Below are 108029 nucleotides of genomic sequence, written 5' to 3' on the forward strand. Positions count from 1 at the left end.
TCTTTGTTTTTGATAATTCTACCAGCTTGCGTTTTGCTGATCTTACATTTCTTTGCCAACTCTCGTACGCTTAGTTTTTCTTTCTTATGAATTTCAATGACATTAACTTTGTCTTTAATACTCAACACTACTTTAGGCATTGCGATTCACGTACGTACACACACAAGAAGATACTAACTATAGTACATACGTGTATGCAATAGGTACATACATTTTTATGTTTTTTACTGTATTTAAAACAGGTTCTTCGTATTTAGGGGATTCCCCTACATCCATGCACGTATTAGTGAATAAGCAACAGCTGTACGAGTATGGTAAAGAGTAAATGAAAAAAAAGTGTTGTAAGCTGTCCGGTTATGGGAAATTAAAAAGCCCTTTGGGGTATAAAGCAAGTGTCCGCGTGCTGTTATGGGAGGGTTGTCCGCTCAAAAGGGAAAAACTTAAAAAATGCTTAAGGATTTTTTGGTACTGAAAAAATTGTCCGTTTATGAGAGGTGTCCGTTTAAGAGATGTGTCCGTTAGGAGAGAGTACACTGTACCGTAAAAGTTAAAGCATTCTCCGGTAATAAGATAAACATTTTTTTTTTTTGTAAAGCAACTTCTATACAAACTTGTACAATTGTAATAAAATTATGTAAATAAATACAAAATGAGGTGACACATACCAATGCACAAAGTTGATCAAAAAAATAAATAAAATAAACAATTCACGACGTTGACGACAAAGTCGTCGCTTACGTCGACAGCGGCCGCCAAATTGACTGCGCAGCGAAGAAGACACAGCGGCGACGCAAGCAGCTCCAGTAAGTTTACGTTCGCTAGCTTGCCGAGTGTTTTCTGCGCTCAGTCGACGACAAAAGTTGACGATTTACGGTGTGTTTTGAATTGTTGCCGGACAGCTAAACGGATTTGGTGACTGCAGTGTGAAGCAATTATTCAAAAATAGCAATGTGCAGTAAAAAATAAAATATGCAGAGAATAAAAATCGAAAGTGAAGGAATTATGCAAAGGCATTTATCGATTCGCCAAAGCCATAAAGAATGATAAATAAGCAGTAAAATGTTGTTTAGTGAAATAATAAACGTTTAGTATAAACAAATTTGTGCATTAGGTATGTATGTATGTGATTGATTACAAAAATTTTAATAATAAATAAATAAATAATTTAAAGAAATCACATGGATGGCTGTGTGAATTTAAATATATGTATGTATAAAAAAAATGATATTGCATTAAATCAAGCTCAAGCGAACCAAAATTTAAATATTCAATTATCGTACAACACTCACAATTCGAAAACTTGAACATAAGCGGTTTTAGTGAAACGGTTGAAAAAAGTTTACAAAATATATATATGAACAGGGCTGTTAAAAATGTTTATATTAAAGTGCAAATCACAACACATATACAAAATTATATGTACACTGAAACTTTTTTAAATTGAGAAAAACAAAATATTTTTAATGTTTAAAGAATTTTGATGGTCTCCTTAATGAATAAATTTTGAACTAAAAGTTTTTTCAGTGCTACAATATTCTTGAAACATTTTTTGGTGTCAATTTGTTAATGTAAATTTGAATATCATACTGAAGTGCCTTGGCTTAATATGGAAGTGCTTTTCTTTGCACTTTCATATGAAATTCAGGCACTTTCATATGAATCTAATTTATATTTAAGGGCATATGGGAGTGCTATGAAATTTGTTTTTAAATTCAAAGTGTGAATTTGTTTCGGTGCCTATTCTTCAGGTCAAAACAAAAACAAAAGTGCTATAAGTGTATTGGGGTTTAGCAGCTCTGTATATGAACATGATAAGCTCAGAAATTAATTAACAAAATGTTTAAGAAAATATTAAGAAGAGCTAAAAAAATAAATAATAATACAGCTACAAAATGTTCTGCAAATTAAAAAATGCTTATAAAGTAGTATCAGTTGTTTTTTTTTATACTCAATGTACTTTGCACGGTCCTATTAAGGTGGCAGACACACTATAGCAAACAACAATATTATATATTAAACAATTTATACCTCATTTATTGGCAATTTAATACCGCAAAAAAAAATTTAAAGCTGCGTCCGGTTCCGAGAAACGGGAGTGTCTGCTAGCTTAAGGTTCAAGCCAGCAGACACTTCGTGAAAACACGACCCGCGACTTCCGAACGACTTGGATAATTGATATTACATTTATTGGCAATTTAATACCGCAAAAAAAAATTTAAAGCTGCGTCCGGTTCCGAGAAAAGGGAGTATCTGCTAGCTTAAGGCTCAAGCCAGCAGACACTTCCTGAAAACACGACTTCCGAACGACTTGGATAATTGATATTACATTTATTGGCAATTTAATACCGCAAAAAAAATTTAAAGCTGCGTCCGGTTCCGAGAAACGGGAGTGTCTGCTAGCTTAAGACTCAAGCCAGCAGACACTTCGTGAAACCACGACCTACGACTTCCGAACGACTTGGATAATTAATGTTTGTAAATTGTCGAGCTCGAGGCCATACAATATTAAATAACAAACAAAGAAAACTTTTTATTTGTATGTTTATATATTGTGATTTTTTTTTTTTTTATTTATCGATATTTCGACTTCAATTAGAAGTCATATTCAGGACTAGAAATAAAAAATACAAGTATTATAATAAAAAAGGTAAAAGTACAGGTATACATTTGACTTACATCGTTGGATGTACCAGATCGACTAATTTAAAATTTGATATGACAAAAACGAAAATAAACATAAAAAGTAAACAAATAAGTAACCGTAATTATAAACAAAATTCTTAACTACGGACCATATTGAGAAAATGCTGGCTAACTTAAATGAATACAACAGATCTATAAAATTTACGTTAGAAGTTGAGAAAGATGGAGAATTGCCATTTCTGGACACACTGGTCATAAAAAACAACAACCACCTCACGTTCGATTGGTATAGAAAGCCTACTGCCTCCGGTAGATTATTAAACTTTTATTCGAAACACGACAAGTCTGCAATTGTAAATACGGCCAAAAATTTCGTAAGACGTGTTCTCACAGTTAGCGACGCGATGTACCATAAGAAAAATATTGAAATAATACAAAAAGTTCTTAAAAATAATGAATTTCCTGCTCAACTTATAAAACAATTCATACATAGCCATTTCAAGACGACTAGAGCCAAGAAAGCTAAACCAAATAAAATATATAAATCCACCACTTTTGTACCAGGTTTGTCGAATAGGATAAAGCATTCGAATTTGTACGACAGGGACAATTTTAAATTGCCTTCACATATAACAACACTTTACCAAAAATATTTACAAATACAAAAAGCAAAATCGGAAAATATGAGAAATCTGACGTTATATATAAAATTAAATGCAACGGCGACGGGTCCCACGTATGCAATAAGGTATATGTGGGGACAACTAAATCCAAACTAAAGACAAGGATTTCCGCTCACAAATCAAACCTAAAAAATAGGGACCACACTAATGATAACAAAACGGCCCTCACTCAGCATTGCAAAACAACTGGACACTCTCCGGATTTCGATGAGGTAGAAATTTTACAACAAGAAAAACATTATATGAAACGCTATATTTTGGAGATGCTTCACATAATCAGCACACCCAACGATAAAAGAATGAATTTTAAGTCAGACACAGACCAATGCGCTAACGCATACAGACAATTGGTAAAGAAAAATTGCAAAAATTAATGCTGAGAGTGTTATACAACAACATTTACCTGGTGCGAATTTAATACATACTTATGCTATGGGTGTCGCTCACAGTTTAACTTTTTATGCTATATTGTTGTTAGTTAAGAATTTTGTTTATAATTACGGTTCCTTATTTGTTTACATTTTATGATTATTTTCGTTTTTGTCATATCAAATTTTAAATTAGTCGATCTGGTACATCCAACGATGTAAGTCAAATGTATACCTGTACTTTTATGTTTTTTATTATAATACTTGTATTTTTGTATTTCTAGTCCTGAAGATGACTTCTAATTGAAGTCGAAATATCGATAAATAAAAAAAAAAAAAAAAAACGACAATATATAAATATACAAATAAAAAGTTTTCTTTGTTTGTTATTTAATATTGTATGGCCTCGAGCTCGACAATTTACAAACATTAATTATCCAAGTCGTTCGGAAGTCTTAGGTCGTGTTTTCACGAAGTGTCTGCTGGCTTGAGTCTTAAGCTAGCAGACACTCCCGTTTCTCGATACCGGACGCAGCTTTAAATTTTTTTTGCGGTAATAAATTGCCAATAAATGTAATATCAATTATCCAAGTCATTCGGAAGTCGTAGGTCGCGTCTTCACGAAGTGTCTGCTGGCTTGAATCTTAAGCTAGCAGACACTCCCGTTTCTCGGAACCGGCCGCAGCTTTAAATTTTTTTTGCCGTATTAAATTGCCAATAAATGTAATATCAATTATCCAAGTCGTTTGGAAGTCGTGGGTCGTGTTTTCACGAAGTGTCTGCTGGCTTGAGTCTTAAGCTAGCAGACACTCCCGTTTCTCTACCGGACGCAGCTTTAAATTTTTTTTTGCGGTGTTAAATTGCCAATGAATGTAATATCAATTATCCAAGTCGTTCGGAGGTCGTAGGTCGTGTTTTCACGAAGTGTCTGCTGGCTTGAGTCTTAAGCTAGCAGACACTCCCGTTTCTCGATACCGGACGCAGCTTTAAATTTTTTTTTGCGGTAATAAATTGCCAATAAATGTAATATCAATTATCCAAGTCGTTCGGAAGTCGTAGGTCGCGTCTTCACGAAGTGTCTGCTGGCTTGAATCTTAAGCTAGCAGACACTCCCGTTTCTCGGAACCGGCCGCAGCTTTAATTTTTTTTTGCCGTATTAAATTGCCAATAAATGTAATATCAATTATCCAAGTCGTTTGGAAGTCGTGGGTCGTGTTTTCACGAAGTGTCTGCTGGCTTGAGTCTTAAGCTAGCAGACACTCCCGTTTCTCGGAACCGGACCCAGCTTTACATTTTTTTTTGGCGGTATTAAATTGCCAATAAATGAGATAAATTATTTGATGTATAATATTGTTGTTTGCTATAGTGTGTCTGCCACCTTAATAGGACCACTTTGCACACAGAGTATATTAACTTTGGTAACATAACGGTTGCTCATAACGGCACAAACGAATCGAGATAGAGACTTCCATATATCAAATTAATCAATATGAAAAAAGGAATTGTTTTAGCCTTTTAGCCTTGTCCGACGGTCCGTCTGTCTTCGAGCACGATAACTTGAGTAAATATTGAGATATCTTATTGTAATCTGGTGCATGTGCTCCTTGGCACTCATCTCCCATCGCTATTTAAAATGAGGGAAACAGGATGATAACCATGGCCACTTTTTATGTATATAAAATTTTGGATAACACAGAAATTTGATTATTTAGTAAATAATACTTCTAAAATGTTGAAATTTGATGCGTGGACTGATATTGAGACTCTTTATAAATATTTTCAAAAATTTTTTGAAAATGGGCGTGGCACTGCCCACTTGGGATAAAATCAATTTTAGAAATATTATTAATCATAAATCAAACAAGTAAGGAAGTCTAAGTTCGGGTGAAACCGAACATTACATACCCCGCTGTACACTTGAAATGCTGTTGTTGTTTGTTTTGTGTGCTTAATAGTGTTACAAGGCTGCACAATAATACATATAAATATGGTTCTATTCAAAAATGATACAGAGGCTAACACCAATAATGACCTTGAGCGGGTAATAATGCAGTTTTCTTTCAGATATGGGGATTTCCCTACTGTTTATTTTAATATAAAGATATAACAGAACAAGAAAACTACGATTGGTACAAAACTACTTTTCGCTAATATTTAATTTATTATTGTTGCCTACGACCCTTTTTAAAGTCATTTATATAAAAGCTGCCGTGGTCGTTAACCAATCTTATTCATTTTTACTAGAAAATTTCCTGCTATAAGGAAAATATGTGTACCCAATTTTGTTACGATATGTAAATGTTTCTTCGAGCTATGGCTCCCGAAACATTGAATATTGTTTAGAAAAAAAAGGGGCGGTGCCACACCCATTTTGAAAAATTTTAGTGTTTTCCAATTTAATGTTATGATTCAATTTAGAAAGTAAAATTCTATATATACAAAGCTCTTTTTCGCTAAGATATAGCTTATTATTATTATCGTCTACGACCCTTTTCAAAATCTTTTATATAAAAGTGGATGTGGTCTTTAACCGATCTCGTCCACTTTTCTAGAAATATTTCCTGCTATAGGGTAAATTTCTGTACCCAAATTTATTACGATCCGTTATTTTCCTTCCAGTTATGGCTCTCGAAACATAGAAAATTGCTTAGTCATAAAGGGGCGGTGCCACGCCCATTTTTTTAAATTTGAAATTTTTCCTACTTATGGTTATAAATCCACTTGGGAAATGAAATACCATTGATATAAAGCTCTTTTTTGCAAAGATATAGCTTATTTTATTCGTCCACGCCCCTTTTAAAAATCTTTTATATAAAAGTGGGCGTGGTCCTTAACCGATTTCGTAAATTTTTCTTCAGAGCATTCCTTATAGTAAAGGCAATCTCTGCCGAATTTTGTTCCGATAGGTTTAACGATTTTTGATTTATGATTAATAATATTTGTAAAATTGATTTTATCACAAGTGGGCGGTGCCACGCCCATTAAAAAAATTTTTTTAACATTTTTATCAAGAGTCCACATGTCAAATTTCCACATTCTAGGTTTATTATTTACTAAATAATCAGGTTTTTTGTGTTTTCCAAAATGTTATATATATAAAAAGTGGGCGTGGTTATCATCCGATTTCGCTCATTTTCAATACCAATCTATTCTAGGTCCAGATAAGCTCGTGTATCAAATTTGGTTAAGATATCTCAATATTTACTCAAGTTATCGTCTTAACGGACAGACGGACGGACGGACGGAAGGACGGGCATGGCTCAATCAAATTTTTTTTCGATACTGATGATTTTGATGTATGGAAGTCTATATCTATCTCGATTCCTTTATACCTGTACAACCAACCGCTACCCAATCAAAGTTATAATACCCTGCGTACAAGTACAGCGGGTATAAAAAGCTAAAATTATCATAGCAACATTCGGCAGAGAGGTTGCCTTTACTATAAGCAATGCTTCGAAAAAAATTTACGAAATCGGTTGACCACTAAGAATAGTGGACGAATAAAATACGTTATATCTTTGTAAAACAGAGTTTTATATCAATGGCACATCTTTTCCTAAGTGGAAAAAAATTTTTTTTAATTGGCGTGGCACCGCTACTTTTATAGCTAAGCAATTTTCTATGTTTCGGGTGTCATAACTCGAAGAAAAATTAACGGATCATAAGAAGATTGGGTACACATTTTTTTTTTTATAGCAGGAAATATTTCTAGAAAAAATTAACGAGATCGGTTAAGGACCACGCCCAAATTTATATAAAATACATTTAAAACAGTTGTTAACGAATATAATAAGCTATACCTTTTGAACAATTCATACTAAAAGGAGGTCCTGTGACCCAAGTCTCGTTTGGTTTCCAATTGTTTGGAGCTGCCCTCCAATAAAACGGCTTTAGAGTAGACGAAGACGTTGGTCTTCTACAGAGTTTGGCGTATCGTGAAAGTCTGGTCGGTGGTAGATTTACCTGGTTGTTGTTCTAGCGATAAGCACACTCCCAGTTGTGTTGGAGAAGTTATATATTGCGCTGGCATCCCCTTGAAATGGTTGCGCTACACAACCCCTTGAATCAATTTGGTATTTCAGTCGCCTCTTACGACAGACATACATACCTACCGAAGCTATATTCTGAACCTCTAACCCGCTCGTCTAATGCGCCCTGTGGATAAGATTCAATTAGTTTAATGATTCCGCGGTTCACGGGGGAAAGTAAAAGTTAAATCCGGACTTTTATTTTTAAAGTACATAATATATGTCCATAACTATGAAACGCCTAAACCAAATGCAACGATTTTTTTCATACAGAATCCTTCTTGTTTCAACAGAAAGCGATGTATCAAATTTATTTATTTATTTATGTATTTTAAACCAATCGGCATACAAATCTTATAGGCTATTTAGACATATATATTAAACAATAATACTACATTTCAAATACTTTATTTATAAAGAGTAGTTAAAGAACTTAAAAGCGATCTTTCGAACCTGAAAGATCTATCTCGATAAATCTAGCAATTCTGTTGAACTCAATTAAGGCTCTAGTAATTGGAGCATTTTTCACATAAAGAGCTTTAGAAATACCAACATGGAAGAACTCGGAGCTACGCAGAGCTCTAGCTGGAATGTTTATTAGAATCCTTTCAATGCAATATCTCAATTGGATCCAACTGTATGGCAAAAAAACTGGTGCAGGTTTACAATTTAAAAGTATTAGAGCGTTGGTTTTAGTTTTCTTATGACATATGTCTGGTATTACTAACAGCAACTTTAAAATTGCCATAAAGGTTTCAAATCTAGACATTTAAAAGAATCTATTTTTACAAAATTTATTTCATTTGGATGACCCGTTATAGGTCTGGATTTATCTTTTATTTTCAGACCTAAAAAACAAAAGTCCGGCTTAAATAAAACGAATGCATGATTCGTCATGCAAATTCTATGGGCATCCCCGGGATCCCATATACTTTACCCAGGACGTTTTCGACTAGAGAAAAGATAATAACTATTAATATGGGTCCCTGCTCTAAGCACTATCGTCGTTCATCCTTAAGTTTCTTCCTTCTAGCAATGCAGCTCTCAGCTCTGTTGAAATCGGCCGGGCTGGTGTTAAAATTGCAACCGATTATCGACCGGCAACTTTTTTTCTTACATTTTACTTTTTCGCAAAAATACGCATGCTTAATCAATTTTTCAGTACAACGCACAAATAATTAATTTTTACAGTACAGGTTCATGCACATTACACGACGCGACATGTAGCGACAAAATATTCTTTGCATGTATTCTTATGTAGCCATGCACATCTAGCGACAGTCGTACGATACGACACGACCAAGTTGACCAACTAGGGAAAAATGCCGGGAATATTTTGGCGGAACGTGTCGCGACATGTCTCGTCGTATAATGTGCATGCACCTTAAATGCACGAAATTTATCGGAAGACAATTGAACACTCCCGAATTTATCGGCAGTGAAAAACGACAACGGCCGACCACAATTCGATGATCGGTTGAAATGTACACAAGCTCATCTAAATACATGTGTTTATTTTTATCGGACGATTACGACCGCCATTAGGCGATCAAAATCGGTGGCTCTGTAAGCGTACTCCTACAGTGTTACCAACTCTGATTTATTTTTCCGCAAACGCCACAGAAATATAGTCAGCTCTTTTCTAGTTTATTTGATTTGTTTGACATTAACTTATAACTTACTTGTAGTTAGCTTATTTTCCTGCAGGGAATGAATAATCGCCGCCCGGCCGTTGCGAGGTTTTGGGTATCTACATACACGAACCGTTGATTTACTGGATGAACCATACTCAATTGGGTCATAAAATGTCTTAATCTTATCTCTAAATTATATTAAATATTTGTGCAAGAATCGTATAGCAAGAAAGACAAACGAATCGTAAACGCATCAAATTAATTAAAGAATCTCACAGAAACTAGTAAGGACGTCTCAGTTCGAGTGTAACCGAAGATTAACTACCCAGCTGAGAGCATCTATCGTAAAGTTTATTTACATAGTTTTTGAAATTAAGTATTATCAAAAGTGGTCGTATTTATTTGAAATAAAAATAAACTATATATAGAAAATAAGTGTGCTGAGTTTTTCAAGTTATGGCTCCCGTGCAGGCATTAACAGAAAAAATAATGTCAGCTTAGAAATCAAACGGAGAATAACTCTTGCCAACAAGGGATACTTTGGATCGAGTAGGCCATTGAAACGTAAAGTAATCTCTCGACGAAGAAAAATCACCCTCTACACGCCAGTCCTGTAGATTATGGTCCTGTTCGTAATGCCGATCGAAGGAGGTATTATGATGAGCTGTATGAGCTTTATTTACATGCCAACCTAATAAAACTGCACTGCGTTTTTTTAGCGCACGCAAACAACCGGCGTTTTTTGCCCTAACCCAAATAAGTATGCGTTGCGACAATGTAAAGCATGTATGCAAACGTTAAATCTAAATGTCACGCAGAACAAAAATTGGAAATCGAGTTAGGTTTTCACGCAGCAAATTCAATTTGGGTTGCTCTCATACAAGTTGTATGTGCATGAGACATTTTTGACAGAAAATGAATTGCGTGCGTTTATATTAGGTTGGCTTGTTACGCAGATATGCAGCGAAACAAAAACCCAAAGGCTTCGCTGGCTAGGTCATGTCATGCGAATGAAAGTATTTTGTTTTTTTTTGGGAGCACAGGAAGGGGGGGGGGGGGGTGCACTGTGTTGGGTGAGGCAGGTGAATGAAGACCTCACCTCCCTTGGTGCTACCAATTGGCGTCAGTTATCGTGAGACAGGGATATCTGGCACGACTTGTTAGGAAACGGCCAACATCGCTTAGGCGGTTCAGTGCTGATGTTATAAATATACTTAAGAAGTAAAATAGCTTTACTGTAAAAATGTCTTTCTTTACATTAGCCTAAGATCTCTTTAATAATCACACATATGAAAGTGGGCTTGGCCCACAGACTCATTCCTTATAGCAAGGTTTATCAGCTTAAATAGTGTTGTAATGAAAACTTAAACCGTTCCTGATTTATGACAAATAATTTATGAAAAATTAATTTTTTCAGAAGTAGGCGGTGCCACGCCCCTTTTCAGAATTAGAAAAATTAAAATTTGGGATTAGTATTTAATCTACACATGAAATTTGCTTATTTTAGCCGCATTATTTTCCAAATAGTAACGTTTTTGGTGTTTTCTAAATGTATATATGTATAAAAAGTGGGCGTGGTTAGCGTTTATATTAAATAGCGGTGGAAGATGAGTGCCAAGGAAACCACATGCAATATTTAAACAAGATATCGTCTTCACAGACGGACGGACATGGCTCAATGAATTTTTTATTTGATGTATGGAAGGCTACATTTGCCTCGATTAGTTTAAGCCGTTACAATCTTCCGTTATGTCAAAAGAGTCAATATATTCTGTGAGCTTTGCCTGTGAGTGTTTTTTTTTTTATTTTTTATGGATCTACAAACGTGCAAAATCTGAAGTAAATCTTTATAAAATTTGGACAATAGGCTTACGGTAGGTAATAAGTTCCAATTTGCCAAATGTACGGGTTTGTTCGGCTCAAAGATAGAGGAATGGAAAGATAATGGGAGAGAGTGAAAAATAGAGGGGGTGAGGGAGAGGAAGGAAGGGGTAATAGGAAATGGAGAAAAAATAAGGAAAGTGCGAGGGGATAATAGGAAGGGGATGAAGAAAAATAAAGGGAGGCTGGAACAGAGAAAAGAGAGTGGAGGTAGAAAAGAGAAAACTTGTGAAACTGGAAGGGGGAAGAGGAGTGCAAGGGTTTGAGAGTGGAAGGGAGATAAATGGAATATGGGATGGACAAAACAAAAAAAAAATTGGAAGATGAAGTTGAAAAGAATGGGATAGAGAGTAAATAGGAAAAGCGAGGCTCACTTTTTAAATGTAGGCAAACCAATTTAAGGGCAGAACAAAATCTGCCGGGTACTTTAGATTTATATATAACAAGTAAAGGTGTCTAAATTCGGGTGTAACAGAACATTATATACCCAGCGTGAGCTTCAATTGCACATTTCATTTCAGATAAATTCGTTTTCTACATAACACGTGGCACCGCCCGTTTAAAAAAAATTTCTCCCCACTTCCCCTTACAATAAAACTTGATAAGTGAAATATCATTGATTCAAAACTATTTTTTGCTAAGTTATAGCTTATTATTCTAGTCCACGGCCCTTTTAAACTTGTTTTATATCTAAGTTACCGTGGTCTTTAACTGAAATATTTCCTACTATAGGGAAAATTTGAGTACCCAATTTCATTACGATATGATAATTTTTCTTCGAGTTATGGCTCCCGAAACATAGAAAATTACTTAGTCATAAAAGGGGCTGTGCCATACCCATTTTCAAAAATTTTAGTGTTTTCCAATTAAATGTTATAATTCAATTTAGAAAGTAAAGTTCTATTGATACAAAGCTCTTCTTCATAAAAGTGGGCGTGGTCTTTAACCGATCTCGTCCACTTTTCTAGAAATATTTCCTGCTATAGGGAAAATTTCTGTACCCAATTTTATTACGATCCGTTATTTTCCTTCGAGTTATGGCTCTCGAAACATAGAAAATTGCTTAGTCATAAAGGGGCGGTGCCACGCCAATTTTTTTAAATTTGAAATTGTTCCTACTTATGGTTATAAATCCACTTGGGAAGTGAAATATCAATGATATAAAGCTCCGTTTTGCAAAGATATAGCTTATTTTATTCGTCCACGCCCCTTTTAAAAATCTTTTATATAAAAGTGGGTGTGGTCCTTAACCGATTTCGTTAATTTTTCTTCAAAGCATTCCGTATAGTAAAGGCAAAATCTCTACCGAATTTTGTTACGATAGATTTAACGATTTTTGATTTTTGATCAATAATATTTGTAAAATTGATTTTATCACAAGTGGGCGGTGCCACAAAAAAAATTTTCAAATTTTTATCAACAGTCTCAATATAAGTCCACATGTCAAATTTCAACATTCTAGGTGTATTATTAACTAAATAATCAGGTTTTTTGTGTTTTCCAAAATATTATATATATGAAAAGTGGGCGTGGTTATCATCCGATTTCGCACATTTTCAATACCAATCTATTCTGGGTCCAGATAAGCTCGTGTACCAATTTTGGTGAAGATATCTCAATATTTACTCAAGTTATCGTGTTAACGGACAAACGGACGGACGGAGATGGCTCAATCAAATTTTTATACTCAGCTGAACAGAGCTCACAAAGTATATTAATTTTATTCGCGTAACGGCAATCAGTAACGGCATAAACTAATCGAGATAGATATAGACTTCTATATATCAAAATGATTTGGGCGAAAAAAGAAATTTATTTAGCCATGTCCGTCCGTCCATCCGTCTGTCCGTTAACACGATTACTTGAGTAAATTTTGAGATATCTTGATTAAATTTGCTATGTAGGTTTCTCGGCACTCATCCCAGATCGCTATTTAAAATAAACGAAATCGGGCTATAACCACGCCCACTTTTTCGATATTGAAAATTTCGAAAAACAGAAAAAGTGCAATAACTCATTACCAAAGACGGATAAAGCGATGAAACTTGGTAGGTGGGTTGGCCTTATGACGCAGAATAGAAAATTGGTAAAAGTTTGGACAATAGGCGTGGCACCGCCCACTTTTAAAAGAAGGTAATTTAAAAGTTTTGCAATCTGTAATTTCGCAATCGTTGAAGATATCTTGATGAAATTTCGCAGGAACATTACGCCAATTACTATAAATATTCTAAATTAAAACGAGCAAAATTGGATGACGAACACACCCACTTTAAAAAAAAATTTTTTTAAAGTCAAATTTTGACAAAAAATTTAATATTTTGATAAATTTAGTAGCCTTGAATGTTGCAATTAATTGGATTAGTTGAGCTGAAAGGCCGCGGTTAATGAATAAAACTTCCTTTTGGTTTGTTTTATATTCACAAATTTTAATTTTGGTTGATATTTCGACTTCAATCTGAAGTCATCATCAGGGCTGAAGACAAAACAATAACAATAGTTAATTACACAGAACATACATATGAACACTTGAATAACAAATAGACTTACACATATGGACATGTATGATCCACTGATTGGGAATATGACTAAAAAAATTACAAAGAGGTCGAGAAAACAAATGAAGAAACCAAAATATAAACAATTTGGAAAAGTACCGTAAAAATAAACAATTTTCATAAACAGTCGTATATTTAGTACTTCTATATCACTACTACTGAACTGTGCAGCCTGTCAAACATTACAGTACAGATATACAACGAGAGAAGGAGACAAAATCTCAAGGCTGTCGTTAAATTTTTGTAAAAAAGGCGCATAAATATATGTATATTTCAACAAGCCGTCTTGCTTCTATCAATATTGTACATTCGGCTATTTCGTTCAAAAAAGGGAAATGAAGGTAAAAAAGAAAATAAAATGTTCCACATATCAAGGGCAATTGATAGGTGAAGAAATGCCTTTACTTTCAGCACACAAAAATAAAGGTCCGTTTGTCGCACCATCTGTGGACGTATGTAATATTTGTATAGTGTCAGAGAAAGCTTTAAGACAAATTCTCAAGGCATGCCCAATTGGAAATGCAAAACTAAGTTTAATAAATAACATTTTTCAAAATACAAGTGATGCATTCTCCAATAGTATCATGGACGATCACATAGCCATCGAAAATTTATTTAGCAACGACATCTTTAATAATCGCCGGACACAGCTGTGTAAGGAAGTAATAAGTTTTTATTTGGATATTCGTTTGTTTTTTGAAACGAAGAAAAACACCGACGAAAAAGAGTATGTTAGAAAAAAATTAAAACTTATATTTTGTTTACTTCAATTATTTACATCACTAAAAAACTCAAAAAGGTTTAAAGAAATGCTTGTTGAGATGTATGTATAAGTATATTTTTATACATTTATATTTGAATTTTTTTCATTTTAAAAATATGAATTCTTCGCCTTTTTTACTATTTATGTAAATAATGTACTTTGTAAGGCTGCAGCCCATGTTTAAATAATAAATACATCAAGCCTTGTATTGTATTTGTTGGCCTTTTCATTGTTTAATCGACTAAACTGAGATTTTATAACAATTAGTAGGCAGAAGTTGGGTAAAAGGATAGTGGCCCGTTGTTACCCTCTTAATACTTTTTTACAAACGCTACTACAATTCACTAACGCCAACAAAGCCCGCGCAGGCGCAGAACATAGAATTGCACAGTTTCAGCAAATAATGATTTGCACATTAGGAAGATAGGAAGGTACTGATATAGAAGTATTATATATATGTAAACAGTAAGTATAAACAAAAATCATGTATACAATAACAATACAATAACAATACTAGGTTCAAACACACACCAAATTGGCAATTTATACTATTTGGGCAATTTATTACGCAATTTGTCATATAATAAATTGTAATAATAACTTGCCAATTTAAAAAAAATTGCGTAATAAATTGTTTCAAACTGCAAATGCAACATTGTAAAGTGTGTTTATTGAGTATATTTAAAAGTCAGTTACGCATGGCTGAACTATATGGTTGGCTCATCTCATCAGCTGATTTTATGTCTTTCATTTCCCTGGAGTAGGGATTGTCAAAAGAAGATGGCAAAATCAAAATGAAACCAAAACATTGAACACATTTTCTTACAACGCACAAAAATTTCAAAATTTTATGTTTTCTTTCCATTCCATTCACCTAATACCAACACGCACAGTTTGACAGTCTCAACAAAGATATGTTCTTACTGCAGAGATGAGCCAACCAGCTATCAAATTACTATTGTGTAAGCTAAATAGAGTTGTATGAACACCACTCAATTTAAATCGAAATAGCCTTAATTTATTTTTCTGTTTGAACATAGCATAACACATATGAACGTATGTATGTACATATTTCATCCCATTTAACTATTGGACAATATTTCAAATGACCGCCTTGTGGTGTTGTTGCTTCAAAATTAAATTCCTGTAAGACTGCGCACAATTATCTGTGTCCATTTTGAAGTTCATTCTTTTTTCATTAGGGGTGTTCAAAATATGTAGCATTTCTTAAGTGTATCGTTTGCTGTAATGTTTTTCATTGTCCAGTATAGTTACATTATCGAAGTCGGGGAAGTGCCCTGTGTCCTTGCAGTGGGATGTTAAAGCCGTCTTGTTGCCCGAAGCATTATTCCTTAATTTAATGTTAGATCTATGAGCGGAAATCCTTGTCTTGAGTTTTAATTTTGTTGTCCCCACATATACTTTCTCGCATGCGTGGGACCCGTCACCGTTGCATGGAATTCTGTAAATAACGTCAGATTTCTCCAGTTTCGAAATTTTGTCCTTAGTTTTGCTAAAAACTTGTTGCAGTGTGTTATTGTATGTAAACGCTATTTTGTATTGTAACGAATTTACAGTAATTCCTCTTATCTGCAACCTTCTGCTAACGTTCGAATCACTAAACTGTTGAATAAATAACTACACTTTTCAATAATGCAAAATGGCCTTTATTAAAGTACTTTCAAAATAACACTACTATTGCTCGCCAGATAGCGTCTTAAATCAAACTCGTTGCATATTTCTACGCTTTTCTATTTCCAGAACTTACTAGTTAGTTATCAGCTATAAAATTACTCAGCTGTAACTACAGATGCATGATTTTATAGCTTCTCTCAAACCCCATGCGCTTGCATGTGTGAGCGACACTTGCACAACCATTGCGTACTTTCGGGAGTATCTCAGATTTATGCATGTGGTTATGCGTTGCTTCTCGGCTGCGTGTACGTACATATGTGTAGACATAATGATTGAATTATTGATGTGCATACAAGTCATTGCTTAGCATCGGCTTAGAGATGATAATATCCCTTAGTGCTGCTAATGTTCGTTACACTGCCCTCTACCTAAGCCAATTGTTTCCCCTTCTTCCATTCAAAAGCTTTATTTTTTCTTGTAAGCTCATGGAGGCTATGGGCTACGCTGGAAAAGTTTGGCACAAATGAAGTCCAGTGTGGAAAACCATTTCGTACCAGATAGCGAGTCCAGAGTATCGTCAATTCTTGGCAATGGGTAGCTATCCTTTTTCGTGGCGTCTTTCAACTTGCGGTAGTCCACGCAAAACCTCATTTTCCCATCCTTCTTCTTCACAAGTACCACCGGTGAGCTCCATGGACTAGCTGATGGTTCGATGACGCCGCTGTCGCTCATTTCTTTTACGATTTGACTCATAACTTCCCGCTTCAATTTAATGTGTCACAACATTGGTGCGGCCTGGTTTGGAACCATCCTGGTCAGATATGTTTGCGTACTTTAGGAGCAGTTGCTTTGCTTTACTCTGATAATCTTCCTCTAGCCCCTCCGTCCATGCCGTGATGTCATTTGAAAGATCAGTATTTATTTATTAATTATTTATTTATTTATTTATTAGTCTACAAATTCAACAATTAATCAGACTAAATAAAGTATAGTATAAAAAACAAACAAAATGCTTGGCAACTTAAATAAATAATAATTACAAAAATATACTGTATACTTATGTATTAAATCATTCAAATGCAAAGACACACAGATGTATAGGGGGTTACACCTTACATGTTTAAGGAAGTAGGTACTTTTTAATTCTGAGAATCGGATCGCATGTTACTAAATTTCTGCAGTGACTATTGAAATCATGACAAATACCACGAAGTGGGTCATGCATTTCAAAGTTCGATCTGCATGTACTTATATGCATTTGTTGAAAATATCTAGACGGTCTGACTGGCACGTTCAACTTAATTTCGCTAAGCAGAAATGGGCTAGCTATCATCCCTCTTAAGAGTTTTACTATAAATAATACATTAAGCATCTCCCTACGGCTCTGTAATGTAGGCAACTGTAATAGTTTTAACCGGCTGCAGTACGGTGGAAGATTCCTTGACGTGTCCCAAGGCAATTGTTTCAAAGCAAAAAGCAAAAACTGTTTTGGACCGATTCCAGTTTATCACAGTGAATTTGATAACGTGGGCTCCAGATTATAGAAGCATATTCCAATATTGGCCTCACCAATGATGTAAAAAGAGTTTTAGTAACGTACGGATCATTAAATTCCTTAGACTACCTTTTCACGAACGCCAAAGTACCTTTAGCCCTATTAACGCAAGTTTCTATATGTAACCTAAAGTAAAGCTTAGGGTCCATTGTAACACCTAGGTCAGTGAAGTTGGTGACTTGCTTAATAACATAATCTCCAATCACATACTCATGGGAATGAAAGGGTGTTCGTGTAAAACACATGAACTTAAACTTCAGAAGGTTTAGTGACATAAGGTTAGCATTACACCATACAACTAGGCTGTTCAGATCCAACTGAAGAAGTGCTCTATCCTCTGGTGAGCGGATAGGCATAATAAATTTCTCGTCATCCGCATACATCAACGGCTTACAGTGCTTCAAAACACTTGGTAGGTCGTTAATGAATAGTAGAAATAACACAGGCCCAAGGACTACCTTGTGGAACACCAGAAGTTACATTGATGAATTTGGACCAACAGTTGTTAAAAATAACTGTTTGTTTACGTTTATTCAAATAAGAAGAAACCCAAGAGAGTAGTATAGGAGGAAAGCCTAACCGGTAGAGTTTGTGTGAGAGCAGAGAATGGGATACTTTATCAAACGCCTTACTAAAATCTGTGTAAATAACATCAATTTCGCAGTTAGATTTAAAGCTATTGGATACAAGGGTCGTGAACTCTACAAGGTTAGACACTGTTGACTTTCCCTTACAAAATCCGTGCTGTGATAAGTCAACAACCGAAGATTGACTGAACGCCAGTTGCTTTGTGATAATGGCTTCGCTTGGGAATGGCATTGAGTTTAGCTATTCCTCTGTAATTTGTGACACAAGATCTGCTGACACTCTTATGGAGAGGAATTATAAATGACTCTTTCCACTTCATAGGAAACATCCCTTGCTTCAGGGAGGCATTAAATAAACAAGCTAGAGGTCAATATAGGTATTGTGCACAAGTTTTTAGCACAACCGGCGGAATTTGATCAGGTCCAGCAATGTAAGATATTTTCAGATTTTCCAGATGCCAAAGAACATCCTCAGCACCAATAAAAGGAACTTCCTGGAGCTGTTCACAGTTAATAACTACTTAAGCATCTTGGCATCTTCCCAAAATAGCTCCCTTGGTCAGTTTGAGTGGTGACTTGAACTCATTGAGTACTCTTACCGGAATACGTCCATCTATTTTGTCATAGCCAGGATTTTTCCTACAAGTATGTTCGGTGCTGATTTGTTTGCTGCTTCGACAACCCACAATTTGTGTGTCCCACAATCTCCATCAACCTTTGTCCAGATGACTGCTTCTGATTTTGGTGGTATTTGCTGCTGGTGGTATATTGCCAGCACTCATTTACTGCTGTAGCCCCTCTCGTAGCCGAAATTAAGTGGCAAATCCATGTTCTTATATCTCATCGTCTTGCTTTGCATATCGATATTGATGCCTTGGTCGATTAAGAAGTCCACTCAAATTATGATTTCATCAACAATCTCTGCCACTATAAATTTGTGTACTACCGTGACGTTCACAGTAGCGACTTCACATGCTACTTCTCCTAGAACCGTGGTATCTTCTCCAGTGGCTGTACGAAATCTTGCTCCATGCAATGGTCTTATCTTCTTGTTGACTAAATCCGCTCGAATGATGGAATGAGATGCACCCGTATATACAGTCAGTAAACGTTCTTTTCCATCCACATTTCCTCCGATAGTAACACTGTTCGACCTTCTTCCAATTTGCGAGATAGAGGTTATGGGGCATTCAATTGAGGGAGCCAGCTGTCGCCCCTTGCGGCTGACTCTATTTAGTTTAACGATTGAGTGAACTTGGAGATTTGCTCATCTTCGTCAGCTCTGCGTTTACGGCCACCCAGATTGTTGGAAGTATTAGGACCGGTGTTGCAATGACGTGTAATGTGACCTGGGTTTCCGCACCTGAAACATTTCATAACTCCCGCATTTTTCTGTTGTCCCTTGATCCCTTCAGTACTTCCAAAATTGTGTCTACACACTCTGGCCCTTCTACTTCCACACGATGGGCTTTGTATGCTGGTTTACTCAATAGTGACGCCGTTTCCTGAGTCAATGCATGGGATACCGTTTCAGCAAATGTTTGCTTTGGGTTCGCGTATGTGGCTCGCTTCGTTTCGACGTCCCGTATGCCGTTTATAAAGCTCTGAATCTTTACCCTTTCAGTGTATTCCACGGGTGCGTCCGCATTTGCAAGATGAGCCAATCTTTCAACATCCGCAGCAAACTCCTGCAATGTCTCATTTGCTTTTTGGTAACGGTTTTGCAACTCAATTTGGTATATCTGTTTTCTATGCTCGCTTCCATAACGTCTCTCGACAGCGGCCATCAATGCTTCATAACTGTTCCGTTCGCACTCTGGAATCGTCTGTAAGATTTCCGCGGCAGGCCCTTTCATTGTCACGAACAGAGCTGTAACTATATCTTCAGCATTCCAGTTGTTCACTGCTGCGGTCTTCTCAAACTGTAGCTTAAAGACCGGGAAAGGGACAGAGCCGTCAAAGGATGGAATTTTTACCTTCGGATTGCTTGCTGAAACTGCTGGGCGATTTAGTTGCAACTGCTCGATACGTCCTCTCAAAGCATCCACTTCGGCTTCGATTTTTTCCTCAAACTGTAAAATTTTTGTATCGTGGGCCTCCAGCTTCGACGTTACCCTTATCTCCTGTGCCTCAAGCTGCGAGGATATGCGGGCCTCTTGTGCTTTCAACTGCTCAGCCAACTGAGATGTCATATATGTCTTTTGCTCTTCCAGTTGGGATGCCATATATGTCTTCTGCTCTTCCAGTTGTGATGACATATTTGTGGATATTTGTGATGACATTTCTGTTATACGTGACTCTTGCGATTCCAGTTGGGATGCCAATTGCGACGACATTGATGCTACTGGCGATGTTTGTGCAGATATTGCAGCCAATATCATGTTCAAGTCTGTGCTGGTAACTGTCTGCGATGTTTCGTTTTTCTCTTTAATTTTTGTTGTCTCCTCGCCATCAAGATGAAAGACATACTCTTCCACTTTAATTCCCTCTAATTCCATTGCCTCTCGTAGTCGTACCTGACGTTCGAGTTATTGCCGGTTGTATTCAATCCACGGCTGTCCAACTCCTTCTTCAGTTGCTGGATCTTCAATTCACTCCACTTTGCCATGTCCAAGTTGTATTCGCAATCTTCGGAATTTATTCAATAATTCCTCTTCTGACACCAATTGTAACGAATTTACTGCAATTCCTCTTATTTTCAACCTTCTGCTAACGTTCGAATCACTAAACTGTTGAATAAATAACTCCAATTTTCAATAATGCAAAATGGCCTTTATTAAACTACTTTCAAAATAACACTACTATTGCTCGCCAGATAGCGTCTTAAATCAAACTGATTGTCGCGCCTCTACTGGTGCTACCTTTTATGCTGTCTGAGTTCCTCGTTGCATATTTCTAGGCTTTTCTGTTTCCATAACTTACTATTTAGTTATCAGCTATAAAATTACCCAGCTGTAACTACAGATTTTATAGCTTCTCTCAAACCCCATGCGCTTGTATGTATGTGTAAGCGACACTTGCACAACCATTGTATACTTTCGGGGGTATCTCAGATTTATGCATGTGGTTGTGCGTTGCTTCTCCGCTGCGTGTACGTACATATGTGTAGACATAATGATTGAATTATTGATGTGCATACAATTCACTGCTTAGCATCGGCTTAGAGATGATAGTATCTCTTAGCGCTGCTAATATTCGTTACAGTATTTTTCTTTGTCATATATATTCGACATCTTGATCCTCTCTGAGGTTCCGGGAACATAGGTGATTGACTTGTATATTTTACAATCTTTATCCTTTTTCAAATGTTCTTTTTTATTATTGGCATGATAATTCCGGACCAGCTTGTTAATCAAGTTTATGGGAAAATCATTTTCTTCTAAAGTTTTCTTGATTATCGCAATATTTTTTTTATGAAAATTTTTATCACTTATCGTGAGTACCCTTCTAATAAAGTTTTTCGCAGGTTTTATAATGGTTTTACGTTCATGCTTTGAATTATAATTGATTAATCTCCCCGACGCCGTAGGTTTTTTGTACCAATCAATATATATTTTACTAGCCTTACCAGGCGCACGTTGTAACGCCCGAGATCGAATGGATGTTGCGTTATTTTTTCTGTTTTGTTTGTTTGTTGATAATTTAATTTATTGTTCTGTAAATTGAATTGAATTTTGTACGCATATTTGGTGAAATTTTCTGTTAAAACATTTTATTCTTATATCTTATTGTATCTTATTTTATATTATTGTATTGCTTTTACCGCTGATGATTGTTGCTTTGATTACATTGCGAAGAAGCATGACTGGTGAGCCAATTTTCAAAGTTGATATATGCGCAGGCATTTCTTTTGGTTCTAAGGAGTATAGAAATTCATTTGGATAATTCACAAATTTATCTTCATCTGTAACTGTGTCGATCGATTTATATTTCGTTACTTCACCAGGAAATTGATTTTGAAAGCGATCATTGATTTTGTTAATATCATCATTTTTGGGAGCTAAGATGGTAGTTCTTTCGCATAGCCAAAAAGCAAAAACATTTATATTTAAAATTCTTAATTCTGAAATATGACAAACTTTCGTCTTGATCGAAGGAACCTCGAGCCAAAATTTGGTGATGATCGAAGTATAGCAAACACGTTTACATAGGGAACACACACACAGAATTTGATTTTAATAGAAGATGTAGATAGACTGAAGCTAAACAATTCTTTTAACAGCGGCAGATTACTAAACGTCCAAAAGGCATGACAGCTAAACTCAACAATGCAGTCAAACTTTAGGTGTTAAAATAACCTAAGTTTGTATGCCAGCCATAGTTTTCCCCATTCCACATTTTACTGGAAGTTTTAGGACTTAACGTCACATAGCTCCTTACCAATTTTAATTATCCTACCATTACGACATCCAGATATATGCAGTATAATATATTCCATTTGTATGGGAGGTGCCACGCCCCCTTTTTCCCAATTCCATATTTTCTTGGTGGTGTTAAGGATTGACCTAAAATAACTCCTTACTAAATTTCAATGTTCTGGGATGTATACCTTCAAAGTTATGCAGTACCAAAGATTCCATTTGAATGGGAGGTGCCACGCCCCATTTCTCCAAATTCCGCATTTTCTTGGTGGTGTTAGGGATTGACCTCATATAACTCCTCATTGAATTTCAATGTTCTGGCATGTATACCTTCAAAGGTATGCAGTACCAAAGATTTCATTTGTATGGGAGGTGCCACGCCCCTTTTATATAGCGAAATTATTTTTAGCCTAAAACCTCCCTTTCGAAGGAACCCATAACCAAAATTTGGTGATGATTGATGTGTGGGAAATACGTTTCCATAGCGAACACACACACACAGAATTTGATTTTTATGTATATATGGCTAAACCGATTTGGGATTTCAAAATCAACTAACCATCATTTCTCCTTCCTGTATCTTTCCTAAAAATTTCATGGCAATCTGTCGAGCCGTTCTCGAGTTATGGAGTGACAATCAAAATGTACACTTCTTTTTATATATGGGGTATTCCATCCCATTTCGACCAATTTTACACCCGACCCCTTTAGAATTGGCTGAAAGTTTTTCTTCTTTTTATAGCCTACGAAAGACGTTTTTCAGAAGTTTTTCAAATTTTTTCATCCAACAGTTTATCACAGTGAATTTGATAACGTGGGCTCCAGATTATCGAAGCATATTCCAATATTGGCCTCACCAATGATGTAAAAAGAGTTTTAGTAACGTACGGATCATTAAATTCCTTAGACTACCTTTTCACGAACGCCAAAGTACCTTTAGCCCTATTAACGCAAGTTTCTATATGTAACCTAAAGTCAAGCTTAGGGTCCATTGTAACACCTAGGTCAGTGAAGTTGGTGACTTGCTTAATAACATAATCTCCAATCACATACTCATGGGAATGAAAGGGTGTTCGTGTAAAACACATGAACTTAAACTTCAGAAGGTTTAGTGACATAAGGTTAGCATTACACCATACAACTAGGCTGTTCAGATCCAACTGAAGAAGTGCTCTATCCTCTGGTGAGCGGATAGGCATAATAAATTTCTCGTCATCCGCATACATCAACGGCTTACAGTGCTTCAAAACACTTGGTAGGTCGTTAATGAATAGTAGAAATAACACAGGCCCAAGGACTACCTTGTGGAACACCAGAAGTTACATTGATGAATTTGGACCAACAGTTGTTAAAAATAACTGTTTGTTTACGTTTATTCAAATAAGAAGAAACCCAAGAGAGTAGTATAGGAGGAAAGCCTAACCGGTAGAGTTTGTGTGAGAGCAGAGAATGGGATACTTTATCAAACGCCTTACTAAAATCTGTGTAAATAACATCAATTTCGCAGTTAGATTTAAAGCTATTGGATACAAGGGTCGTGAACTCTACAAGGTTAGACACTGTTGACTTTCCCTTACAAAATCCGTGCTGTGATAAGTCAACAACCGAAGATTGACTGAACGCCAGTTGCTTTGTGATAATGGCTTCGCTTGGGAATGGCATTGAATTTAGCTATTCCTCTGTAATTTGTGACACAAGATCTGCTGACACTCTTATGGAGAGGAATTATAAATGACTCTTTCCACTTCATAGGAAACATCCCTTGCTTCAGGGAGGCATTAAATAAACAAGCTAGAGGTCAATATAGGTATTGTGCACAAGTTTTTAGCACAACCGGCGGAATTTGATCAGGTCCAGCAATGTAAGATATTTTCAGATTTTCCAGATGCCAAAGAACATCCTCAGCACCAATAAAAGGAACTTCCTGGAGCTGTTCACAGTTAATAACTACTTAAGCACCTTGGCATCTTCCCAAAATAGCTCCCTTGGTCAGTTTGAGTGGTGACTTGAACTCATTGAGTACTCTTACCGGAATACGTCCATCTTGTTTTTTCCTACAAGTATGTTCGTTGCTGATTTGTTTGCTGCTTCGACAACCCAAAATTTGTGTGTCCCACAATCTCCATCAACCTTTGTCCAGATGACTGCTTCTGATTTTGGTGGTATTTGCTGCTGGTGGTATATTGCCAGTACTCATTTACTGCTGTAGCCCCTCTCGTAGCCGAAATTAAGTGGCAAATCCATGTTCTTATATCTCATCGTCTTGCTTTGCATATCGATATTGATGCCTTGGTCGATTAAGAAGTCCACTCAAATTATGATTTCATCAACAATCTCTGCCACTATAAATTTGTGTACTACCGTGACGTTCACAGTAGCGACTTCACATGCTACTTCTCCTAGAACCGTGGTATCTTCTCCAGTGGCTGTACGAAATCTTGCTCCATGCAATGGTCTTATCTTCTTGTTGACTAAATCCGCTCGAATGATGGAATGAGATGCACCCGTATATACAGTCAGTAAACGTTCCTTTCCATCCACATTTCCTCCGACAGTAACACTGTTCGACCTTCTTCCAATTTGCGAGATAGAGGTTATGGGGCATTCAATTGAGGGAGCCAGCTGTCGCCCCTTGCGGCTGACTCTATTTAGTTTAACGATTGAGTGAACTTGGAGATTTGCTCATCTTCGTCAGCTCTGCGTTTACGGCCACCCAGATTGTTGGAAGTATTAGGACCGGTGTTGCAATGACGTGTAATGTGACCTGGGTTTCCGCACCTGAAACATTTCATAACTCCCGCATTTTTCTGTTGTCCCTTGATCCCTTCAGTACTTCCAAAATTGTGTCTACACACTCTGGCCCTTCTACTTCCACACGATGGGCTTTGTATGCTGGTTTACTCAATAGTGACGCCGTTTCCTGAGTCAATGCATGGGATACCGTTTCAGCAAATTTTTGCTTTGGGTTCGCGTATGTGGCTCGCTTCGTTTCGACGTCCCGTATGCCGTTTATAAAGCTCTGAATCTTTACCCTTTCAGTGTATTCCACGGGTGCGTCCGCATTTGCAAGATGAGCCAATCTTTCAACATCCGCAGCAAACTCCTGCAATGTCTCATTTGCTTTTTGGTAACGGTTTTGCAACTCAATTTGGTATATCTGTTTTCTATGCTCGCTTCCATAACGTCTCTCGACAGCGGCCATCAATGCTTCATAACTGTTCCGTTCGCACTGTGGAATCGTCTGTAAGATTTCCGCGGCAGGCCCTTTCATTGCCACGAACAGAGCTGTAACTATATCTTCAGCATTCCAGTTGTTCACTGCTGCGGTCTTCTCAAACTGTAGCTTAAAGACCGGGAAAGGGACAGAGCCGTCAAAGGATGGAGTTTTTACCTTCGGATTGCTTGCTGAAACTGCTGGGCGATTTAGTTGCAACTGCTCGATACGTCCTCTCAAAGCATCCACTTCGGCTTCGATTTTTTCCTCAAACTGTAAAATTTTTGTATCGTGGGCCTCCAGCTTCGACGTTACCCTTATCTCCTGTGCCTCAAGCTGCGAGGATATGCGGGCCTCTTGTGCTTTCAACTGCTCAGCCAACTGAGATGTCATATATGTCTTTTGCTCTTCCAGTTGGGATGCCATATATGTCTTCTGCTCTTCCAGTTGTGATGACATATTTGTGGATATTTGTGATGACATTTCTGTTATACGTGACTCTTGCGATTCCAGTTGGGATGCCAATTGCGACGACATTGATGCTACTGGCGATGTTTGTGCAGATATTGCAGCCAATATCATGTTCAAGTCTGTGCTGGTAACTGTCTGCGATGTTTCGTTTTTCTCTTTAATTTTTGTTGTCTCCTCGCCATCAAGATGAAAGACATACTCTTCCACTTTAATTCCCTCTAATTCCATTGCCTCTCGTAGTCGTACCTGACGTTCGAGTTATTGCCGGTTGTATTCAATCCACGGCTGTCCAACTCCTTCTTCAGTTGCTGGATCTTCAATTCACTCCACTTTGCCATGTCCAAGTTGTATTCGCAATCTTCGGAATTTATTCAATAATTCCTCTTCTGACACCAATTGTAACGAATTTACTGCAATTCCTCTTATTTTCAACCTTCTGCTAACGTTCGAATCACTAAACTGTTGAATAAATAACTCCAATTTTCAATAATGCAAAATGGCCTTTATTAAACTACTTTCAAAATAACACTACTATTGCTCGCCAGATAGCGTCTTAAATCAAACTGATTGTCGCGCCTCTACTGGTGCTACCTTTTATGCTGTCTGAGTTCCTCGTTGCATATTTCTAGGCTTTTCTGTTTCCATAACTTACTATTTAGTTATCAGCTATAAAATTACCCAGCTGTAACTACAGATTTTATAGCTTCTCTCAAACCCCATGCGCTTGTATGTATGTGTAAGCGACACTTGCACAACCATTGTATACTTTCGGGGGTATCTCAGATTTATGCATGTGGTTGTGCGTTGCTTCTCCGCTGCGTGTACGTACATATGTGTAGACATAATGATTGAATTATTGATGTGCATACAATTCACTGCTTAGCATCGGCTTAGAGATGATAGTATCCCTTAGCGCTGCTAATATTCGTTACAGTATTTTTCTTTGTCATATATATTCGACATCTTGATCCTCTCTGAGGTTCCGGGAACATAGGTGATTGACTTGTATATTTTACAATCTTTATCCTTTTTCAAATGTTCTTTTTTATTATTGGCATGATAATTCCGGACCAGCTTGTTAATCAAGTTTATGGGAAAATCATTTTCTTCTAAAGTTTTCTTGATTATCGCAATATTTTTGTTATGAAAATTTTTATCACTTATCGTGAGTACCCTTCTAATAAAGTTTTTCGCAGGTTTTATAATGGTTTTACGTTCATGCTTTGAATTATAATTGATTAATCTCCCCGACGCCGTAGGTTTTTTGTACCAATCAATATATATTTTACTAGCCTTACCAGGCGCACGTTGTAACGCCCGAGATCGAATGGATGTTGCGTTATTTTTTCTGTTTTGTTTGTTTGTTGATAATTTAATTTATTGTTCTGTAAATTGAATTGAATTTTGTACGCATATTTGGTGAAATTTTCTGTTAAAACATTTTATTCTTATATCTTATTGTATCTTATTTTATATTATTGTATTGCTTTTACCGATGATGATTGTTGCTTTGATTACATTCCGAAGAAGCATGACTGGTGAGCCAATTTTCAAAGTTGATATATGCGCAGGCATTTCTTTTGGTTCTAAGGAGTATAGAAATTCATTTGGATAATTCACAAATTTATCTTCATCTGTAACTGTGTCGATCGATTTATATTTCGTTACTTCACCAGGAAATTGATTTTGAAAGCGATCATTGATTTTGTTAATATCATCATTTTTGGGAGCTAAGATGGTAGTTCTTTCGCATAGCCAAAAAGCAAAAACATTTAAATTTAAAATTTTTAATTCTGAAATATGACAAACTTTCGTCTTGATCGAAGGAACCTCGAGACAAAATTTGGTGATGATCGAAGTATAGCAAACACGTTTAACACATTTTTAATAACATTTTTCAAAATACAAGTGATGCATTCTCCAATAGTATCATGGACGATCACATAGCCATCGAAAATTTATTTAGCAACGACATCTTTAATAATCGCCGGACACAGCTGTGTAAGGAAGTAATAAGTTTTTATTTGGATATTCGTTTGTTTTTTGAAACGAAGAAAAACACCGACGAAAAAGAGTATGTTAGAAAAAAATTAAAACTTATATTTTGTTTACTTCAATTATTTACATCACTAAAAAACTCAAAAAGGTTTAAAGAAATGCTTGTTGAGATGTATGTATAAGTATATTTTTATACATTTATATTTGAATTTTTTTCATTTTAAAAATATGAATTCTTCGCCTTTTTTACTATTTATGTAAATAATGTACTTTGTAAGGCTGCAGCCCATGTTTAAATAATAAATACATCAAGCCTTGTATTGTATTTGTTGGCCTTTTCATTGTTTAATCGACTAAACTGAGATTTTATAACAATTAGTAGGCAGAAGTTGGGTAAAAGGATAGTGGCCCGTTGTTACCCTCTTAATACTTTTTTACAAACGCTACTACAATTCACTAACGCCAGCAAAGCCCGCGCAGGCGCAGAACATAGAATTGCACAGTTTCAGCAAATAATGATTTGCACATTAGGAAGATAGGAAGGTACTGATATAGAAGTATTATATATATGTAAACAGTAAGTATAAACAAAAATCATGTATACAATAACAATACAATAACAATACTAGGTTCAAACACACACCAAATTGGCAATTTATACTATTTGGGCAATTTATTACGCAATTTGTCATATAATAAATTGTAATAATAACTTGCCAATTTAAAAAAAATTGCGTAATAAATTGTTTCAAACTGCAAATGCAACATTGTAAAGTGTGTTTATTGAGTATATTTAAAAGTCAGTTACGCATGGCTGAACTATATGGTTGGCTCATCTCATCAGCTGATTTTATGTCTTTCATTTCCCTGGAGTAGGGATTGTCAAAAGAAGATGGCAAAATCAAAATGAAACCAAAACATTGAACACATTTTCTTACAACGCACAAAAATTTCAAAATTTTATGTTTTCTTTCCATTCCATTCACCTAATACCAACACGCACAGTTTGACAGTCTCAACAAAGATATGTTCTTACTGCAGAGATGAGCCAACCAGCTATCAAATTACTATTGTGTAAGCTAAATAGAGTTGTATGAACACCACTCAATTTAAATCGAAATAGCCTTAATTTATTTTTCTGTTTGAACATAGCATAACACATATGAACGTATGTATGTACATATTTCATCCCATTTAACTATTGGACAATATTTCAAATGACCGCCTTGTGGTGTTGTTGCTTCAAAATTAAATTCCTGTAAGACTGCGCACAATTATCTGTGTCCATTTTGAATTTCATTCTTTTTTCATTAGGGGTGTTCAAAATATGTAGCATTTCTTAAGTGTATCGTTTGCTGTAATGTTTTTCATTGTCCAGTATAGTTACATTATCGAAGTCGGGGAAGTGCCCTGTGTCCTTGCAGTGGGATGTTAAAGCCGTCTTGTTGCCCGAAGCATTATTCCTTAATTTAATGTTAGATCTATGAGCGGAAATCCTTGTCTTGAGTTTTAATTTTGTTGTCCCCACATATACTTTCTCGCATGCGTGGGACCCGTCACCGTTGCATGGAATTCTGTAAATAACGTCAGATTTCTCCAGTTTCGAAATTTTGTCCTTAGTTTTGCTAAAAACTTGTTGCAGTGTGTTATTGTATGTAAACGCTATTTTGTATTGTAACGAATTTACAGTAATTCCTCTTATCTGCAACCTTCTGCTAACGTTCGAATCACTAAACTGTTGAATAAATAACTACACTTTTCAATAATGCAAAATGGCCTTTATTAAAGTACTTTCAAAATAACACTACTATTGCTCGCCAGATAGCGTCTTAAATCAAACTCGTTGCATATTTCTACGCTTTTCTATTTCCAGAACTTACTAGTTAGTTATCAGCTATAAAATTACTCAGCTGTAACTACAGATGCATGATTTTATAGCTTCTCTCAAACCCCATGCGCTTGCATGTGTGAGCGACACTTGCACAACCATTGCGTACTTTCGGGAGTATCTCAGATTTATGCATGTGGTTATGCGTTGCTTCTCGGCTGCGTGTACGTACATATGTGTAGACATAATGATTGAATTATTGATGTGCATACAAGTCATTGCTTAGCATCGGCTTAGAGATGATAATATCCCTTAGTGCTGCTAATGTTCGTTACACTGCCCTCTACCTAAGCCAATTGTTTCCCCTTCTTCCATTCAAAAGCTTTATTTTTTCTTGTAAGCTCATGGAGGCTATGGGCTACGCTGGAAAAGTTTGGCACAAATGAAGTCCAGTGTGGAAAACCATTTCGTACCAGATAGCGAGTCCAGAGTATCGTCAATTCTTGGCAATGGGTAGCTATCCTTTTTCGTGGCGTCTTTCAACTTGCGGTAGTCCACGCAAAACCTCATTTTCCCATCCTTCTTCTTCACAAGTACCACCGGTGAGCTCCATGGACTAGCTGATGGTTCGATGACGCCGCTGTCGCTCATTTCTTTTACGATTTGACTCATAACTTCCCGCTTCAATTTAATGTGTCACAACATTGGTGCGGCCTGGTTTGGAACCATCCTGGTCAGATATGTTTGCGTACTTTAGGAGCAGTTGCTTTGCTTTACTCTGATAATCTTCCTCTAGCCCCTCCGTCCATGCCGTGATGTCATTTGAAAGATCAGTATTTATTTATTAATTATTTATTTATTTATTTATTAGTCTACAAATTCAACAATTAATCAGACTAAATAAAGTATAGTATAAAAAACAAACAAAATGCTTGGCAACTTAAATAAATAATAATTACAAAAATATACTGTATACTTATGTATTAAATCATTCAAATGCAAAGACACACAGATGTATAGGGGGTTACACCTTACATGTTTAAGGAAGTAGGTACTTTTTAATTCTGAGAATCGGATCGCATGTTACTAAATTTCTGCAGTGACTATTGAAATCATGACAAATACCACGAAGTGGGTCATGCATTTCAAAGTTCGATCTGCATGTACTTATATGCATTTGTTGAAAATATCTAGACGGTCTGACTGGCACGTTCAACTTAATTTCGCTAAGCAGAAATGGGCTAGCTATCATCCCTCTTAAGAGTTTTACTATAAATAATACATTAAGCATCTCCCTACGGCTCTGTAATGTAGGCAACTGTAATAGTTTTAACCGGCTGCAGTACGGTGGAAGATTCCTTGACGTGTCCCAAGGCAATTGTTTCAAAGCAAAAAGCAAAAACTGTTTTGGACCGATTCCAGTTTATCACAGTGAATTTGATAACGTGGGCTCCAGATTATAGAAGCATATTCCAATATTGGCCTCACCAATGATGTAAAAAGAGTTTTAGTAACGTACGGATCATTAAATTCCTTAGACTACCTTTTCACGAACGCCAAAGTACCTTTAGCCCTATTAACGCAAGTTTCTATATGTAACCTAAAGTAAAGCTTAGGGTCCATTGTAACACCTAGGTCAGTGAAGTTGGTGACTTGCTTAATAACATAATCTCCAATCACATACTCATGGGAATGAAAGGGTGTTCGTGTAAAACACATGAACTTAAACTTCAGAAGGTTTAGTGACATAAGGTTAGCATTACACCATACAACTAGGCTGTTCAGATCCAACTGAAGAAGTGCTCTATCCTCTGGTGAGCGGATAGGCATAATAAATTTCTCGTCATCCGCATACATCAACGGCTTACAGTGCTTCAAAACACTTGGTAGGTCGTTAATGAATAGTAGAAATAACACAGGCCCAAGGACTACCTTGTGGAACACCAGAAGTTACATTGATGAATTTGGACCAACAGTTGTTAAAAATAACTGTTTGTTTACGTTTATTCAAATAAGAAGAAACCCAAGAGAGTAGTATAGGAGGAAAGCCTAACCGGTAGAGTTTGTGTGAGAGCAGAGAATGGGATACTTTATCAAACGCCTTACTAAAATCTGTGTAAATAACATCAATTTCGCAGTTAGATTTAAAGCTATTGGATACAAGGGTCGTGAACTCTACAAGGTTAGACACTGTTGACTTTCCCTTACAAAATCCGCGCTGTGATAAGTCAACAACCGAAGATTGACTGAACGCCAGTTGCTTTGTGATAATGGCTTCGCTTGGGAATGGCATTGAGTTTAGCTATTCCTCTGTAATTTGTGACACAAGATCTGCTGACACTCTTATGGAGAGGAATTATAAATGACTCTTTCCACTTCATAGGAAACATCCCTTGCTTCAGGGAGGCATTAAATAAACAAGCTAGAGGTCAATATAGGTATTGTGCACAAGTTTTTAGCACAACCGGCGGAATTTGATCAGGTCCAGCAATGTAAGATATTTTCAGATTTTCCAGATGCCAAAGAACATCCTCAGCACCAATAAAAGGAACTTCCTGGAGCTGTTCACAGTTAATAACTACTTAAGCATCTTGGCATCTTCCCAAAATAGCTCCCTTGGTCAGTTTGAGTGGTGACTTGAACTCATTGAGTACTCTTACCGGAATACGTCCATCTATTTTGTCATAGCCAGGATTTTTCCTACAAGTATGTTCGGTGCTGATTTGTTTGCTGCTTCGACAACCCACAATTTGTGTGTCCCACAATCTCCATCAACCTTTGTCCAGATGACTGCTTCTGATTTTGGTGGTATTTGCTGCTGGTGGTATATTGCCAGCACTCATTTACTGCTGTAGCCCCTCTCGTAGCCGAAATTAAGTGGCAAATCCATGTTCTTATATCTCATCGTCTTGCTTTGCATATCGATATTGATGCCTTGGTCGATTAAGAAGTCCACTCAAATTATGATTTCATCAACAATCTCTGCCACTATAAATTTGTGTACTACCGTGACGTTCACAGTAGCGACTTCACATGCTACTTCTCCTAGAACCGTGGTATCTTCTCCAGTGGCTGTACGAAATCTTGCTCCATGCAATGGTCTTATCTTCTTGTTGACTAAATCCGCTCGAATGATGGAATGAGATGCACCCGTATATACAGTCAGTAAACGTTCTTTTCCATCCACATTTCCTCCGATAGTAACACTGTTCGACCTTCTTCCAATTTGCGAGATAGAGGTTATGGGGCATTCAATTGAGGGAGCCAGCTGTCGCCCCTTGCGGCTGACTCTATTTAGTTTAACGATTGAGTGAACTTAGAGATTTGCTCATCTTCGTCAGCTCTGCGTTTACGGCCACCCAGATTGTTGGAAGTATTAGGACCGGTGTTGCAATGACGTGTAATGTGACCTGGGTTTCCGCACCTGAAACATTTCATAACTCCCGCATTTTTCTGTTGTCCCTTGATCCCTTCAGTACTTCCAAAATTGTGTCTACACACTCTGGCCCTTCTACTTCCACACGATGGGCTTTGTATGCTGGTTTACTCAATAGTGACGCCGTTTCCTGAGTCAATGCATGGGATACCGTTTCAGCAAATGTTTGCTTTGGGTTCGCGTATGTGGCTCGCTTCGTTTCGACGTCCCGTATGCCGTTTATAAAGCTCTGAATCTTTACCCTTTCAGTGTATTCCACGGGTGCGTCCGCATTTGCAAGATGAGCCAATCTTTCAACATCCGCAGCAAACTCCTGCAATGTCTCATTTGCTTTTTGGTAACGGTTTTGCAACTCAATTTGGTATATCTGTTTTCTATGCTCGCTTCCATAACGTCTCTCGACAGCGGCCATCAATGCTTCATAACTGTTCCGTTCGCACTCTGGAATCGTCTGTAAGATTTCCGCGGCAGGCCCTTTCATTGTCACGAACAGAGCTGTAACTATATCTTCAGCATTCCAGTTGTTCACTGCTGCGGTCTTCTCAAACTGTAGCTTAAAGACCGGGAAAGGGACAGAGCCGTCAAAGGATGGAATTTTTACCTTCGGATTGCTTGCTGAAACTGCTGGGCGATTTAGTTGCAACTGCTCGATACGTCCTCTCAAAGCATCCACTTCGGCTTCGATTTTTTCCTCAAACTGTAAAATTTTTGTATCGTGGGCCTCCAGCTTCGACGTTACCCTTATCTCCTGTGCCTCAAGCTGCGAGGATATGCGGGCCTCTTGTGCTTTCAACTGCTCAGCCAACTGAGATGTCATATATGTCTTTTGCTCTTCCAGTTGGGATGCCATATATGTCTTCTGCTCTTCCAGTTGTGATGACATATTTGTGGATATTTGTGATGACATTTCTGTTATACGTGACTCTTGCGATTCCAGTTGGGATGCCAATTGCGACGACATTGATGCTACTGGCGATGTTTGTGCAGATATTGCAGCCAATATCATGTTCAAGTCTGTGCTGGTAACTGTCTGCGATGTTTCGTTTTTCTCTTTAATTTTTGTTGTCTCCTCGCCATCAAGATGAAAGACATACTCTTCCACTTTAATTCCCTCTAATTCCATTGCCTCTCGTAGTCGTACCTGACGTTCGAGTTATTGCCGGTTGTATTCAATCCACGGCTGTCCAACTCCTTCTTCAGTTGCTGGATCTTCAATTCACTCCACTTTGCCATGTCCAAGTTGTATTCGCAATCTTCGGAATTTATTCAATAATTCCTCTTCTGACACCAATTGTAACGAATTTACTGCAATTCCTCTTATTTTCAACCTTCTGCTAACGTTCGAATCACTAAACTGTTGAATAAATAACTCCAATTTTCAATAATGCAAAATGGCCTTTATTAAACTACTTTCAAAATAACACTACTATTGCTCGCCAGATAGCGTCTTAAATCAAACTGATTGTCGCGCCTCTACTGGTGCTACCTTTTATGCTGTCTGAGTTCCTCGTTGCATATTTCTAGGCTTTTCTGTTTCCATAACTTACTATTTAGTTATCAGCTATAAAATTACCCAGCTGTAACTAAAGATTTTATAGCTTCTCTCAAACCCCATGCGCTTGTATGTATGTGCACAACCATTGTATACTTTCGGGGGTATCTCAGATTTATGCATGTGGTTGTGCGTTGCTTCTCCGCTGCGTGTACGTACATATGTGTAGACATAATGATTGAATTATTGATGTGCATACAATTCACTGCTTAGCATCGGCTTAGAGATGATAGTATCTCTTAGCGCTGCTAATATTCGTTACAGTATTTTTCTTTGTCATATATATTCGACATCTTGATCCTCTCTGAGGTTCCGGGAACATAGGTGATTGACTTGTATATTTTACAATCTTTATCCTTTTTCAAATGTTCTTTTTTATTATTGGCATGATAATTCCGGACCAGCTTGTTAATCAAGTTTATGGGAAAATCATTTTCTTCTAAAGTTTTCTTGATTATCGCAATATTTTTTTTATGAAAATTTTTATCACTTATCGTGAGTACCCTTCTAATAAAGTTTTTCGCAGGTTTTATAATGGTTTTACGTTCATGCTTTGAATTATAATTGATTAATCTCCCCGACGCCGTAGGTTTTTTGTACCAATCAATATATATTTTACTAGCCTTACCAGGCGCACGTTGTAACGCCCGAGATCGAATGGATGTTGCGTTATTTTTTCTGTTTTGTTTGTTTGTTGATAATTTAATTTATTGTTCTGTAAATTGAATTGAATTTTGTACGCATATTTGGTGAAATTTTCTGTTAAAACATTTTATTCTTATATCTTATTGTATCTTATTTTATATTATTGTATTGCTTTTACCGCTGATGATTGTTGCTTTGATTACATTGCGAAGAAGCATGACTGGTGAGCCAATTTTCAAAGTTGATATATGCGCAGGCATTTCTTTTGGTTCTAAGGAGTATAGAAATTCATTTGGATAATTCACAAATTTATCTTCATCTGTAACTGTGTCGATCGATTTATATTTCGTTACTTCACCAGGAAATTGATTTTGAAAGCGATCATTGATTTTGTTAATATCATCATTTTTGGGAGCTAAGATGGTAGTTCTTTCGCATAGCCAAAAAGCAAAAACATTTATATTTAAAATTCTTAATTCTGAAATATGACAAACTTTCGTCTTGATCGAAGGAACCTCGAGCCAAAATTTGGTGATGATCGAAGTATAGCAAACACGTTTACATAGGGAACACACACACAGAATTTGATTTTAATAGAAGATGTAGATAGACTGAAGCTAAACAATTCTTTTAACAGCGGCAGATTACTAAACGTCCAAAAGGCATGACAGCTAAACTCAACAATGCAGTCAAACTTTAGGTGTTAAAATAACCTAAGTTTGTATGCCAGCCATAGTTTTCCCCATTCCACATTTTACTGGAAGTTTTAGGACTTAACGTCACATAGCTCCTTACCAATTTTAATTATCCTACCATTACGACATCCAGATATATGCAGTATAATATATTCCATTTGTATGGGAGGTGCCACGCCCCCTTTTTCCCAATTCCATATTTTCTTGGTGGTGTTAAGGATTGACCTAAAATAACTCCTTACTAAATTTCAATGTTCTGGGATGTATACCTTCAAAGTTATGCAGTACCAAAGATTCCATTTGAATGGGAGGTGCCACGCCCCATTTCTCCAAATTCCGCATTTTCTTGGTGGTGTTAGGGATTGACCTCATATAACTCCTCATTGAATTTCAATGTTCTGGCATGTATACCTTCAAAGGTATGCAGTACCAAAGATTTCATTTGTATGGGAGGTGCCACGCCCCTTTTATATAGCGAAATTATTTTTAGCCTAAAACCTCCCTTTCGAAGGAACCCATAACCAAACTTTGGTGATGATTGATGTGTGGGAAATACGTTTCCATAGCGAACACACACACACACAGAATTAGATTTTTATGTATATATGGCTAAACCGATTTGGGATTTCAAAATCAACTAACCATCATCTCTCCTTCCTGTATCTTTCCTAAAAATTTCATGGCAATCTGTCGAGCCGTTCTCGAGTTATGGAGTGACAATCAAAATGTACACTTCTTTTTATATTTGGGGTATTCCATCCCATTTCGACCAATTTTACACCCGACCCCTTTAGAATTGGCTGAAAGTTTTTTTTCTTTTTATAGCCTACGAAAGACGTTTTTCAGAAATTTTTCAAATTTTTTCATCCAACTCAAAAAAAGTTATGAATTTTTAAAAAAACACCGTTTTTGTTTTCAAAATGCTATAACTTTTTCAAAAATTGACCGTTTGGGATCTTTTTTTTTTTAAAAATTTGTTTTTAAATGTACTTTTCGGAAAAAATTCAAAAAAATGTTTAAAGTTTTTTTTTTGTAATTTGTAAAAAACTTCAATCAATTCTGCAATCATCCCCACCCAATCCTGGAGTGGGCCGAGAATTTTTTTTTTTTAATTTATTTAATTGAAAAAAAAAACTTTAAAATTTTTTTTGTTATTTTGAGTTGGAAAACGGTGTTTTTTTTTTTCAAAATGCAATAACTTTTTCAAAAATTGACCGTTTGGGATCATTTTTTTGCGCCCACTCTGGGATTAGTGGGGATGATTGCAGAATTGATTGAAGTTTTTTATGAGAAAAAAAAAGGCGAAATTCGAAAAATATCGAAAAACTGAAAAATTACAAAAAAAAAACAACTTTAAAAATTTTTTTGAATTTTTTCCGAAAAGTAATTTGAAAAACTTCTGAAAAACGTCTTTCGTAAGCTAGAAAAAGAAGAAAAACTTTCAACCAATTCTAAAGGGGTCGGGTTCAAAATTGGTCGAAATGGGATGGAATACCCCATATATAGTTTATATTTCCTAATGATGAGTGTGTCCAGATAGGGGAGTTGGTTGTCTTTTTCCACCTCCATAGTAAACTGTATGTTTTTGTAATACCTATTGAGTCGTGCAAGCATGGTTTCTATTTCATCTATTTTGACGATGGCAAATATGTCATCTACACATTTGGTCAACAGGCGTGGCTTGGTTGTAGACTCTTCCTCGAATTCCGTTAGCAGCTCTTCCAGAACTATGTCCGCTATGACTGGGGAGGCTGGTGAACCCATTGGCATTCCTGACCGTTGTTCGTAGATTTTGTCGTTATATTTAAAATATCTATTTTCTTTTACGCAAAATTGTTTATTTTTACGGGACTTTTCCAAATTGTTTATATTTTGGTTTCTTCTTTTGTTTTCTCGACCTCTTTGTAATTTTTTTAGTCATATTCCCAATCAGTCGATCATACATGTCCATATGTGTAAGTCATATTTTCTTATTCATGTGTTCGTATGTAGGTTCTGTGTAATTAACTACTGTTATTGTTTTGTCTTCAGCCCTGATGATGACTTCAGATTAAAGTCGAAATATCGACCAAAATTAAAATTTGTGAATATAAAACAAACCGAAAGGAAGTTTTATTCATTAACCGCAGCCTTTCATGTCAACTAATCCAATTAATTAAAAAATTTAATATTTTTACAGTATATAAGTAAATTATGTCAACATTCAACTCCAGCAATGATATGGTGCAACAAAATTCAAAAATAAAAGAAAATTTCAACATGGGCGTGGCTCCGCCCTTTTTCATTTAATTTGTCTAGGATACCTTTAATGCCAAAAGTCGAACAAAAATTTACCAGTCCTTGTGAAATTTGGTAGGGGCATAGATTCTATGACGATAACTGTTTTCTGTGAAAATGGGCGAAATCGGTTGAAGACACGCCCAGTTTTTATACACAGTCCACCGTCTGTCCTTCCGCTCGGCCGTTAACACGATAACTTGAGCAAAAATCGATATAACCTTAGTAAACTTAGTTCACGCACTTATCTGAACTCACTTTGTATTGGTATAAAAAATGACCGAAATCCGACTATGACCACGCCCACTTTTTCGATATCGAGTAATGAAAAAAATGCCATAATTCTATACCAAATGTGACAACATGATAATTGGATTGGTTTATTGACGCAAAATATAACTTTAGAAAAAACTTTGGAAAATGGGTGTGACACCTACCATATTAGGTAGAAGAAAATGAAAAAGTTCTGCAGGGCGAAGTCAAAAGCCCTTGGAATCATGGCCGGAATACTGTTCGTTGTATTACATATATAATTGAATTAGCGGTACCCGACAGATGATGTTCTGGACCACCCTGGTCGACATTTTGGTCGATATCTCGAAAACGCCTTCACATATACAACTAAGGGCCACTCCCTTATAAAACCCCCATTAATACCTTTAATTTGCTACCCATATCGTACACACATTCTAGAGTCACGCCTGGTCCACATTTATGGCGATATCTCGAAAAGGCGTCCACCTCTAGAACTAAAGCCCACCCCCTTTTAAAATACTTATTAACACCTTTCATTTGATACCCATATCGTACAAACACATTCTACAGTCATCCCCGGCCCACCTTTATGGCGATATCCCGAAATGGCGTCCACCTATAGAACTACGACCCACTTTTAAAATACTCTTTAATACCTGCCATTTGATACCCATGTCATAAAAACACATTCCAGGTTTACGCTAGGTTCATTTTCCTACATGGTGATTTTCCCTTATTTTGTCTCCAAAGCTCTCAGCTGAGTATGTAATTTTCGGTTCCACCTGAACTTAGCCTTCCTTACTTGTTTTTCGATACTGGTGATTTTGATATATGGAAGTCTATATCTATCTCGATTCCTTTATACCTGTACAACCAACCGTTATCCAGTCAAAGTTAATATACTCTATGTGAAAAGCACGCTGAGTATAAAAATGAATCAGATTTTCAAAACTTTACCTGCATTAGTTTCATATTGGAATCGGTAAGTCAAGTGAAGCAGGTATTCAATGTTTGGTACAGAGATTGAAAGTGGGACTAGGAATGGGAATGGCAATTGAAGTGGGATTAGGTGTGAGAGTGAGAGTTGAAGTGGGGTAAGGAGTTGGGAGTAGGAGTGGAAGGAGGATAAATGGAATAATGGATGGAAAAAAACATAACCAAATTTCGAGAACAAAGTCTGCCGGGTACTCTAGATGGGTATAAAATTTTGAGTTCCACTTGAACATGGGTGGGTTTTTTTATACTCAGTTGAGCAGAGCTCACAGAGTATATTAAGTTTGATTGGATAACGGTTGGTTGTACATATATAAAGGAATCGAGATAGATATAGACTTCCATATATCAAAATAATCAGGATCCAGAAAAAATTTGATTGAGCCATGTCCGTCCGTCCGTCCGTCCGTCCGTCCGTCCGTCCGTTAACACGATAACTTGAGTAAATTTTGAGGTATCTTGATGAAATTTCGTATGTAGGTTCCTGAGCACTCATCTCAGATCGCTATTTAAAATGAACGATATCGGACTATAACCACGCCCACTTTTTCGATATCGAAAATTTCGAAAAACCGAAAAAATGCGATAATTCATTGCCAAAGGCGGTTAAAGCGATGAAACTTGGTAGATGGGTTGACGTTATGACGCAGAATAGAAAATTAGTAAGATTTTGGACAATGGGCGTGGCACCGCCCACTTTTACAAGAAGGTAATTTAAAAGTTTTGCAAGCTGTAATTTGGCAGTCGTTGAAGATATCATGATGAAATTTGGCAGGAACGTTACTACTATTACTATATATGTGCTAAATAAAAATGAGCAAAATTGGATGAAGAACACGCCCACTTTTTAAAAAAATTTTTTTTAAATTCAAATTTTAACAAAAAATTTAATATCTTTACTGTATATAAGTAAGTAAGTCAAAATTCAACTCCAGTAATGATATGATGCAACAAAATACAAAAATAAAAGAAAATTTCAAAATGGGCGTGGCTCCGCCCATTTTCATTTAGTGTGTCTAGAATACTTTTAATGCCATAAGTCGAACAAAAATTTACCAATCCTTTTGAAATTTGGTAGGAGCATAGATTCCATGACGTTAACTGTTCTCTGTGAAAATGGGCGAAATCGGTGGAAGCCACGCCCAGTTTTTATACACAGTCCACCGTCTGTCCTTCCGCTCGGCCGTTAACACAATAACTTGAGCAAAAACCGATATATCTTTACTAAACTTAGCCCACGTACTTATCTGAACTCACTTTATCTTGGTATAAAAAATGGCCGAAATCCGACCATAACCACGCCCATTTTATCGATATCGAAAATTACGAAAAATTAAAAAAATGCCATAATTCTATACCAAATACGAAAAAAGGGATGAAACATGGTAACTGGATTGGTTTATTGACGCAAAATATAACTTTGGAAAAAACTTTGTAAAATGGGTGTGACACCTACCATATTAAGTAGAAGAAAATGAAAAAGTTCTACAAGGCGAAATCAACAGCCCTTGGAATCTTGGCAGGAATACTGTTAGTGTTATTGAATATATAAATAAATTAGCAGTACCCGACAGATGATTTTCTGGATCACCTGATCCACATTTGGTCGATATCGCGAGAACGCCTTCACATATACATCTAAGGGCCACTCGCTTTTAAAACCCTCATCAATACCTTTAATTTGATATCCATATCGTACAAACACATTCTAGAGTCAACCCTGGTCCACCCTAATGGCGATATCTCGAAAAGGCGTGCACATATAGACCTAATGCCCACTCCCTCTTAAAATGCTCAGTAACACCTTTGTCTAAGCTTTGAGCAATTGAGGGCGAGCAGTTTAATAAGAGTTATAAACGAGTAATTTTATGTGCTTGTAAGCGTATGAGTCGTGGCACAGTGGCTGACGTACCCGACCAAACGCCCGGGGTTGCGGGTTCAACTCCCACCAAGCATTCCTTTTTTTTTAATTTATAAATTATTATTATTAATGGACTGTGTTGAGTTTATGGGGTTTTTGATTTAATGTATTCCATTTATTGAGTTGGGTAGTTTTAGTGTTATTGGTGTATTTAAGTCATGGGAGGATGCGTAGCATCAGTACACCTTTATTTATTTATTTGTGTTTATTTTAAGGGATTCAGTTTATTAAGTTGGGTAGTTTTAGTGTTATTGGTGTGTTTAAGTCATGGGAGGATGCATAGCATCAGTACACCTTTTATTTATTTAATTTGGGGGCGAGCACTGGGGGCTCTGAGGCTTCGCTCTACTGAACCACCTCATCCTCTATTTGAAGAACCCTTTAAAATGTGATATGGAGGCGAGCATGGGACGGCTCTGAGGTATTGGCACCCCATTTTCTATAAGAAAAACCTCTATTTATTTAATTTGGGGCGAGCGTTGGGCACTATGAGGTTTCGCTCTAATGAGCCACCTCATCTTCTATTTGAAGAACCCCTTCAAAGTGCGATATGGAGGCGAGCACTGGGCTCTGATGTATTAGCACACCATCCGAAGAACCTCGCTTTTAATTAAAAAACTCAAACTATGTCTTTAGAATATTTCACTAACCAGTTGAGAATTACAAGCACACTCAATGGCTACTGAAACAAACGATCGAAAAATGTTCATAGTTTAAGTCGCTTAAACAACCTTTCCTTTGATACCCATATCGTACAAACATTCTAGAGTCACCCCTGGCCCACCCTAATGGCGATATCTCGAAAAGGCGTTCACCTATAGACCTAATGCCCACTCCCTCTTAAAATGCTCAGTAACACCTTTCGTTTGATACCCATATCGTACAAACATTCTAGAGTCACCCCTGGCCCACCCTAATGGCGATATCTCGAAAAGGCGTCCACCTATAGACCTAATGCCCACTCCCTCTTAAAATGCTCAGTAACACCTTGCGTTTGATACCCATATCGTACAAACATTCTAGAGTCACCCTTGGTCAACCTTTATGGCGATATCTCGAAAAGGCGTCCACCTATAGAACTGAGGATTACTCCCTTTTAAAATACTCATTACCACCTTTCATTTGATACCCATATCGTACAAACACATTCTAGAGTCACCCTGGCCCACCCTAAGGGCGATATCTCGAAAAGGCGCCCACCTATAGACCTAACGCCCACTTTCTCTTAAAATGCTCAGTAACACCTTTCGTTTGATACCCATATCGTACAAACATTCTAGAGTCACCCCTGGCCCACCCTAATGGCGATATCTCGAAAAGGCGTCCACCTATAGACCTAGCGCCCACTTTCTCTTAAAATGCTCAGTAACACCTTTCGTTTGATACCCATATCGTAAAAACATTCTAGAGTCACCCTTGGTCCACCTTTATGGGGATATCTCGAAAAGGCGTCCACCTATAGAACTAAGGATTGCTCCCTTTTAAAATACTCATTACCACCTTTATGGCGATATCTCGAAACGGCGTCCACCTAGGGAACTAAGGATCACTCCTTTTCAAAATACTCATTAACAGCTTTCATTTGATACCCATATCGTACAAACATATTCTAGAGTCACCCCTGGTCCACCTTTATGGGGATTTCTCGAAAAGGCGTTCACCTATAGAACTAAAGCCCATTCCCTTTTAAAATACTCATTATCACCTTTCATTTGATACCCATATCGTACAAACACATTCTAGAGTCAGCCCTGGTCCACCTTTATGGCGATATCCCTAAATGGCCTCCATCCATAGAACTATGGCCTACTCTCTCTTAAAATACTCTTTAATACCTTCCATTTGATACACATGTCATACAACCACATTCCAGGGTTACCCTAGGTTCATTTTCCTACATGGTGATTTTCCTTATTTTGTCTCCATAGCTCTCAACTGAGTATGTAATGTTCGGTTACACCCGAACTTAGCCTTCCTTACTTGTTATATGTTAATTTTAAGCTTTGGTTCCGAAAGAACACTTGTATTTTGTGCGTCGATGTACCTATTACAATGGATTTCGTTTTGGGGACAGTCAATTGCACATATTTGTATATTTATTGAATGGCGCGTGCGCAGCGGTGCTTTGGAATAGAGGTTAACAAAACTGGCTTCGAAATGTTTCAATAACTTTGCTTATGTATATTTTTGTTTTTTTTTTTCTTATTAATTTCTTAATGGATGACAACGCAAGCAGCAGCATCAATAACACAAAATACTTAACAAAAAAAAAACACTAAAATAATATCGAAACTCTGCGGCAGCGGCTAAAGCTGCTGCTGTTTATTCACACACAGCAACGCAGCTCTATTAATAAATTGTTTATTTTATCTGAAAATCTGTATGGTTAGGGGAGAATCTTTTGTCAGCGAATTGCAAAAATCACCAGGTGAAATGCTGAAATGTATAGAAAAAACAACACCACTTCTACTACATAAAACGCGCTACATCAATCAAAGTTAATAGGCTATATTTATTAAAATAAGGTATATGTGAAGAATATTTAGCACAGTGTTTGTTGATACGAGCAAATCCGATTTTGAAGATATGGGTGACGATAATAGAATATTGTAAAGGAGATAAAGATATGAAGTGAAATAAAAAATTATAGCTAGTCGAGTAAAAAAGATACGCGCCCACGTGCTTCCAAATTTCTGCCTTGATCTCCAATATTAAAGAAAGGTGGCGCCTACCACACTTTGTTCAAGGCCGGGGAATAGTAACATTATAAATTTAGAAAGCAATTTTTTTTTTCATTACTCACTCCGAGGGTATTTCTGTCATTAAATGCGCTCAACAAAAAATCATCTACTTGCCGTCCGGAGTCTCCCTAACATATGTAAGTAAACATGAGCACTACGCAAGTTGGAAGAAAAGCTCGACCTAAATATTATCGGAGGTACTATATCAAGTCTTGTATTTCTTTTTTCTGGTTCGTGATAATTTTGAATAGTTGTGGGGCTCTACGACATAAAATTTTTATTGTAAATCTACATTTTGCTCAAATTGGCGATTCTTCAATGCCTAATATTTAAAAAAAAAAAATTAAAATAAAAAGGGCGTTAGTTCCAAGTACCCTTGAAGCGTACCTCTAGGAAAAGAATATTTAAGCTCGCTCAGGGCCTCTAAGAATTGAGTCACCTTTACAAGAAACAAATAATTTTGGTATTTTTGAGAAGAGCTTCGTTGACTTCTTATCGGTAATAACCGATACCGAAAAGTTCTAGTTTATTATTGGTTTACTATTGACAGCTAATTATCAGAGAGGCTAAAATCTCTTCGAAGGTTATCCCCTTTTCGATTTAATTCAATTTAATTTGAACTTTAGCTTAATTAAGTTAAATTTAATTTTACCTTAATTTATTTTTATTTTTTGTTGACAAAATATTGTGGCTATTGTATGTACACATACATAAACGTGTTAAACTTTTTTTATGTTTTATAGTGGGTTTTTTTATTGACGATCATGCCGTATGGCATTTTTGTCTCTGTTGATGTTCAAATTAGTTTTGGCTTTTTTGTTTTGTTGAAAATACTGCATCAACATGACCGCGTGACTCACTCACCAATGATCGAACACCAGTTATTGGCAAGCGGCAGTCAAAAGAGCACTTGTTGCATGTGCATACGAACATATTCATACACACATATATACGTAGGTATTTCTGACAACAATGCTATACGCTACCCCCAGCATATAACAATATTTATTTGGGTACCCGAGACTTGACTTAAGAACAGTTGTTTTTATACCTTTCATGAAAATGAAGTATTGTATTAAGTTGGTAGCAGTATCCTTGGACACAAAAACAAAGCAAAGAAAGTATGGCTAACAAATAATACGTGGACACTTATTGAACAGCGGCGGAAAATTAAAGAATCGCTTCTCAGACGGACGAACAACAATGACACGGAGGAAGCAAGGCAGTTAGCCGCAAGGTATAAAGAAAAATGCAAGCAAATTAAGAAGTCTGCTAGAAAAGACAAGAGGGAATGGGCTGACACATTAGCAAGTCGAGCTGAAACGGCAGCCAGATTAAATAATATGAGGGAACTCTATGAGATTAGTAGGGAACTCACCGGAAAATACAGAAGTGGTCAAAAACCAGTAAAAGACTTAAACGGAAATCTTATTACTGAAAGCGAACAACAAATGAGTGTATGGGTGGAACACTTCAAGAAAGTATTAAATAATCCTGTAGGTGAAGCGACCTTAAATTCCAACACTATTGCTGCAAACTACAACAGCCAACCCCACTTCAATGGGGTAAACAGCGCGCCCCCTACGAAAAATGAAATAATTTCAGCAATCAAGTCCTTAAAAAAGGGCAAGGCCCCAGGAACTGATGACATATATGCTGAATACCTCATAGCAGATCCAGATACCGCAGCTGAAACCTTACTTCCAATCTTCCGTCAGGTATGGGAAGAAGAATCCTACCCTCGTCAGTGGAATGAAGGCATACTTGTAAAAGTCGCAAAAAAGGGAGATACCTCTGATTGTAACAACTACAGAGGTATCACCTTACTCTCGATTCCTAGCAAAGTGTTCTCCACGATCTTACTGTCCCGAATTGAAGAGGCGGTGTATGGAACTCTAAGAGAAAATCAGTTTGGCTTTAGACAAAACCGATCCTGTGTTGATCTAATAAATACCGTCCGAATCATTGTTGAACAATGCTGTGAATACAGAACATCAGCTTATTTACTTTTTATCGACTTTAAAAAGGCTTTTGATAGTCTCGACAGGAAATATATTTGGGAAATACTACGAAAACGAGGGATGCCCAATAAAATAATCAACATTATAAAGGCAATGTATGCCGAATTTAAGTGCCGGGTCAGTCACGATGGGCGCCTCTCAGAACCCTTCGAAATTAAAAGCGGGGTGCGACAGGGATGCATACTCTCCCCGCTCTTGTTTATCTTGGCATTAGACGAGATTATGAGGAACGCAGAAAATGGTGGACACGGTGTACAGTGGACGCCTTTCACTCAGCTAGGGGATTTAGAATATGCAGACGATGTCTGTCTGCTAAGCCACAGAAGTACTGACCTTCAACACAATTTAGAAGCTGTCAACACACATGCAAAGGAGGCCGGGCTAAGCATCAATACAGCGAAAACCAAAGTCATAAGATGCGGCTATAGTATTTCATCAAGGCCATTGACGCTTACGGTTGACGAAAATGAAATCGAAGGTGTAGAGTCCGTTGTTTATCTTGGTAGTATTGTCTCAAATAAGAGCGGTGCAGATGAGGACGTTCAGTCTCGCATAAACAAAGCAAGAATGGTTTTTGGGCAACTGGCAAACGTGTGGAGGTCCAGCCAAATATCTTTAAAAACGAAGCTTCGACTGTTTAATTCGAATGTTAAATCAGTACTGTTTTATGCTTGCGAGACGTGGAAAAGCTCAACTTCAATTCAGAAACGTCTACAAGTTTTTATTAATAAATGTCTGCGCCGAATCCTGAAAATTCGATGGCCGGAAAGAATTTCAAATGACGACTTATGGTCTAGAACAAATCAACCTAAGGCTACCACAGAAATAACCAAGCGTAAATGGTCGTGGATTGGTCACACTCTCAGAAGACCTTCAGTAAATATAGCCAGACAAGCATTGCGATGGAATCCACAAGGAAGCCGACGACCTGGTGCACCTGCGAAAACTTGGCGCAGAACTGTGGATAAAGAACTCGAAGACGCAGGATATACGTGGAATGACATCACAAGAACTGCACCTAACAGAATAAGATTTAAGTCGGTGGTCGAGGCCCTATGCTCCAATAGGAGTTGAGGAGGATGATGATGATGATGATGATTAAGTTTGTCACGAATCTCAAAAATGTAAGTCCTTAAATGAGAAGAGATAGACCCACCACAAAGTACACCGAATTGATCAGGTTGACAATCTGGTTTGATTTAGCCATGTCCGTCTGCCCGTCTGCCTATTTAAACGCAAGCTAGTCACTCAGTTTTCGAGATATCTTGATACAAGTTGGTGAGCGGGTATATTTAATTTTCCGACTATGCATTTAACGAAACCGGCCAGATCAGCTCACTACAGCATATATCCCCCCCCCCCATACAACCGGTTTTTCAAAATGCAGTAGACGCTCACAAATTAGAACCACTTTGTTTTTAGGGTGATCCTTATTTCTGAAAAATTCTAACTCCTGGACGTTTTTATTTGTATAAAACCGTAAAAATTAAGTCAATTTGCATTAAAAAAAATACAGTGAAATTGTGTCTTATTCAATTTTATCCATAAAGAAGAGAAAACAGAAAGTAACAATCCAGTACAATACATGTCACATGTTTTTTATCAAATATACATACACTAGGGCGGTTAAAACTGTATGAGGAAAAATAACTCCAGGTGCACATCCAGTTTCTGAATCTATGGGTCATATTGAGTAATATTGTCCATGGGACCATAGGTCTGAAATGAATTTCGAGCCTCCCTAATTTTGTTAGAAAATTTTATATCCCAATCGGAATAGCGGCTCTCACAAAAATACCTACATAAAAATAAATGTCAAATTCGGATTCGGATTGGGATATAAAATTTTCTAACAAAATTAGGGAGGCTCGAAATTCATTTCAGACCTATGGTCCCATGGACAATATTACTCAGTATGACCCATAAATTCATAAACTGGATGTGCACCCGAATTTTTTTTCCCCATACAATTTGACCCGCCCTAACATAAACATATGTACATATATATACGCTAAATCAAAAAAATATGTAAAAAATAAAAACCACTAACCGCTTCCCTTGAACACCTTTTTCAAGCTTTTCCAGGATCTGAGCTTTGGTTTCTCAGGACAAGTATTTTTCTTACGTTTATTTGGCATTTCAGCGAATTCCCTTTACTTTTAAACAAACAATGCAAAACACGTGCTACGCGAATTTCACAAAAAACTGTACCGAATCGCAACGAAAATCGAACGACTACCGAGCGTAACGTGAATGAATAGGGGATTCCCCTTTTTATATCTATTTTGCAACAAAAACAAGTAAAAACGGGACTGTCTTCGGCTATGCCGAAGGCTTCATACCTTTCATGAATGGGGCTGAACAATAATCTTATCCCGCTCGTAATCTCCGAATAATCGGATGTATAAGATAAGAAATATATAGTGAACAGATCTACATACCTTAACGATTTTTAAGATAAATATAAAATAAACAAGTAAGGAAGGCTAAGTTCGGGTGTAACCGAACATTACATACTCAGTTGAGAGCTATGGAGACAAAATAAGGAAAATCACCATGTAGGAAAATGAACCTAGGGTAACCCTGGAATGTGGTTGTATGACATGTGTATCAAATGGAAGGTATTAAAGAGTATTTTAAGAGAGAGTAGGCCATAGTTCTATGGATGGAGGCCATTTAGGGATATCGCCATAAAGGTGAACCAGGGCTGACTCTAGAATGTGTTTGTACGATATGGGTATCAAATGAAAGGTGATAATGAGTATTTTAAAAGGGAATGGGCTTTAGTTCTATAGGTGAACGCCTTTTCGAGAAATCCCCATAAAGGTGGACCAGGGGTGACTCTAGAATATGTTTGTACGATATGGGTATCAAATGAAAGCTGTTAATGAGTATTTTGAAAAGGAGTGATCCTTAGTTCCCTAGGTGGACGCCGTTTCGAGATATCGCCATAAAGGTGGACCAGGGGTGTCTCTAGTTGTACGATATGGGAATCACATGAAAGGTGTTACTGAGCGTTTTAAGAGGGAGTGGGCATTAGGTCTATAGGTGGACGCCTTTTCGAAATGTCGCCATTAGGGTGGGCCAGGGGTGACTCTAGAATGTGTTTGTACGATATGGGTATCAAACGAAAGGTGTTACTGAGCATTTTAAGAGGGAGTGGGCATTAGGTCCATAGGTGGACGCCTTTTCGAGATATCGCCATTAGGGTGGGCCAGGGGTGACTCTGGAATGTGTTTGTACGATATGGGTATCAAATGAAAGGTGGTAATGAGTATTTTAAAAGGAGCAATCCTTAGTTCTATAGGTGGACGCCTTTTCGAGATATCGCCATAAAGGTGGACCAAGGGTGACTCTAGAATGTTTTTACGATATGGGTATCAAACGAAAGGTGTTACTGAGCATTTTAAGAGGGAGTGGGCACTAGGTCTATAGGTGGACGCCTTTTCGAGATATCGCCATTAGGGTGGGCCAGGGGTGACTCTAGAATGTTTGTACGATATGGGTATCAAACGAAAGGTGTTACTGAGCATTTTAAGAGAAAGTGGGCATTAGGTCTATAGGTGGGCGCCTTTTCGAGATATCGCCCTTAGGGTGGGCCAGGGTGACTCTAGAATGTGTTTGTACGATATGGGTATCAAATGAAAGGTGGTAATGAGTATTTTAAAAGGGAGTAATCCTCAGTTCTATAGGTGGACGCCTTTTCGAGATATCGCCATAAAGGTTGACCAAGGGTGACTCTAGAATGTTTGTACGATATGGGTATCAAACGAAAGGTGTTACTGAGCATTTTAAGAGGGAGTGGGCGTTAGGTCTATAGGTGGACGCCTTTTCGAGATATCGCCATTAGGGTGGGCCAGGGGTGACTCTAGAATGTTTGTACGATATGGGTATCAAACGAAAGGTGTTACTGAGCATTTTAAGAGGGAGTGGGCATTAGGTCTATAGGTGGACGCCTTTTCGAGATATCGCCATTAGGGTGGGCCAGGGGTGACTCTAGAATGTGTTTGTACGATATGGGTATCAAATGAAAGGTGTTACTGAGCATTTTAAGAGGGAGTGGGCATTAGGTCTATAGGTGGACGCCTTTTCGAGATATCGCCATTAGGGTGGGCCAGGGGTGACTCTAGAATGTGTTTGTACGATATGGGTATCAAATGAAAGGTGGTAATGAGTATTTTAAAAGGGAGTAATCCTCAGTTCTATAGGTGGACGCCTTTTCGAGATATCGCCATTAGGGTGGGCCAGGGGTGACTCTAGAATGTTTGTACGATATGGTATCAAACGAAAGGTGTTACTGAGCATTTTAAGAGGGAGTGGGCATTAGGTCTATAGGTGGACGCCTTTTCGAGATATCGCCATTAGGGTGGGCCAGGGGTGACTCTAGAATGTTTGTACGATATGGGTATCAAACGAAAGGTGTTACTGAGCATTTTAAGAGGGAGTGGGCATTAGGTCTATAGGTGGACGCCTTTTCGACATATCGCCATTAGGGTGGGCCAGGGGTGACTCTAGAATGTGTTTGTACGATATGGGTATCAAATGAAAGGTGATAATGAGTATTTTAAAAGGGAATGGGCTTTAGTTCTATAGGTGAACGCCTTTTCGAGAAATCCCCATAAAGGTGGACCAGGGGTGACTCTAGAATATGTTTGTACGATATGGGTATCAAATGAAAGCTGTTAATGAGTATTTTGAAAAGGAGTGATCCTTAGTTCCCTAGGTGGACGCCGTTTCGAGATATCGCCATAAAGGTGGACCAGGGGTGTCTCTAGTTGTACGATATGGGAATCAAATGAAAGGTGTTACTGAGCGTTTTAAGAGGGAGTGGGCATTAGGTCCATAGGTGGACGCCTTTTCGAGATATCGCCATTAGGGTGGGCCAGGGGTGACTCTAGAATGTGTTTGTACGATATGGGTATCAAACGAAAGGTGTTACTGAGCATTTTAAGAGGGAGTGGGCATTAGGTCTATAGGTGGACGCCTTTTCGAGATATCGCCATTAGGGTGGGCCAGGGGTGACTCTAGAATGTGTTTGTACGATATGGGTATCAAACGAAAGGTGTTACTGAGCATTTTAAGAGGGAGTGGGCATTAGGTCCATAGGTGGACGCCTTTTCGAGATATCGCCATTAGGGTGGACCAGGGGTGACTCTGGAATGTGTTTGTACGATATGGGTATCAAATGAAAGGTGGTAATGAGTATTTTAAAAGGAGCAATCCTTAGTTCTATAGGTGGACGCCTTTTCGAGATATCGCCATAAAGGTGGACCAAGGGTGACTCTAGAATGTTTTTACGATATGGGTATCAAACGAAAGGTGTTACTGAGCATTTTAAGAGGGAGTGGGCACTAGGTCTATAGGTGGACGCCTTTTCGAGATATCGCCATTAGGGTGGGCCAGGGGTGACTCTAGAATGTTTGTACGATATGGGTATCAAACGAAAGGTGTTACTGAGCATTTTAAGAGAAAGTGGGCATTAGGTCTATAGGTGGGCGCCTTTTCGAGATATCGCCCTTAGGGTGGGCCAGGGTGACTCTAGAATGTGTTTGTACGATATGGGTATCAAATGAAAGGTGGTAATGAGTATTTTAAAAGGGAGTAATCCTCAGTTCTATAGGTGGACGCCTTTTCGAGATATCGCCATAAAGGTTGACCAAGGGTGACTCTAGAATGTTTGTACGATATGGGTATCAAACGAAAGGTGTTACTGAGCATTTTAAGAGGGAGTGGGCATTAGGTCTATAGGTGGACGCCTTTTCGAGATATCGCCATTAGGGTGGGCCAGGGGTGACTCTAGAATGTTTGTACGATATGGGTATCAAACGAAAGGTGTTACTGAGCATTTTAAGAGGGAGTGGACATTAGGTCTATAGGTGGACGCCTTTTCGAGATACCGCCATTAGGGTGGGCCAGGGGTGACTCTAGAATGTTTTTACGATATGGGTATCAAACGAAAGGTGTTACTGAGCATTTTAAGAGGGAGTGGGCATTAGGTCTATATGTGCACGCCTTTTCGAGATATCGCCATTAGGGTGGACCAGGGTTGACTCTAGAATGTGTTTGTACGATATGGATATCAAATTAAAGGTATTGATGAGGGTTTTAAAAGCGAGTGGCCCTTAGATGTATATGTGAAGGCGTTCTCGCGATATCGACCAAATGTGGATCAGGTGATCCAGAAAATCATCTGTCGGGTACTGCTAATTTATTTATATATTCAATAACACTAACAGTATTCCTGCCAAGATTCCAAGGGCTGTTGATTTCGCCTTGTAGAACTTTTTCATTTTCTTCTACTTAATATGGTAGGTGTCACACCCATTTTACAAAGTTTTTTCCAAAGTTATATTTTGCGTCAATAAACCAATCCAGTTACCATGTTTCATCCCTTTTTTCGTATTTGGTATAGAATTATGGCATTTTTTTAATTTTTCGTAATTTTCGATATCGATAAAGTGGGCGTGGTTATGGTCGGATTTCGGCCATTTTTTATACCAAGATAAAGTGAGTTCAGATAAGTACGTGGGCTAAGTTTAGTAAAGATATATCGGTTTTTGCTCAAGTTATTGTGTTAACGGCCGAGCGGAAGGACAGACGGTGGACTGTGTATAAAAACTGGGCGTGGCTTACACCGATTTCGCCCATTTTCACAGAGAACAGTTAACGTCATAGAATCTATGCTCCTACCAAATTTCAAAAGGATTGGTAAATTTTTGTTCGACTTATGGCATTAAAAGTATTCTAGACACACTAAATGAAAATGGGCGGAGCCACGCCCATTTTGAAATTTTCTTTTATTTTTGTATTTTGTTGCATCATATCATTACTGGAGTTGAATTTTGACTTAATTTACTTATATACAGTAAAGATATTAAATTTTTTGTTAAAATTTGAATTTAAAAAAAAATTTTTTAAAAAGTGGGCGTGTTCTTCATCCAATTTTGCTCATTTTTATTTAGCACATATATAGTAATAGTAGTAACGTTCCTGCCAAATTTCATCATGATGTCTTCAACGACTGCCAAATTACAGCTTGCAAAACTTTTAAATTACCTTCTTGTAAAAGTGGGCGGTGCCACGCCCATTCTCCAAAATCTTACTAATTTTCTATTCTGCGTCATAACGTCAACCAATCTACCAAGTTTCATCGCTTTAACCGCCTTTGGCAATGAATTATCGCATTTTTTCGGTTTTTCGAAATTTTCGATATCGAAAAAGTGGGCGTGGTTATAGTCCGATATCGTTCATTTTAAATAGCGGTCTGAGATGAGTGCTCAGGAACCTACATACCAAATTTCATCAAGATACCTCAAAATTTACTCAAGTTATCGTGTTAACGGACGGACGGACGGACGGACGGACATGGCTCAATCAAATTTTTTCTGGATCCTGATTATTTTGATATATGGAAGTATATATCTATCTCGATTCCTTTATATATGTACAACCAACCGTTATCCAATCAAACTTAATATACTCTGTGAGCTCTGCTCAACTGAGTATAAAAACAGGTAGGTACTTTGTGTGAGGATGCAAAGTTTCAGGTTTTTTGTGGTCTGCGTGTAAAAAATATGACTACGAATCACGTATTTCAACAATATATGACGTAAACGTAACTATTTGATGAAATTTGATGAATTTTGAAGCTTCTAGCCGTAAAAAGGGGGCAAAAATTAGAGTTTATATGGGGTATATAATATATATACCACCGATCTCTATGATTTTTTCAGACAACAATATATGCTATATACGTAAGCATATGGTGAAATTTGAAGCGTCTAGCTGTTAAAAAGGGGCAGAAATTGCGCACAGTTTCTTATCTGAACAATCGGTTGTATGAGATATATACTATATATACCACCGATCTCAATGATTTTTTCAGACAACAATATATGCTATACACGTAAGAATTTGGTGAAATTTGAAGCTTCTAGCTGTTAAAATGGGGAAGAAATTGCGCAAAGTTTCTTATCTGAACAATCGGTTGTATGAGATATATACTATATATACCACCGGTATCTATGATTTTCTCAGACAACAATATATGCTATACACGTAAGCATTTGGTGAAATTTGAACATATCTAAACGATTTTTAAGATAAATATAAAATAAAAAATAGGTAGGTAATCTGTGCGAGGATGCAAAGCTTCACGTTTTTTGTGGTCTGCATGTAAAAACTATGACTACGAATCACGACTTTCAAAAATATATGACGTAAACGTAACTATTTGATGAAATTTGATGAATTTTGAAGCTTCTAGCCGTAAAAAAGGGGCAAAAATGACAGTTTATATGAAGTATATAATATATATACCACCGATCTCTATAATTTTTTCAGACAACAATATATGCTATATACGTAAGCATTTTGTGAAATTTGAAGCTTCTAGCTGTTAAAACGGGGCAGAAATTGCGCAAAGTTTCTTATCTGAACAATCGGTTGTATGAGATATATACTATGTATACCACCGATCTCAATGATTTTTTCAGACATCAATATATGCTATACACGTAAGCATTTGGTGAAATTTGAAGCTTATAGCTGTTAAAATGGGGTAGAAATTGCGAAAAGTTTCTTATCTGAACAATCGGTTGTATGAGATATATACTATGTATACCACCGATCTCAATGATTTTTTCAGACATCAATATATGCTATACACGTAAGCATTTGGTGAAATTTGAAGCTTATAGCTGTTAAAATGGGGTAGAAATTGCGAAAAGTTTCTTATCTGAACAATCGGTTGTATGAGATATATACTATATATACAACCGATCTCTATGATTTTTTCAGACGACAATATATGCTATATACGTAAGCAATCGGTGAAATTTGAAGCTTATAGCTGTTAAAATGGGGTAGAAATTGCGAAAAGTTTCTTATCTGAACAATCGGTTGTATGAGATATATACTATATATACAACCGATCTCTATGATTTTTTCAGACGACAATATATGCTATATACGTAAGCAATCGGTGAAATTTGAAGCTTATAGCTGTTAAAATGGGGTAGAAATTGCGAAAAGTTTCTTATCTCAACAATCGGTTGTATGAGATATATACTATATATACAACCGATCTCAATGATTTTTTCAGACATCAATATATGCTATACACGTAAGCATTTTGTGAAATTTGAAGCTTATAGCTGTTAAAATGGGGTAGAAATTGCGAAAAGTTTCTTATCTGAACAATCGGTTGTATGAGATATATACTATATATACAACCGATCTCTATGATTTTTTCAGACGACAATATATGCTATATACGTAAGCAATCGGTGAAATTTGAAGCTTCTAGCTGTTAAAATGGGGCTAAAATTTGCGAAAATATATATATATATATATATACTATATATATATACTATATATATATACTATATATACCACCATATATATACTATATATACCACCGATCTTTATGATTTTTTCAGACAACATATGCTATATACGTAAGCATTCGTTGAAATTTGAAGCCTCTAGCTCTTAAAATAGGGCAGTAATTACGAAAAGTTCCTTATCTGAACAATCGGTTGTGGGGGATATATACTATATATACGACCGATCTCATCAATTTTTTCAGGCAACAATACGTGCAATATACGAAAGTATATGGTGAAGTTTGAAGCTTCAATCTGTTAAATTGGGTAAGATATTACAAAAATCCTCTTTTTCTGAAAAATCGGTTGTATGGAGGATATATGCTATAGTGGTCCGATCCGGTCGGTTCCGACAAATATCTAATCGGACACCCAAATACATCCGCTGACCAAATTTTATCAAGATATCTCAAAAATTGAGGGACTAGTTTGCATACAAACAGACAGACGGACAGACGGACATGGCTAAATCAACTCAGCTCTTCAAACTGATTATTTCGGTATACTTAATGGTGGGTCTATCTATTTTCTTTTAAGGACTTACAATTTTCGGTTTCGTAACGAAATTAATATACCATTTCATTTTCATGAAAGGTATAAAAATGTTTTCAGCGACTACTATATAGTTTTTTTGTCGTATTTACCGGATTTTATGAGAAATAAGCGTCAAATTTGACCCCATGCTTCGTGTAATACACGTATTGTTTGAAAAAACTGCAGAGATTGGTCGTACATATGTATATATGTATAGTATATACCCCATACAACCGATTGTTTAGATTAGAAGCTTATCGTAATTTCTGCCGATTTAAACAGCTATAAGCTTCGTATGATACCAAGTGGTAACGTATATGGTATACATATACAGTTCATTTAAAAGTCATATATAGCGGTCGTATATATAGTACATATCCCATACAACCTATTAAGTATTCAGATAAGAGAATCATCTTCATAGCTATTCATGCAGGCAATAAGAAACGTGAAACATTGTGTGAGGATTACCGATCTATTATTTATTTGATACTAGAAGACCCGGCAAACGTTGTTCTGCCCCAAATTTGGCCTATCTGCACACATTTTAAAAAGCTTTTTCCGTCTGACTCTGCCCTCCCCTCTCTGCACTTTTTTCTAATCCTTTTATTCACTCCTCCCTCCGTCTTTTTCGCTTCATCTATCTCCATCTTCGTCTCATTCTATCTCTTTCTCAATCTCCTTCTCTCTTTTATCTTCTCTCAATTTCTTCTCATTCTTCTGCATTCCTTATTGCCTGTCCCAGAGGGTGGTATGTATTTTATTCCAGTCCCAGTCCCAGTCCCACTCCGAGTCTCAGTCCCAGTCCTAGTATTAATCCCAGTCCAAGTCCGTCTCTGGATAATATATAACTCTGTACTAAAGCACTCATCAACAGCTTTCATTTAGCATCCATATTGTATAAACACTGTCTAGGCATATATCTTGGGACCCTGTACGTCGTACGTATAAACAAATAAAAAAAATTGCAATAAAATAATATTACGACTATATATACGAGATATAACCTATCCTATATCCTAGGTCGAACTACAGGCGGGGTGCAAAACAAATTCAACATCGGTTCAGTAGTTTGGGAGTTCATTGGGAACAAACATAGTGACACGTGATTTTTAAATATTAAGATTATCAAAAATTACGCTTATGTAAATCTGTTCTCTATGTTGTATATATCCCATAAAGCCGATTATTCGGTTATTACGAATGGTATAAGATTAGTTAAGACAGTCCTGTCCTTGCTTGTTATATGTTGTTATTTACTTGAGAGCTCAAAATATTTGATTGGCTGCATGAGCCCGGCATCGAGAGAGAGTAAATATTAAGATGCAGCAGCTACGCTACCTGGATTAAGGCGCTACGGCCCAGAAAGGACGTCCATTGACAACCGCATTTGATAGCAGGGGAGGAAGTATATTATCACTGAGTTGGAGAAAACAGATGAAGCTTCTTCCTTCGGCGTTCTCAATTGCTGTCAGTTATCACGTAGAAAGCATGGCTGGCGTGCTTTTCTGTGTAATTATTTTGCAGATTATTACGCCATCGTATTTGGGTTAATTTTAAGATTGCTTCGGGAATACTCCGAGACCTTTTCAGAGTTTACTTTCCAGTTCAATTTCGCTTTCAATTTCTATTGATATGTAATATACATATCTTCGTATGTGCAAATATTTATCAAATGGTCACCTTTGAAGAAAAGTACAACCATATAACCAGTGAACCATACCAACCATGAGCAAGTTTTTATTAAATCAAGCACTTGCAATATACCAAAGCGATATGACAACCAAAGAGCCAAAAAGTTCTTCTTCAACTGAACGTACACAAATGTAGGTCAAGGTTGGTCTGCCGGCCAACATGTACATGCACGCATACATACAAACTCATTTGTATGTAGTAAAATAGAAGCAACAACTGTTCGAGTTATATGCAAGTGATTTACATCAATTACATACTTTGAAAAGGATCAGCTAAACATTTTCAACAATAACTGGTTTCTTTGGGCGCAATTGGCACATATATTTAAAGAAAAAAAGCGCGATATACCTTAGAGGAGTTGCTACGTTTTAATTTATCCTGCAAATTGGTAGAACGGGACCGACATGTTTTATGCCGACTCATCTGCTTGAAGATGAATTTTCGCAGAGAAGGTTTTCATGGCAGAAATTCTGATCCTATTTATGTTCTTTATATTCATATTCAAAGAAGATGCAATGCGGGGACGAAAACCACCCGAAGTACGCTTTGGGATTAAAAACTTCTAAATGTGATATCCTTTCCAACCTGGCAATCCAACAGAAAATTATTCTTGCCAAAAAATCCCTACCCTTCAGAATCCAGACTCCACCGAAGGCAGGTAATCTCGCCAAATGGCGTTGAGCAACGCAACCAGCTCAGTAAGAATTGTGAGGGACGTCTTCAAAACCGTTCAAAATTAAAGAGGCACAGACATGGCAACTGCCTATCTTGGGAGTTCTTCAAACCTAATATTGGAGAAGATAATATATTATTGGAGTGGATAAAGAGGCAAAAAAATTAGTCTTGCGGTAAATTAGACTTAGACGAAGTACTTACTGTCCTCCAGAAGAATTGCTGCATTCGAGGAATGACCGCTATCACTGCTGACGTATATTAGTTCGAGGTTTTGAAGGATTTCGTCTAAATAGAACCTGTATTTACAGCGAAAACAATGAAAACTGAAAAAAATCCTATCAAAAACCAGGTCTTATGTTATATAATAACTCCGTTCTCTTGGTAAATACTAGACGCTTTCTAGGACCTATGCCACTTGCTGTTTCTGGAAATTACAGCCGTTTCACTCCTAATAGCTGGGTTCAGCAATCTAGTATTAAACATGGGGGAAGAACCGTCTGGCACAGCAGTGTCCATTACTATTGTAAGGCCATCAGTATTTCCCGAGGTGGCCTGGTACCGGGAAGGCTCCGTTGGAATACAGCCGATTAGCACATTAGGTTATTGGCAGTTCTTGGTCACAGACATCCCGCGGCCCTCCTGTGAGGTGAACCGGTATAGATGCCAGCCCAAAGTACTCAGCCTGTTAGGCGGGCGCTATGGAGTTCGGCTAAGCCCTTACACCAACGACAAAGTGCCTACCCTAGCGAGGGGAAAACAATGTCAGTTTAGAAATCAATTCAAAAATCAGGCAATTTAAAAGTAAAGTCCTCTCTCTGCTGTAATATGAAATGAACAATTTAGTTTTGGTGTTCAAATAGAATTCAATCTTTATTCATGAAACGCTTTCTTTTATACAAAATATTTCTAAATTACGAATATATATTTACACTTATACTTACAAGCTAGATGTACATGAATTCATAATAAGCAAATGCTAGTCAGCGTATTCTAATAACCCATTTATATATATATGTATGGGGTTCTATAGTCAATATGACTAATGGGCACATATGTCGGTCAGTGTGACTAATCGATATATGTGTCGGTCAATGCGACGGGTTGACAAATGTAAACAAACTCATGCTGAGTTCAAGTGATTATTTGGGTCAGTAAAATTTGATTACTTGTGTGGTCTATAAGTGTGTGTATATTTTGTATCGTAAAATGCATTCAAAGTGAGGTGTATTCCAAATTACACTACATGGCGAGCAAGCCTCACGCTCTTTTAGACTCTCAGCATGCCTGCCCTTGTATGGGTCAGAATCTTGGACGGCGGCGAAAGATGATAAGATGAGCCTTGGAGCGAAAAGTATTTTCAATGATGCCGACAACAGTTATCGAAGGAGGTACAGTTATGAGCTTTGTTTACGCACAGATGAACTCGCTGGCTGGGTCATATTATTCGAATGGACAAACACACTCCGGCCAAGGTATTATTTCTAAAGTTACACCTACTTGAAAGCAAAGGAAGATGGGAGCTGCACAGAGTTAGGAGAGACGGTTGGAGGAAAACTTTGTCTCCCACAAAAAAAACTTTTAACGCACTGCTTACATCGCCTAAGCTGTCAAACGCTTTTTAATGGTGATAACACAATCGGGGAAATAGAATTCCGACAAAATAGACAGTTATTTTAAAAAATCGTATTTGTTCTACAACTATTGACAATTTTTCTGGATATTATATTTTCAAGATTCTGTTGTGCCTGTATTTTGTTGATCTGCCTGAAAGTATCTTGTAGGGACTAAGAGGTGAACTATTTCTTAAGACGGGGGAAGAAGACTTAAGCTATGTAAGTTCGATGTCGTACTTGTCCTGGCCCTCGGCGCGGACTCATTGATGATTACAACATAAAAATCCTTAATATGACTGATTAACGTCCCAGACATAAGTGCTTAAGTAACATAAGCAGATTCGTATCCGGCTAAAGCCTGCCAAATTCGGCCCAATTTCAAAATCATGTTTGTATATATTGTAACGATTTTACTGCAAATCCTCTTATTTGCAACCTTCTGCTAAGTTCGAATCACTAAACTGTTAATAAATAACACCACTATTCAGTAATGCAAAATGGTCTTTATTAAAGTACTTCACAATAAATAACTCTACTATTGCTCGACAGATAGCGTGCTAAATCAAAATTGATTATTGCGCCTCTACTGGTGTCGCCTTTTATACTGTTTGGTTTACTCGTTGACATTTCTAGGCGGTTCTGTTCTAGAATCTACTAGTTGGTTATCTGCTATAAGTTTCTCAGATATAATTATATTATATTATTACAGATGCACAATTTTTATAGCTTCTCTCACAGCTCATGCGCGCGTATGTTTGTGAGCGACACCTCCACAATTATATTGCATATCTCAGATGAGATATCTGCATGTGTTTGTGCGTTGCATCTCCCTGCGTGTACGTACATATGTGTAGACATAATGATTGAATTATTGATGTGCATCAAGTCACTGCTTAGCATCGGTATAGAGATGACAGTACCCCTTAGTGTTGCTAATATTCGTAACAATATTATTATATGAAATATAAGGTCGTTATCATTATTATTTGATGTTTTTTTGTAAATGGTTTTATGTGACTGATCCCACATTCCATTGCATCACCAAGGCTATGTGATTAACATTTAGACATTTATATAGGAAGCTATGTAGATGCAGATGCAACTCATGGTGGCGAGAGACTGCTTATTAAGTCTGATTGGGCTGATAATCCGCGTGCTTTGCACACAGAGTATATTAACTTTGGTAACATAACGGTTGGTTGTACAGGTACAAAGTAATCGAGATAGATATAGAGTTCCATATACCAAAATCATCAGTATCAATAAAAAATGTGATTTAGCCATTCCCGCCCTTTAACACGATAACTTGAGCAAATATTGATTCATATGTTCACCAAATTCGGTATACGGGCTTATCTGGACCCAGCATTGATTGACATTGAAAATGAGTGAAATCGGATGATAACCATGCCCACTTTTTATATATATAAAATTTTGGAAAACACAAAAACCTTATTAATTATTAAATCATCGCCTATAATGTTGAAATTTGATGTATGGACTGATATTGAGACTCTTGATACAAATTTTAATAACTTTTTGAAAATGAGCGTCACACCGCCCACTTGTAATAAAATCAATTTTACAAATGTTATTGATCATAAATCAAACCCCGTTAAACCTATCTTATATATTATTTCTAATTGCTGTTTTTATGTACAGGTCCCATGTTCGCTCTTATTTGGCATCCAAATCTATAAATAAAGTTTTGGTTGTAAAGATTGAGATTCGTGCTATTAGCGAGCTTTGGGCATTATTGGTCGTAGTGATTTTGTTTAGCTATATTTTATTAAAATAATTTGTTAAAAATAAACGATTGTGAGCACACAGAGAAATCTATTTCTACTATGGCACTATTGTGAATATTTGATTAGAACTAATACTGCATTAGCGGCATTTGCTAACATTCGGGAGATGGCAGCGCAAGCGTATGTATGTAAGTTTTTATTGATAGATGATTGATTGATAGAACAGCTGATTTCTGTTGATATTTGATATGAGACTTTTATATTTATTGCGCAAGATGCGGGTGGCTAGTCGTAACAAAATTCGGCAGAGAAGTTGCACTCACTACAAGGAATGCTTCGAAGAAAATTTTATAAAATCGTTTAAGGACCACGCCCACTTTTATATAAAGGTTAAACACGGTCGTGTACGAATAAAATAAGCTATATTTTGCAAAAAAGCTTAAAATCAGTGATATATCTTTTCCTTTTTATATAAAAGATGTTTAAAAGGGTTGTAGACTAGAATAAAAAGCTATATCTTAGCAAAAAATAGTTTTGTATCAATGATATTTCACTTGGGAGACTTTATGTAGAAAAGTAATTTATCTGAAATAAACTGCACATTTGAAGCTCACGCTGAGTATATAATGTTCGGTTACACCCGAACTTAGACACCCTTACTTGTTATTACTATTTTTGCATTGTCGTTGATGATTAAAATACTTGCGCTTATAGCATGAGGAAACATTAAAATGTCCATCAACTACACAATAAGGTTTATTTCAAATAATTGGTTACAGGGATCGTAACATTTATAACGTTTATAATTAAACTCGAAACTTATAGCCGTTTTTATACCCAGCGTTTATAAAGGGTAATATAACTTTGATTGGATAACAATTGTACGAAGTAGCATACAGGAATCACGATAGATATACCCTCCTTTTGTGAGTGTCGATCGTAGTAGATAGTGAAATTTGAAAAAAGCTAAAGCAATGTTTACAATGATGATTTACGTAATAGCATAATCGAATGAATGAAAAAACTCGATTCTATTACCCATTGACAAGACATACAAGGTCCCAAATTGGACCAGGCCAAAATTAGGAACTGTGACTCTGCATTAGAAACCTTGCAAAAATATATAGGGATCATCCTAGTTAAGTAGGAAGTTATCGTAGGATTACGGTCTGCGGTGTACTGTGCCTGAAATAAACAAATCCCACAAGTTTCCAGATTACTGTAGCATTTTACAAGCAGAAATATTAGCCGTAACCAAAGCAGTAGAAACACTGGAAGAGAAAAGCTTAAACTGCAGCCGTGTTAAATGTAATATTGATAGCCAAACAGCAATTACGGCAATAATCTCGCAAAGCACAGCATCTAAAAGTGTGTTAAAGTGTAATCAATCCGGGGAAAGAATTGCGACAAGGAAAAGCATATTGGCTCCCAGGGCATATGGGAATAGATGAGAATGAAAAAGCGGATGAACTAGTTAAAAAGGGCGCATCCCTTGAAGCTTTCTCCATAGACGTTCCAATTAGATTGAGCGAAATTAAGAAATGAGGACAGGTGCACAGGCGTGGGTCCAAGCGCGGGGCTGTGAAATGTCGTAGATTATGTGTAGGTCTTGCAACCTTAGACTAACAAAGCTGCTTCTATCATTAAAAAGAGCGGACTGTAGACTGATGACGGATATTCTGACTGGACACTGCCTTCTAGCCTCACATGCCATTAAATTAGGCTTGGTCAGTGATAGATAATGTAGGAAGTGCGGGTTGGGGGAGGAATCGATCGAGCACGTTTTGTGCTCGCACTTTGCGGTTGTCAGGCTAAGACTTCAGCTCGAAGGAGTGATACAACTGTAAGAAAGCTTCTTGTATTTGCCAAGAGGATGGAGTTATTATATAATATAGGTCCTAGTTTTTGGTAGGGGTTTTCAGTTTGGTCGTTAAACAAACTTCTGATAACACTACTCATTAAGCCTATGAGGTCCTCATGGACCAGGCAGTTCAACCTAACTTGACCCATCGACACTTGCAATAGGGTAGATATACTTCCTTATAACAACATTTTCCACATCGAAAAAGGTTATGATTGGCCCATGTCATTCCGTCCGTCCTTCCGCCTGTTAACACGATAACTTGAACAAAAATTGAGATATATTTACGAAATTAGGTACACTGTCGTCTGGACCAAGAATAGATTGGAAAACGGGCATGGCACAGCCCACATTTATAAGTAGAAAATTTAAAAGTCAAATCTGCCATGCAGGTTGTTCCTACTCTTATATCGACATCAAAATTTCGAAAATGGAAAAAATGCGATTATTTGTTACGAAAGATCGATTAGTTATATGACGAAATTCGATAAATGGGCTGACCTTGTGAATTAAAATAGAATTTTTGTAAAGTTTTGGAAAATGGGCCGACATTCAAATCAAGAAAATTTTAGTTTTTCAAGCCGTAAATAAAATGCCGTTGGGGATATCATGGTGAAACATGGCATTGGGATATATAACATACATATGTATAGTCTTTGTGAAAATAAAACAAACTTAAACCTAAAGGACTTGGTAAGGGCGTTGTTATTATGCCAGTAACTGTTTCTCTTCTTGTACACGAGCTTATCTGAGCTCGAAATATTAGAAATGGTCGAAATAAGATTATAGCAACGCTTACTTTTCTGATATCGAAAATTCAAAAAAATGGAAAAGTTTAGACAGTTGGTCAGTTCACAAGGTCTGCTATTCGTCGTATGAGGTGTACTTTTCTCAAAATGTACATTGAAAATCATTGAAACAACACAATTCTGAAAATTTTTCATGAATACGAATTGCCCAAAAACATAAACATAAACATAATGGATTAAGTTTAACTAAGTAGGCTGGCTGTAGGAGATGTATGTAGTTCTCTTCCTCTGTTTCCATAGGTGGGTTCAGTTAAGGATACTTTCTGGGCTCAAGCATCATATTTTATTCGCACAACATGGACAAGTCAGCGTAGTTGCTGTATTTTTATTAGCTGGACTATGTTTATGTTTGCATTAAGCGCGTGCAGCTCATCATTAAATCTTTTTGGTACTCGGTGATGCCAACACGTCAAGGTTCGTTAAACCTTCTCTCCATCACTTCCAGAGCCGTCTCATCAGATGCTGGCAGCGTCGATTCTTCTGCACCATATAGCAGGACGAGTGCGATAAGTTTCGTGTAGAGCATGATTTTCGTTTGCGAGTGAGAATTTTAATTTTCAATGGCCTACTCAGTCCAAAGTAGCATTTTTGGAAAGAGTGATTTTTCACTGAATTTTTCACTGAACTTTGTTCTCAAACAAACGAAGCCCTTTACGAAGTTATGGCTTTCAACGGTCCAGTGGTTGCCAAGACGCAAAAATGCTCTTTGCTTGGTGACATTTTGTCCAGATTCATCATCAAACCCATCTATTCTCCATCTTTTTCCAGTTTGGAGTGAGCGTAACTTGAGCCGCGGAAGCTTTAGTGGTCGTTTTCGCTATTTTTTAACGATATAATGTGTTGAGAGTTTAACTAACGATTTTTCGCTTTCGATGACGGTTGTGCTTTTCTCAAATTCAGTTTTAACATAGCTAACGTGGTGATCATTATTATTATCAAATGGTAGAATAATGGAAACCCAGCTAATGCCGTTTACAATCTTAAATTTGTCTTCAATAATTAAGCGACAATATGTAGCTGGTAACTGAATACCAAAATCGATATAGCTATTGATCCGCCAATATATCGATAAAGTTAGTTAATTCCACTACAGGCCGATGATGTCAGTGTTGCCATCGTACCCACTAAATAGGTGCTTTTATAAAATATTGTTCCAAATCGGTTACTAAAACATCAATAGGGTTTTTTGCAGTCCCTGAATGTGTATTGCAGTAGTTGCAGAACTTAACCGCTCTGGAACAATATTCAATAAAAGCGTGCAATTACTGGCATATGCTGATGACATTGAAATCATCGGCCTAAACATACGCGCCGGTAGTTCTGCTTACTCCAAACTTGAAAAAGAAGCGAAAACGATGGGTTTGATGGTGAATGAGGACAAAATGAAGTACCGAGCAAAGAGTCAGCGCATATTCGCCTTGGCAACCACGCTACTGTTGGAAGCCATAATTTCGAAATAGTGAATGACTTCGTTTATTTGGGAACCAGCATCAACACTAGCAACAAAATCAGCTCTGAAATCCAGCGAAGAATCACTCTTGCCAATAAATGCTACTTTGAAAAGTAAAGTCCTCTCTCGGCAAACGAAAATCATACTCTACAAGTCACTTATCGTTCCCGTCTTGGTATATGGTGCAGAAGCATGGACCATGACAACATCAGATGAAACGGCTCTGAGAGTATTTGAGAGAAAAGTTCTTCGAAAGATTTATGTCCCTCTACGAGTTGGCGATAGCGAGTACCGAAACAGAATTAACGATAAGCTGTACGAGCTATACGCAGACATCAACATAGTCCAGCGAATTGAAACACAGCGGCTGCGCTGGCTAGGACATGTTATGCGAATGAACGATGACGCTCCGGCCAAGAAAGTGTTTCTATCCGAACCCGCCTATGGAAGCAGAGGTAGAGGGCGGTCCCCACTCCGCTGGAAGGGCCAGGTGGAAAACAATTTAAACTCCCTTGGTGTGACCAATTGGCGCTGGTTGGCATAGAGAAGGAGCGACTGGCGCGACTTGTTGGACGGCCATAACCGTTTAAACGGTTAAGCGCTAATTAAGTAAGTAAGTAAGAATATGTATATCCTTATATGTGGATTTTTTTCTTCAATTTATAAAATTTCGTAAACAATTTATCAATTACCTTAATTCGTGACCGAAGCTAAAACGACATCTGTAATATCTACTATTATTTTTTTTATACTCAGCTGAGCGGAGCTCACATAGTATATTAATTTTGTTCGAATAACGGTACCCCGTAACGGCATAAACTAATCGAGATAGATATAGACTTCTATATATCAAAATGATCTGGGCGTAAAAAGAAATTCATTTAGCCATGTCCGTCCGTCCGTAATCACGATAACTTGAGTAAATTTTGAGGTATCTTGATGAAATTTGGTATGTAAGTTCCTCGGCACTCATCTCAGATCGCTATTTAAAATGAACGAAATCGGACTATAACCACGCCCACTTTTTCGATATCGAAAATTTCGATAAACCGAAAAAGTGCGATAATTTATTACCAAAAACGGATAAAGCGATGAAACTTGGTAGATGGGTTGACCTTATTACGCAGAATAGAAAATTAGTAAAACTTTGGAAAATGGGCGTGGCACCGCCCACTTTTAAAAGAAGGTAATTTAAAATTTTGCAGGCTGTAATTTGGCAGCCGAGTATGTAATGTTCGGTTACACCCAAACTTAGCCTTCCTTGCTTGTTACATTAAGGTACATACCTTTCCAAAAATGCATATTTTTCGTTTTACCTAAAGTTTAATAAGTGATAAGTGTCGGGCGGCGCAAATCAGCAGGACATTAAGGTTCTGCGGCGTCCATTACAGTGGCCAGACGAAGGGAAGAAAGGTACGTACGCAGGGAGTTGGTCGGCGCGAAAAAGATTTCGCCGCCATGTTCTGTCGCTGATCAAGATGAGGTATATCAATATAATATTAACCTATGCCTACTAACCAAAACATTATGGAACGGGGGTGATTAGGACTCTTTCTACGTTGACCTATGCAGAAAAGACTTACGACGTTTCCAAATATGGTCGTTTGTTCTACCAGGCTACACCTAGTTACTTGGACGTCTTCGAATGAAGGAACACGAAATGAAATTTATCACGTCGTGATCGACCTCAGAATAGCACCAGCGTCATGGTTGTAACACTTAGGATATACATACGCCTTATTACCGTGAAAAAGGCGAAATCATACACACATGGAATTTGAGTCTAGTCGAGTTCGAGACTTTCAACTTCCTGTTGTTGCTGTAGCGATAAACGCACTCCCCGGAGGTTTCTGGAAGTACCAAGTTTATTATACATTCACATTGGTAAGTGGGCTCACCTCGCGTAGGTTAGGTTGACAGTTGGGTTGCGGAAGTTGCGAGTTCCGCTTATCAACACCTTAAATCCCACGCATGAAAATTGCGAACTTCAAATGCAAATTTCTGCGAACATTCTTAAAATACGCGTCGTTTCACACCTCTCCCCATGTTTTTGGCAGGTTTCAGCAGTCGACCTCTGTTGTAACTTATTACCGAGTCGACTGTCGTTGGAACCAAAAACAAAAATCGGTAATTATGAACAAATCCTAGAGATCCCGGTGTAAGTTGACCACTTTGGAGTTATTCAAGATAAGTTCATGTGTAAGCGTGGTCTTAGCTCATTAAATTTAAGTGTGCTTTGTTATTTTTTTTTTTTTCTTTTTTTACGTATTTTGTCACACATTTTTTATTTAATTCAAAACTTTTTCTATGATCAACCAGGTGTCGGTCGCATAGATGCGAACAAAGTCAAAATAAATGTATCCGGGATCCTCCCTAAAAACACGGTTGAGCAACCTAATGCTTCATCAAAATATTTCAAATCACCTTCGGCCATTTTTAATGCTAACAGCTGGACTCGTGATTGGTTTCGGTTTTTCGTTACAACTTCGTCATATTGATTGCGGGTTCCGCGTAAGTTTTCCCAGTGGATTTTTTCATAGACGAGAAGAAGAATACGTTATGGTTCCAACTCGAATATCCAGTAAAGATGATAGTACATTGGCGGCACAACTTTACAATGAAACACGAGTACTATGTTGGGTATTAACAAGTCCAGCCAATCATGCAAAAAAGGCGATACATATTCATAAAACATGGGGAAAACGTTGCAACAAATTGCTTTTCATGAGTTCCGAAGGTGACAAAGCACTGGATAGTATTAAGCTACCTGTAAAAGAAGGGCGTGGGAATTTATGGAATAAGACGAGGGAAGCAATGAAATATATTTACGATAATCATCTCAACGATGCTGATTGGTTTCTGAAAACAGATGATGATACGTGAGTAGTGTTTCGATGTTTTTATAGCAGTTCAAATAATAAAAGATTAAATTTTTTACCTTTTCGTTGTAGATACGTAATTATGGAAAATTTACGCGTATTCTTATATCCACTCGATACAAGGGCGCCAGTTTATTTCGGTTGCAAGTTTAAAAAATTTGTTAGACAAGTAAGTTTCGTCTTATATGTAGTTTTAGAATGTACATAGCATTAAAAATGGTGAGAGGTTATTGCACTAGAAACCCTAGACCAACGATATGGACCGAATTCCATACAATTGTGGATAAGAAACTGGATCAACCCAAGGAGGTTGCTACCCTGAAATAATTGGGGGAGTGCAATAACTTCGTAACTAAAGTCGCAATAAAACCAGTCCTGTGAAAAGATCCAGAGGCAAAGCAAAGCCGCTATGGGGGAGCTAAGAGCTGGGAATTCTTCGCAAGCAGTAGAGACGAAGAATGCTACGCAGATGACGATACGTAAGTTTAAGTTAAGCATTTTTTCCAGCAAAAACCTCATTAATGATTCGAGGGCTTCGGGATGCCTGTACATTTCTATGCGACTGACATCGGATTGACCTCAACTTCGGAGAGAACTGATCTCTTCTTTACTAGGACGAATATAGATACCCAATTGGCCCAGACCTAAGCTGGAAGAAGTTAATCTGTAGGAGAAACTTAGTGCAAAATACTTAGGAAACATTCGCAGCCGCAACTTGCCCTGGAAGCTCCTTTTGAAGGAAAGAGTGAAGAAGGAAGAAAGTAAACAATTGTTGAGGTTAAGGTGAGAATTGACACCCTCCCCTCTGTCAGCCACGCAAAATAGATCCTAAAAAATAAATACAAGGCGGATATGCCTTCTGGAAATTTAGGCTGAGCTTCTCTTCGAATTTGCGTCGTGATACTTATTAATTTTTCCTACATTCTTCGGGAAAAGGACCTTTATGTTCTATGCAGACTCCTAGCTATATCTGCAAGCAAATGAATTTTCGTTAAGATGATTTTCATGGCAAAATTATACTCGGAATATTTTCCAAACCACTTCCGAGGGGACCCGCATAGAAAGAATGTTTCTTTTTGAAAAAACATGCTTCTAAAGATCTCGATGTTGTTTTTTCTAGGTCTTGAGTTCAGAACGTTTTGTGTGGTGGACAAACAGGCTACTGCCACACCACGGCGGCCACATAACCTACCTAACGAAATTAGAAGATGTAAGCAGGCTATTTAGGTTTAGATTGGGAGCTATGAAAACCTCCCAGCAGACCGCAGCACTGTGTGTCATTCTTAACAACCTATCCATACCCTTGGTAGCGAAAAATAAAGCGTTAACGAGTGAGACGAGATTCAGTGCCTGGTTGCAATTACCGTAAGACCTTAGTAGTATAGCATATGATTTTGACAGGACGGACTGCCTGATATGGATCTTCACTTCGTTAAGGATCTTAGCCGGATCCGGAAATACTCATATCTATATCACACATCTAAAAGTTCGTTATGGCGCAAACAATCACTACAAAGGGATAGAAAGTAATTAAAACTTATAAGGGGCCCGGTCCTATATACAAAGATGGTAATAAAAACTATGATCATAAATGTTTCAACTAAATCAAGGCTAGATAAACACGAGGCATCAATAGCACATGAAACGTGTAGGTCCAAGCGTCACATGCTAATTTATATGGCACCGTCAGTGCTAGCCTATGTAGGAAGTGTGGGATGGATGAAACTGCTGAGCACGTCTTTTGCACGCTCGCCAGATTAACAATACAGGAGTGACACAGCTATCAGATCCTTTGAGAAACTTGAGAAACGGGCAAATGAATTTGAGAAAATGGCAAATGTATTTATATTAAGTATCCATAGGGTTACCTTAATTTGGAACCCTATACGACTCCTTCCGATTCCGACCACAATTTAATTTTTATACTCAGCTGAGCAGAGCTCACAGAGCATATTAATTTTGTTCGCATAACGGTACACCGTAACGGCATAAACTAATCGAGATAGATATAGACTTCTATATATCAAAATGATATGGGCGAAAAAATAAATTCATTTAGCCGCCCGTCCGTCTGACCGTAAACACGATAACTTGAGTAAATTTTGAGGTATCTTAGTGAAATTTGGTGTGTAGGTTCCTGGGCACTCATCTCAGATCGCTATTTGAAATGAGCGAAACCGCACACCTTTTCGATATCGAAAAACCGAAAAAGTTCGATAATTCATTACCAAAGACGGATAAAGCGATGAATCTTGGTAGGTAGGTTGACCTTATGACGCAGAATAGAAAATTAGAAAAATTTTGGACAATGGGCGTGGCACCTCCCACTTTTAAAAGAAGGTAATTTAAAAGTTTTGCAAGCAGTAATTTGGCAGCTGATTATGTAATGTTCGGTTACACCCGAACTTAGCCTTTCTTACTCAGTTTTTACCCTGAATTTGTTAGAAATAACAAAGATTCTCCCTTTCACAAAATTAAGACAAAGAGCGGCTTGAGTCTCCTCGGAGGTATTTCTTACAAAATTTTATTATTAACAGTATTACCGTTAGGAGTAAGATTTGAAGGTATCGTTTATTTGATATATAACAATATGCTAATGTACTTACGTTAGATATACACTACACCTTTTCCAGTTTAGGTTCAGAAATTTACAATTCAAGTTCAGGAAATTACAACTTAAGTTAAGAATTTCCAATTCAAGTTCAGAAAATTACAATTCAAGTTCAGAGTATCCAATTCAAGTTCAGAAAAATTCAATTCAAGTTCTGAAATTCAAATTCAAATTCAGAAAATTACAATTCAAGTTCAGAAAATTACAGTTAAAATTTAGAAATTTATAAGTAAAGGTGTACATCCCGAGCCTAGAAATCAAACAAAGGATAACTCTTTCCAACGACGCTCCTGAGGACGCTCCGGTCAAGAAAGTACTTCAGTCGAAACCGCAGTTTGGAGTCAATAGAACGGAGAGACCTCCATAGAGTTGCGAGAGGTAGGTGGAGACTTGACCTCTCTTGGTGCTCCCAATCGGCATCAGTTACTGCGAAACAGGGAAAGCTGGCGTGATTTGTTACGAAACGACCAAATTGACTAGGCGGTTAAGGGCCAATTCATGATGAATGATGATAATGGCGGATAAGTTGAGATATTTTTGACATATGGTGCGAAGATATATGCACACAGTACCTATACGTTACTTGCAGAAGTGTGGACGCTCCGTTGACTGCTTAAGTGGTCATATCATCGTCGTCACTGCTGTCATACTCAATGCAGATCAATGGTTGTAACCATACGAATATATGTAGCTGGGTGGCCTTGCAACTGACTTCTTATGAGCGGAAGGGAGGGAGAAGAGAGGAAAGGGTTTTTTCTTCGCTATCCAATGCTTCCTTAACAGATAGATACCCTCTTACAAACATTTATGTGGGATCTTTAATTAAAACGCAGCTGGTAGTTCTTTAACATTTTAATGTTCACAAATTTGTTTGATTGTACATGATCAAAATTACATTAGTTTTATATTTAATTGGCTCACAACACGGTTTTACATGAAACAGTTTTTAAACAACTTCGCTTGATGGCGGTTTTATTAACAATGACTTTGATCGTCCTTCGTTCGTCTTGTCAAAGCAAATTGGCGGTGTTCAGTGCGTTCTACTCTACATGCGTAAGGGTTGCATTAGTAAGGCTCGGTATCTACTTGTCAAGTTAGTCGCGCACGTTAATCTCACATTCGGCCATCCTGCGCTATCATTCGGTCTCGGATGATGGATCCCATTTTTTCATGTGTTCAGCAACGTTGATAGTGCGGTTCGGGCCTTCGTGATCTCCAACTTTCTCAACGGTATAACGCCCGCGCCTCATGGCCTTCACAATCTTGTAGGGCGCCAGATATTTGGCCTTCAGCTTTAGACCTGATCCGTACTGCGTTCGCTTGATTGCTACTAGCTCGTCGATCATATACCCCTCTCGGCTTGGCGGTGCTTATTGAAAGTCTTACGGGTTTCCTCCTGTATTACATCAATATTGTCTCGCGCTTGACGACGCACTTCCTCTCTCTCCGCGTCTAACTCGGCTACGTGCTCGTCCTCGAGTAGCTCTTGCAATGGGGGACTCCCTTGAATTCGCATCTCCATACCAGTCAATATTTTAAACGGCGATACCTTTGTACTGCGATGTGCGACACTGTTGATGAATTGCTGGACGCGGTTGACATGCGTGTACCAGTTCCCTGGGGCTTCATGTCTCAGCTTCGCTATCATCGGTACCACTATCCGGTGCATCCTTTCAACCTGTCCGTTGCCCCTCGGAATACCCGTAGCGATCAAGAGATGCTCAATCCCCTCACTTTCACAGTAATCCTTAAAGAGATGCGAAGTGAAATCTGATCCTCGGTCTGTTATCACCTGCCTAGGGTTTCCAAATATTGACGCTTGCTTTTTCATGCGGTCGATTACAGCATCTGCACCTGTGTCCTTCGTGGGATACAGCCAAACAAACTTCGAGAAAGCATCACCACCACTAGTATGTGATTATAATATATAATTTTTTGGTGGTCTCCATTGGTCCGACATGATCTAGGTGAAAGGTGCTCAAAGGCTTGTGTTCCTTAGGGATGGCATTCAAATAACCCTCCTTCCTCCCAGCCTCAGCATCCATGATAAGACACTCCACACAACCTCGCACTACTTTGGCTACCTTAGGGGTCGAGTGAGGGATGTAGAAAGACTTGTCCAATGCCTCTTGGGTTTTCTTGGCGGAAAAGTGCCCCTGTTTGTGCGCGATACGAATGATCTCATCTTCCATTAGTGATGGGACTACGATTAACTCCTTCACAGGATCTTTACATAGGACACCGTGATGTACGTAGTAGTCCTCGTACTCATCCTTTTCTAGAACCTTCCGAACCGCTCGTATCCAGTCGTCCTGGAGCTGAGCCTGTTTCAGTCGATGACTGAGTGAATCCTCCAGCATCAGACAGGAGACCCTGCTCAAAGCATCTACATGTCGCGCTTTTGATCCACTCCGGTGCTCGACCACATAGTTAAAGTCCTGTAGGAACATTGCCCAGCGCGAAACTCGAAGAGGGACATCTTTTTTCTTGAGCGTCATAGTAAACACATTGCAGTCCGTCACGATTTTGAAGCTTATTCCCAACAAGTATACTCGCGATTTTCTCAATGCTTCGACTACGGCCAATACCTCCAACTCATAGGAGTGCAGCTTTTCTTCAGAGGGCTTCGTCTTCCGACTCATAAACTGGATTGGGTGGAACTCCTGGTCCTCGACGTCCTTCTGCAGAAGCACTGCGCCATAACCTACCATACTCGCATCAGTGTGCACCTCAGTGTCGCTCGTGGATTATATAGTTTCAATACCGGAGATATGTAAGCGCTGCTTTTAATTGCTGGAATGCCACTAGTTGCTCATCCTGTAACGCGAACTTAACACCCCTTCGGAGTAAGCCGGATAGTGATTTTGCGATAACCGCGTAATTATCGACGAATCTTCGAAAGTAGGACGTAAGGCCAAGGAAACGTAAGGACTTCTTATCACTTGGCACTGGAAAGTTCCTAATCGTGCTAGTCTTTGCTTCAGAGGGCCGTATGATATTGTTGGTAATGATGTATCCGAGGAATTCGATCTTCCTCCTCAGGAACTGGCATCTCCTCCATTTCACTTGCAAACCGTTCACATCAGCAACATCTAACACCTGTCTCAGTTTCCGGATGCCCTCGACTTCATCCTTGGAGGGAATAATCAAGTCATCCATGTACACCATGACTGTTCCACTACGCACCAGATCTTGAAAATCATGAAAGCGTTCGCTAAATCTAATACATGTTTCTAATAGAGAATTTTCCAGGGATCAAGAATATACAACTGGTTTTTCACAGAAAATTATAGTTTACCAGGTAGAGTCGCTCAAAGTTGAACAATTTTCAACATTGGGAAAAATTTGAAATTTTTCTTTTTCGTTGTATTTAAAATGGTTTTGTGAGTAAATAAGGCGGCCGGTTGTCGTTTTCTTGTATAGCAATTAAAGATAATTTAATTTAGGATTGAAACAAAAAAAATTGTTTTTTTTTTTTTTTGTTAAAAGGTGGCGGATATACCTGTTTTTCGAAATGCCTATTTTTAAGCCCTGTTTAAAGTTTTGATGGAAAAAAAGGTGTTAAAATATGTGCTCCGTCAAATTAACAGTAGTTATTTGTGAAATATTCAGTTACCTAAATTCATAAAGTTTACCTGCGTCCAGCTGCAACTACACTTTCTACATCAAATAAAGTTAAACAACCTTGGGCATAAATACGCGCCTGAGCAGGTATATATAATTCAGTACGGCCGTAAGGTCGTTTTTGTTATTGGAACTTGTTAACAACATACATTTTTATACCTTTCATGAAAATGAAATGGTATATTAATTTCGTCACGAAACCGAAAATTGTAAGTCCTTAAAGGAAAATAGATAGACCCACCATTAAGTATACCGAAATAATCAGGTTGAAGAGCTGAGTTGATTTAGCCATGTCCGTCTGTCCGTCTGTCTGTTTGTATGCAAACTAGTCCCTCAATTTTTGAGATATCTTGATAAAATTTGGTGAGCAGGTGTATTTGGGTGTCCGATTAGACATTTGTCGGAACCGACCGGATCGGACCACTATAGCATATATCCTCCATACAACCGATTTTTCAGAAAAAGAGGATTTTGTAATATCTTACCCAATTTAACAGATTGAAGCTTCAAACTTCACCATATACTTTCGTATATTGCACATATTGTTGCCTGAAAAAATTTATGAGATCGGTCGTATATATAGTATATATCCCCCACAACCGATTGTTCAGATAAGGAACTTTTCGTAATTACTGCCCTATTTTAAGAGCTAGAGGCTTCAAATTTCAGCGAATGCTTACGTATATAGCATATATTGTTGTCTGAAAAAATCATAGAGATCGGTTGTATATATAGTATATATCTCATACAACCGATTGTTCAGATAAGAAACTTTTCGCAATTTCTACCCCATTTTAACAGCTATAAGCTTCAAATTTCACCAATTGCTTACGTATATAGCATATATTGTTGTCTGAAAAAATCATAGAGATCGGTTGTATATATAGTATATATCTAATACAACCGATTGTTCAGATAAGAAACTTTTCGCAATTTCTACCCCATTTTAACAGCTATAAGCTTCAAATTTCACTGATTGCTTACGTATATAGCATATATTGTTGTCTGAAAAAATCATAGAGATCGGTTGTATATATAGTATATATCTCATACAACCGATTGTTCAGATAAGAAACTTTTCGCAATTTCTACCCCATTTTAACAGCTAGAAGCTTCAAATTTCACCAACTGCTTACGTGTATAGCATATATTGATGTCTGAAAAAATCATTGAGATCGGTAGTATACATAGTATATATCTCATACAACCGATTGTTCAGATAAGAAACTTTGCGCAATTTCCGCCCCGTTTTAACATTTAGAAGCTTCAAATTTCACAAAATGCTTTCGTATATAGCATATATATGTTGTCTGAAAAAATCATAGAGATCGGTGGTATATATATTATATACTTCATATAAACTGTCATATTGACCCCTTTTTACGGCTAGAAGCTTCAAGATTCATCAAATTTCATCAAATAGTTACGTTTACGTCATATATTTTTGAAATACGTGATTCGTAGCCATAGTTTTTACATGCAGACCACAAAAAACGTGAAGCATTACATCCTCACACAGATTACCTACCTATTTTTTATTTCATATTTATCTTAAAAATCGTTTAGATATGTTCAAATTTCACCAAATGCTTACGTGTATAGCATATATTGTTGTCTGAGAAAATCATAGATACCGGTGGTATATATAGTATATATCCCATACAACCGATTGTTCAGATAAGAAACTTTGCGCAATTTCTTCCCCATTTTAACAGTTATAAGCTTCAAATTTCACCGATTGCTTACGTATATAGTATGTATTGTTGTGTCAAAAAATCATAGAGATCGGTGATATATATAATATATATATGATGGTATATATAGTATATATATATAGTATATATATATTTTTTTTACGATTTCGGCCCCATTTTAACAGCTAGAAGCTTCAAATTTCACCAACTGCTTACGTGTATAGCATATATTGATGTCTGAAAAAATCATTGAGATCGGTGGTACACATAGTATATATCTCATACAACCGATTGTTCAGATAAGAAACTTTGCGCAATTTCTGCCCCGTTTTAACAGTTAGAAGCTTCAAATTTCACAAAATGCTTACGTATATAGCATATATTGTTGTCTGAAAAAATCATAGAGATCGGTCGTATATATATTATATACTTCATATAAACTGTCATTTTGACTCCTTTTTTACGGCTAGAATCTTCAAAATTCATCAAATTTCATCAAATAGTTACGTTTTCGTCATATATTTTTGAAATACGTGATTCGTAGTCATAGTTTTTACACGCAGACCACAAAAAACCGGAAACTTTGCATCCTCACACAAAGTACCTACCTGTTTTTTATTTTATATTTATCTTAAAAATCGTTAAGGTATGTAGATCTGTTCACTATATATTTCTTATCTTATACATCCGATTATTCGGAGATTACGAACGGGATAAGATTATTGTTCAGCCCCATTCATGAAAGGTATGGAGCCTTCGGCACAGCCGAAGACAGTCCCGTTCTTACTTGTTTTTAATTACGAATTGTATACCTGAAATTCATTTTAATAATTTGAGTAGGTATATAAAGCTATCCATCATACAATGCACATTATCATTCGTCTTTTGGAGATTAAGCAACTGAGTATTCTGTTTACTTAAATAAAGTGAATAGTATTTTTAAATATAGTTCACAGTTTAATATTTAGTCAGATACACTCGAACCCAATTTTAATATTAATCTAGAAAACTCGAAACTATTTGCGGTGTTTAAATCTACAAGGTCAAGACGGGACTTCGTTGAGGCTATTATGAGAAAATTAGCGAGTGAAACAAGCATTAAAGAAAAGGAAGGCCTGGAAGAAAAAATTGGTTTACAATACATTATGATAGAAAGAAAATGGAAGGATGTCTATCGTAACAATTCGAAATTTCTAAGTAAGCATGAAAAGTGGCTAGCTGGCAAAACTTTTTTGGACGAAGAAACGCCTAGCACGTCAACCAATCCAACTATAGGGAGACCAAGAAAACCCATAGAAGAGTGTTCTACCTACACAAGGAAAAGGAAGCTGTCTGATACCACAAAAGCTATGGCCACGACTCATCTTTCAGAAATACTGGCTATTAAATATAAAAAAGAAGAAAACGTGAAGTCTCATATAACAGAAGCAGTTGCGGTAGCAAGTCCAGTGCGACTGATGAGGATCAAAAACAGCATTCCCACACCCCCAAATGCGCTACCTAGGAAAAACACTCCCGAAGAAGCTTTGGCGCTGTTTATAGATCTCGGTTTAAAGAAGAAAAAATATATTATATTGCGTAAGTCATTATGACAACGTAATGACGATATTTTACCTGGATACAAAAAAAATTACTCAAGCCAAGAAACAAGCAGTTCCTCTAAGTCCCAAAATAACCGAAGTATCAGCTGAAATTGAGCTACAAAACCTAATGGATCATACGTCTACACGACTCCTTCAAAGTTTTACTGAAGAAAAGTAGAAATCACTGCCAAAGGAGCTAGCATTGATAATTAAGTGGGGCTGTGATGGATCATCAGGACAAAGCGCATATAAACAAAGAATAAATGTAGACAATGAAGCAATTACAGATAGTAATATGTTTATGGCTTCTATCGTTCCATTACGACTAAAAGATGAAGCTTCAGAATATTGGAAAAATCCACGTCCGTCATCAACTATATTGTGCCGCCCGATATTGTTTAAATACGAGAAGGAGTCTTCAGAACTCATAAAAGCTACAGTGAGCGACACTAAAAATCAAATTGCCAAATTAGAACCAACAATAATTGAAATTGAAGAGGGGAATGTCATTACAATAAAGCATGATTTTCTTCTAACAATGGGCGATGGAAAAGTTTTGAACTTAATAACAAATACGACATCTACAATGAAATGTCCAATTTGTAAGAAGAGCCAAAAGGACTTTGAAACTATTGATAATTCAATAACTGACGAAATAGTTATGAGTACGGAATATCTCCTTTGCATGCTAGGCTAAGATGTATGGAATTTGTTTTGAAGCTGGCTTATACACTACTACAACAAGGAGAAGTTTTCGACGACAATACAACATGTAAGGAGAAACAAAACAGGAGACAAAAAATTATTCAGGATGCATTCTATAAAGAGATTGGCCTTAGAGTTGACTGCCCAAAGTATGGATACGGAAATACAAATGATGGTAACTCCCCAAGAAGATTTTTTGAAAACGATGAAGTGACTGCTCGCATAACAGGAGTTGATAGAGATATTGTGAAAAGATTGGGAGTAATTTTAAATATTTTAAACTGCCATGAACCAGTTAATGGGCCCAAATTTAGAGAATATGCATCTAAAACTACAGAGTTGCTGCACCAAATTATCCTGAGAAGAAACTTACACCAACGGTACATAACATTTTAGCACATGGAAAAAATTTAATGGAGTACCAGTGCTTACCATTAGGAGAATTGTCTGAAGAAGCTCAAAAATTTAAGAACAAGGACTACAAAAGATATAGATGTATGAACACCTGCAAAGTATCATGAGTTAGACAAAACGAAGACCTTTTCAACATGTTAGCTATCTCTTCTGATCCCGTCATATCTATGAGGTATGTAAGAACACAAAAAGATCTTACAGATGCGTATAGCTCAGAAATGGTTACTTTGTTAGATATATGTTCCAGTGACGATGACTAAGTTAAGATAAAATAAGTTTCTCACTTCTTATAACAACAATGAAAAAGAGATTTACTAATCAATTTTGTTACTTTATTGAAAAATGTACAAGTTAATTTTTTATTTCAAATAAAAGAATTATTTAATTTAGTAATTTGTAAATATATACTTTTCGTTATTGCATTTCTCTAAAATTTATCAAATTTATTGTAAAGCTTAGGCATTTCGCCTTCAAACGAGTATTAAATTTTTATAGAAATCAATACGTCTATCGAGTTTCGTACAAATTGGTAAAGCGGTTACTAAGATCAAACTTTTTAGCATAAATGGGCAGTGCCACTCCCCTTTTCCAAAATTCGTTGGCTGTTTAATCTTTAGCTCAAATAAAATTTCATTGAACCACTTTCAATCGCTTCCCAAGGCAGTCGGTTCTATGTACCGGAGTGACCCGGGATTTTTCCCGACCAAGGACTGTCATTTCAGTGTGACCCCATTTAATTTGTTGCGTCCCTCCCACAAATTGTCATCCTCCCAGCAGCTCCTTGCAGCAGGACTGCTCCATATTCTCTTACTCCGGGAAGACATCGAATCCAATCCGGGTCCGTCTCCTGACCCCGGTCCTGAGAAATGGTTTTGCTGCATCTGCCGGAAAAGAAGCAAGGGATGGTTGCATCGGACAGGTTGTTCTGGGCTTGATCCGAAAACCCGACGTCCACGTAACTTTTATAAATCTTTTATGGCTCCTTGCTGTTCACGCCCAAGGGCGTCCCGTAGTCTACGCCTAAGCGCCCCCCCCCCGCCACTACCTTCCAGCAGCCCCGCTGCTCAGCAAGCCACAACAAGTACCCGCTGCTGCTCGCGCACCACGGCGCCAACAACTCAAACAGCTGATACCACTCATAACTACTACCTTCGTAGTAGAGTTGGTAGCAATGCTGAGCATCAGCCCCTGCCCCCGTCTTCTCCCCCCCCCCCCCCCCACCCCCCTCTTTTCCGGCAGCAATCGTGCAGGTCAGGGAAACAGACTCTTAGTCCCTACCTCCGTTTGCACCGTCTGCCAGCACAGAATATATAGGTTTGCGACATCCGCCCAATGCAGCTCCTGCCTTGTGTGGTGCCACTTTCCTAGATGTTCTGGTCTCCGCGACGGCAACCCCCCGACGGGTTTCATAGCGCCATGTTGCCAGGTCACAAACCCAAATCATCTGGGTACCCCAATGCTTGCCCAAGGACGCCCAGTCCCAGGGCCACAACAGCAATTGCGTCCTGGCCTTCCACAACCCAGGCGTAGTCACCCGTCACTTACCCCCAGAGTGGCGGCGTCTATGCACTTCAGAATACTGCAGTTAAACTGTAATGGACTAACTGGGAAAATTACGGAGATAGTCGATTTCATGAAGCGGCACAACATCCGCATTGCTGCGATTCAAGAGACTAAACTCACAGCAAGATCTGCATTGCAGACGTGCTCTGGGCATAATGTCCACAGGAAAGACCGCGAGAGCGGAAATGGAGGCGGCCTCGCGTTTATCATACACCACTCTGTGCAATATTATATATTTGATCTTGGCATCGACCGCAGGGACAATGTCTTAGAACGTCAAGGCATATCTGTCCGGTCAGGCGATACAAACCTAGAAATCATCAACATCTACATCCCTCCTGCCACCTGCTGCCCCAGTGGATACCGCCCTAATATCAGGGCCTTACTCACTGGCAACAATCGCATTATCTTAGGCGATTTCAATGCCCATCATGATCTATGGCATTCAAACTTGCGGGCGGACAGTAGGGGTGAGATGTTGGCGGATCAAATAGAAGAAACGACATTCTGCACAATAAACGGAGACGCGCCCACACGTATGGTAGGAAGCTGTCACAGCTCGCCAGATATCTCAATCATGAGCGCAGAACTCGTAAACTGCGTCAACTGGCAGCCGATGGTAACATTGGCATCCGACCACCTGCCCATACTTATTTCGCTCGAGCGTACCGCCGACTTCATCGTCACAGAAAAACGCACTTTCATAAAATTCAAAAAAGGAAAGTGGGAAGAATATAAATATTTTACAGACAACCGCTTTGCTGCCCTCCCTATCCCGACTGATGCCCGCCAAGGGGAGCGTGCCTTCCGTAAGGTCATTGAATCCGCCTCGGCACGTTTCATTCCCGCCGGGAGAATTCCCAAAATCCGGCCCACTTCCCGGCGGAGGCCGGAAACTTAGCGAGAGAACGTGACCTTATAAGACAGCTTGATACAGGCGACCCCCAAATAAGGGATATAAACCAACGCATCAGACTGCTTATGGACGCACACAAGCGGGCGAAATTGGAGGAGCACCTAAGAGGTTGTAACCTCTCTACCGGTGTGGGTAAACTTTGGTCCACCGTAAAGTCCCTATCGAATCCGACTAAGCACAAAGACAAAGTTTCCATCGCCTTTGGCGACAAAGTGATGCCGGATGCGAAAAAATGCGCGAGCGCTTTCTGCCGACAATATATAATGCATCCTACGGTCGACAAAGATAGACGGAGAGCCAATAGACACGCACATAAACACAAATTCAGCGCGTCACCAATCACCATCACCGCTAAAGAGGTTGAGGACGCCATTGGTCGCGCTAAACCATCCAAAGCAGTGGGCCCAGACGGCATAGCCATGCCGATGCTTAAAAGCCTAGGGAAAGAGGGTTTCAAATATTTAGCGCATGTCTTCAACCTGTCTCTTTCCACCTTTGTCATACCCGAGAAATGGAAAATGGCCAAGGTGGTCCCGCTACTAAAGCCTGGGAAACCAGCTAACATAGGTGAGTCGTATCGTCCGATATCTCTCCTATCGCCAGTGGCAAAGACGCTTGAAGCCATTTTGCTCCCTTATTTCCAAGCAAATTTGCAGCTAGCCCCTCATCAGCATGGCTTCAGAAAACTCCATAGCACTACCACCGCGCTAAATGCCATTAGCACCCAGATAAATTGCGGTTTAAATCAATACCCCCACCATAGAACAGTACTCGTAGCGCTAGACCTATCAAAAGCTTTTGATACGGTCAACCATGGCTCGTTACTGCAAGACCTGGAGGGGTCTACCCTTCCCCCATGTCTTAAAAGGTGGACCGCAAATTATCTGGGTGGTCGGTAGGCATCGGTGCAATTTAGAAACGAAACATCAAAACCAAGGAGAATTAAACAAGGGGTGCCACAGGGTGGTGTCCTATCCCCACTTTTGTTTATTTTCTACATATCTAAGCTACCTTCACCACCGGAAGGAGTCACAATCGTTTCCTACGCCGATGACTGCACAATAATGGCCACAGGCCCAGGCCCAAAGATCGATGCGCTATGCAATAAAATAAACGGCTACCTCCCTGATCTCTCCAGTTTTTTCGCCCGCGTAACCTGGCATTATCACCGACTAAATCTTCCGCGACCTTATTTACAACATGGACGTCCCAAATGTCGACCATTTTGAACATCCACGTCGATGGCACTGCGCTACCGACTGTCCTACACCCCAAAATCTTGGGTGTGACGTTTGATCAGGGTCTACATTTTGGTGAGCACGCAGCCGCAATTGTTCCGAGAATTCAAAGCCGTAACAAAATCCTCAAATCCCAATGCTGGCAGTACCTGGGGAAAAGATAAAGAAACGCTCATGACTACATACAAAGCAATTAGCCAGCCGATTACGTGCTACGCGTCACCCATATGATCGCCAAGCCTAAAAATTACCCACTGGAAGAAACAGGCCTGCCAAAAATACTGCTCTCAGAATCGCCACCGGGCTGTCTTCTTATGTCCCCAGAACACCATCTGCATAATGAGGCGAGAATACTCCCCATCAGGGAGAGAAACGAGATGCTGACCAAACAGTTCCTGTTGAATACCCAGAAACCTGATTGATGAACCAGCACCGCCTAGGGGCTTAAGGAGTTATCTCCGTAAGCATTTTGAGGAAATACGGCAGCTGAGAACCCAGCCGTATGAAGCGAAAAAACACAAGCAGGTCCTTGGTGAACTCCATAAATAGGCGTCGGACCTTTATGCCGGGAATTTCCCGGTGAATCCAGTACTTAAAGAAAAGTATCCAAAACTCGCGGAAGAGGAACGCATACTCCCCAGGGAAACGCATGTCACTCCTGCTCAACTTCGTTCTGGATACTGTCACAGGTTAAACTTTTACCTATCCAGAATCAACCCCGACATACAAAATGTATGCCCCGCTTGCAATGTGTCCCCACATGACACCAACCATCTCTTTAATTGTAATGTGGAACCAACGCCTCTAACACCCCTTTCCTTATGGTCCACCCCTGTCGAAACGGCAAGTTTCCTTGGACTCCCGTTAGAGGATGTTGATTACAATTTGTGATCGGTCGCGGCTATTAGGTGGGGCGAGCATTGCTACAACAACAACAACAACCACTTTCAATAACTTTTAGTTATTAATAAAATACATATTGGGCTTGTAAATTAAAAAAAAAAACATGTAAAATTTTACGATGAATATAGAAGCACCTTGTTATTGTGGGACCAAAAACGGAAATTTGAGTTTTATAAGAGTATTGCCATTTAAAAGAAACAATACGTCTATCGATTTTACGTGATTACGTGACTACTGAGATACAACTTTTTATCATAAGTGGGCAGTGCCACGCTATCTTATCAAAATCATTATTTTATCTTATTTAATGCTTAAATACGTCATTATAAAAAAATCTAATTTTATTTTTTTGAAGCACCCTGTACATGTGACATTCTGAGCTTTCACGCCATAAAACTTGAAATAATTAGCGTTAATTTGCATTTTACATTTTTTAAATATCTTAATTGGTTCAAAAGTTATGATTTTTGCAAGGAAATACTCAAAAGGCGCCACTGTGCGTCGGTAGTCGCAACAGAATCGTTTTCTTCCATCTTTTTTTGCTACGAGAACAACTGGTGATGCATAATTGGATTTGCTAGGTGGTATGATCCCTTCATCTAACCATGCTGCCACTTGGTTATCTACCACTTGTCGATCTGCATATGACATTCTCCTTGGTCGTTCGTACACCGGCACGTCGTCCGTCAGAAGGATTTTCATCGCTACTGGCGATACCGAGTTATTAGCTGGCTTGTAGGCTGCTACTAAACTCCGTGCCTCCCTTGCTAATGTCGCATTTCAATGCGATAGATCAATCTCACACCCGCTACCTCTTTCTCCGCTACCAAACATAAGTCTCCGAACTCCCCTTGCAACTCGTCGATTTTCCCAGGCGAACTACCTTCACGCCGTTTCACCTGCTCCACTTCTCGTTCACATGTACTCATCTCGCTCGATTTCTGTGCACTTCCACTATGTCCACGGACACCGTCTCGCATCTCCTCACTCTTACATGGAATCTTAGAAAACTTTTTCTCTTTAAGTTTCCTAATTGCATTTTTATTGCCTCATAGACCGCATTCACATCTTCTGCAATGGAATCAACGGGCGAGCACTTACGCAATCATCAGCCTCTGCTTTGGGTGCCGCCGTACTTTCGCCCGAAGTTTGCTCGACTTGACCAACACCTTCATAATTACCAGCCACTGCCTTACGTTTGTGTGCATCTTCTATCATCTTCTCTCTAAACATGGATCCATCTTCTGTTACAATAAGGTCAACTTGTTTGAGGACATCATTGCCTATCACAATCAAATAGCTTAAATCTCGTTCTTCTACGACGTGGAAGGTTATGTCCAGAGAAATTCCGTCAATACACATGGGGAGCGTGAAACTACCCATCGTCGTTAACATACTATTGCTGATGCCTACCAACCGCCGCTTTTCTTTACTCACCTCGACATCTAATTGTAGCATTAACAGGGTATCGTGAGGCATTAGGCACAGGTCCGACCCAGTATCGACGAGTGCTGAAATTGTTTGATTAGACGCGCTGAATAATACATCTTTAAAAATTAGACCACTCTGTCTAATTGCCATCATATTCGCTGAGCTTTTCTCAGCCTTCACCTCTTTCGCCGCGCCACCGCATTCGTTGGCTTTATGACCCTCCTTGCCACATTTAAAACAATTCACCCGCTTGCTTGGGCAATTTCTGGTAAAGTGAGATTGATCGCCACAATTATAACACCCTTTCCTAGTCGTGGTTGAATTATGTGAATCCCTGTTTGAAGACGTTGATTTTACATAATTCCCACTCGCATTCTGGGGTTTGATCGAACGGATCTTCTCGTATACCTTAATCTGCTCTTTTAACTCGTCGATGGTTTTCGCTTGATAAAGGTTGCTCTTGTTGGTTCGACAATATTGTACACCTTCGATGAAATACTCGATAAGACTTGAGTCGTCCAGGCTTATTGGCTTGCCGATCTCCATTAATACGTACAGATATTTTCGCAGGTTCTCACCAGGCTGGTTCCGGCGGTTTCGTAGGATACGATGCACCTCGATGGACGAGGTGGCTCCGAACTCTCGGCGCAAAGCGAGTTTTGATGAACTCCAGTTGCTTATTCCAGCTCGGCTACGGATACAAATTTTGGCAGCCCCTTTAAGAAGTTGTTTCGCATAAATAAATGTATGTAATTCATTCCACATGACAGCTTCTGCGTTATTTTGGAAATCCTCTAACCATTGTTCGAAACTTGGTTGACCAGACCCGGTGACTGACGCCATTGAATCTTTGATGTCGCGAAGAGTGAACATCGATCTTTCAACTACGACCTCGCGCACACTATGTTGACTTAGAGTATCATTATCATCCGATTCCGGACCATCGCTAACATTCAGGCCGAAGTGCTCTAAAAGTCTGTCTTGTAATGTGGCTTTACGCCCGTTCGTCGACAACCCTAATTAAGTCAGCTCCTTCAAACTATCGACGGTTAGTCTAAGTATTTCGTCGCGGTCCATGTCTTACAATTTATTGGAAAATCAAAATCATTAAAATTTATACATATTATACATATACGTTTTGTAAGAAATTGAATAGTTTAAAATCTTTAAATTGTACGTAGTGATAATGTTACGCACTCTACTATATCGCAATTATTAAAGTATGGACAAATTTTGTTGCACGAAATATTCTAAACGCTCTATCAAATACTTATGCTAAAATTGTGCTCGCTACTGTACTGCAATGCTTCAAATAGTTTCCAATAATAACAACCAAATTTTATTTCTTTGCCTTTGACTCACATACGTATAAGTAGGGCAGTACGGTATTTCCAAATGCATATAAAATTCAAAGTACATACATACATACAGTAAAATTCTTTGCATTTATTTCGTCACTCGTTACCGTCTGCTGGATATATATGTTGTTGTTACTTCTGCTGTTGCTTGCTTTGCTGTTGTGCTAACACTCGCCTGTGCCCGATGCTGTTTGACGTTGGCGCCTCTGCTGCTGGCGTTCTTTGTAGCTACTGCGGTTATAGATGTTGGTGAACTTATAACTGTACCGCTGTTTCCAGTGTAAATTTATTTCACCGTTAGGATTCTCAGATTTGTCGGTTTTGGCGATTTTATATGAGCTTCCACTTTGCACGTACAAATATGTATATGTACATACGTCAAGCCACAAAACTTACAATGTGCATACATATTCATATAATCAGATCTTTGAGAGTTCTTATTGACTCGTGCCACTTTTGACACCACTTTGTGGGATCTTTAATTAAAACGCAGCTGGTAGTTCTTTGACATTTTAATGTTCACAAATTTGTTTGATTGTACATGATCAAAATTACATTAGTTTATTTAGTTATATACATATTAGTACTATCTCCAACCTCCTCTTCATACTCTACTTTCTCTTAATTAGTTTTTATGTTTCTTACGTAGTTTATAATTTACTTTCTCTTACTTTCATTTAAACTCACTCTCTAACTCTTTCATAAACCGTTATTTTTTAGTTTAATGTTTAAGCTCAATTAGTCGTTAAGAAAAAATATGTGTTCAGTTGGAAAATAAAGGTGAAATAAATCAGAACCAAAAATCCACTACCTTATTGGCGTAGTCGGGAAAAAAAAATTAAAGTGTCACGATTTGTTCAATAAACAGTTTAAAATGTGCACAATTGTTCGAAGAGAACTAAAGGCTACAAATATTTAAATGTTAAACTAAATACAACCTTAAAAAAAAAAACTGCTAATATTTAAAAAGCTCAAACAAAAAATTAGTAATTATAATTGGACCATTTTATTAAAACGAAAAATAAATGGACAAAGCTAAACGTTTTATTCAAAAAAGAAATTGAGTCCTCAAAGTATAAGTTCAACAAAAAATCGAGTGTATTAAATTACTAAAATTTAAATTGTCTATTAAAAATTAAAGACAAAAGAAAAAAATCTATGCTGAAAAAAGGTGCATAAACTGTATTTGCATAAAAAAACATACATACATATATGTATGTACCTATTCAAAACCGTTACCAAAAGAGAGAAACTGAAATTAAAAATAACTGAATTAACAGCTTCACCAACGAACCAAAGTAATACCTGGGCGAGAGGCATTGCCACAAATCACCAAAAATATTACTCAGAGAAAGAAACGGGACTGTCATAGCCTTAAAATCAACAACTTGACGAAGAACCAAACCGCATTTCTGAAGGAGAGGTGCTGACAACATTGGAACAAGAACGCAGTGAGAAAAAATAAAACTATCAGAAGTATTTATTTGTTATTGTATTTACGTTAGTTATTAGAAGGTAAAAGGTATTTTATTAACTGAAGTACGTAATTAATCAAAACGCCAAAATAGAAGGCCTTGATGCAAATAGCAAATTTAAAATTATTTCTTCCAACCTGAAAAATCTCGCTAATTTTGACGGTGATAGTAACGCTCTAATAAATTTTGTTGAAAGAATGGATTCGATGTCTAACATTCTTGACTCATTTGACGACACATATAAATTAATGTTGGAAGGCCTTTTAAAAGATAAAATAACCGGACACGCAAGAAAAACTTTACTTATTAATGGTAACTTAAATTCCTGGCCGGAAATGAGAAATATTTTGATTGAATATTATGGCGATGAACTTATAGACAAAATTAGATCGTGTCGTTGTGACTCTTCCATAGAAAATGTTTATAATAAGTTAAATAATTATTTGTGTCGTTTAAATAACGCATTGTATTTCAGCAACAACAACCATGGTTCGCAAGATAGTAGTAATGTGAGAATCGCTTTACACTCATTTACACATGGATTGCCAGAGCCCGTTAAGAGCATTATTATTAGTCGCAATCCAAAAAATTTGATAAGGGCTTTTGAAATTATTAAAAACAACGGCTATTTAACATTTTTCAACAATCAGGGGAAATGTTAAGCTGGTAGTAGGCACGTTAATAGAAATGTACATCAACATAATAACAACAATAGATTTTGCTGTGAACAACAGCCATTTAATAGTAACAGATATGTTAGCAGATATGCACAGCAACAGAGTTATGATAATTATAATTTCAATTTCTTTGCCGAAAGTCAGCAAAACGTACAACAATAGTAATCAGACGAGAAGGTCCAACAACAAATATGGCGAATAATAATAATCGCTTCGACGGCATAGTGTACAAGTACAAGTGTGTTGACTTCTTTCTGACAGGCACTCGCTTAAGTGAGCATAACGGGAAAATCTGGGTTGCCATTGTTGTTTCGGTTGAAAACGGTCAATTAGGGTTCTGTGCAGAGACGTAAAAGATTGAAATAGGGTTTATGTAGTCACAAAAGTGTTGCTTCTGTTCCACAGCATTTTAATTTTATATCATTGCGAAAAGTGTTCAGTTCAGCGTTATTGATTTTCATTAAAAGTTTAATTTATTACGAAGGGTTCAAAGCAGAGAAAACGTAGAGTTTTTCAAATTATGTATTGTGAAAAACTTTTTAGTTTGAATTTCTGTACCCAAGCTCATTATATTTGTGTAACAAAAGAATCTGGAGGTCAATTCCTTAACTTTGAATTTAGTTGTGTTTTTATGCACAAAATTTTGAAATTAAAAACAAAATTTTCATTTGTCAGAAAAAACGGCCTAATGTCAAAAAACCCTATCGAAATACAAACTGGCTTGTTTGTTTTTAATGAACTACGTTGAATTTTTCTTGTGTTTCGTTAGTTTTTTTAAATATAGTTCACACACTTACACCAGTACTGAAACCTTATTGGCTCCCTCGACAAAAAATATAAGAGAAAATACAAGAGAAATACATAGAAAATAAATTAGTGTCATATAGGAGTTTGATTTGTTTGCACTTACAGCACCATTTTATTTGCAGCAGACTTTCACAGCTACAACAATTAACAATCCAACCTAATATAAACGCAGGCAAGTCATTTTCTGTCAAAAATTTCTCATACACATACAACTTGTATGAGAGCAACCCAAATTGAATTTTCTGCGTGAAAACCTAAAGGCTCCATTACTGATACTTAGCATGGACTTGACTTGGCTTGCGAACTGTCACTTACAGTTCTGTTAAATGTTTAGTGATTACTCAAAACTTAACTTGACTTAGAAGTCTGTTGAATTTTGATTTTCTATGTAAGTTCTAAGTGACATTTACATTTTGAGATGCCATTTGTTTGTTTCCATTTCATTTTGACATTTTGTCGTACAAATTGACATTTATTTAAAAATAAATTTCAACGCTGATTATGATGCCATATTTTATGCGCCAAGTCGAGTATAATCGTGGCTAAGTTGCCAAGTTTACGCGAAGTCAAGTCAAGTCTATGCTAAGTATCAGTAATGTGGGCTTAACTCGATTTCCAATTTTTGTTCTGCGTGACATTTAGATTTGACGTTTGCACACATGCTTTACATTGTCGCAACGCATGCTTATTTGGTTTAGGGCAAAAAACGCCGGTTGTTTGCGTGCGGTTTTATTAGGTTGTCTTGTAAGGCGGATTTACACAGACGCTTTGGTTGTGTTGCATTCATTAAGTCATCTGTCGGACGAAGTATCGAAAAATATACATAAATGCTTTGGTTGCGTTCCTACGCTTTGACAAGGCCATACGAAAAACAATGAAACGCCGTAAGTTATCTTTGCTTTGAAGTGACCAAAGCGTTTATATAATTTTGCATTTATGCATTTGTGTAAACAGCCTTAGAAGTAAAATGTTTCCATGTTACACGTGTGGCGCATTATATTTTATATTTTGACTCTAATTTAAAAAAATTTTGCTTTCCGTATATTTCCGCATTGTTGCATGCTACAAATCTTCTAGTATTCTTATTTCCGCGGAAATATATGCTACTATTTCATTTGTAAATACTACAAAGTTTTTTAAACTATCAAATGCACAATAAATTTCCTACCAGAAAGATATGTTCGAAAATGCTTAATTGACCAAACTACTGCGATCAATTCCTTTTCAATAGTGGAGTATCGAATTTCGTGATTAGATAATGTCCTAGAAGCATAGCTTATTGGATGATTATCCTGGGACAAAACGGAGCCAATCGCAAATTGCGATGCATCTGTTGTTAAAACAAATGTTTTCGCAAAATCTGGTGATTTAAGTACAGGTTCATTAGTTATTAGTTGTTTTAACTTATCAAATGCGTTGAAATATTCGTTGTCAGAAAGGTCGAGTTTATTTTCCTGTTTTAAATATTTAATAATAGGGTATGCTACTTTGGCATAATCCTTAATAAACCTACGATAATATCCAGTTATACCTAGAAATTGCCTTATTTCCTTTTCATAGTTGGAGGTTTCATTGATTTAATAGCTTCAATTTTAGAATGATCAGGTTTTATACCTTCGGACGATACATGTCCTAAAAATTTTGTGCTAAAAGCGGCGAAATGACATTTGTCTATTTGTATTTTTAAATTAAATTTGCGAAGTCTGCTTAAAATTTTTTTGATCGAATCAACGTGCTCTTCAAAGCTTGTTGAGAAGATTAAAACATCATCCAAATAGACTACACATATTTTGTTGATGTAGTCTTTCAGTACAGTATTAATTAGTCTTTGAAATGTAGCTGGAGCTGTTTTTAGCCCAAACGGCATACGCGTAAATTCATAATGCCCGTTTGCGGTAGAAAAGGCAGTTTTAGCTTGATCATCAGGGTGAACTTCTATTTGATGAAAGCCCTTCGCCAAATCGATAGTACTAAAATATGAACACTTTCCTAGTTTATCAAACATGTCTTCCATCGGGAATAGGAAATTTATCATCTACAGTCTGCTCGTCAAGCTTGCGGTAGTCTATTACTATCCGCCATTTCATTTTGCCGCTTTTATCGGGTTTTTTAGGCACACCCACAACGGTGAGTTGTACGGGCTGGTGCTCGGAACTATAATTTTTTGCCTCAACATTTCGTTAATCTGGTGGTCTACTTCCTCACGATGTATAATAGGATATCTGTAAAGCTTACAGTAAATTGGAGTATCTGTTCGCGTTACAATTTTATGTTTAACTAAGTTTGTGAAAGGTAGATCTTCACCATCTTTATAAAAAAATGTCTTTAAACGAATTCAAAACTGACTTTAAAACTTGTCTATATTTTTGATTTAAATGGTCCGAAAATAAATTTGTGACAGGTTCATTTTCTTCTTCACAAGAAAATATTTGTACTGATTGATGATTGTTATAATCACTCATCGATATCTCTTCACTTTCATTAAAATATATTGGTAAAGTTGCCTCTGGCGTAATTAATCTTCTCCTATTATAATCAAGTATTATATTCAATGGAAGTAAAATATTATTGTCAATTATACCATCAAAATTAGTGTGGAAATAAAATTCAAGAAACTCTATGTATACGTTTGACTTTTTAAACTCTGCAAAAAGTGGCACTCTGTATTTGATATTCGCTTGTATTTACGGTTTAAAACTCTTAATGCAGAAATTGATGTGCCTGCTCTCCATTTGGGATTACATACATATGTTTGGGTTAATGATACTGAACTCAGCACCAGTGTCTATTATAAACTTAAGCTTTTTTACTGGTGTCCTAATAACTATATAGGGTAATCTTGGAGACGGGGTTCCTGAAAATTTGGTTCAGTTTGATTGACGCTTATTTCCATAGGCTCAACACAGTTTAAGAAATTTGTTTAATTCTGTCCGTTATTACATGATTGATGAAAGCAGCCGTCGAACATAGTGTACCTATACAAGTGTGTCAACTAAGCGATAAACGTCAAAACTACAAACAGCCTCGCTCACCTGATGCAAATCTCAGGTCTAGAGTTGCATTTTTGGTACGTAAGAGTACTTCAAGCTGAGTTGCATTTGATAGTTTAAAAAACTTTGTAGTATTTACAAATGAAGTATAACGAAGTAAGTCCTGGTAAAGATGAGGACGAGGTAGATAAATGGTCTACTGCCGCAACTATTCACAGTGCGGTTGAAAATAATTTGAGATATATTTTTATAACTGATAAAAGCATAAACTCCTATAAAAATCAAATTTATTTAGAATATGGTAAGCACGAACGTTTTATTACCAAGATAATAAAAAGTAAGTGTCAAAATTATATAACTGTCACAAACAGCTCCGATTTAAAAAAGTTAATGGAAAAAGTATTAATTGACAAATGCTTTATGTGTATTTTTTGCGAAGACGATGGTTTGTTTATAAAATTTCAGGAAATTTATGTTTGCAATTTCAAAAATAATAATGTAACTTTATACAGATCTTACAAAAGATTAATTGACATACGTGACAAAAATGAGGTATTAACTATTATTAAAAATGAACATACACGAAATAACCATCGAGGTATTGGTGAAATCTTTCTCGAGCTAAAATCTAAAATTTTTTATCCCAAGTTATTTGAGTTAATTACATTGATTGTTAATAATTGTAAAATTTGTCAAATTGCAAAACATGACAGGCATCCCATAAAATATCCTTATCAAATAAGTGAAAGTCCAACACGTTTTAACGATATCGTACATATTGATATATGGTATCCTTCTAGGAATTGTATGTACCTGACTGCAATTGACAAATTTTCAAAATATGCGACATATCACAAGTTAAATGACAGAACATGGATTTCAATTATAGAGGCACTAAAGCAAAGAATTTCGCATTTAGGTAAAATGAATAAACTGGTTTTTGACAACGAAAGATGTATATTACATAGTGCAGTAGAGCTATTTTTAAATGAACAAAATATAGAAACTCACAAAACAACACCTTATTTAAAATCAGGCAACTCTGACATTGAAAGGTTGCATGACACACTAAACGAACACTTACGAATCATGGAAGTTGATACAAAAAATAAATCTCTCAGCCTAGATGATAAAATTTTCAAAATATTTACGTTGTATAACCGCACAATACATACAACGGTCAATCGATTTCATACAAAAATTTTGATAAAGAATATATTGAAAAATTGGGTAAAAAATATGAGCGAAATAAAATTGATAAAATTAACAAAATAAATAAAAATGTAAAGGAAGAATGTAGTTATTTAGATATTATTGTGAAGAATAGGCAAATTGCCAAATGTACACCTAAATACAAAGAACTTAGCAACTATAAGAAAGAAGGCAATTATGTAATCGATACATCCAATAAAAGAAATGTGAAATACTATAAATCTTAAATGAAACGCAAATATAAAGGTCAAAATACAGATATGGTTTAGACTACAAAAAACAACAGCAACAACAACAACAAAAAAATTCTTTGAATTTATACATTGTTATAAACAAAAATTGCTATCATGTTATACATATTTGTTATTTATAATATTAAAAACAAAAAAAAATGTATATATAATTACAACTAGTTATTAAATTTTAGTATTTGCAGAGCCGCAAATATCTTAAGGGTGGAGGAGTTATATACATATTAGTACTATCTCCAACCTCCTCTTCATAATCTACTTTCTCTTAATTAGTTTTTATGTTACTTACTCTTACGTAGTTTATAATTTACTTTCTCTTACTTTCATTTAAACTCACTCTCTAACTTACTTTCATAAACCGTTATTTTTTAGTTTAATGTTTAAGCTCAATTAGTCGTTAAGAAAAAATATGTGTTCAGTTGGAAAATAAAGGTGAAATAAATCAGAACCAAAAATCCACTACCTTATTATATATTTAATTGGCTCACAACACGGTTTTACATGAAACAGTTTTTAAACAACTTCGCTTGATGGCGGTTTTATTAACAATGACTTTGATCGTCCTTCGTTCGTCTTGTCAAAGCAAATTGGCGGTGTTCAGTGCGTTCTACTCTACATGCGTAAGGGTTGCATTAGTAAGGCTCGGTATCTACTTGTCAAGTTAGTCGCGCACGTTAATCCCACATTTATTTCCATTGGATGAAAGGAAAAATACCTAACAAATTTTCTGAACTTGAATTGCAATTTCCTGAAATTGAATTGTAAATTTCTGCGTTTAAATTGGAATTTCTGAACTTGAATTGTAATTTTCTGAACTTAAATTGGAGACTCTAAACTTGAGTTGTATTTTTCTAAACTTGAATTGTGATTTTCTGAATTTAAACTGGAAAAGGTGTTGTGAATAAATAAATAAATACATAATGATCTTTTTTATTCTGCAACAGGGTTATATGTCTGGTGGTGCCGGTTACGTAATGAGCAAAGAAGCTTTAACACGTTTTATGGAAAAGGCCTACCCAAACGATAAAATTTGTAGTAAACGTGCTGGTGCCGAGGATAAACAAATGGGAATTTGTTTGCAAAATGTAGGCGTGGTAGCCGGTGATTCACGAGATGAGCATAAGCGTGGGCGATTTTTTCCATCCCAGCCAGAAGGGCATCTAATTCCAAAAAGTGAATCACATTGGTACTGGCGTTATATCTTTTACAAAACAGACGATGTAAGTAGAAATACATTTTGGCTTTGTGTGAGTACTTTAATATATTTCCCTACAGGAAAAACTTGGCGGAAAGGAAGTGCAAAAGAAAAAAGTATAGGGTAAGGAAGAGCAGAAAAATAGATACAGGTTGATGAGAGGTTTTGCGGCAAGTCAGAGAGAGAGAGAGGGAAGACGGCGAGCAAGAATAAGAGAAAAATGTATGCGGAGTGGAAAGTAATTGTGTGATGTAATGGAGTAAGACTAGTAGTTACAGAAAGAAAAAGCGAGTGGTTTTCGGAAAAGGGAGTGAGGGGAAGACTGAGAGCAGGAAGAAAGGGAAGAGAACAAGCATTGAAAGGAGAAGGAATGAAGGAAGGATCGAAAAGCATTATAGTGCGATAAAGGTTGGGAGTGGATATTTAGAAGAAAAATGGAGCGATCCGCGCAGGAGGCAGGTAAATGAGAGGAATTGGTGGAAAAGAGAAAGGTGAAAGAGAGATGAATAGAAAGAAAAGGGAAAAAATCAAAAAGATATACAGGAGAAAAGAAATGCAACAAAATAAGGGGTCTGTTAAAGAGATAGTGGAAGGAAAGGGAATGGGGAGAGGAAAAAAGTGGGAAAGGGATACTGAAATTAATCAGAGAAGAACGAGACAAATAGCTAAGGAAAACGGAGAAAGAAGATAAGGAACAGGGAGAGTAAGAGCAGCAGGTGGAGTGAAATTGGCAAGAGCATAGAGAAAAGAAGCCCGTGATTGACTTCGGTCAGCGCCAAGCTGTGCTTTATCACCGTTGCGGTTTTTGGCCGCCGCCTTATTGCAGCGACGGGTGGAATGCGGGATATTATAGTTATCCCTTTCCTGAAAAATATGTTGCATATTCTAGCGTTTGCAAGGGCTCGGTGTTCTATTTAAGTGATGCACAACGACAGCAGAGCAGCGCGTTTGCGCTTCCCAAGGCAGTCGGTTCTATGTACCGGAGCGACTCGGGATTTTTCCCGAACAAGGACTGTCATTTCAGTGTGACCCCATTTAATTTGTTTCGTCCCTCCCACAAATTGTCATCCTCCCAGCAGCTCCTTGCAGCAGGACGGCTCCATACTCTCTTACTCCGGGAAGGCATCGAATCCAATCCGGGTCCGTCTCCTGACCCCGGTCCTGAGAAATGGTTTTGCTGCATTTGCCAGAAAAGAATCTTTTGAGGACGGTCATACTCTGTTCAGTGTGTCTCGTGCAAGGGATGGTTGCATCGGACAGATTGTTCTGGGCTTGATCCCAAAACCCGACGTCCACGTAACTTTTATAAATCTTTTGTGGCTCCTTGCTGCTCACGCCCAAGGGCGTCCCGTAGTCTACGCCTAAGCGTATCCCCACTACCTTCCAGCAGCTTCGCTGCTCAGCAAGCCACAACAAGTACCCACTGCTGCTCGCGCCCCACGGCGCCAACAACTCAAACAGCTGATACCACTCATAACTACTACCTTCGTAGTAGAGCTGGTAGCAATGCTGAGCATCAGCCCCTGCCCCCGTCTTCTTCTCCTCCCCCCCCCCCCCCTCTTTTCTGGCAGCAATCGTGCAGGTCAAGGAAACAGACTCTTAGTCCCTGCCTCCGTTTGCACCGTCTGCCAGCACAGAATATATAGGTTTGCGACATCCGCTCAATGCAGCTCCTGCCTTGGGTGGTGTCACTTTCCTAGATGTTCTGGTCTCCGCGACGGCAACCCCTCGACGGGTTTCATCGCGCCATGTTGCCAGGTCGCAAACCCAAATCATCCGGGTACCCCAATGCTTGCCCAAGGGCGCCCAGTCCCAAGGCACAAGAGCAATTGCGTCCTGGCCTTCCACAACCTAGGCGTAGTCACCCGTCACTTACCCCTAGAGTGGGGGCGTCACCCCTCATGCACTTCAGAATTCTGCAGTTAAACTGTAATGGACTAACTGGGAAGATTACGGAGATAGTCGATTTCATGAAGCGGCACAACATCCGCATTGCTGCGATTCAAGAGACTAAACTCACAGCAAGATCTGCATTGCAGACCTGCTCTGGTTATAATGTCCACAGGAAAGACCGCGAGAGCGGAAATGGAGGCGGCCTCGCGTTTATTATACACCACTCTGTGCAATATTATATATTTGATCCTGGCATCGACCGCAGGGTCAATGTCTTAGAACGTCAAGGCCTATCTGTCCGGTCAGGCGATGCAAATCTAGAAATCATCAACATCTACATCCCTCCTGTCACCTGTTGCCCCAGTGGATACCGCCCTAATATCGAGGCCTTACTCACTGGCAACAATCGCATTATCTTAGGCGATTTCAATGCCCATCACGACCTATGGCATTCAAACTTGCGGGCGGACAGTAGGGGTGAGATGTTGGCGAATCAAATAGACGAAACGACGTTCTGCACAATAAACGGAGACGCCCCACACGTATGGTAGGAAGCTGTCATAGCTCGCCAGATATCTCAATCGTGAGCGCAGAACTCGTAAACTGCGTCAACTGGCAGCCGATGGTAACATTGGCATCCGACCACCTGCCCATACTTATTTCGTTGGAGCGTACCGCCGACTTCATCGTCACCAAAAACGCACTTTCATAAACTTCAAAAAAGGAAAGTGGGAAGAATATAAATCTGCAACAGACAGCAGCTTTGCTGCCCTCCCTATCCCGACTGATGCCCGCCAAGGGGAGCGTGCCTTCCGTAAGGTCATTGAATCCGCCTCGGCACATTTCATTCCCGCCGGGAGAATTCCCGAAATCCGGCCCCACTTCCCGGCGGAGGCCGCGAGCTTAGCGAGGGAACGCGACCTTATAAGACAGCTTGATCCAGGCGACCCCCAAATAAGGGATATAAACCAACGCATCAGATTGCTTGTGGACGAACACAAGCGGGCGAAATGGGAAGAGCACCTAAGAGGTTGTAACCTCTCTACCGGTGTAGGTAAACTTTGGTCCACCGTAAAGTCCCTATCGAATCCGACTAAGCACAAAGACAAAGTTTCCATCGCCTTTGACGATAAGGTGCTGTCGGATGCGAACAAATGCGCGAGCGCTTTCTGCCGACAATATATAATGCATCCTACGGTCGACAAAGATAGACGGAGAGCCAATAGACACGCACATAAACACAAATTCAGCGCGTCACCAATTACCATCACCGCTAGAGAGGTTGAGGGCGCCATTGGTCGCGCTAAACCATCCAAAGCAGTGGGCCCAGACGGCATAGCCATGCCGATGCTTAAAAACCTAGGGAAAGAGGGTTTCAAATATTTAGCGCATGTCTTCAACCTGTCTCTTTCCACCTTTGTCATACTCGAGAAATGGAAAATGGCCAAGGTGGTCCCGCTACTAAAGCCTGGGAAGCCAGCTAACGTAGGTGAGTCATATCGTCCGATATCTCTCCTATCGCCAGTGGCAAAGACGCTTGAAGCCATTTTGCTCCCTTATTTCCAAGCACATTTGCAGCTAGCCCCTCATCAGCATGGCTTCAGAAAACTACATAGCACTACCTCCGCGCTAAATGTCATTAGCACCCAGATAAATTGCGGTTTGAATCAATACCCCCACCATAGAAAGCTTTTGATACGGTAACCATGGCTCGTTACTGCAAGACCTGGAAGGGTCTACCCTTCCCCCATGTCTTAAAAGGTGGACCGCAAATTATCTGGGTGGTCGGCAGGCATCGGTGCAATTCAGAAACGAAACATCAAAACAAAGGAGAATTAAACAAGGGGTGCCACAGGGTGGTGTTCTATCCCCGCTTTTGTTTAATTTCTACATATCTAAGCTACCTTCACCACCGGAAGGAGTCACAATCGTTTCCTACGCCGATGACTGCACAATAATGGCCACAGGCCCATGCCCAGAGATCGATGAGCTATGCAATAAAATAAACGGCTATCTCCCTGATCTATCCAGTTTTTTCGCCTCGCGAAACCTGGCATTGTCACCGACTAAATCTTCCGCGATCTTATTTACAACATGGACGCCCCAAATGTCGACCATATTGAATATCCACGTCGATGGCACTACGCTACCGACTGTCCTACACCCCAAAATCTTGGGCGTGACGTTTGATCAGGATCTACATTTTGGTGCACACGCAACCGCAATTGTTCCAAGAATTCAGAGCCGTAATAAAATCCTCAAATCCCTTGCTGGCAGTACCTGGGGAAAAGATAAAGAAACGCTCTTGACCACATACAAAGCAATTAGCCAGCGTGCTACGCGTCACCCATATGGTCGCCAAGCCTAAAAACCACCCATTGGAAGAAACTACAGGCCTGCCAAAATACTGCTCTCAGAATCGCCACGGGCTGTCTTCTTATGTCCCCAGAACACCATCTGCATAATGAGGCGAGAATACTCCCCATCAGGGAGAGAAATGAGATGCTGACCAAACAGTTTCTGTTGAATACCCAGAAACCTGGGCATCCCAACAGACATCTGATTGACGAACCAGCACCGCCTAGGGGCCTAAGGAGTCATCTCCGTAAGCATTTTGAGGAAATACGGCACCTGAGAACACAGCCGTATGAAGCGAAAAAACACAAGCAGGTCCTTGGTGAACTCCATAGACAGGCGTCGGACCTTTATGTCGGGAATTGCCCGGTGAATCCAGTACTTGAAGAAAAATATCCAGAACTCGCGGAAGAGGAACGCATACTCCCCAGGGAAACGCGTGTCACTCTTGCTCAACTTCGTTCTGGATACTGTAACAGGTTAAACTCTTACCTATCAACCCCGGCATACAAAATGTATGCCCCGCTTGCAATGTGTCCCCACATGACAACAACCATCTCTTTAATTGTAATGTGGAACCAACGCCTCTAACACCCCTTTCCTTATGGTCCACCCCTGTTGAAACGGCAAGTTTCCTTTGACTCCCGTTAGAGGATATTGATGACAATTTGTGATCGGTCGCGGCTATTAGGTGGGGCGAGCATTGCTACAACAACAACAACAACAGCAGCGCGTTTGCACAAATATTCCTAAAATTTAGACAAACTTGCACACAGCTTTAATTTTTATTATTGTAAATATTATTTATTAATCTTATTTTTGTCTTATAGGGTCTGGCTTGTTGCTCTGACTATGCGGTGTCCTTTCATTACATTCAACCCTCCTCTATGTACGTATTGGACTACTTCATATACAATGTCCGTCCTTTTGGTATTTTTAAAGAGAACGAAACACTGCCAGCAAAACGTAATATGTCTGAATTGTTAGATAAATGGCGAAATGAGAAATCCGATAATCCTCTATGAGCATTCACATATTCATCTGCCAATATTATATGTGCGTGGAAGCATTTACCTACTCAAGGAATTTATGTATATTAAGTAATAAATTTTAAGAGGTTATTAGTGTGTGCACGAACATAATACTGAGTATGTTGTAAATACAAATTTTATACCAACTCTTTATATTTAGGTTTAGTGTAGTACCTAAATATAATTTAATTTTATATATGTAAGTACTTAAAAACACACATATACGAGAGTTGGAACTGACCCAAAACGTTAAAAACCCAGTTAATTGGGACATGATCATATCCATATAACACTACTAGATCCCGCAGACGTTGTTCTGTCCTAAATTTGGTCTATCTGTATATATTTTAATAAGCATTTTCCGTCTAGGTCTGCCCTCGCCCCTCTACATTGTTTCCTAATCTTTGTATTCACTCCTCCCTCCGTATTTTTCGCTTCATCTATCTCCATCTTGGTCTCATTCTATCTCTTTCTCACTCTCCTTTTCTCTTCTCTCAAGTTTTTTCATTCTTCTTCACATCTTATTGCCAGTCCCAGAGGGTGGTATGTATTTTGTTCCAGTCCCCTTCCGAGTCTCAGTCCCAGTCCCACTCCGAGTCTCAGTCTCAGTCCCAGTCCTAATCCCAGTCCCAGTCCGTCTCTGCTCTACTTCCCGGAAAAAAGCATCGTAAATACTAATACCTATAGGCAGTGTCTGGCAAGCGCTCCGATTGTATTTCTGCCATGAAAAGCTCTCAGTGAAAACTCATCTGCCTTGCAGATGCCGTTCGGAGTCGGCATAAAACATGTAGGTCCCGTCCGGCCAATTTGTAGGGAAAAATCAAGAGGAGCACGACGCAAATTGGAAGAGAAGCTCGGCCTTAGATCTCTTCGGAGGTTATCGCGCCTTACATTTATTTTTATTTTTATTTTTATAGGCAAATTTATATACCAAATTTCAGGCAAATCGAATAGGACGTATGTAAATAGGTATGTGGGTATTATTAATTCATGTCTTTATTTCGGCTTCGCATGTATATTTATCAGTTTTGCCAGGTTGATGCGACTAAATCGCATATCACAATGAAAATTACTTTAAAGCTCTCAGCAACAGCTTTCATTTGATATCCATAATACACACACATTCTAGGGTATTCGGAACCATGTTTTGGCCTATATCTCGAGACCCTAATCACCCAGCGGTGTAAAACTTACTCTGTACTAAAGCACACATCAACGCTTCAATTTGATACCCATAATGTAAAAAGACATTCTATGTGTATTCGGGTTCATGTTTTGGCTTATATCCCTAGTCACCCAGCGGTGTACAACTTACTCTGACTAAAGCATGCAGCAACAGCTTCAATTTGATACCCATAATGTAAAAACACATCCTAGTGTTACCCTGATCCACGTTTTGGCCTATATCTCAGGACCCTAGTCACCAATAGGTATGAAAACGACCCTGTACTAAAGCACTCATCAACAGCTTCCATTTGATACCCATAATGTAAAAACTATCTAGGCGTTCAAGGGCCCACGTTTTGGCCTATATCTCGAGATCCTAGTCACCCGGGGGTATGAAAATTACCCTCTACTAAAGCACACATCAACAGCTTTCATTTGATATCCATATCCTATAAACACATTCTAGGGGTACCAGGGTCCATGTTTTGGCCTATATCTCGAGATCCTAGTCACCCAGGGGTATGAAAATTACCCTCTACTAAACCACTCATCAACAGCTTTCATTTGATACCCATATTCTATAAACACATTCTAGAGGTACCCGGGTCCACGTTTTTGCCTATATCTCGAGACCTCACGGAACCCGATACCTTTCCAACGAATGCAAAACCGTGGAAATCGGTTCGTGCGTTCTGGAGTTATAGCGTCAGGAAGGAAACCCCGACTTATTTTTATATTAAGAAACTAACTGATCAAACCAGTTATATGTTATACTATATTTAAATTTTCAGTCACATACCTATGGTTGCCAGACGTACTGATTTAGTAAGTACTGGGCCATATTGTGTTTTACGATCACGTATATAAAAACACTTTCATTCAAACGAAAAATATGAATCTGTCAAACTATTCGTAAAAATGATAATATATTAAAGCCCTCCTTCATAACGGCAAGTTATCTTTTTAGCGCAGATTTAATGGAAAAAATGTATAAGAAATGTACGAGTTTAGCCCCCCATGTCATGAGTTTTAAAGTTAACCTACCAGTCTGCAAGTGTAACTTGCCCCTCATGTGAGGTTAACTCTAAGCGTAAAAGATATCTTGCCGTTCTGCAAGTCCTCCTAAAATTGTAATGAGTAGGTACTCGTTACCACTATTTAAAACTTGCTTAAACCGATTCACCATTTCTGAGCTATTGTGATTTCAAAAATTTATTTCGATCACGGTTCGTATAACACGACAAGAACTTTGACTTGATTGTTCTGAAATTTTTAAACTCCCAATTCAATACATAAATGTTCTTATTTTTTAGAAATTTGTGCTGATTTGTACTATGGTATAAAACGGAAGATAGTTCAACTTAAAAATGTTTGATGTATTTACGTAGTTTTGAAGTTTCATAAAGTTTGTTGTTTTCATAGAAGCGTTCATATGACGTTACTGTTTAAAGCAGAATTAGGAGTATTTCCGGATGCGATTTTCTTTCAGGATGAAAACACAATGATCATCTGAGACAATAATATGCTTTAGCACAATTTATGTGCATACTTTCAGAATACAGTAAAACATGTAATTTTACTATTAAAACTAATGGATAATTACTCATGGATAATGACTCATACTTTCATGGCAGTCTGACCGCAAAACTGAGTACTTGACACTGCCACTTTGGTTCATTTGAACCAAAAATAGTCCCTTCCAACCCCATTAGCCACGATATTGGTACTTTCTGTCTTTTTCACTCAGGTAAAAATTCACAAGATTGCCCAAAAAACTTGTCACACATTCGTTAACCCACATATAATTTTGAATTTATTTCAATGGAACTCTCTCCGCAAAAAATTAATTCTTATGGAAAATTGTAAAAGTTGTCACAGTACCAGAAACGTTTCAAGCTTGTAAAATATATGAAAATAAAAGTTGCTTTGCGCCTAGCATAGCTTATAGCTAGCACTCGTCCGTAAGCCTCTAACACTTCCAAAATTTATGCATTGCAATTTTATGCATTACTTCTCATTTGGCACAAGACATTTTTTTAACTGGAAGGCAGAAATACTTCTTGAAGGCGACTTTATAAATGTAAAACGAATTGTGATAAAAAATAATAATTTTTATATTCAGCTTTTGAAGCAAATGCAAAAGATATTTGATTTGGGAAGAAATAGTTTGTGTAAAACTGTTCCCGTAGTTGCTAGCAGAACCCCATTAACCCCTGAAGCCTGGGTTTAAAACTCACACTTCCTGAATCTAGGCTTTGATATGAAGTTTAAACGTTAGCTTAGCTTCATTTATAATTTATTGAGTTCTCCACATATGTAGTTCGGCAGCACCAGAACCGATCCTTACTAAAACCTAACTACTCTATATATATTATATTTCATTACAATCAACATAATGCTTTGTGAGCAAAACTAGTTTCATAACGCTTGGTTGGTGAAAGACATTGACTTATCCTAGAAATGTGAAAATATTATACAATGAAGTATACTTTATTTTTAGTTGTTCGGTTTGAATTCAACCAAAGTCTTCACAATGTTTAGTAAAATTTTATATGGGAAGCCATGGAAATATTCCTAAATTTTGTCTTTATTCAACGAATACGACTGGCAACCGTGCTTGACAAGGATACAATCAAGATGCGTTTTTTTGTATTTTGTTATACCTATAATCAAATTTAGTTTCTCTTAGGAGTAAATTTATATAGCGAGGACGAAAACCCCTGTTGCTCTGCAATGGTAAGATATCCAGTTCGACAAGCACTTTTACCTGGCCCTATTACCATGTTCATTGCAAAGCCTCTTCGGTAGATATTTCTGAAGGAATTTACTTTACAATTTTGGATATTTTAGAAAAAGTTTACCTCAAAGTCCAAGGATGGAATGTTTCTCAAGTATGTAGCTTGCTACGTGCATCAGAAAGCTATCTCCAATGGCAATGCCAATACTGTTTTGTCAACGTTCTGAGTAATCGTACGAACATTTGGCAAGGCTTTCCTCCCTTACTTCTAGCCATTTTTTTTTCACAAAAGCAATTTTAGGTACTTGAAAAACTTACTTCCTTCTTTTCTATACTGGTATTTCGTTTTTAAATATTTCCTTATTTTTTGAACCAATGATCTCATTGAGTATCATATGCGTCTCAAGGCAATGACATCAGCCTCTCATTAACTAAACAAAAATAATAAAATCTCAAATCTCTTTACATGTATATGCACTTTCGTACACGGAAGTATCTAAAAATGAATTTGATTTTTATTTTTGTTTTAATGGATAACCGATCGTTGCAATAAAGAGCAAAAGTAGTGAATTTCGCGGAAGGAAATCTGGCAACTCTAACCATTTCATGGGTTTCAGTTTTTGGTTGTCCGTAATAACCTATCCATTTTTAAGTTGACGAAGTCATTCAATTATTATTATTTGTGTCATTTGTTAAGTTTTCTGCGTGTTTAATCCCATTCAATTTTGACGACTGATGTATCACATGATCGTACATTACGATTCGACTCAAAGTCTGAGTCTAAATGAAATATTGCCTTAAAGATTTTCTTCCTTACCATATAAGACCTGTTATGTAACTCGATTCGAAAGAAATTTCTTTCGGATTTGAAAAAATGTACATATGCAGTTTGACAGCTTTCGAATCGAGTTATATAATAAAGATCCTGACTTCACAGCTGAAAGTTCAGGAATTTCAAAAATAACTGTATAACTGTATTTATGTATATATACATATGCAAATTAATATTATTTATTATTATTTTAAATATTTAAACATTAAATACCATCTGTAGGGTACTTTTATTGTATTGTGTTTGTTATTTTAATATACTTTTTTCTTTTAAATTTTCACTTCCATTTCTGCATAACAATGTGACAAAAGTTAGATATTTTCACTTTATCACTCCTGGCAGGATCGCCAATATAGTGGTTAATAATTAGCACTATTTTATTTCAGTAAAAAGAAATTTTATTTAATAACTCCTAAAATTATATTATTATTTCCTTTTATATTTTACAACTCAATGAAAATTTTTGAAAGAAAAATTTGAGAATAAATACTTAAACAACTTGATAAATATTATAAAAATTCAAAGTGAAACATGAGTTAAGTTGTATTAAAGTTATACAATAAAAGTACCCTACACCATATTTTGCAATAAAATGTGATTTTAAAACAAAATAGATTTGCCCGTATTATGAATTTTGCAGAAAAGATGTGTCCTCCCTTAAGTAATTTGTAAGTTGGGAGTCCTCTTATTGCCTCCTAAATCGCACTTATATCCGACAAAGGATCACCAATATCGATAACACTCTACAAAACCTTCGCGACGTGTCTATCGCTACAAAAACTTCACTTTTACTTCAGCTCACTTCACGCTGGCCTGTATAATACCTGAAATAATACATTTCCCCGCCGAAGCCCGACAAAATACAATTATAAGATGTCCTTCGCATTTGGCCATAAAATTCTGTCGGACTCGAAGAAATGAGCGAACGCTAGACGTTACATATAGACGAGCTCATAAACACAAGCACGAAATGCCGCCCATTACTGCCACCCCCACAGAAATGAAACAAGCCAAAGCCTCCAAGTCAATAGGCCCAGACGGTATAGCCATGCCGATGCTTAAACACCTTAACGATGAGAGAGTAATCTACCTGAGGCACGTTTTCAACGTGTCGTTGAAGTCCTTCGTCATTCCAGAACATTCCAGCATGGCTTCCGCAAAATGCACAGCACTACCTGCTAAACGATATAAAACCCAGTTAAATTACGGACTCAACCACCCAAAGCCCCAACATAATACTGTTTTCACACAGATACTTAATGATCTCATTTCACCTTCTAATGAAATCGTAAATTTTTTGCTTTCACACAGAAGTAACTGCTCGATTAGTATGAAGGATGAAATGTCAAGCGAATAAAATGACAATGCTATATGACAGACAATCATGGCGGAACGATTCAAGGTGGCAGCATGGTGACATACCTACAAACATAAAAAAGTGCATGTACTTGTAAATTCGATGGACAAATGTCAAAATCGTACTGCGCCGGTAGTTGATGTATCAAATCAAATAAAAAAGGTTATGATCAGCTGTTCGATGCGGCCACCTTGTATCGTTCCGCCATGTAGACAATGACATTTACTTTGACAAATGACATTTTTAAGCACTGAACACACCAAAAACTAAGAAACGGAAACGGAAGCGGAACGGTGCCAACAGAGTTCCATTGTGCTTTTGACTTCATTAAGCTGGAAACATTGGTGATTTATCGGTAACCGTATCGGTAACCTTTTAACAGCTGATTTGACCAACCTTATGAGAATCAATGCAATCGATTATTGGTGCCGCTAAAGTCGTAACCGTATCGTAGCCAACCAATTGGGTTTTGGTTTACCGTCGTAACGATAAACAGCTGATTACGTTAGGGATACGGATACAGCGATACGACATACGGCACCAATGACTTCGGCTTTAGGCATTCGATTAGCTACTAATGAAATAATTATAGATTCGAATTTTGTAGGGAAGCGTCT

At 37.9% G+C, this 108029-nt stretch overlaps 1 protein-coding gene across 3 annotated transcripts; it reads left to right on the forward strand.

Annotated features, from left to right (window-relative positions):
• The first annotated feature begins 860 nt into the window (after positions 1-860).
• LOC137239879 (glycoprotein-N-acetylgalactosamine 3-beta-galactosyltransferase 1-like) lies at positions 861-106653 on the forward strand. 3 transcript variants are annotated; one of them, XM_067765641.1, is made up of 6 exons: positions 861-1111; positions 68834-69393; positions 69466-69562; positions 95790-96065; positions 101119-102006; positions 102237-106653. In XM_067765641.1, the coding sequence occupies exons 2-5, from the start codon at positions 68870-68872 to the stop codon at positions 101311-101313; spliced, it is 1092 nt and encodes a 363-aa protein (XP_067621742.1). In that variant the 5' UTR covers positions 861-1111; positions 68834-68869; the 3' UTR covers positions 101314-102006; positions 102237-106653. The 3 variants fall into 3 exon arrangements, with proteins under 3 accessions (XP_067621742.1, XP_067621744.1, XP_067621745.1); XM_067765643.1 differs by having other exon boundaries at positions 68861-69393; XM_067765644.1 differs by lacking the exon at positions 102237-106653 and adding an exon at positions 96121-96163 and having other exon boundaries at positions 101119-101257.
• Positions 106654-108029: the final 1376 nt, after the last annotated feature.

Source organism: Eurosta solidaginis, chromosome 2 (assembly GCF_040869045.1).
Source record: "Eurosta solidaginis isolate ZX-2024a chromosome 2, ASM4086904v1, whole genome shotgun sequence".
Lineage (NCBI taxonomy): Eukaryota > Metazoa > Arthropoda > Insecta > Diptera > Tephritidae > Eurosta > Eurosta solidaginis.

Bases quoted from the DNA above. Each gene is read 5' to 3' on its own strand.
- LOC137239879 (XM_067765641.1), top strand. From the start codon at position 68,870: ATGTATCCGGGATCCTCCCTAAAAACACGGTTGAGCAACCTAATGCTT. The intron at 69,563-95,789 runs GTAAGTTTCGTC...ATTCTGCAACAG, and splicing joins TTAAAAAATTTGTTAGACAA to GGTTATATGTCTGGTGGTGC. The intron at 96,066-101,118 runs GTAAGTAGAAAT...TTTGTCTTATAG, and splicing joins TCTTTTACAAAACAGACGAT to GGTCTGGCTTGTTGCTCTGA.